General features: G+C 45.1%; 1 protein-coding gene, 1 non-coding gene and 3 pseudogenes across 2 annotated transcripts; 2 read left to right on the top strand and 3 right to left on the bottom strand.

Annotated features, from left to right (window-relative positions):
* Window positions 1-8,704: 8,704 nt before the first annotated feature.
* Window positions 8,705-16,980, bottom strand: LOC133052143 (protein PRRC2B-like; annotated as a pseudogene).
* Window positions 11,005-11,090, bottom strand: LOC133053314 (small nucleolar RNA SNORD62). Its single transcript, XR_009692232.1, has one exon. It is a non-coding gene; the product is annotated as a small nucleolar RNA SNORD62 (small nucleolar RNA).
* A 2,198-nt stretch (window positions 16,981-19,178) lies between the features above and the next one.
* LOC133052141 (AFG3-like protein 2) lies at window positions 19,179-21,627 on the bottom strand. The gene has a single exon (XM_061136911.1). The coding sequence runs from the start codon at window positions 21,591-21,593 to the stop codon at window positions 19,179-19,181; it is 2,415 nt and encodes an 804-aa protein (XP_060992894.1). The 5' UTR covers window positions 21,594-21,627.
* Window positions 21,628-51,274: 29,647 nt separating this feature from the next.
* On the top strand, window positions 51,275-53,378 carry LOC133051889 (PHD finger protein 1-like; annotated as a pseudogene).
* Window positions 53,379-59,094: 5,716 nt separating this feature from the next.
* On the top strand, window positions 59,095-103,344 carry LOC133052137 (heat shock transcription factor, Y-linked-like; annotated as a pseudogene).
* Window positions 103,345-118,296: the final 14,952 nt, after the last annotated feature.

Here is a 118,296-nt window from a genome sequence, read left to right as displayed (position 1 = left end):
CTTTTATCCACTGGTGTTGGTGAGAGAGTGGGTGTTTGTGATTTATTTGGAAGAGACCTGCATCATGGGAGACAGGACACCATCATGGCCATACTGTCTGAAAACTGGTGTGATGGGTGAACACGTGGAAGGCAGCTGAAACAGCGCATGGACCATAGGAAGTGCTAGCTATCACTCTGGTCAAACAGCACAGGTATAGATGTGGAGTAGGCAGAGGGGGGACTTTGGTGGGTTGTGTGGCTTGGCCCTTTGCCCTCGACTGGCATCTTAGTCTAGTGAGACCCTTCTGTGGCATACGTTGGAGAAATCAAAGTTGCATTGTGGAACTAGTTTTAGGACTTGAGCCTGGAAAGCCGTCACTTGTGTCTCGGCGGCGTCTCTGCGGACACTTGGCAGGGTCCATTCCATGCCGTCTGGGCCAGCACTGGAAGGGCCCGAGTTCGCAGGCGCACCGGGGACACCCGAAAAGTGCGTGGCTTTGTGAGGGAGCCGAGTCCCTCCAGCCCCACGGGGTCTCCATAGCGGCCCGTGGGTAGCCCGGCCGGCTGGGCGGTAACCAATCCGGTGCGAGGAGGCGCTCCTGAGACGTTTCTGCACAGGCGCACTTTTGCCGTCCTTACGCAGAAGGGGAGGGACTTCCTGAGGAGCTCAGTCTTTTAGACCCTTGTGTTGGCATCTGAGGGAGTTGTGTGGCAGCCATGCAGCCATCGGGTAGTGGCGCTGGTGGTGCCGAAGGTGAGGGCCCGGGCCCCAGTGGTTACCGGGCCCCATTACACCGCCGGGGTGGGCCTGGCAGAGAAAGAGCACTGATGGAAGCTGCTAGAGCTCGTCCCCGGGGTGAGAGGGCACCACGTGCCCCAGGACCTGGTGGAGATGTAGCGCCCGTGGCTGTAGGGCCTAGACCTGGAGAGGTGGTGCTGTATCCTTTTCCTGGAGCCTCCCTGGGGAAAGTCAGTGGTATGGTGGTGGGAAACATGCCAGCAGCCTGAGGAAGGGATAGAAGGGAGCACGGGGGCAATCCGGGGCAGCAGGAGTGGGCAGCCTGGCAGGAAATGGGTTTGTCAAGGCCCGAGGAGCCTGGAGGGTGGGGAAGACAGACCGAAGTGTTAGGGAGGCAGCTCAGGGTGGTCACAGGTGTGGTCGGGAGCACGGGCATCCTGGGGTAAAAACGGGCCTCTCAGGTGTGAGGAAGCCTGAGATACCAGCAGATGCAGTAATGGACGGTGCCTTAACCGTGTCTCTCCCAGCATACTCAGAGTGCCTTTCCAGTCCCCGCTGGAGGCATGCTTGGCTCGCAGGTCTCTGCTCCCAGATATCCAACGCCACCAAGGAAGTATTCGGAAGGAATTTGTAGTGAATGGCCGTGACTTGATTGTGTCAGTTCCAGACGAGTTTGCTTTGGGTAGTGCGGGGGAGGCGGCAGGTGCTGTGGTGTCAGCTCCCTCTTAAGAGTGCTATGATGGACACTGAGGGGCTTGGTGTGAGGAGGGGGGCTAGTACCCTGGACCTACAGGAAAGATCTCCCCTTTAATCTGTTTTTCCCCGCTTTTAGTAGATGGACTGCTGAAGACGTTGCTTTCATCCGACTTTCCATCAACCCATTCCTCGATCAGCTTTTCCTGGTGATTGAGAACATTCGGAGCCTTGCGATACCACCTCCCCAGAGCCTAGGCTGAGGAAAGGGGCTGAAACCTAACCTTGTGTCCCCTACTCGGCAAGGCGTAGGGAATTCAAACTCAAGAGTAATTGTCACTTTGTTATTTAAGTCTAAGTTTTTGCCTGTAGTGGCCTTTAGTCTCTCTTGGTTCACTTGCTTTGTTTCGCAGCTGCTTGAGGAGTGAGATGCCCCAGTATTTATTATTGCAGAAAATAAAGCTAAGTTACTTTATGTGCCTCAGTTTCTTTTCAGCTAATGAGCTTCTAGATTTTAAAAAAAACAGCTTTTTATATTTGTTCTCGTGTTAGAGGGAAGGTTCTGAAATTCAGATATTCCAGTAGGACAAGGTAATTCAAAACTAATTAGGAAAATGAAATTGAGCCCTATGTTCAGCACTAAATATGGTCAACATTAAACAATATTTTCTAGTTGTACTTGGACATTAAATTTATAAAAGCATGTAATATTCATTTAAGCTGCTCAGTTGTGTCCGACTTTTTGGGACCCCATGGACTGCCACATGTCAGGCCTCCCTGTCCGTCACCAACTCCCTGAGCCTGCTTAAACTCAATGTCCACTGAGTTGGTGATGCCATCCAACCATTCTCATCCTCAGTCGTCCCCTCTTGTCTTCTATCAAGTTCAGCAGTAAAGATTTTCCTGAATTTTTTTTACTTAATATACTACCTTTTCCACTTCCTAAAAGCTCTTCAAAAATATATTATTGAATAGATATAAGATGCATCATAATGTAATTATTGGGGACTTCCCAAGCAGTCCAGTGGTTAAGACTTTGCACTTCCAGTTCAAGGGCTGCAGTTTAAATCCCTGGTAGCAGAACTAAGATCCCACATGCCGTGTGGCGTGGCCAAAACATTAAAATTGGGTCATTAAATAAAAATAAAAACAACAATAATAATGTAATTATTGAGCATTTAAGTTGTTTACAATTTTTTCATTACTGTGGTTAATGATTCAGTGTAATTCATGTATATAATTCTTTCCCTTAATGTTTGTTTCCTTAAAGTATTAATATATTCCAAAAGTTAGAAATATTGACCTAAATGATTCTTTCTCTATTTTTTTTTTAAGACTCTTGATCACAGGGAATTCCCTCATGGTCCAGTGGTCAGGACTCCAGGCTTCCACTGCAGCAGGCATGGCTTTGGTCCCATGGTGGGGAACTAAGATCCTACAAGCCATGAGATACAGCAAAACAAAACAGAAGGCACAGAGAAAACAGACTCTTTAAAAAATAAAAAAAAAAAAGACTCTTGATCACAATTTCTCTTCAGAAAATATACCTGCTACCAGATTTCTGGTTTCCCAGCATCTTTGTCACAATAGGCTGGGTTTCCTACTAAAATAAAAAACCTAGTTTTAATGAGGAGACAAAAAATCTAGGCACACTAAAATAAGAATTTTGTGGCGGACTGTACTTATTTCAAGTCAGTGAAGAAAAGTGCTGGGACAATTAGTTAAGTGATTGGATGTGGGGAGTTAGCTCTCTCTTAATATATCTTTTATCCTATAATCTTGCTAAATTTGATTAGTTCTTGTCAATATTTTGTATTCGATTTTCTGCATAGGCAATCATGTTGTCTATGGGTAGTTTTACTTTTTCCTTTCCAATTGAGATGCCTTCTTATCAATTGATTTCTCTCCTCGTAATGGTTTGGACATTTCTCATTCTTGGCATACTCTTTTCCTTGGGTGCTGGGTATATTTTTCCCTGGGTGTATTCTACAACTTTTAAAAATTTAATGTTGTTTACTTACTTAGAGACACTTTGATCCTGTTGAGTCTTGCCTTATGGGTTGATCAGTGAGAGTTTGAGACAAGATCCCTCTGAGTCCTGTATATGATGTCACCTGAATGAAGAGTTTCTACTATGGCTCCAGCAGACTCTCTGCCCATGTGCAGGGTTCTCTCCTCCCTCTGCCGCCCTCTTCTCTCTGGTCTGCCACCTGCCAGCTCCAACAGTCTCTGCTCTGCGATTCCCCCTCGACACCCAGGGGGCCGGCTGGACATGGCCTGGGCAGTCTGTGTAGACAGCAAGCTGGGGCAGCGGCACAGCTTGTCTCTTCCGTGTCTCGGCTCCCAGAGATCACTGCTGATCCTCCCTGGCCTGATGTCCAGTTTTTTCACAGCCTGAGCTTCATACATTTTGGGCAGTTTTAAGGGGATCTTTCGGAGAAGGCAATGGCAACCCACTCCAGTACTCTTGCTTGGAAAATCCCATGGGTGGAGGAGCTGCAGTCCATGGGGTCGCAAAGAGTTAGACATGACTGAACGACTTTACTTTCACTTTTCACTTTCATGCATTGGAGAAGGAAATGAAAACCCACTCCAATGTTCTTGCCTGGAAAATCACAGGGATGGCGGAGCCTGTTGGGCTGCTGTCTCTGGGGTCGCACAGAGTCAGATACGACTGAAGCAACGTAGCAGCATCAGTGAGGGGATCTTTGAAGCCAGTGGCAGGGAAGAGCCAGTCCTGTTCCTCCATATGCATAACAGAGTCTGCCATGACAGAACCCAGAGAGCCCTGCCCCCGTGCGATGGAGGGAAGCAGGTGCTGCTGCCAGGGATGGTGGCAATAGTTCTGGGGGTGACAGTGATGGAGTTATCTCACCCGCCAGCACCCAGCAGCTCTAGTGACTGCAGTGATCCTTCCTTTCAAAATGTAAGCCAGATATGTCTCTCTTGTTCAGTTCCCTTCACTGGCTTTATTCTCATTCAGAATATAAGCCAGAGGTCCTTATAATGCCCAGAAAGGTCCCACATTCTCATCTGTGAATCCCCCATTGCCTCTGCACCTCCTCTTCTGTGCTCCCTCTTGCTCACTCCATGCCAACCACACTGGCCTCTTGGCTGCACCCTCAACATTCCAAGTTTTCTGAGGAATTAGTGCTTTTGCATAGTCTGTTCTCCCTGCCTTGATTACCCTCTCAAATATAGCTCCTGGCCACCTCTGTCATCTCCGAGTCTGCCCAGGTCTCATCTTCTCACCTGCCTTCCTCCTGCGGCCACCCTCCCGACAGCCCAGTGGGCAGTCAATCGTCTTCATGCGGTTCTTTCCCACACCGCTCATCCCCTCCTATAATACAGTATAATTTACAAATTTGTTTTACTTCCTGCCTCTTGCCAGTAGAGATAACCACTATTCTAACTTCTATCACCACAGAGTATGAAAATGAATTCAAAGTCATATTGAAGAACAAAAAAGTGGAAATATTTAAAATTTCAAGACAGATAGAAAACAATTAGGTTGTGTTCTTTTGCGTGAAAGTAAACAGAGGATAAAACTCATTCAAATAAGAGGTTTTGACCATGAGAACACAGTGCTGGATAGAAGCCAAATGAAGGGACACGTCCCATGGATTGCCCTGCCTTCTCCATGGGGGTCTCCCAGGAAACAATGTCCGTGTGTGGCGCCAGAGTGGGGTCAGGTTCACGACTGGCTTTGTGGAGTTCCAGTGAGTAGCAGCCTTGATTGGAAAGGCCATCCTGTCCCTTAGGCTCTCCAGGGCCCCATCTGCCGTCGGTGAGGTGTCCATGTGGAAGGGGTCTGGTCTCAGCTCTGCTCTCTCCCATTGGGCCCCCCGCTCCAGCCTGCACGGTGCCACTCTGTCTCAGAAAGTAAAAACTAAATTTATAAAAACAAATGGCACAATTAAAATAAAGAAATAATAATAAATGCAATTTAAGATCAAAGAAACTAAAGTAGAAAGCTGGGAGGTGCCTGGTGGAGTAAAGGGGCCTGTGTTCAAAGGGCCTGGGGCTCAGAGACCTTCAGGTTAGGTTCCCTGGCCCTTGCTTCTCAGGTGAGCCTTCTGGGCCAACATACCCTTCTTTAGACTGGGAGCTTGGTCTGGACTGTCAGGAAAAACCATTCGTGGTAATCAGCCTGGTCCTTGATCAGGGTGAGGAAGTTCACATGGCTTCTCCTCCTTTCTCTCAGCACCAGGATTCCCCTTGGCTGTGGGGTCTGTGTGTTTTGCCTGGTTCCCTGAAACCTGAGCCCCAGCTACTCTGGTTGTTTCTGCCTTACATCATGGCCTAGAGACACTGCTGGCCTGGCGCCCAGGGCAGCTGGGAGCATCAGCTATGGGGAAAAGAGAAGTGAGGGTACAAGAGACCCCTGCCGTGGGGAGGCAGGCTGGGTGCTGTTGCCTTTAAATGTCAGTACAGAAGGTCACCTTGTCTGTGGTTTCTGGCAGGGCCATTGATTTTCCTGTCAGCTACTGAGGCTAGTTTCTGACCCAGAAAAAAGAAGTCGTCTGGCTGACCAGAAGCAGTGCTTGTTACAGCCACCTGCTGAACGGCTTTCAGTGAAGTAACATGGATGTGGGGCATTCCATGTGAGTCAGGTTAGGCCTGTTGTACTTGAAAACATCAGGGAAGTCTATTTTCAACCCTCAGCCTTCAAAACGTGTTCCGAGTTTTTATCAGAGGTCATTACTTAAAACAAATAAGAGGACACTTAAGTCATGATTCTTCCTTATGACCTTTATTAATGCCAGAAATGAAATAGTGAAAACACAGTGAATTTTTCAAAATGGCATGATTTTGTCACATTCACAGGCTCCAGGGGTTAGGACTTCAACATTTTTCTGGGAGTCACAATCCAACCCACAGTCACCCTCCACCACCTCCCACTTCACTCTGAGCACAAGCCCTCAGCATGTGCCCTGAGGCCTCCACATCCAATCCCTGTCAGCTCTTGACCCCCTGTCCTGCTGCTCTCCTCTTCTCCCACTCTGCTTCAGCCACACTGGTCTCTTCACGCTCCCAAACCTCCCTCAAGTCTTCACTCCATCTCTGCTTCACAACAGAGCCAACCCCGACCACCCAGTGGGAAATGGACAACCACTCCTCTCCAAGCGCTCCCTCTCTTTTCTGCTGCTGCACTTCTGGCCAACATCTCACCACCTTTCCACAGGTTACATTGCACAGTTGTCTTCTCATTTCTTGACAGTCTTTCCCAGATGGACTGGAATCTCCACGGAGGCCTGGAAAGGTGTCCAGCAAAAACTGTTCCTTGAGTTACTGAATAAATAAAGCTACTATAGAAACTGTAAGAAAATATTCTCGTGAGCTAGGAGTGGGGGAGTACTTCTAAACATTGTTTTAAGCCCATAACAGATTAAATCAAGAATATACTAATATATTCAATATCCTGCTGAGTATCAAGAATATAACTACAATTCTGATTTGTGGAAATGGGCAAAGGATACAAATATGCTAGTCACAGAAGAGAAAATCCACCAAAGTCCCAGGATGCTGTAGGAATGGAGATGGGTGCATCGTGCCAGGGAGCAGCCTGGCATGACTGACTCCAGTGAAGCCTGCACATCACTGAACTCCAGCATTTCTGCTCCTGGGAAACTGTGACCAGTCCCCTCAGTGGGGGTGGATGAGGGTGTCCTCACAGTGTCGCCTGTGGAGGCGGGAGTCAGAGCCACCTAAATGACCCACTGTCTCTCCTTCTGCCCTAATGTCAGACCCTCAGGTGGGCCTGATTAATTCATGAGCTTTCGCTTGTGGGATGGATGACAGCAGAAGTCAACACACTAGGCACTTGCTTGGGACATTCTTTCGACTATCCTCTCACATGTCTGACCAGTGTCCACACCTACTCTACGTACCCATGTGACTCTGGTTCTGCCCTGACAGGTTTTTCTCCAGGGATGATGGCAAAAACCTATTAATATCTGCTAAACCTACAACTAAAACTGTAACAACGTCTGCTCATGGCTCTGCATTTGTGGGACCGACAGGGGAGCCTGGGACAAAGAGCTCATTTAGCTGTCTGTGAGCGACTGTGAGGCTTTACTTTCCACTTGGCTTTCGAACACGATCCCTAGCCAGCTCCACACTGCCCTTTACTCGGAGAAGCTGGCCTGCTCTCCTCTCGTCATGTTGACTATTTACATATTTTTGCCTGCACTTAGTGTTCGTTGATGCACATGTGATGTCTCTAGTTGTGGCCAGGGGTGTCTACACTCTAGTTGCTGAGCAGAGGCTTCTCATTGCGGTGTCTTCTCTTACTGCAGAACATGGGCTCTAGGGCACAGGCTCAGTAGCTGTGGGGCATGGACTCAGTTGCTCCGTGGCACTTTGGATCTTCCCAGACCAGCCGTCGAAGCAGTGTCCTTTGCATTGACAGGTGGATTCCCGTCCACTGAACCCCCAGGGAAGTCCCCCTCGTGTTTTATCTGGTTTTGTCCTGAACTGTATGTAACTACTTCTCTAACCTCTGCTTTCTCTTGGATTAAAAGTATATGTGTATATATGTGTGTGGGCTCAATTGTGTCTGACTCTTTGCAACCTATGGACTGTAACCCACACGGCTCCTCTGTCCATGGAATTTTCCAGGCAAGAATACTGGAGTGAGTTCCCATTTCCTTCTCCAGGGGGTCTTCCCCACCCAGGGATTGAACCTGTGTCCACTGCGTCTCTTGTGTTGGCAGGCGGATTCTTTACCACTAGTGCCACCTGTCTTTTGAAAGCCCAAAAGAAAGTGTCTGCAAAAGCCAGATGGATGGTCAGGTCAGGTAAGCGGCTGAACTGGCTGGTCTCACCTCAGCCCCCAGAGCACTCACTCCCACATGGGCTGTTGCCTCAGCCCCAGGGTTTCTGACACAAAGGCCTGGGATGGGGCCTGAGAACCTGCATTTACAGCAAGCTCCTAGATGCTGCTGCTGCTAGTCTAGGGACCCCAGTTTGAACCTCACTGGTTAAGCAGACATACAGGCTGTATGAGGCACAGGAAAACCTGTGTGATGCCAAAAGCATGGGACAGACACACTGAGAGAGCGGGCCAAGGGCAGCAATGGGGGAGAGCAGGAAGGGAGGCAGGAGGACACGGGGACAAAAGACAAGGCTGGGCCCCTGGTCTCTAACACACCACAGTTCACTCTCTACCCCAACCCGCATCCCCCGTGGACATGCTCACAGCAACAGGTGGACAAGGGAAGAGCCCCACAGCCTGTGAAGGCTGGAACCCCTGGGGGCAAGCCGCAAAGCCCCCTCAAACCCAGGCATCTCACCTGAAGGGCTGTAAGGAGCTGAAGATCTCCTGAGACTGGGAGACATGCGGCCCGTCCCTCAGTCCCAGCTGGGCTTGAGCTTTAAGAGACGTCACTCATTATCAGAGAAATGCAAATCAAAACCTCAGTGAAGTACCGTTACACGCCAGTCAGAATGACTGCTATCCAAGAGTCTACAAGCAATAAATGCTGGAGAGGGTGTGGAGAAAAGGGAACCTTCTTACACTGTTGGTGAGAATGCAGACTAGTACAGCTACTATGGAGAACAGTGTGGAGATTCCTTAAAAAAAAAAAACACTGGAAACAGAACTGCCATATGACCCAGCAATTCAACTGCTGGGCATACACACCGAGGAATCCAGATCTGAAAGGGACACGTGTACCTCAGTGTTCATCGCAGCACTGTTTATAACAGCCAGGACATGGGAGCAACCTAGATGCCCATCAGCAGACGAATGGATAAGGAAGCTGTAGTACATAATACACAGTGGAATGCTACTCAGCCATTAAAAAGAATACATTTGAATCAGTTCTCATGAGATGGATAAAACTGGAGCCCATTATTCAGAGGGAAGTAAGCCAGAAAGATAAACACCAATACAGTGCACTAACGCATATATATGGAATTTAGAAAGATGGTAACGATAACCCTATATGCAAGACAGAAAAAGAGACACAGATGTATAGAACAGACTTTTGGACTCTATGGGAGAAGGCGACGGTCGGATGATCTGAGAGAACGGCATCAAAACATGTATGTTATCAAGTGTGAAACAGATCTCCAGTCCAGGTTGGATGCATGAGACAAGTGCTCGGGGCTGGTGCACTGGGATGACCCAGAGGTATGGGATGGGGAGGGAGGTGGGAGGGGGGTTCAGGATGGGGAACACATGTAAATCCATGGCTGGTTCATGTCAATGTATGGCAAAAACCACTACAATATTGTAAAGTAATTAGCCTCCAACTAATACAAATAAATGGAAAAAAGAGAGAGAGAGAGAGAGACGTGGGAAGGAAAATTGGGGTCTGCTGGGCAGCGGCAGCCTGCAGACGGGGAGGCAGGTGGGTCACCATGCTGCCCTGCAAGCTGTTTCTCACAGCCCATCACCAGCACCCCTTCACCTCCACCCCAGTCTTTCTTCCTGGGGCATCCAACACCACCCATAGAGCGAACTCAACACAGCCTGCCTGCACTTCCTTCCTTCTCAGGAGAGAGCAGAGAACCGGCAGGAAGCAACCCCAAACCAGCACTACAAGCATCCCTACACTGGACCCTGCACAGCTGGATGAAGGAGCCTGAGCTCCACCCCCAACAGAGGCGGGTCCAGAAGTGGAACCGTGGATGGATAACGCCACGGACAGAAGAATACAGGTGGTATGGCCCAGTTATGAGACCTTGCAGAGCCAAAAGACATAAAGTTTAAGAATATGCTCTGAAAAGGTCAGGATGGGCCATATCCTCTGCCCCTGGGGCAGTGCTTCACCCTGGGCTCTGCAGGAACAGGGGTTGGCGGGCACAGGAGCCCCGTGGAAGGCCCAGCACCAGCTTCAGGAGGGAGACTCCCTCCACACGCGGCCCCTGCCAGCACAGAATTGTGCCCACTGTGCATGAACACAGACACCTGCTCATTTATACAACTACCGCTTTCTAACGCATCCATGCCTGGGAGTCTAGGCCTTTCTTCTCTTCATCAGAAGGATACCTGATCACCAAAGAGAATTCCGTTTCAGTGAATCCCCTGGCTAGGGTGCAGGAGCGAGAGCGTCAAGAAAGGAAAGCTAAGCCGTCCAGAGCACTCAGCTCCGTCCCTCCTCCTCGGCTCTCACACGTTCACTCGGGAAACACTGACTGGCTGCCATAACGTGCCAGGTACACGGCAGTAATGTGAGGGGTTCAAAACATGAGACAGGCCAGGAACGGGTACATGAAGCAGCCAATCACGCCCTGTGCTGCACCCTCCCCTCTATCCCTGGGTCACCTGTCTCGCTGGCATTACCTGTTGGTAACTCTGCTGCTGAGGAACCAGCCGGGGCTGACTCGCAAACACATGGCCATCCAGGTAGAGAGGTGGCAGGTGGCTGCCTGGAAACACAATTCGAGGCAGGGGAACAGGATCAAGTCTCACTGTCCCAGAAGGTCCTGCAAAGTGGTGGGGGGAGGCAACGTGGCAGAGGTGGCCCTGGGCTCCTGTGCAGCCCAGGGCCCGGGGAGAGGGGCCGCTGCAGCCAGCCTTCCCCTCTCACCCACCACCCCGCACACCCAGGAAGGGCTCGGTCATAAAGGAGGCTGCCAAGGTCTCTCAGTCACGGTCCTCTTCATCTCCCTGCTATTGAGTCCACAGTGGAGAGTCAGAAGGATCTGTTGCAACCGGACCACTGAGACGCTGGCAGCTGGGCCCCTTGAGTCCCCACGGGCTCCTTTGGGCACTGACACCGTGATGAGGACAGTGACCATTGGGGTAAAACTGGCTCCTGCTTATTGAGGCTCAGTTGATACAAAACCCTCCCTGGATGTGAGCTCATCTCATGGGCATGGTGACCCCGCACTGGGCCATCACGACCCTGCTATTTCACAGAGGAGGGGGCAACGTTCAGACAGCTGCTCATGCGACAGAATCTCTGATGGGACCTCTCTGCAGGAGGTGAGAGAGCCCTGCAGAGGTCACAGAGTCATGTCGCCCCCCAGGGTCGGACGCTGAGAGCAGCAAGTGCCAGAGACCAGAGCACACAGGAACCCATGGCCCCCAGGCAGGAACATGCTCCTTAGGTCAAGGCAGGGGGGCCTCAGGGCTACAAACCCATGTTTCCCTCGAGGGAACGGAGAAGGATCCGTGAGCTGGACCAGGGGAGAGGTACCTGGAAGGGCTGCAGAAAGTGTGACTGAGGCCACGGGCACAGAGGGCTTGGAGACTCCACTGAAGGAGCTATAGCTGATCCCGCGGGAGGCCCCCCTGGAGGGTGGGGGCTGCGGGCCTGAGCTGGAGCCTCCTGGCGAGCTCTGCTCCGGCTAGCTGGGCGAGTTTTCCCAAGCCTTGTGCACAGACTCCATCTTTGGATGCAAGGAGGTGGGGGGAGATTGAAGTTACGGGCCAGAAGGCAGCGGTGGCACAAAGCTAAGTCCAGGGGTGGAAGGAGGGGGTGTGCTGGGGTGGGGTCTGCTTGCTCTTGCCCACTCACAAGCCAGGCCCCAAGTTACCTTCAGAGTGAAGTCAGCGGTGGGGAAGGACATGTGGGAGGGGCTGATGGCTCTCTGGATGTGGTGGTCACGCTGCAGGATGGGGATGCTGGGGGTGAGCCCGGCCTGGAGGGAAGGACACAGTGGGACACCTGCAAAGGAGGGAACCACACCCTCTCCTGCCCGGACCCAGCCTTCCAGCAGGGCCGCCGTGTTTCAGCAACAGAAGCACAGCTGGTGGCCAGCACGCAGGCCCCACTGCATGGCATGGAGGTCCCAGTTCCTGTCTCAGCCCCTTCCCCCAGACTGCGAAAAACAGGCCCTGGAAACATGCTCAGAAATACAGTGCTAGACCCCCTTCCTGCAGTGTCCAGCGCCCACCTGCATGTCATGGGGTTTCTGAATAATCGCAGAGTAAGGACACTTGTTGACTTAAATTAGCACAGCACTCTCAAACGTGTGTGACTGCGGAACCCGGGAAGTTTTGAATCACAAAGTGCCAAATACAACAGACCTTAGGGGTTACACCACTCCATTTTAAGCTCACAAAACCAGAGCGGGGAACAACTTGCCACGGGCGTTCAACTAGCTAGAAACGGCACCAAGACACAAACCAACCCTTCCAACCCGAGAGCCACACTGACGAGGCTCTCTTCCCCGGGGCCTGCTGGCACAGGGACCACACAGCTGGGCAGTAGAAGCATGGCCAATGTGTCCTGAGGTTTGACAACTGGAATCCCTGTGGGACCAGAGGCAGAGCCGGGCTGCAAGCTGAAATCAGAGTCCTGTAAAAAAAAGGGAACAAGGCCCACCGAAATCACCCTGGCTCGCCTTCTGGCAGAGACACACGTGAAGGAGACCCATTGCCTCAGCAACTCAAAAAACCCAGTATGGGACTTCCCCGGTGGTCCAGGGGCAAAGACTCCGGGATCCCGCTGCAGGGGGCCCGGGTTCGATCCCTGCTCAGGGAATTAGATCCCATATGCCGCAACGAAGACCAAAGACTCCATGTGACGCAACTAAGACCTAGCACAGCCACATAAATAAAGACTTAAAAGTAAATAAGTAAGCAGTATTCACCATGTGAACAAAACGGCCAGCTGTTTCCGAAAAGCCCCCAAGCAAGGCAGCCATCCCCTTCCCTGCCTGGCTTCCTGCTTGGTCTGAGAACTTGCCTGGCATTGGCAGGGAGACGGGACCAGCCCATAGCAGCTCGGCAACCAGGATGCCACCCCACGACATCCCTTGGAGTGTTGCCAGCACCTACCAGCCCACTCCTCCAGGAAAGGCCCCTCCTTCCTCTCCAAGCACCAAAAACAGGGGTTGGGGAGATGTGGAGAAGAAACACTTCAAGCCTCATCTTCGGGTTGGCTCCAAATTCAATGGGTGTCACTGGCAGCACAGAGTCCCCGTGAATCTCCACCCCATGAATGGGGAACCACAGCGCCTGGCAGCCGTTCGGCCCCCTCGGAGCCCTTTCTGTTTTGCAGAGAGCACTCACTTCCGATGGGTCCCAGTCTGTGCTCCGTGCTCTGTCCTGAGCCTTGTTCTGAATCCTTGATGGAAGAGCAAAGAGGCTGAGACACACAGCCTGGAGTGACCCTGACCACTAGCTTCCAAGGAACTGGGAGCCAGAAAAGAAGAAAAAAGACACCGGCCGTTCTGCCAAGCCCCGGAGAGCCGGGCTCCAGATGACCTTTGGCTCTGACTGCTTTTGAGTTTGCTCCTTGTGGCTATTGGCCTTGGGCACCAGGCCAGGCCCACTTGCATCCTCAGGCTTCAGGGTGCCACATGGGGAGCTGCGCTGCGAGGAGGTCGCTAAGGACTCTGGGACTTTGAGCTCAGGTCAACACCACTGTCTCCCTGGCTGCTCTTAAAGCCCTGCTGTGCAGGACACACGGCCAGTCAGCACCTGAGTCCTGCAGAGCGAGACCTGAGGCATGACATGTCTCCTGGCCCGAGCCCATGATCCCAGGTACACATGGACCCCTGCACTCTGAGCATGGCCAGACACCAAGGACCCAGGGTGGGTGCTCCCTGGCCATCCCCTCTTTCTCCCTCCCACACAGGCACCTCCTGCAGAGCTGAAAGCAAGACTGGTGACCAACGATGAGCCAAGCTCACTGCCTGGCCAGGGAGAGCATGGGCGGGCCACTGGGACGGCCCTTGATGGTAAGCACATGCTTGGTGCCTGGGGGCCACTCACCTCAGCAGAGGCAGGCTTGGTGCTGGTGAAGGCAGTGGCAGCTTTGGTCCAGGAGTCACTAGCAGAGGCCTGAAGGGGGAGGGCTGCTAGGAGAAAGACAGAGTCGGGACATCAAAGAGGAACAACCAAGCCAGAAACACGGCCACGGGCAGCTCACACAAACTCAAGTCTCCAAACCACCTCCCTCCTCAGTCTGACACCTTCATTCGACTCCCCAACATCCCCAGAAACATTTCCATAAACGAGCTTCCCGTGATTTCATGGACAAGGAGCTCCAGGTAAACATGCCAGCAACTTCTCACTCACAGGGATTAGAATTCTGTATCACTACCTCTGCTGCGGTAAAGCTTTTCTCACATAAGCCAACTATTTATTTCTACAAATTGGCACCTCCCTACGGGTCTTTGAACGAGTCAAGCTGATTATTACTCAACTGTTGTTAGCCCAAGCATTCTTGAGAATCCAACAAAAGTCACAGACCCTGTGTGTGTGTGCAGAAAATCTCCTGAGCTCTTTTCCAAGATCCAGGGCCCTTCTGAAGCCATCCACACACCCCTGGTCTGAGCAACCACGAGACACTGCGCAATCCAGGAGGGAAATCCTTGATAGCCAAGGGTAACTCCCTAGTTGGTCCATTCTGCTTGACCACGCTGGCAGGTACGTATTTTTGGACATTTACACTGTGACACCCACCACTCTCACAAAACCAAACTGACTGCACCCAAAATATACTGAAAGACTACTGTACTTTCAATCAGAGTTGACTATTTCCCAATATTACATTGAAATGTTTAGAGTCAAGGTTTTAATCAGAAACATGAAGACAGGCCACGTGGTAAAACTAAGAGAACCAGGCTCAGAACCCAGGATGTCTGTCATGTGGCTCCGGGGTTGTCACTCACTCTGGAAGTCTCAGCTGCTTTGAATAAAAGAGCTAGCAATGGGTGATTTCACCAAGTTCCCGCTGCCTTCCCTGCAGGGCCTTGCCCAAAGCAGGAACTCAAGAAGAATCTGCTCAATTAACATGGTTTCGTATTTTAAAATGAAAGATTACCAGAAAAATACCACTGGATAAGACATTCCTTTAACTTCAGGGAAACAGAGATTTTCTACAAATTAAGGGCCACCCTAGTCTGGTTTCAAGTCTAAGACGACATTTGGGGAGGGGCCGACAGAACCTTCCTTCTGGCAAGGAAAGGGCACACAGCACAGACAGGAAAGCTCTCGACTCCTGTTCTCCCAAATATTCGTCTGCTGCTCGCTCTCAAGGTAAGAAGAGAGGATTGCTGATGTGGGTGAGAGTCAAGTCAACTCCTGAGCGACCTCAGCCAGGAGGGGTGGGACCACTCTTTCCTGTCACTGGATGCAGAATGCTCTGCTCGCCACCACACTTCAGGCAGGGAAACGTACATCTGTTCAGAGGCTGCAGCGGCACGTGGTGCTCAGATGGCATTAACCCCAGACTCGGCAGAGGAAGCCAGGAAACAGGCAATGCTGTGTCTATGCTCACGGCCCCAAGGCAGAATCCTACCCTGAGAAGGACTGCAAGCCTGGGAGGCGGCCCGAGCCTTGGGATCCGAACACAAGCTCCTACCCTGACTGCTGCTCTCACAGATCTCGGTGCCCAGGCTGCTGCTGGGCACAGGCCCGTCGCCCTGCTCCAGACACAGGTTGTTCTGCTTCTTCGCAAACCGAGAGGAATTCAAGAGGAAAGACTTCGGCCTTTGACAGGAACCTACGGAGAAGAGGGTGATGGGGTCCAGCCTCGATGGCAGACGGGAAAAATTAGCTCCCCCCAGAAAGACGCCTCTGGGCTCCAAAACCACACCCAGAAACCGCTCCAGAGAATTCACGAACCATCAGTTAAAACCTTGACCACGCGGGAACGGCAATGCCAACCAAACCACCCCTGGAAGTGCCCAGTGGGCTGCGATCTGAGACTACAATAGGAGGAGGCTGGACTTCAGGAGCTGACAGAGGTCTATGTCCTGCTCACTTCATTTCAGCTGGTGTCAACAAGGACCAGTCATCCTCTGAGAGCATGGAAATCACACCATCTACCCCACGGAGCACAGGGAGAGTGGGCCCTGGGAGGCACTGCCTGCTTACAAGCATGTCATTCTTCCTCTCCCAGCCCGGGCCAAAATCTCAACACTCCGACTCCGCAGGTCTCTGCGTACAGCCCCCTTGCATCACGCCCCATACCTGCACTGCTTGCTCCTTCTTTCTCCTCTCCTCCTCCAGCAGGCAGCGCTGCTTCTTGGTCAGGACCTCAGTGAAGCCTTCGCCCACCAGAGCCCACCTCACTCTCCTCCCCAGGGCTGGATCCACAATTTTCAATGTTGGTGTCTGAACCAAGATTCACAAGGAAGGGCAACGGTTCCATTTACTGCAAGCTAAGAATAACCTAACCCTACAGACACCTGAAATCGAAGCACTGAGTCAACTCAAAAGGCCAGGCCCTTAGCTGGCTTGGGCCTCAGCCTATTCACTGTCACCAGGGTCTAGGAAACCCAGGGAGGATTTCGACACTCTTCTCACAACCCTGTAATGCGCTGTTATCTCAAACCAAACAGGAAAGAGTGAAGAAAACAGGCCTCAGCGACAGACACACCTGAGGCCCAGCTCCACTCCTAACCAGCTGTGTAACCCTGGACATATCACTCAACCTCTCTGGGCCTCAACTTCCCATCTTTAAAACTGGGACACTGCAGGGCTGTTATGGGGGTGCATCCTGCCAGACCACCAGGACTCCCTGAAGTCGCCCTTCCTTCCCGTGGCCTCCTCCTACTCTGGGAGCTCACTCTCATCCTCAGGCTCGGCGCCTCGCTGCTGTTGCTGCTTGGAAGCTCCTCCTACTCAGAGTCCTCACTGTGGGTCTCGCTGGCCATCCTCCGCCGGGGCTTGGCCCGGGGGAATTAATCTGGTGGGCCAAACTCCTGCAGACCCCAGCCCCGGCCACTCCTCTGGCTGCCGTTGTAGAGGGCCTGTGCCCCAAGGACGCCCCCGCCCCACAGGCTACTACCAGTGGGCTGCCAACAGAAGGTGAACTCTCAGAACCCATGGCCATGGCCCCGGGCTGGCCCCCGGCCCCCAAAGCCTTGCTCCTCATCAATGAAGATCCAGTTATTCCTCTTGGTTAGGAGTGTGTGGCTGGCCTCCCTGGAGGGTCTGGCCTCTGGGACCCCATCTGTGTTGTTGTGCCCCTCGGGACGGCTGGCCTCATGGTCTGAGCTGGCACTGACTGAGCCCTGGTCCTCTGAGGTGGCCGGGGCTACACTGGCCAGCACGGGGTCAGTCTTTTGGTCCTCGTCCTCAGCCGCCTCTTGGACAGGCCATGTGTCCTGGGCCAGGCAGGTGCTCCCCTCTGCCAGCTCGCCTTACTTTCACAGGAAAGAGCCATAACACATGCACTCAACCCCACCCTGTGGCCCTGCCCCAAGGTTCTGTGGGATTTGCCTCTGACCCCAGGATTCCTCCTGGGCCTTCAGTCACCATCAGAGCCTCTCACGTGAAAGCACCCAGCCATCTTCATCTCACGCTCCTTCCCCAGAGCACACCGGTCCCTCCCAAGGTGCCCCTTCCTTGAGGGCAGTGTCTCCCGGGACAGGGCCTCCTCCCAGAGCCCATCTTACTGAGGACCGAGATTCCTCCTTCAGCTGCAGGGCAGCAGGACCAAGTGTCGCCTCACCTGACATGCACGTCCATGGCCAAATTGTCGCTGGATTTCAGGTGGGTCAGCGAGTAGCCTTTGCTCTGCAATGCCATGTAACCCTCGGGGCTCCACATGGGGCGGGGTCAATGGCAGTCATCTTCCTTTCCAGCAGCGGGGGCACACAGCTCTGGTCCTCAGAGCGACAGCCGGTCCCACTGAGGGAATCCGCGGGCATTATGGGTTTCATCAATCCCGAAGGAAGCAATCAGCCAATTGTTCACCTCGTTCAGCAAGCCATGGGTCGCCCACAGGCCCAGAGGAGACAAGCTGCCCCGACCATCACGCAGATGCAGCACCCCACCTGCTTCACGTCATCTGATCACAGAACCTCTGCAGGCACACACACATGCAATCTGAAAGGCCTGTTCAAAGACCCTGGAGGTCCAGTCTTAGTTCTCGATGAAGAGCCCCTATGTCAAAGGGTATAATGAACTGGCAAATGGAAACAGGACACAACCAACTAGAGAGCTCATGGCTGGTGGCAGAAAGCTAAGGGGTCAGGCAGCTAGCAGCGGGAGATGCCCGAGGGTCTCTTGCACAGACACAGGAAAGATGAGCTACTGCTCCAGGGAGCCCACACACACCAAGGAGCCAGTGTCTGTCGGCTTCTGAACCCTGCAAGAAGATTCTGAAAGGGGTCTGGGCTTCAGCTCCGCTTGTTTCTGCCCCTGAGCTTACAGTGACACACCACATTCTGTCCAGGGAAGGGGAGAAGGGGACACAGATGACACTCAACTCTTAACTGGCCCAAGGAGACAGGGGTATGCTGACATCTCAGTACAGTCAGATACAAACCGGCTGGGGAGATGGCACCCTCCCCCACCAGGGCCCCTCTGTCCACTTCTACCAGATGGGATGCTGCAGACGACATTAAAGTTCCCCCACTGGGCCAGAGTCTGTGTAGAAAAGGGGGTCTGATTGTTCAGAATCTTCAGAAAGCTAATCACTGGCTGCCAATGTTTTTGTGCCCATTTTTATTTTTTTTTATTTTTTTTTTCAGAAGGAAAAATGCAGCATTTACACTTTATTTGTGACATAAAGAAGCCGTATTTACACAATACATTCATATTTTTAAATATGTTACACAGCTCTCCTAGAAAACCACTCCATCACAGAACAGCAGCATGTAGCTTGGGTTCCGTCTTTAAAATATTAAATCAAGTAGAAATACTCTTAATTTCACAGCCCATCACAGAGGGAGACTCTGAGGGAGGTGGGAGTGAAGGGCGGGTAATGGTGAGCACACCCCCACGTGAGGGTACAGGAGACTGGAGGCTGGGGACGCACTCCCGCCCCTGTGACCTCCGAGGCCAAGGACGAAGCACCCCTTCTTGCCGTGCCCTTGGGGCGGCTCTGAGGGTGCAGCACCAGGAGCTACACAGGGCCGGCACCCTGGACCTGGCTGGTCACCTTCTCGCCCGCGGGCTCCTCCGAGCCCTCGCGTTCCCTGTTCCAGTCCTTCAGGTCCTCTGGGAGCGAGGTGTCCTCGTCCAGGCTGCCGGTACCTTCCACAAACTCCTCATATGTAGACTTCTCCGCAAATGGCCTGGGGCCCAGAAGTTCCACCATGTCGTTCTTGTCTAACACTTCTTTTTCTAACAGCAGCAGAGCAACCTTCTCCACGTCAGCTTTCTTCTCTGTGAGGAGGGCCACTGTCCTCTTGTAAGCATCGTTGATAAGGATTCGTACTTCGTCATCTATGAGTCTGGCGGTGGCCTCGCTGTAAGGCTTCTCCAACACCATGTCCCCCTGACGTGGGAGGTCAAAGGAGATCTGCCCAACCTTCTCGTTCATGCCAAACTGAACAATCTGGGCGTAGGCACTCTGGGTCACTTTGCGCAAGTCGTCCTGGGCACCAGTAGTGATCCTGCCAAAGAAGATCTCCTCGGACACGCGGCCGCCCAGGGTCATGCACATGCGGTCCAGGAGCTGCTCCCGGGTGTAGAGGTACTGCTCCCGGGGCAGGTACTGAGCATAGCCCAGCCCTTTGCCCCATGGGATGATGGACACCTTCAGGAGGGGGTCCGCGTGCTCCAGGTACCAACCGGCAACTGCGTGGCCTGTCTCGTGGTATGCCACTGTCTTCTTCTCCTCGGGCTGTAGGACCTGGGTTTTCTTCTCTAAGCCGCCAATCACTCGTTCAATTGCTTGTTCAAAGTGTTTCTGGTTTATGGAATCTGAAAGGTGTCTCGCGGCAATCAAAGCAGCTTCGTTGCACACGTTGGCAACATCGGCTCCTGAAAACCCCGGGGTCAAAGACGCGAGCTTCCTCGCCAGCTTTTCCTTTTCCAGGGCACTATCCAGCTTCAGAGGTCGGAGGTGAACTTTGAAAATAGAAGCTCTTCCCTTAATGTCTGGCGGTCCAATGAAGATCTGCCTGTCGAAGCGGCCGGGCCTCATCAGAGCTGGGTCTAGGATATCTGGTCGGTTGGTGCCCGCCAAGATGACCACATTGGTGGTTGTGTTGAATCCATCCATCTCCACAAGCAGCTGGTTGAGCGTGTTCTCCTGCTCACTCTGCCCGCCGAAGTTGCCCCTGCCTCTCTTCCTTCCCACCGCATCTATTTCATCGATGAAGAGGATGCAAGGGGCGTTCTTCCGAGCAAGAGCGAATAAGTCACGGACTCTAGCTGGGCCCACACCAACAAACATCTCCAAGAACTCAGACCCGCTAACGGTGATGAAAGGGACATTGGCTTCTCCAGCTGTGGCCTTAGCCAGCAGTGTCTTCCCAGTGCCCGGAGGACCAGTGAGAATGGCACCCTTTGGGATTTTTGCTCCCAGGTCTTGATACTGCTTTGGATTTTTCAGGAAATTCACAAATTCCATGATCTCCAGCTTGGCCTCCTCGCAGCCAGCCACATCTTTAAACTTCACGTCGATCTCATCCTTGAGGACCTTGGCGGTGGTCTCTCCTACACTGAAGAGTCCGCCCATGCCCCGGCCTGTGCAGCCGATCCCGGCTGGGCCCCTCCGGATGGTATAGAGCAGGAAGGCGATGATGAGTACGGTGGGCAGCATGCTCAGGAGGAAGGAACCGTCGCTCTCAGCAATGTAGACCACAGGGACCCGGTTCTCCCCTTCTATGCCCAGTTCCTGCTGCAGAGTCTCCAGGTTCCGCTCAAAGGTGTCCACACTGCCAATATTGAACCAGACGTACTGTCCATCAACAGGAGTTTTTCCTGGTGTAAAAGTCACTCGAACAAATCGCTTGTTGACAACTTCCAGTCTGTCTACTACTCCCTTGGAAAGATAGTTGTTGGCAAAGTCCTTCCATGTGATTTCTCTCCCGGAGCTCTTGAACAGGAAGTAAAACAGGAATCCTCCCCAAAACAGGGCGGTCCAGAGAAAGTACATCCTGAATTCCTTGTCATCCCATGGGATGTCACCCTTCTGGAACCTGGACCACCAGTGAGAGTCATCCTTCTTGCCACCTCGTTTTCCACCACCACCAACTCCTCCAGAAGGACGCGAGGCAGCAGCTGGCTTGGGTTCTTTTTTTTCTCCCATAACTTCTTTAGGTTCACTAGCTTTTTTTCCATTTTTTCCATTGGGAAAGTATTTTTCAAATCCTTTTGGAGGCCGAGAACACAGCCTCTGATAAGCAGCAATCACATCTGTCAGAAGGGAATTCCTGCTGGTTTTCGCCTGAGTCGTGGCATATCGATAAAGCGTCCGCAGGTAGAGCCGTTCGGTGGAGCCCGCGCGGCCGCCAGGCACGAGCATCGGGGGCAGCCTGCGGGGTCGGCAGGCGCCCCGGCCCCACAGCAGCAAGCAGCGGTGCGCCATGGCCGCCGGCGCGCCGCTCAGGCCCGGAGCGGACGCGGGGGCGGCACCGGACGGCCAAGAGGACCCGGAGCGGAGGCCACGGGACCGCCCGCCCGCGACCCCATGCTCGTCTGCGTCTTCTCACGCCTTGCCCCTTGTGCCCATTTTTAAAGCTGAGAAAATCTGATCAGGAAAATGGTTCTGCATCAGGCCAGTGGTTATATACTTTCTTTCAGCTGTGGAGTGCTCTGTCCAAATGTGATCAATATATGACTCCGACACAAAGGTAGTCTGAGTCATGTGGTGGCGAGGACCCTCTCTGGAATCCTAAAATTACACACCATTTACTAAGTATTGATTATGAGGTATGCAGAACTGTTCAGCACTACACAGACCTATTTTTGGCAATATAGCAGCTCATATTACCTGAAAAAGAAAAAAACCCCTCCTGTCACAAAAACACTGTACAAAACCTATTACACATTTCACTTGCAGAGCTCTGCTCCCCCTAACCAGGAAACCCCCAGGGAGCTGAAACCACAGCCATGGGCAAGAGCCATGGGTCAGAGGCACAAGCAAGGGCTCCCTAGAGGGGAGCCAGGGACACATCTGTCAGATGTAGAAACCTACAAGCGTGCTCCTAAGCACTGCCCCTTCCCCCTCCCGACAAGAGATGGGGCTTCTCTGCACAGGCAGAGAGCTACAGCTGAGGTGCTGCTTACACAAAGACCCTCAAAGGGCTGTGCGTTTCAATTTCAAGACCAGAGAAACCTCATGCTCTTTAGGGAGATGACTGAGCTAGTGTCCCAGCCAGGGCCAGAGCAGGGAAAACAGGCCCCTGTGAGGAATTCAGGGCCACATGCCAGCTTTCACTCAGGCTTGGGGGCAGCAGAGTGGACTTCAGACTTACACTCCTAGAATTCTCCAGAAATTTCCTGAGCTACAATAAAAGGTAGTTCTAGGCTGGCAGATGAAAACGTAGAGCCGCCCTGGAAGGACACACCCTCAAACCAAGCTATACAGAATCCCCAGGGTAAGACTAGCTCTGCTGGAAATGAGTCAAAACCCCCAGAACATCAGGGGGAAAGCAATCCACCACAAGTCCACAGCAAGTTCATAGGATCATGCACTGTCCCCAAGAACTTCAGAAAACAGATCAAAATGTTAAACACCAGAGAATTACTGTTTACATTATTAAAATCATAAAAGAAGGAATTGAAAACTCACAAAAAATACAAGACAGAAGGAAAAAAAAGCTTTAAGGGGAATAGTCTAGTAATAAAAATACAGTCATTGATATAAAAAACCCACTGGACAGTAAAACAAAAATAAAAACAGCAGAATAGACACAGTTGGAGAGAACATGGAATTGGAAAATAAGCATTTTCCCAGAGGCACCACAGAAATCAGCTCTCATATATTCAAGAGACTTGGAGGCAAAGTGAGAAGTATCATGATGCAGACACTCGTATAGCAGAATAAGTACAAATAATCAGTACAAATAATCTAAGTATATTACCTAAATACAAATTACCTAAGTACAAATATTAAGTACAAATAATCAAAGTAGATTACCTAGGAAGAAAGGATACAAAGAATGAAAAAAGGCAAATAGTTAACATGATAATTAGAAGAGAAACTCCCAGAAGTGATGAAAGCCGTACAACCGTAGATTTGAGCACCGTGAGTTTTAAGCAGAATAAAGTAAGGATAGATATAGATACATACCTAGACACAGCCTTTTGAGAAAGAACTCCAGTTGACCAAAGACAGAGAGATCTTAAAGCAACACAAACCAGACACAGGAGCCAGAAGAAAAGGAATACTATCTTCACAGTCCTAAAAGAAAGTAACTGCAAACCTAGAGTTCTCTACCAGCTACACTATCGTCCAAGAGAAAGGCTGTCATAGGTGAAAAATAGTGCTCAGTCGCTCAGTTGTGTCGAACTCTTTGTGGCCCCATGGACTGTAGTCAGTCAGGCTCCTCTGTCTATGGGACTTCACAGGCAGGAATACTGGGGTGTGGTGCCATTTTTCTCCTCCAGGGGATCTTCTAGACCCAGGTGTGGAACCCATGTCTCCTGCATTGGCAGGCGAATTCTTTACCACTGGTGCCACCTGCGAAGCCCCATGTGAAGAATGCATATTGCCAAAAATCTTTCCTAGAGGCCTTGACAGAATGTACCTTCTGAAAAAATAAATGGAACCCAGATGGAAGGATAAGCAGCAAAGAAACTAGTCAGCATACAGGCAGATCTGAACAAGCACAGACTGAATAAAACAACAAAGATAATAATTTGGTAGGAATCAAAACAAGGGAAGAATTACAATTCCAGGCAAAAATTACAAGACTCGTGAATTAGAGCTCAGGTTCAGGTTAAACTGATTAGCCTTTTTTAAATCAAGGGTGCATGTCAGAGTTTAACCTAACCACTAACCGTAGAAACAGAATGTAGAAGGAAAGCAAATAAAAAGAATCAGAAAACTTGACACACTCTCCCCCAATCTAAGGGGAACAACTTTGGCAACTAAAGTCACAAATTCTCAATGTGGGTAAAACCGGACACATCTTAAATGTACAAAGATATTCTCCTCCAAGAAGGGCTCAAGCTGACAATAAAAAGTTGGGGGAAAAAGATAACACACAAACACTAATCCAAAGAAAACTGGAATGAAGTTATGGTCAGATAAAGTAGACATTAAAGGTAGAAAACCCAAGTAACAAATGTGCTATACAAAGATACAGGAAAGAAGATGCAGTCATCCCAAGTCTATATGCTTCCAGGTAGGTAAAACAAAAACTGACAGGTTTATAAGATTTGACAAATCCACAATCATAGTCTTAAATGTTCACACACCTCTTAGTAACTGATCAAGGGGATAAAAAACTGTGATGATATTTGTACAGCACAGTTAGCAAGCACAATTTAATGGACCATGTCCATTAGGAGAATACATTCTTTTCAAGCCCCTGAGTGAAGTGTGATCTGCCACTTGTTAAAAATAGAGTTTACTGGAAAGCAACCACACCCCTTCACTTACTATTGTCTATACCTGTTTTTGTTCTACAACAAAAAAAACTGGAGTAGCAGTTTGAAGACTAAATTATTTATTATCTGATATTAATAGAAAAAAATCGTGACTGCTGGTGTATATCATACAGACCATGATATAGGACCGAAAGTCAGCCACAGGAGAAATTAGCATCATAACAGTGATATTAAAACTGTGTATTTGGAAATTTTACAAGGTACCATTAAAAATCACTCAAAATAAGACTAATATTTAGAACTGAACAATAATAAAAATGCTATTTTAAAACTCAGTGACTCATAAACTTAGGTGAGTCTTAAATACATCAGTCTGTTTGCCAGACTCCCTCAGGCTACTCTGGCACACTCAGACTTCCTTCTACTCTTCAGGAAGGATTTACCTCTCACTGCCCATCCCTACCCTCCCAAGAAAACTTCCCTAGAGCAGCTCTTATGACTGTGTCTGGCTGGAGTGACTCTAGAGATCTCTCCAGTTGGCAGTAAATCTTCACCAAACTGAGGAGTAGTTGCATGGCGTCTGCTCACAGTACAAAACTACAACAGCACAATGAATGTATGTAAGTGTCTAGAACATAGGCCACAGTGGGTTTCTGGAATGCTTCCCAGGAGCCCAAGAAAAATAGGGTCTGGGGAGAAGGTTGTAAAGGCAACTTTAAAAAATTCTGGGGAAAGGTGGGAACTTTGATCTGTTTCCCCAGGGCACCCACATTTTGGAACATTTTTGTTAGGTAGTTAGAATAGGAAAAAGGATTCTAAAATGGTGGTGGCTAAAAGACAAGGAAGGGAAAAGCCCATGAAAATAGAACAAAGGAAGATCCGAGGACCAGAGTAAGGTCCTCAGGTAGAACAAACAGGAATCCTTGCTTGCCCAATTTACATAGGGCAGGCCCAGGGGGAGGAAAAACATATAAAACAAGGCACCAAATGCTGTAGGTTACTCTCTCTCCCGCGTGCTCGCTCTCTGTCTTTCTCTCTCTCTCTTCTCTTCACGTCTTTTGGCTCGGCATGCTCTCATGCGTCAAGGATGTACTTTCCTTTTATTTTCTAAATAAAACTGAGCTGTATCATGGAGCTGTTAACACTGATCTGTCCGAGAGCTATAACACGGTCTGTCTGAGAGCTGAGAGCTATAACACAGTCTGTCCGAGAGCTGTGACACGCCAAGGGCTTTAACGTCCATCACTTCAAATTTTTGTTGTGAGGAGACAGAACTCCCCTGACTCTCCTGCTGGCTCAGATGGTAAAGTGTCTGCCTACAATGCAGGAGACCCTGGTTCAATCCCTTGGTTGGGAAGATCTCCTGGAGAAGGAAATGGCAACCCACTTCAGCATTCTTGCCTGGAAAATCCCATGGACAGTCCATGGGGTCGCAGAGAGTCAGACACGACTGAGCACTTTCTTTTCTGACAATTTTTTTATTACTAACAATAATTTACCAGACTTTCCTGGGGGTCCAGTGTTTAAGAATACACCTTTCAATGCAGGGGATGTGGATTTGATTCCTGGTCAGGGAACCAAGATCCCACGTGCCACAGGGCACCCAAGCCCATGCTCTGTAACCAGAGAAGCTGACGTGCCACCACGAAGACCCAGCACAGCCAAAACAAAGAGAGAGAGAGAGACTCAATATTTTAAAAACATTGAGGGAACACCAATAAAAACACTACTAGACTATTGATTAACTAGTCTACAGGCATGGCAGAACCCCTCACTGCCACACAGAGGGTCAGGGCTTCATTCCTTCTGCTTCACACTGACCTGTCCAAGGCCCCACACAGCTAGATAAGCAGCACCGTTAGGAACAGAACCCAAAACTGTTTGACGCAAAAGCTACAAACCTCCACCCTTAACTCCAAGCCAACATGCCTCTCTAGTGCTCTCCACACAGGCTCCAGGCCCCTTCCTCCTGGGGAGGCTCCAGGGTGGGGTCGCTGTCAGTGTGAAGAGTAGCCACATTGTACAACTCTGAATGAGAAAACCACTCAGACACCACCACCCATTCCTTTCAACACTAGACAACAGGGTCCGTAAACTACCAACAAAGGTTTTCATCCAGAGGATGAATTACCTGGAGAAATGAAAGGCCAGGGCTGGTCTCCAAGGTCCCCTCTCTTCACATCCCTGCTGGCGACTGGGGTACAGGAGGGTGTGTGTCGTTTGCTTTATTTTTTTTTTTAATTTTATATATTTTTTTAATTTTAATTTTTTTTCATTTATTTTTATTAGTTGGAGGCTAATTACTTTACAATATTGTAGTGGTTTTTGCCATACATTGACATGAGTCAGCCATGGATTTACATGTATTCCCCATCCCGATCCCCCCTCCCACCTCCCTCTCCACCCGATTCCTCTGGGTCTTCCCAGTGCACCAGCCTGGGCTGGTGATCTGTTTCACCCTAGATAGTATACACGTTTCGATGCTTTTCTCTCGAAACATCCCACCCTCGCCTTCTCCCACAGAGTCCAAAAGTCTGTTCTGTACATCTGTGTCTCTTTTTCTCTTTTGCATATAGGGTTATTGTTACCATCTTTCTAAATTCCATATATATGCATTAGTGTACTGTATTGGTCTTTATCTTTCTGGCTTACTTCATTCTGTACAATAGGCTCCAGTTTCATCCATCTCATTAGCCTTTGCTTTAATTGAAGGGGCCTGGGAGACGGAGGAGTGGGTATGTTTACAATATGGGCTAAGCATCTCCTGTTTACCTGCTGCTGCTGGCTCTAGAACCTGGAGGGAGTGCTACTTGCTGAATTCCTGTGCAGGGGACCCAGCCTCCCTGGGCCGTTCCTCACTGCTACCACTCTGAGCCACTGCTGGAGGAGCTGTGGGGGCATCTTATGAAAATGTGCTGGTGGTCTCCTGGGCAGAGAACTCAGGGGAGCCTACAAAACAGTTAAGTGGGCAAGCGGCCAGGTGAGATCATGAAAGCTTGGCTGAGCGAGTATTTAATGGCGAATGCATTTTCTTGTTGGCATATACTTTCCACTGCTAAACTATTTGCATCCCCAAACCCCTGCACTGGGCTAACACTTCCTACGCCTGAGCTCACAGACTTCCCTGGCCCCCCACCATCACAGATGAGAAAATGAAGGGTGGAGAGATCAGATGAATTGCGTCAAGTCGCATGATTGGCAGTAGAGCTGGGATGCAATTCCAGGTGGGAGAGGGTCTATTAAAATGGACCCAGCACAACAGAGCAGACGGGGCCTCAATGAGAGCCCACGTGCCCCCAGCTCCACCCAGAACTATGTGAGTCAGGCTGGCCAGACAGCCCCCTGAGGATGACAGCCACGCCTGCCCCACGGGGCTTCTGTGAGCATTAAGTGGGCTGGTCCATGGAGTGCACTTCGAACGGATGCTCCCCACCGTCTCTGAGACTGTGCCACTTGGAATCCCCTGCTGTCTTCCCCATCCCAGCTTTGCACTTTTCTCCAGCTGTATTATAATTGACATTTGCATTCTTAAGAAATCTACTGCAGAGAGCAAACACCAGGGCAAAGCCTGGGGGTGACTGCAGCTTCCCAGAGGAATGCTGATGAGCAGGGTGGGTGTCAAGGAGCCAGGGGCACACCCCACACCCAGGCCCACTTTGCACCCTGCTGTCCACTCCCTGACTCTCTACTGCCCTTTCAGTGAGTCCCTGACACTGGGCCCAGGCTTCACTCAAACTTCAGTGACACAACATTTACAGAAAGACCAGGGTCTGAGTTCCTTGGCCAGAAGGGCACAGATGACCACCAAGTCACCGGTAAGCCCTCCATTGGAAGCTTTCAACGACTAAAACTAATATCTGGCCCTTCTCTGCTTAAAGACACATGGCTTGAGTTCATTTAAGAAAGCCACAAAGTACATAACTGATCATATTATTTAAAACTAGAGCAAGAGACACCCTCCACCACGTAACACTGGTGTCTCTAGCGCAGCCACGTGATCCAGTCCTTTTAGAATTAACGTCAGGGAAACTGTATTCTAAAAGCAGGCAGGCGTTCATCGCAGCACTGTTTATAATAGCCAGGACATGGAAGCAACCTAGATGCCCATCAGCAGATGAATGGATAAGGAAGCTGTGGTACATATACACCATGGAATATTACTCAGCCATTAAAAAGAATTCATTTGAACCAGTCCTAATGAGATGGATGAAGCTGGAGCCCATTATACAGAGTGAAGTAAGCCAGAAAGATAAAGAACATTACAGCATACTGACACATGTATATGGAATTTAGAAAGGTGATAACGATAACCCTATATGCAAAACAGAAAAAGAGACACAGAAACACAGAACAGACTTTTGAACTTTGTGGGAGAATGTGAGGGTGGGATATTTGAAAAGAACAGCATGTATACTATCTATGGTGAAACAGATCACCAGCCCAGGTGGGATGCACGAGACAAGTGCTCGGGCCTGGTGCACTGGGAAGACCCAGAGGAATCGGGTGGAGAGGGAGGTGGGAGGGGGGATTGGGATTGGGAATACATGTAAATCCATGGCTGATTCATATCAATGTATGACAAAACCCACTGGGAAAAAAAAATAATAATAATAAAAATTAGGAAAAAAAATAAATAAATAAATAAATAAAAGCAGGCAGGCTTCTTTCAGCGCTACAGAGAGCCCTGTGCTCCTAGGGAGGTCCTCCAGCAACCACATCGCCACTGCCAAACAGTAGTGCTAATGACAACGGTGACGACACCGCGAGGACATGGGTGCTTCTGCATCTAGAGATGTGCTGCATGCTTCGTGACATCATCTCCCAGGACCCTCAGCCTGGGAGGTGGGGGTGGGGTGGGTGGGGTGTGGGTACAAATTCTCTTCCACCCACATCACAGACGAGGAAACAGGCGTCAGAGGGGAGGCGCGTGGCCAGCTGGCTTCAGTGGTGGAAACAGGATGTGACCCAGGCCCCTGATCCAGGCCTGAACTCCTAACAACTGGGATCCCCGTGTGTCGAGACATCAGCCACAGTGTGTGCTGAGAAGCCAAGGAGATACTCAGTGACACAGCCCCAGTTTCCAGGTCAGGTGCCGGGCTCACTGCTCACCTTTGTGCATGGCAGGGCCGTTCTCCTGGGGAGCCGCCTTCTCAGTCCCCGGAGAGCGGGGGTGGGGGGGGCTTCCTTTTCTGCGTGCTTCTGGGCCTCCCTTGCCCACTGAGCCTGCTTGCACTTCTGGTTCAGCTGCTTGAGTTTGGTGGCACAGGCAGCCAGCCTCTCCTTGTGCGGCTAGTGGTCCTCCTCTTCCCGGTGCTTCCAGGCTCACTCCACAGCCTCTGCCATTTCCACCTGATGAACTTCTGCTGCAGCGGGGTCTTGTCCTCTTTGTTCTCTGCAGACAGCTGCCAAGATACAGTGCCCATGGAGGACTTCTGCCGAGAGAATACGGTCAGAGGATGTCACAACTCAGAGACAGGCCACTCCTTGGAGGGGGTCGGCTCCCTTCCCAAGACCCTTGGGCACCTTCAAGAGGCCCATGGCAAGAGGATCTGGGCTTCGATCCTGCTCTGCCCTTCACTGTATTTGGAAAGAGGGCTGGACAAGCACCAACAGTCTAAACTCTAATTTCTCTTTTGGAAACTGTGGATAATCAAGGAAGCCCTCCAGGTTGTAGAGGTGCACTGAATCGTTTGCAAACCTCAACACTGACTGAAATGCAGGCAACACTCAAGAGAAAGGATGCTCCTGCAGCCAGCTCTGGGCACACAAGGTCAGGGCATCCACAGCTAGACAACAGGAACAGCAAACCACATGCTCATCACTTCCCAGCCACAGAACTACCCTACTGCTTCTCCCATGACAGCAGATGAACCCATGGATACAAAGAGCCCCATGACACCAGAACTCACAGTCATCCATGAGGTTTCAAAGTGATCATATGTAAAAACAAAAAAGCATCTCTAAAAAAGTCTCTTTGAGGTATTTGATCTACTCTTGAGTCTCTCATTGATTGTTAGTTACTAGACAACCACCAGGGTGCCAATGATGCAGTGTGAAGACCTTTCAGTTCTGGGAGGATTTCTCACTGATTTGCAGGAAGTGAGGCTGCAGGCAGAATATGCAGCAGTACAAAGGATGGGCCGGGTCCCTGGACCCCAGCCACTGGAAGTCTAATGACATACGACTGGCAGAAAAACAGTCAACTTCTTGTTTGGAGTGATAGCTACACAGATGAATGTAACTGTCAAAAGTCATCAGACATTAAAAAAAAAAAAAAAAACGAGATCTGGGACTTTTCCTGTATTTCAATTGTTATCTTTCAATCGCTAAGTCTTGTACGACTCTTCTGCAACCCCATGGACTATAAGGTTCAAGAGAAAGGCCACCTCAGGTTTAGAATAGGACTCAGTCACTCAGTTGTGTCTGACTCTTTGCAACCTCATGGACTGTAGCCCACCAGGCTCCTCTGGCCATAGCATTTCCCAAGCAAGAATACTGGAGTGAGTTGCCGTTTCCTTCTCCGTGGGATAGTGCTGACCCAGGGATCAAGCCCATGTCTCCTGCTTTGGCAGGTGGGCTCCTTACCACTGAGAAGCCAGGGAAGCCCTTTATGTAAATTACACCTCCTTAAAAGCAGTAGCTAACAGTGACTGTAGACAGTGACTTTTCTCCTAAAACTAACTTCTCATAATCCAGAAGCAATTACTACAAGATTATAAATGTCTGATTTAGAAGCACAACGGTAATTTTTACATAATATAATTGGGGCCAAGTGTGTATTCTCCTACTTTGCCCCGACTGGTGCCATCTGTCCAGGCACCATAATGGTTGTGCACTGTCTCACTGTGAGACTCCAGCAGGACAGATCTCACCCTCTGGTGCTCAGGACGCCTTGCAGATGATCTCCAAGGCAAACGCCTGATTATTCCCTTCAGAATTTCCAGGAAATGAAATACCAGAATGAAAGGGTATGGGCATATCATCAAGACTACAGATGTGCCTTTCAAATTGCCCAAAGTGGGCTATCATTTTATAAACTAAATGTTCTGCAGAACATTTACGCAGTGACAATCTTTTCAGAAATTTGGATTAATGAAATGATAAGAGATTTTATCTTTGTTGACTTTAGACAATAACAAAAACACTCAAGATAATTCAGTGTTCTTATCAGCAGATCATTTAAAAAAAAAAAAAAGAAACCTTTTTTTGAATATGGAGCAATCCCAATATGTGAATGAAATCTGGGTTAATTGCAAGATAATTTATAAGAGCTGTACTGTGTGTATTTTCACTTTTTTTCCCCATTTATTTTTATTAGCTGGAGGCTAATTACTTTACAATATTGTAGTGGTTTTTGCCATACATTGACATGAATCAGCCATGGATTTACATGTACTCCCCATCCCGATCCCCCCTCCCACCTCCCTCTCCACCCGATCCCTCTGGGTCTTCCCAGTGCACCAGCCCTGAGCACTTGTCTCATGCATCCAACCTGGGCTACAGAACAGACTTTTGGACTCTGTGGGTGAAGGCAAGGGTGGGATGTATTTTCACTTTTGTGTCCCCTGTACTGAGCACAATTCCTAGCGTGATATATGATATGTGCTCAGCACAAAAGACTCAAGATAAAGGGCATTTTCACTTTAGAGGAAGATGTGGAACAGGAGTCCTTTAAATAGCAAAGTGCACTGAAAATGGCAAGTCTGCCAAGTTTATTCAAATTAATGCCTTCCCCGCCACAGCTCTGCCCTTCCTGCTCAGTTCCATCCCAAAGTCATGCGATGTGGCAGAACCAGGCCGGCACCTGGTGCCGGGGTTCAGACAGCTCAGGGCAGGTGGTCAGAGCCCTCAGGGCAGGTGAGCAGGGTGTCCACATGGAGGTGTGGCTGATGAGGAAGGTGCAGCCCAATCAAGTGGGGTGAAGAAGGAACTTCTAGAAGAGAGGGCTCAGCAGGGAAATTCAGGGCCTCCAGGAGAGGGGGAGGCTGACATCTGAGGCACTGAGGAGGGCACTTGTGCAAGGGAGAGGGTGAGGGTAGAAATAGGGAGACTAGGGAGACAATGGGAAACAGAATGAAGTGTGTGTGTGTGTGTGTGTGTGTGTGTGTGTGTGTGTGTGTGACAAACATACATTCCTAACTCTGTCACAAACATACATTCCTAACCCTGTGTGTGTGTCTCTCTCTCCAATACATACATTCCCTAACTGTCCTTGGAAAAGGCCAGAAGCAGCAGCACTCCTGCCCATGTACTGGTTTATAAGTGTCATTAAAGGCTGACTCCAGGGCCAAGGTAAGGACAAAATGAGCTTGGAAAAGCTTGTTCCACCAGAAAGCAAGGAATCCCTCAAAAAAGAATAGAGACAGGTGAAAAAGCACATGGCTGCCAGCCTGAAGCTCCCAAAGCAAAGACAACCTGAACATCCAAAGAAACAACGATACTAATTAATTAAAAATTTGATGATAAACAGGATATTCATAGTCTTAAAGTAACTAGCCACAAAACTGCCATCAATTATGAATCTGAAGTGCACGTGAAAGCTCCATGTTGTGAAACACAGTAGCCAACACCTCAATCCTGAGACCAAAGTAAGGCTGTCACAGCGGGCAGAGAGGGACCAGGGTCACCCAGGTGGGAGCAATGAGAAGAGTCAGTGCCAGTTCTGAGAGACTCTAGCCAGAAAAGGGAAGCCTTGAACCCCACCATGAGGAAGCTCCAGACAGAAGATATTAAGAAGAGGTGGCAAGAATATACAGAAGAACTGTCCAAAAAAAGATCTTCATGACCCAGATAATCACGATGGTGTGATCACTCACCTAGAGTCAGACAGCATATTAAAAAGCAGAGATATTACTTTGTCAACAAAGGTCCGTCTAGTCAAGGCTATTGGTTTTTCCAATGGTCATGTATTGATATTAAAGTTGGACTATAAGGAAAGCAGTTAGAGCAGTCCTTATACAGCAGGAATTTTGGTAAAATTGTTATAAGCTTTGAGCAGATATAGAACAAGACAAAATGTGGCCCAATGTTTATAAGAGTCTGAAAAAGAATCACAGAACTGTACTACTTTATATGAGTCTGCCAAAATTTGTACTGGATGACACACTAGAAGTTTATAAAATAAAAATACACAAAAGCCTTATATAAGTATGTTATTTTTCATGTTTTATGGCTGTTATTCAATTTGTATTAAAATTGATGATAATAGGTCTAAGAGAATAACCATTTAATGCAAGAATAAAATGAAAACAAGAAAAAAAAAAAAAAAACAAAACTGAGCACCGGAGAATTGATGCTTTTGAACCGTGGTGTTGGAGAAGACTCTTGAGAGTCCCTTGGACTGAACAGAGATCCAACCAGTCCATCCTAAAGGGGATCAGTCCTAGATGTTCATTGGAAGGACTGATGTTGAAGCTGAAACACCAATACTTTGGCCACCCGATGTGAAGAGCTGACTCATTGAAAAGACCCTGATGCTGGGAAAGATTGAGGGCAGGAAGAGAAGTGGACAGCAGAGAATGAGATGGTTGGATGACATCACCAACTCAATGGACATGGGTTTGGGTGAACTCTGGGAGTTGGTGATGGACAGGGAGGCCTGGCGTGCTGGGTTCATGGGGTTGCAAAGAGTCGAACACGACCGAGAGACTGAACTAAACTGACACATGACTACTGGATAAACCACAGAGGTTTGTGACTGAGGGGACCTTTTTATTAATAAGCTGATGTCTCTTCTTTTCAATACAAGGTCTAGGTTTGTCATAGTTTTTCCTCCAAGAAGCAAGTGTCTGTTAATATGATGACTGCAGTCACCATTTGCAGTAATTTTTGAGCCCAAGAAAATTAAGTCTGTCACTGATTCCATGCTTTCCCCTTCTATTTGTCAAGTAGTGATGGGACCAGATGCCCTGGTCTTGGTTTTTTGAATGTTGAGTTCTCAGCAAGGTTTTTCACTCTCCTCATTCATCCTCATCAAGACACTCTTTAGTTCCTCTTCACTTTCTCTTTTTACAGTTTTACCATCTGCATATCTAAGGTTGTTGAAGTTTCTCACAGAAACCTTGATTCCAGCTTATTACATCCAACGTGGCATTTTGAATAGTATACTCTGCATATATTTCACATAAACAGAGTGATAATGTGCCGTCTTGTCACTCTCCTTTCCCAGTTTTGAACTGGTCAATTGTTCCATGTCCTGTTCCAACTCTTGCATCTTGACCTGCATACACATTTCTCAGGTGACAGGTAAGAAGGTCTGTTACTCCTGTCTCTTTCAAACTGTCCACAGTTTACTGTGATACACACAGCCAATGTCTCTAGTGGAGTCACTGAAGCAAAAGTAAATGCTTCCCTGGAATTCCCTTGTTTTCTCTAGGATCCAATGAATGTTTCCAAATTGTTCTCTGGTTCCTCTGTTGTTTCCAAGTCTAGAAACATCTGGAAATTCTTGGTTTATGTACTGCTGAAGAATTTTGAGTATTACCTAGCTAGCATGTGAAAGGAGCCAAAGTGCGTGCTTGTTTGTACGTCCTTTGGCATTACCCTCCTTTGGTGTTGCAATGAAAACTGACCTTTTCCAATTTCATAGCCACTGATGAGTTTTCCAAATATGATGACATAGGAACTCAGTGCCCCAGTTTAACAGCGTCATTAACAGTTTAGCAGTTTCATGTTAACGAATGCTCACAGTTTTTACTTAAACCATTTGATTTCTCCTTCACATCTGAATGAGATCCTTGTTGGTTTTAGGTTTGGCTCATTCATCATTTTGTGAATGTGCTACCATCCTCTACTGGCCTGAAGAGTTTCTATTGAAATACCAGCTGCTAATCCTTATGGGGATCCAACTGTATGTTATTTATGTCTTTCCTCTTGCTGCACTTAATGTTTGCTTTTTGTGCTTAAATTTTCAGTGTTTGATTAAAATGTGTTTTAAAGTGTTTCACTTTGGGTTCGTCCTGTTTGGGACTCTCTGGTATGTTGGGATTCAGGGAACTATTTCCTTCCCCATTTAATGGAGGTTCTCAACTTTTATGTCTTCAAAAGTTTTCTCATGCCCCCCTCACTTTTTTTCTGTTTTTATCTTCTCCGTTTGGACACCTATGATTCTCATGGTGGGGCATTTAATATTGTCCCAGAATTCTCAGAGCTTTTCCTAACTTTTTTCCTTTTTTTTTTTTTGGCACATCCCACTGTGTTTCATTTATTTCCTCTTTTCCACCTCCACCACAGTTCTTTCTCTGTCTCAGTAATTCTACTGTTGGTTCCTTCCAGAGTGTTGTTAATCTCAGTTATTTCATTGAGTATAACTGCTTTACTCTTCTTTATTTCTTCTAGATCCATGGTAAACGTGTTTATTTCTTCTCAGTCTGGGCCTCCAGTGTATTTATTGGCAACTCCACTTAGCTTTCAAGATTTTGATCATCTTTACTATCATTATTCTGAATTCTTTTTCAGGAAGACTTTCCATCTCCTCTTCTATTGTTTGTTTTGGTGGATTGTTTTTTTCATGTACCTTTACCAGATGCATATTTCTCTCCCTTTTCATTTTGTTTAGATTGCTGTGGTCTGGGTCTGCTTTCTGGAGGCTGGAGGGTTATGGATCCATCAGCTGTGGAACCTGATCTTTGTGTGTGGCACTGGACCGGTAAGCAGTCAAGGTTTAATTCTTGGGGTATCTTGTGCTTGTGCTCTGTTGGGTGGAGCTGGATCACTTCTCTATGAAGTGCAATGAATTGTCCTGTAATGCACTTTGTGGTGTCTGTGGGTTTGGTATGGCTTTGGGCAGCGCCTTTTTAATATTCATTTTTGAGTTCCTGCTTTGCTGGAGAATAGGTGTGGGTTGCCTTGCACTGAAATTGCTGGCTTCAGCTAGGGGCTTGATTTCCATTTAGGCATGGAAACTTTTGGATGTGTTTCTCTTTTAATGTTCACTGATGTCAGGAGTTCAACAGTGATCTAAAGATCTGGAATTGACCTCATGGCCCCTGACAGTAGCATCAAGAATTCTGCACCCACAGAATAGAAGACAAAACCCAAGGTTAGTGGAGAAGCAATTCTCCACAGCCCGAAATAGCCAAAGGGATTCACAGAGTTATACAGAGCAAAGAAAAGTGAGGAGAGAGACAGAGGTTTCTAGGAGGAGTAAAGGGAGAGTCAAAAGAGAGGGCACAGTTAATTCAGGAATTAAATCCATAAGTGAAAATAGTTCCTAAAGATAGAATTCCCAAAGGAAAAAACAGTGATAAAAAAGTTTCGGGCCTGGTGCACTGGGAAGACCCAGAGGAATCGGGTGGAGAGGGAGGTGGGAGGGGGGATCGGGATGGGGAATACGTGTAAATCTATGGCTGATTCATTTTTTTTTTTTTTTTTTTTAGTTGGAGGCTAATTGCTTCACAACATTTCAGTGGGTTTTGTCATACATTGATATGAATCAGCCATAGATTTACACGTATTCCCCGTCCCGATCCCCCCTTCCCACCTCCCTCTCCACCCGATTCCTCTGGGTCTTCCCAGTGCACCAGGCCCGAGCACTTGTCTCATGCATCCCACCTGGGCTGGTGATCTGTTTCACCATAGATAATATACATGCTGTTCTTTCAGAACATCCCACCCTCACCTTCTCCCACAGAGTTCAAAAGTCTGTTCTGTATTTCTGTGTCTCTTTTTCTGTTTTGCATATAGGGTCATCGTTACCATCTTTCTAAATTCCACACATATGTGTTAGTATGCTGTAATGTTCTTTATCTTTCTGGCTTACTTCACTCTGTATAAGGGGCTCCAGTTTCATCCATCTCATTAGGACTGATTCAAATGAATTCTTTTTAACGGCTGAGTAATATTCCATGGTGTATATGTACCACAGCTTCCTTATCCATTCATCTGCTGATGGGCATCTAGGTTGCTTCCATGTCCTGGCTATTATAAACAGTGCTGCGATGAACATTGGGGTGCACGTGTCTCTTTCAGATCTGGTTTCCTCAGTGTGTATGCCCAGAAGTGGGATTGCTGGGTCATATGGCAGTTCTAGTTCCAGTTTTTTAAGAAATCTCCACACTGTTTTCCATAGCGGCTGTACTAGTTTGCATTCCCACCAACAGTGTAAGAGGGTTCCCTTTTCTCCACACCCTCTCCAGCATTTATTGCTTGTAGACTTTTGGATAGCAGCCATCCTGACTGGCGTGTAATGGTACCTCATTGCAGTTTTGATTTGCATTTCTCTGATAATGAGTGATGTTGAGCATCTTTTCATGTGTTTGTTAGCCATCTGTATGTCTTCTTTGGAGAAATGTCTGTTTAGTTCTTTGGCCCATTTTTTGATTGGGTCATTTATTTTTCTGGAATTGAGCTGCAGGAGTTGCTTGTATATTTTTGAGATTAATCCTTTGTCTGTTGCTTCATTTGCTATTATTTTCTCCCAATCTGAGGGCTGTCTTTTCACCTTACTTATAGTTTCCTTTGTAGTGCAAAAGTTTTTAAGTTTCATTAGGTCCCATTTGTTTAGTTTTGCTTTTATTTCCAATATTCTGGGGGGTGGGTCATAGAGGATCTTGCTGTGATTTATGTCGGAGAGTGTTTTGCCTATGTTCTCCTCTAGGAGTTTTATAGTTTCTGGTCTTACATTTAGATCTTTAATCCATTTTGAGTTTATTTTTGTGTATGGTGTTAGAAAGTGTTCTAGTTTCATTCTTTTACAAGTGGTTGACCAGTTTTCCCAGCACCACTTGTTAAAGAGGTTGTCTTTTTTCCATTGTATATCCTTGCCTCCTTTGTCAAAGATAAGGTGTTATGGCTGATTCATATCAATGTATGACAAAACCCACTGAAATTTTGTGAAGTAATTAGCCTCCAACTAATAGAAAAAAAAAAGAAAAATAAATAAATAAAAAGAGATCAATATAAAAAAAAAGTTTCAAAAAGCAAAGATTAAGAACCTAGAATAGAATTTAAACTACTATAATTACTGGAAAAAAGATAGAAGCCAAAATGATTCTCAAACTTATAATGTAGTATATAGCAATGAAAGTAAATGGAATGATAAGGAACAAAAATGTTTAAAATGTTTTTAGAAAACATGAACATAATAAAGAATAATCTAGCAATTTCTCTAGAGTTGCTGTGAGCTTAGTGGTGTCAGATCAGTATCAGATAGTCTCTTTTTCCTGCTTCTACTTGTTATCAAAGGCTATTGTTGTCCCTGAATTGCAGTTTCTGCATTAACTTCAGAGTTTCAATTTGTTGCACCTGTCCCTTCTGGGCCAGTTCACACTTCTTTGCTTATTTTTAATTCCTCAGTTTGCAATTCTCTTCCATGACTAGTTTACACCTGACTAGTTTGCACCATAACACGAGGGGACAGTAGGCCCTTATTTGACCTCACTTGCTCAGTGGTGCAGTGGTGAGGGGGGAAACACTGAAAACCAATACCACTGGGATATGTGGGGGTGCTTGAGGTGGATGGACCACAGTGGGCTTGCCACTGACTTAGGTGACATGTATTTTCTTGGTCTACCCGGCTCAGGTTCCTGGCTGATCTGTGAGGGCACTGTCCAAAATGGGCCCTGTGTTTCGTGTACTTCCCAAGTCTAAACCACTCAGGCTCTTGGGTGTTCTGCAAGGGCACTGACCACAATCGGCTGTGCGCTTTGGTCCCTTCCTAGGTCCAAGCTGCTCAGGTGACTGGGTGGCAGGCAAGACACTGTCCCAGATAGGCCGTGGATCTTATGTACCTGGCGGGTCCCAGCCACTCGGTTTGTTGTCTTTGCTAGAAGGGCAATTTGCAAAAGTGCCGTGTGTCTCCAGAGGGGCACTGGACTCAGGCTTTGACCCTCCTGGCCTATGTGAACTGTGCAAGAACCCAGAAAGACATGATTAACAACTGGCAGCCTGCTCAGAGCTTGGTGGGAGATGTCGTCTCTGGGGCTGATATAACAGCAGCTTCTTGCCTTCTACCTCTGGCTGATGCAAACATTCCTCTCTGCCTTCATGGAGGAAAGGGCCATAAATGGCAGCTAGCTTGCACACCTTTGATATTTTGTAATGTACAATCTTTTGTTCTGTGAGTGTGCCAGTTTTCACTATGTGACCTTAGAGACTTCTCTCAAGAAAGGTCCTTTTTTTTTGCATTTTTGTCTTTGGTATTCCCATAGTTTAGGTTGCTACATAACCTTAGCTCTGTCAGATTGTTCTCAGGGCATTAAAGCTGGGATCCTTACCATAGGGCAGATGATACAGCCCAGGAAACCCTCCCAGGCCCACCTCAATGATGGTGGACAGGAGCATCTGAGCTTCTTCTCTGCTGGTAATTGCAGTTAGGGACACGTGTTTTTGTTTTTCTTTCCTCTGGTTATGTTGCTCTGTGTGACCCGAGAGTTCTCCACTGTCACTGATCTGAGAGGGTTTACTATTGTCTGCAGTCTTCTCCTCCTTTACAACTTCCTCTTCAAGACGGGTCTCAGCCCCTAAACACTTTATCTCTCTTTATGTCTCTTTTATTTTGTCCTACCTCCTTTTGAAGAGAATTGTTTGACTTTCTGGGTATCTAGGGCCGGTCAACAGTGTTCACAATTTATTTTCCGGAAGTTCTTCCATGTGCAGTCGATCCTTAGATGAATTTGTGGGGGAGAGAGTAGTCTTTACCTCCTATTCCTCTGACTTCTTGAGACCAACCATCAACCTACAAGACCCATTTTATTAACTGAAATGTTGTTGCTCTTCAGCCACTAAGCCATGTTTGACTCTTTGTGCCTGCTTGGACTGTAGCACATCAGGCCTCTCTGACCCTCACTGTCTCCCATATTCTCCCTGAGATCATATCCTTAGAATCGCTGATGCTATCCAAACTTTTCAACCTCTCTCACTCACTGCTCCTCCTGCTTTCAACATTTCCTAAAGATCATGGTCTTTTCTAATGAGTCAGCTCTTTGCCTCAGATGGACAAAGTTTTGGAGCTTTATTTTCAGCATCAGTCCTTTCAATGAATCTTCAGTGTTGGTTTCCTTTAGAATTCACTGGTTTGATATTCCTGCAGTCCAAGGGACTCTCACAAGTCCTCCCCAGCAGAGCAGTTCAAAATCATCAATTCTTTGGTGTTCTCACATCCGTACATGTCTACTGGAAAGACCAAAGATGTGACTCTTATAGGCCTCTATTGGCCAAGTCATGTCTTCGTTTTTTAAAACACTTTCTAAATTTGTCATAGGTTCTCTGCCAGGAAGCAATCATCTTGTAATTTTAAGGCTGCCTTCACCATCTGCAATGAATTTAGAGCCACAAAAAATGAAATCTGTCATTCTTTCTGCATGTTCCCCTTCTATTTGCCTTGAACTGGTGGGAACAGATGCCATTATCTTACGTTTTGTAATACTGAGTATTCAAATGTATTGCTTAGCAAATGTTTCCCTCTAAACAGTGGCAATTATTGTTTTCTTGTAACTTTGTTTTCCCTCAGTGTTTAGAGTAAGAAATTATTCTCTAAGTGTTTTCTAAGAGTCTGGCTGCTCATTATATGTAATACTGATAGCTTTAATTTTCCTGCTGGAAGCATATGCCCTATGCTTCTGTGACAGCTGGGTGACGTGTTGATAAAATACCCAGCCTATAAGATATTTCCACATTAACATAATGTCTTGAGCCTGTTCAAGGTATCTAGCTGGTTTTTCCCTAATATGGAAACTAGGCAAATACAAAGGATGACAATACCAAGAAGATGTGATATGGAGAGGGGGCAGGCAGCTGAACCACCATGGCATGAAGGGACAGAAGTTTTTGGTTCATCAATGCTTTCTATTGTAATATTTAGAACAAAAAGTTAGTGATGAAGGGAAATTTTACCTACTGAGATATGGAGAAGAGATTCTGATTTATACATCATTTAATTGCAAAGTTAGGCTATCCAGAATAGCCTGATTATGGCCTATGCACTGTGCACTCTGCATCTGTTTTACCCATTAAAGCGAAATATATTTTTTAGAGGTGGGGTAGCTCTTATCCCAAAAGCAACTAGTTGACCACTGGGAATATTATTCAGATATGTTCCTATGTTACTGGAACTTGAATTTTTAAAATTTTATCCAATGTAAGAATAGCAGCTGCTTTCTTACAACAATATCTTTAAGCACCTGACAGTTGCAATTTTATGGGCTCAAGGTCTCATCAGATGTATGAAACCCATCTCTTGTTACAGAAAGAATAGCAGAAGATGAGCCAGATTATGGCATAGCCTTTCAGCAAGAGGACCTAAATTATTCAGCCAGAAAGTTATTAACAAATCTTAGGTTGCCCAAATAGTTCATTTACTCTCTTGGGAGTGCCAATTGTTTGGCCAGTTTAATAAAGATGCTGTAAATTATATTTTGACAAAAAACAAAAACAAAAAAGTTGGAACAAGATACAAGTCCTGAAGCCATTTAAAGTGGTATTTACTGTAGATTTATAGCATACTTTACTTGAGGAGCATAGTTGCTACTATTATGTAAGTTTTTAAAACTACGAATGGAGGGGGATTATTTGATGCTATTAACTTTGTATGATTAAAGGAATCAATTTTTATAGTTTAGCTTTGCTTTTCTGATTTACCTGGGTTTAAAAAGTTACTAAACAATTTTCTCCTTTGGTTTCAGCTGCAGCTCTATCATAATCCAAATTTTGTATGAGGTTATCCCCAAATTTGGTAAGAATGAAAAGAAGAGTTGAGAATAAAAATTTCTCTACAGTATCTTCATTAGTCCTAGATTGTAAGAAGCATGTTAAGCAAGGGGTAATGTGGATGATCATAACTCTGACCTTCATCCTGAGACTAGAGGGGAGAATGTATTTTCTGCCTGCCCAAGTTTAAGTATGCCATTCCTATGAAAGCCTGCTACCATCCAGACAGTTGCTGATACAAGTGCTCCAACTCAAAATGTTTTCTCTTCTCCATCATCAATATCAGTTAGACCGCAGAAGCATATTGTGATACATCAACCTGGTGCTGCTGTCGTCGTTGTTTTTAATTGAAGGGTAATTGCTCTACAGGATTTTGCTGTATTCTGTCAGACCTCAAAATGAATCAGCCATAGATATACATGTATTTCCTCCCTTTTGAAACTCCCTCCCATCTCCCTCCCCATCCCACACTCTAGGTTGAGCATTTTTCATGGGATTTCACATAGCAGCTCCACTAAATCAAATGGCCCGAATGAGAATTTTGCAGCTATGTCTGCTTCTGTTTCTCAGTACCACATCTTATCTCCATTGCAGAACAGTTACTTTGGACTGAGGGTAGAGACTTCTACCTTTCCAGGTTTGTACGGTAATATGTCAGCCCATGGAGAAGGCAATGGCAACCCACTCCAGTACTCTTGCCTGGAAAATCCCATGGGCAGAGGAGCCTGGTGGGCTGCAATCCATGGGGTCGCGAAGAGTCGGACACGACTGAGCGACTTCACTTTCACTTTTCACTTTCCTGCATTGGAGAAGGAAATGGCAGCCCACTCCAGTGTTCTTGCCTGGAGAATCCCAGGGATGGGGGAGCCTGATGGGCTGCCGTCTATGGGGTCGCACAGAGTCAGACACCACTGAAGCGACTTAGCAGCAGCAGCAGCAGCAGCAGCATGTCAGCCCATGACGGTCCTTTTCCTAAACTACAACACGCAGGCAATTCATGTTTCCCAGTGCCAAAGATCCCTGATAACATCTGCTGCCTCTCTTTCAAGGTCAACTCATCAACCACCTTCATTATTTGAAAATCATCCTAATAAAACTGAGCTACCAAATAGGTGTCAGATTATGCACGATAATGAAGATTAGAATTATTGTTGGGAGATATCAACAAATTCCTACAATTCTCTTATTTGAAGAATAAAGTTACATGTTCATTTTCATAGTGTCAATTTCTATTTTGAAATAATTAAGAGTAAAATGAGTCTTTATTTCAGTACCTGGCTATTTTACTGTGCTTTAATATAAATTCTTCTGTTCGAGGAAACATTCAATATGCATCCTATGTAAATTACACCTAATGAATTATTTGAAAAAATAGAAAATGAGAACAAAGTGAAAAGAGAAATGTAAATAAAGTGACTTTTGAAATCATCCAGGCTGAATTGACTGGGTGTCTAAGTTAAGATAGTATGGGAGAAGGAACAGATACAAATCAAACTTAGAAAAAGCAAATGAAGAATGTGTAGTTTAGTGCTTTCTCAGTTTTATTATATTATGTCAGTTATCGGAAAGAAAGCTAAGAGGTTAGACAGTAGGTTGTCTTCATTAAACAAAAATTTGTTTCATACTTGAAAATATAGATGTAGCCTACTCAGTAACCATGATCACCATCATACCGTCACTGGAATACCAACAATAACATGACATAGTCAAAGATTGCACCACAGTCAGCAAATGATAGGTATTTTACAGGTGGTTTTATAAAGGGTCATTTTTGCTCTGCTCTCCTTGTATCATACCTTTATTTCATCCCACCAAGACACCACCCTATTTTTCCTAATGTATATTTTGATGTTGCTTTCCTGTTCCAGAAAGACAGACTTGAATCTTTGTGGCAAAAGCAGCAACTCAGCATGGTTAACCAGTTCATGGAAGACATGGCATCTGTTTCCCTTAGTAGCTTATCTATCTGTTTCACTGAACATCTAAAGCTACAATCAAGCAAAATATTTTCAGTCATGCTAAGCCACATTTCACAACTTTTCCTAAACTCTCACTTGGGATTGGAAAGAACCTGTTTGCCTACCTACCAGGTTAACCACAGATATCAAATTCTTCTATATGTTTCGTGTCTACCCAAGTTTCCTTATGTATCTTGCACATCAGCTAAGACTTGAAAGAAAAAAGTACAGTCGCTCAGTCATGTCCGACTCTTTCTGACCCCATCGACTGTAGCCCACCATGCTCTTCTGTCCATGGGATTTTCCAGGTGAGAATACTGGAGTGGGTTGCCACTTCCTTCTCCAGGGGATCTTTAAGACTTAGTGCCTGCCAAATGATGTATTTTAAGTACTTACTGAATTAGCAATAAAGAGATGTAATAACCAATCAAAAGCTATACACATTATTCAACAACGTCCCATAGCCTCTACTATTATCATAATTGACTTTTCTTATTTAATGAAAATTTAGTAAGGTGATGTGTCTTCTTGTTAATGCAATGTCTAGGTTTCTCTTAGATTTTACATCAAGAAGCAAGTGACATTTAATTTGATGACCACAGTCACCATTCTTAGTGATTTTGGAGCCAGAGAAAATTAAGCTTGTTGTTATTTCCATATATTTACCCCTTCGATTTGCTGAGTAGTGATGGGACCAGATGCCCTGGTCTTTGTTTTTATGATTGTTGAGTTTTCAGCAAGATTTTTCACTCTTCTCATTCACCCTCATCAAGATGCGCTTTATTTCCTTTTCACTTTCTTTATTTTTTTTTTTCTGTCTTACCATCTGTATATCTGAAACCTCAGATATTGATGTTTCTCCCAACAACCTTGATGACATCTTGTGATTCATTCATCTGGTATTTTGACAGTACACTCTGCATATGTTTCGCATAAGCAGAGTTATGAACGGGTTTGTCACTCTCGTTTCCCAGTTATGAACTGATTAATTGTTCCATGTCTGGTTCCAATTCTTGCGTCTTGACTCATTTAAGGGTGGTTTCAACTTTTGCCTTCTCAAGAATTTTCCATGTACCACACCCCCTCCCCCTTTTTTTTTGTTTTCTCTGTCTGGACACCTGTGATTCTCACTGTGGGGCATTTTTTTCCATCTATTTTTATTAGTTGGAGGCTAATTACTTTACAATATTGCAGTGTTTTTTGCCATACATTGACATGAATCAGCCATGGATTTACATGTGTTCCCCATCCTGAATCCCCCTCCCACCTCCCTCCCCATCCCATCCCTCTGGGTCATCCCAGTGCACCAGCCCCGAGCACTTGTCTCATGCATCCAACCTGGACTGGAGATCTGTTTCACACTTGATAATATACATGTTTCGAAGCTGTTCTCTCAGATCATCCCACCCTCGCCTTCTCCCATAGAGTCCAAAAGTCTGTTCTATACATCTGTGTCTCTTTTTCTGTCTTACATATAGGGTTATTGTTACCATCTTTCCAAATTTCATATATATGCGTTAGTATTCTGTATTGGTGTTTATCTTTCTGGCTTACTTCACTCTGTTATACAGAGTTTTATCATCTCATTAGAACTGATTCAAATGTATTCTTTTTAATGGTTGAGTAATATTCCATGGTGTATATGCACCACAGCTTTCTCATCCATTCATCTGCTGATGGGCATCTAGGTTGCTTCCATGTCCTGGCTATTATAAACAGTGCTGCGATGAACATCGGGGTACACGTGTCTCTTTCAGGTCTGGTTTCCTTGGTGTGTATGCCCAGGAGTGGGATTGCTGGGTCATATGGCAGTTCTAGTTCCAGTTTTTTTTTTTAAGGAATCTCCACACTGTTCTCCATAGTGGCTGTACTAGTTTGCATTCCCACCAACAGTGTAAGAGGGTTCCCTTTTCTCCACACCCTCTCCAGCATTTATTGCTTGTAGACTTTTTGATAGCAGCCATCCTGACTGGCATGTAATGGTACCTCACTGAGGTTTTGATTTGCATTTCTCTGATAACGAGTGATGTTGAGCATCTTTTCATGTGTTTGTTAGCCATCTGTATGTCTTCTTTGGAGAAATGTCTGTTTAGATCTTTGGCCCATTTTTTGATTGGATCATTTATTTTTCTGGAATTGAGCTGCAGGAGGTTCTTGTATATTTTTGAGGTTAATCCTTTGTCTGTTTCTTCGTTTGCTATTATTTTCTCCCATTCTGAAGGCTGTCTTTTCACCTTACTTATAGTTTCCTTTGTTGTGCAAAAGCTTTTAAGTTTCATTAGGTCCCATTTGTTTAGTTTTGCTTTTATTTCCAATATTCTGGGAGGTGGGTCATAGAGGATCTTGCTGTGATTTATGTCAGAGAGTGTTTTGCTTATGCTTTCCTCTAGGACTTTTATAGTTTCTGGTCTTACATTTAGATCTTTAATCCATTTTGAGTTTATTTTTGTGTATTCACCATGGGGCATTTTCATTGCCCCAGATGTCTCACAGCTTTTCCTGTTTTCCTTTTTTTTTTTTCACACCCCACTGTGTTTCATTCATTTCCTCCTTTCTACCTCCACCTAATTAGTTCTTTCTCTGTCTCATTTAGTCTACTGTTGGTTCCTTCCAGAGTGTTGATAATCCCAGTTATTGCATTGGTTATTACTGCTTGATTCTTCTTTATTTCTTCTAGATCCATGGTAAGCATGTTTATTTCTTCTCGGTCTGGGCCTCCAGTGTATTTACTGGTGACTCCACTTAGCTTTCAAGATTTTGGTCATCTTTGCTCTCATTATTTTTAATTTTGTTCAGGAAGACTTCCTATCTCCTCTCCTTTTGTTTGTTTTGGTGGGTTTTTATCATGCACCTTCACCAGCTGCATATTTTTCTCCCTTTTCATTTTGTTTAGATTGCCATGGTTTGGGTCTGCTTTCTGCAGGCTGGAGGGTTATAGATCCACTTCATTGTGGAACCTGCCCTTTGTGGGTGGGATTGGACCAGTGACTTGTCAAGGTTTAAGGCTTCATGGAATTTGTGTCTGTGCACTGCCAGGTGGATCTGGATCTCTGTGTTCCGCATCCTGAACTCCCTGTACATTTGTTCCCCATCCTGAACACCCCTCCCACCTCCATCCCCATCCATCCCTCTGGATCTCTTCTATCTGGAGTGCAGTGAATTGTCCAGGGTTGTGCTTTGGGGTGTCTGTGGGCTTGGCATAGCTTCTGGTGGCCCCTTTTAATATTAATGTTAATTAATATTAATATTCACTGTCATGTTTCCGTTTTGCTGGAAAATAGGTGTGGGGTCTCTTGTACTGAACTTGCTGGCTCGAGCATGGAGCTTGCTTTCCATGTAGGCATGGAAACTCTGGAGCGTGTGTTTGTCCTTTAATGTTCCCTGAGGTCAGGAGTTCTATGGTGATCTAAAGTTCTGGAATCGATGTTCTAGCCTCTGGGTTTCTGTCCCCAAGTTACAGTAGCATCAAAAATCCACATCCACACAATACAGAAGTTAAAATCCCTAGGTTAATGGTGACACAACTCTCCTCATCCAGAAACAAAGGGATTCACAGAGTTACATAGAGCTGAGAAAGGGAGGAGGGAGATAGAGGTGCCTAGGGGGAGAAAAGGGAGAGTCAAAAGGAGAGAGAGCAATCTACTCAGGAAACAAATCCCTAAGTGAAAGCAGATCCTAAAGATTTTGTTCCTAAAGTTACAAAGTTGATAACAATTTTCGGAAAGCAGAAATTAACAACCAAGAGTAAAATTTAGACTCGTTTAAACAGTGTAAAAAAATTGAGGTCAAAATCATTCTCATATACATGAAAGCATGTTTAAAAAATAGATTTATGTTTATTTTTTCATTTTTTCCCAGTTTTGTTTATTGATTTTTTTTTCAATTTACAATATTGTATTGGTTTTGCCATACATTGACATGAATCCGCATGGCTGTACATGTGTTCCCCATTCTGAACCCCACTCCCACCTCCCTCCCCATCCCATCCCTCTGGGTCATCCCAGTGCACCAACCCTGAGCACCCTGTATCATGCATCGAACCCGGACTGGCGATTCGTTTCACAGATGATAATTTACATGTTTCAGTGCCTTTCTCCCATATCATTCCACTCTCACCCTCTCCCACAGAGTCCAAAAGATTGTTTTATACATCAGTGTCTCTTTTGCTGTCTCACATACAGGGTTATCATCACCATCTTTCTAAATTCCATATATATGCATCAGTATACTGTATTGGTGTTTTTTTTTTTTTTCTGGCTTACTTCACTCTGTATAACAGGCTCCAGTTTCATCCACCTCATTAGAACTGATTCAAATGTATTCCTTTTAATGGCTGAGTAATATTCCATTGTGTATATTTACCACAACTTTCTTATCCATTCGTTTGCTGATGGACATCTAGGTTGCTTCCATGTCCTGGCTGTTATAAATAGTGCTGAGATGAATATTGGGTTGCACGTGTCTCTTTCATTTCTGGATTCCTCGGTGTGTATGCACAGCAGTGCGATTGCTGGGTCATATGGCAGGTCTATTTCCAGTTTTTTTAGGGCATCTCCACACTGTTCTCCATAGTGTTTAGAAAGGTAACAATAGTCAATAGAACTAAAAGTTTAGGGAATAATAAAGAACTAAAAGTTTTAAAAGTTGAAGAAATCATAATTATAGAAATAGATCTGAGAATTTCTAAGAAGTTGTTGTGTGCTTTATGGTGTCAGTACAGCATCAGATAGTCTCTTGAAGCTTGTACTTATCAAAGGCTACTGTTGTCCCTCAAGCGAACAGTCTTGGCATTAACTGCAGACTGTTGTTCCACTGAACCTGTCACTTCTGGGTTGGCTTACACTGCTCCGCTAATATTTTCTTCTTCTATTTGAAAGCCTCTCCCTTGTCTGGTTTTCAACATGAATGAGGGTGTGGTAGCCTCTTATTCAACCTCACTTGCTCAGTGATTTGGTGGTGAGGGACAGGACACTGAAAACAAATACCACTGGGATAAGTGGTTGTGTTTGAGGTTGGATGAACCACATTGGACTTGCCACTGACAAATGTGACATGTCCTTTCTGGGTCCACCCATCTCAGTGTCCCATTTGCAACACGAGGGCACTGTCCCAAGTGGGCCCTATGTTTCATGCACTTCCCAGGTCTAAGCCAATCAGGCACTTAGGTGCTCGGCAAGGGCCCTGACCATGACTGTCTATGTGCTTTGTGCTCTTCCCAGGTCCAAAAACTCAGGTGACTGTGTGGTGGGCAAGGCACTGTCCCAGTTGGGCCATGCATCTTATGCAGCTCTCTGGTCCCAGACTCTCATTTTGCTGCCTGTGCCAGAGGACACAGTCTCAGCTGTGCCGTGTGTCTCCTCAGGGTAGCTGACCCCAGGCTGTTACGATCCTGGCCTGTGTGAACTGTCCATGAAGCCAGGAATTCATGGTTAGCAACTGTCATCCAGCTTAGAGCTTTGTGGGAGATGTTTTTGGGGCCAAGATACCACTAGCCTATTTCCTTCTGCCTCTGGCAGTCGTGCACATTCTTCTCTCCCTGCATGCAGGAAAAGGTCTTAAATGGAAGCTGGCTAGGTCTCCTTTGGTATTTTCTAGTGCACAGTCTTCTGTTCTGTGAGTGTGCCATGGTTCACTACGTGGCCTTAGAGCCTTCTCTCAGGAAAAGTCCTTTTTAAAACTTTTGTCTCACGTGCACCCCAATGTTCATCGCAGCACTGTTTATAATAGCCAGGACATGGAAGCAACCTAGATGCCCATCAGCAGACGAATGGATAAGGAAGCTGTGGTACATATACACCATGGAATATTACTCAGCCGTTAAAAAGAATTCATTTGAATCAGTCCTAATGAGATGGATGAAACTGGAGCCCACTATACAGAGTGAAGTAAGCCAGAAAGATAAAGAACATTACAGCATACTAACACATACATATGGAATTTAGAAAGATGGTAACGATAACCCTATATGCAAAACAGAAAAAGAGACACAGAAGTACAGAACAGACTTTTGAACTCTGTGGGAGAAGGTGAGGGTGGGATGTTTAGAAAGAACAGCATGTATACTATCTATGGTGAAACAGATCACCAGCCCAGGTGGGATGCATGAGACAAGTGCTCGGGCCTGGTGCACTGGGAAGACCCAGAGGAATCAGGTGGAGAGGGAGGTGGGAGGGGGGATCGGGACGGGGAATATGTGTAAATCTATGGCTGATTCATATCAATGTATGACAAAACCCACTGAAATGTTGTGAAGTAATTAGCCTCCAACTAATAAAAAAAAAGAAAAGAAAAAAAAATAAATAAAATTTTTGTCTCTAGCGTTCCCATGGCTTAGGATTTTATGTCACCTCAGCTGCGTCAGATTGTCCTCAGGGCACTAAAGCCTGGTTCTAACCAGAGTGTGTTTGATACAACCCAGGCCTCCCTCCCAGGCCCCACTCTATGATGGTGGACAGGAGCATCTGAGCCACTTCTCGGTCGGTAACTGCAGTTACTGGCATAATCTGTTTTTGCTCCTCCCCCCGACAACCCACAGTTCTGTTTCTTCCCCCACTGACACCTACGAGAGAGGGTTTCCTATTTTGCCCAAATTTCTCTTCCTTTATGACTCTCTCTCCAAGATCAGTCTCCATCCCTAAAAACTTTTCCTCTCTTTATATCTCTTATTTTGTCCTACCTCCTTTTTAAGAGACTGGTTTGCCTTTTTCGGTTTCTAGGGCCCATCAACATCGTTCACAAGTTGGTTTCTGGAAGGTGTTCCATGTGCCCCGAGGGCAGGCCTCCCTCTGGAGGAAGGGGCTGCGGGGATTCCCTCTCCCGCCGGGTCCGAGAGCCCGCCCTCCCCATCCGCGGAGACGCTCCGGCTCCCTCCACGCCCTCCAGGCCCGCTGGAGGTGAGGGAGGTGGGGTGAGGAGGTGCCCGCCCCCCGCCCCCCCCCCCCGCTCCTCCTTCCCCCCCCCCCCGGCCCTCCCCTCCCTCCACCCTCCCCTCCCTCCACCCTCCCCCCGAGCCGGTTTGTCCCTCCCCTCCCCTCCCCTCCTTCCCCCCGCCGCCTCCTCCTGCCGCTGCCGCTGCTTTGGCTGCTGCGTCATACGCCCCAGAGGACGGAGGGGCTGGGCCTGGGGACCCCCGGTCTCTGCCTGCACGCCCCCCCGACGCCCAGCCGTGCCCTCCCCGCGCGGGGGTTTCACCTCAGTCTCCCACGTCTGCCTCTGCCCGGCTCCCGGCGGCCCCAGCTGTCACTGGCCCCCCCCAGGATGCAATGGCACAGCCCCCACGGCTGAGCCGCTCTGGTGCCCCCCCACTTTGGGACCCAGCTTCCCCTGCTCCCACCTCAGGCCCTCGGCCTCGACTTTGGGAGAGTCAAGATGTGCTGGCCAGATGGACAGATGGGCTGCTATACTTGGGGACCATCAAAAAGGTGGACAGTGCTCGGGAGGTGTGTCTGGTTCAGTTTGAGGATGATTCCCAGTTTCTGGTTCTATGGAAAGACATTAGCCCTGCGGCCCTCCCTGGGGAGGAGCTCCTCTGCTGTGTATGTCGCTCTGAGACTGTGGTCCCTGGGAACCGGCTGGTCAGCTGTGAGAAGTGTCGCCATGCTTATCACCAGGACTGCCACGTTCCAAGGGCCCCAGCCCCCGGAGAGGGAGAGGGCGCATCCTGGGTCTGCCGCCAGTGCGTCTTTGCCATCGCCACCAAGAGGGGGGGTGCGCTGAAGAAGGGCCCCTACGCCCGGGCCATGCTGGGCATGAAGCTCTCCCTGCCGTATGGACTGAAGGGGTTGGACTGGGACGCTGGGCATCTGAGCAACCGGCAGCAGAGCTACTGTTACTGTGGTGGCCCTGGGGAGTGGAACCTGAAGATGCTGCAGTGCCGGAGCTGCCTGCAGTGGTTCCACGAGGCCTGCACCCAGTGTCTGAGCAAGCCCCTCCTTTACGGGGACAGGTTCTATGAGTTTGAGTGCTGTGTGTGTCGGGGGGCCCTGAGAAGGTCCGGAGGCTACAGCTTCGCTGGGTGGATGTGGCGCATCTTGTCCTCTACCACCTCAGTGTTTGCTGTAAGAAAAAATACTTTGATTTTGACCGTGAGATCCTCCCCTTCACCTCTGAGAATTGGGACAGTTTGCTGCTTGGAGAGCTCTCAGAAACCCCCAAGGGAGAACGGTCTTGCAAGCTCCTCTCTGCTCTGAACAGCCACAAGGACCGTTTCATTTCAGGGAGGAAGATTAAGAAGAGGAAATGCTTGTTTGGTCTCCGTGCTCGCATCCCTCCCCCTGTGGAGCCCCCTCCTGGAGACGGAGCCCCCACCAGGGCAGGGCCCTGGGGGAGGGGTCTCACGTCCCCTGGGGAAGCGCCGGAGGCCGGAGCCAGAGCCCCTGAGGAGGAGGCAGAAGGGGAAAATGGAGGAGCTGGGGCCACCCTCAGCAGTGCGCAACCAGCCCGAGCCCTGGGAGCAGAGGGAGCGGGCTCGTCTGCAGAGGGCACTGCAGGCCTCAGCGTCTCCACCACCCTCCAGCCCTAACCAGAGCTACCAGGGCAGCAGCGGCTACAACTTCCGGCCCACAGACGCCCGCTGCCTGGCCAGCAGTCCCATCCGGATGTTCGCTTCCTTCCACGCCTCTGCCAGCACCGCAGGGACCTCTGGGGATGGTGAACCCCCAGACAGGTGAGATTCTATTCCTTTACCTGTGATACCTCTGTACTCTTAATTTCCTTGGTCTTGTAAACCTTTTTGTTGTTGTTCCTCTGATCCCCACACGGCCTCCATTTCTGGTCAGTCTTTATCTCCATCTGGACTGACATTTGCTTTCTCTCCCTAGGTCACCCCTGGAACTTCACACTGGTTTCCCCACAGACCTCCCTAAAAGTGCCCCCCACTCGATGACTGCCTCATCTTCCTCAGTCCCAGCCCCCTCCCCAGGTGTTCCCAGACGCTCAGCACCCCCTTCTCCCCTGTGCCGTAGTTTGTCTCCTGGGGCCGGGGGTGGAGTCCGAGGTGGGGTCGGCTACCTGTCCCGAGGGGACCCCGTCCGGGTCCTTGCTCGCAGAGTGCGGCCTGATGGCTCTGTGCAGTACCTGGCTGAGTGGGGAGGTGGGGGCATCTTCTGAACAGCCTGCCTCTGCCCGACTGCCCACTGACACACACCGGCACTTTCATACCCTGACCTCTGACCTCAGCTACAGCTGGGATGTACCTGGGGCACTGGGGGGGCACTTCCCTCCACTGTCCAGGCTGGAATCCAGGTTGGGGGTTGGGGAAGAGGCTCACTCTCCTCTACTCCCTTCATGGTTCCTGACCCTTCCCCCCAACCAGTCCCTCATTTCCTTTGACGTTATTTTGTTACAGCTTTTTAAATATTTTTTAAAATTATTTAACCCCTGGGGAGGGAGACTGAGGAGGGGAGGAGAACAGATCCTGGGCTCGGTATCACTGAAATAAAGATAAATAAACAAACAAACAAAAAATTCATCCATCGATGAATTTGTGTGGGAGAAAGTGGTCTGTGCCTCCTATTCCTCTAACATCTTGAGGCCTAACCACGACCCTGAAAGATCCATTTTATTAACTGAAACCTTGTTGTTGCTCAGTCAGTAAGCCATGCCTGACTCTGTGAGCCCTTGGACTGCAGCCCACAAGGCCTCTCTGTCCCTCAACATCTCCCAGAGTGTGCCCAAGATCATGTCCATTGAATGGGCGAAGCTATAGCACCTTCTCCTCCTCTCTAACCCACTTCTCTTCTTGATTTCAGTGTTTTCTGAGAATCAGGGTCTTTTCTAGTGAGTCAGTTCTTTGCTCAGGTAGTCAAAGCTTTAGAGACTCAGCTTCCGCGTCAGTGATTCTAACGCATCTTCAGAGTTGATTTCCTTTATGTTTGACTGGCTTGATCTCCTCGCAATCCAATGGACACTCACAAGTCATCCCCAGCAGGGCATTTTGGTGTTCTCACATCTACACATGTCTACTGGAATGAACATAGATGTGAATCTATGGGCCTCCATGGGTCAAGTCATGTCTTCACTCTTTAACACGCTTCTAAATTTGTGACAGCTTTTCTTCCAGGAAGCAATTGTGTTCTAATGTTATAGCTGCCATCACCAACTGCAGTGAATTTTAGAGCCACAAAAGAGGAAATCTGTCACTGCTTCTGCCTTTTCCCCTTCTATTTCCCACGAAGTGGTGGGACCAGATGCCATGATCTTACTTTTTATAATATTGAGAATTCAAATGTGCTGTTTGCCAAATGTTTTCCTATCAACATTGACAATTGTTGTTTTCTTGTAACTTTGTTTTCCCTCAGTGTTGAGGATAAGAAATTATTTTCTAAGAGTATTCTAAGATGACAGTTACTCATTATATATAATACTTCTGGTTTTAAGTTTCCTGCTAGAAGCATTTGTGCCATGCTTCTGTGACAACTGGGTGAAATGCTGATAAAATACACAGGTTATAAAATATTTCCCCATTAACATAACATATTGAGCCTGTTAATGTTATCTAGTTAGATTTTCTCTAATGTGGCAACTATGGAAATACAAAGGAGGACAAGATCCAAGAGACATAATGTGGAGAGGGGGCAGGAAGCTGAACCACTGTGGCATGAAGGGAGAGAAATTTTGATCATCAATGATTTCTATAGAAATATTTGGTACCAGAAGTTTAAAGTGACGAAAGAAAATTTTACATACTGAATTATGGAGAAGTGATTCTGTTGTATACATCATATAATTTTAACGTTCAGCTAGCCAGAAGAGCCTGATTATGATCTATGCACAGTGCACTGTGCATCTGTTTTACCCATTAAATGGGTAGCTGTTATCCCAAGTCCAGCTAGCTGACCATTGTGCATGTGGTTCAGACATGTTTCTATCTTACTGCAGACTAGAATGTTTCAAGTTGTATTCAACGTGAAGAGAGAAACAACTTTCTTAGAACAATATCTTTAAGTAACTGAGAGTTATGATTTTATGGGCTCAAGGTGTCCTCGTATATATGAACCTGATTTCTTATTACAGAAATAATAGTGAAAGATGATCTAGATTTAGGGAGAGCCTTTCAGCAACAGGATCTGAATTATTCAGCCAGAAGATTGTTAAGAAATACTGGGCTTCCCAAACAGTTCATTTAGGACCTTGGCGGTGAGCAAAGAGTTTGGCCAAATAAATAAAGTTGCCTAAAATTGTATTTTGACATATATGTACACACACACACACACACACATATTTATACTTATTTGCGTGTGTGTGTGTGTGTGTGTGTGTGTGTGTGTGTATAAAAAAAAAGTACAATGGCTTATAATTCCTGTTAGGTATAACAGCAATGGGAAAAATTAAAACCCAAAAGTAGAATGATTCAAAAGCCTACTTGGTTACAGAATATATGTAAAGTGGAAATACTTCAAAATGTGTTTTCTTGGCTGCATCTAAAATATGAGGACCCTTTTATATCACTCCCCTCTTTCTTTTTAATAAATATCTATCGATTTTCAAAAGTTTGTACAGGTTTAATGACAAAAAATAGACAGATATACTGTTTGCATAACAGAAAATATTGATACCAACCTTAAATCTCAGGATTATTTCCAACTCTGAGCTCCATTTCGACAGGAAATAACCAAAGTTGTTGTTGACTCAAACACTCCAAGAGCTGGGGAACCCAAAACAGAAATCAAACCTGCAACTGAGATTTTCTGTCACATTTATCATCAACCTCTAAGCCCAACACTTTATTTCCTTTCTTGCTCTAAGCAGTCTCTTCTTAAGATCGAAAAGTATGAAAAAAGAGAGAGAGAGGTAGGAGATTGTAGACCTCCGTGTGTTCCAAGAGTAATTTTAATCAGAGAAGTTAAAAAAGACAGAAACAAAGGAAAAGAATCAAGCTATATAAAATAATAATGATTTAGCCATTAAGCAAAATCCAGGATCTTTAGTTCCTCCTCAAGGGCCATAGATAATATTCTGAGCAATATCCTGTGAGCAGCTTTAGAGATGCTAAAGCCCCAACCAGGCTGAAATTTAAGTACATAGACCACAGAGTAGTTGGAACTAGCCGGCCACTGATGTTGTCTCCCAAAATCCTCAGTAACAGGCCATTAGTAGAATGTCCTAAAACTGATCACACACTCCGTGGCCCACCCTCACTCTGTCATTAAACTCTTTCCTGTGAAAGCATTTGGGGAGTGTGGGTCTTTTAAGCACCAGCTGCTAGGACGCCTCGCTTGGTCCTACAATAAACACTACACTTGCTTTCACTGCAACCCACGGTCAGTTGATCGACTTTATTGCACAGAAGCGAGCAGACCCAAGTTTGGTTTGGTAACAGTACTGAATATTAAGAATGTGTGTGTATAAGGGTGATAGATATTTTATTTCAGGAACCAAGTAGATTTATTGATGTGATTTTCCTGTGTAAAAATTCTTTAGGAATGAGATTTTGCAGGTTTCATATTTTTGGTTACTATTTACGTAAGCAGCCTGAATTTTAAGTTGATACAGAAGTAAACACTGGTTGAACATTACCCTTCAATTGCTAGGAGACCAGTGACTTTGTGATGTCACAGCTACCCTTCAATTGCTAGGAGACCAGTGATTTTTTTTTTTAATTTATTTTTATTATTATTATTATTTTTTTCCAGTGGGTTTTGTCATACATTGATATGAATCAGCCACGGGTTTACATGTATTCCCAATCCCGATCCCCCCTCCCACCTCCCTCTCCACCCGATTCCTCTGGGTCTTCCCAGTGCACCAGGCCGGAGCACTTGTCTCATGCATCCCACCTGGGCTGGTGATCTGTTTCACCATAGATAGTATACATGCTGTTCTTTTGAAATATCCCACCCTCACATTCTCCCACAAAGTTCAAAAGTCTGTTCTGTATTTCTGTGTCTCTTTTTCTGTTTTGCATATAGGGTTATCGTTATCACCTTTCTAAATTCCATATATATGTGTTAGTATGCTGTAATGTTCTTTATCTTTCTGGCTTACTTCACTCTGTATAATGGGCTCCAGCTTCATCCATCTCATTAGGACTGGTTCAAATGAATTCTTTTTAATGGCTGAGTAATATTCCATGGTGTATATGTACCACAGCTTCCTTATCCATTCATCTGCTGATGGGCATCTAGGTTGCTTCCATGTCCTGGCTATTATAAACAGTGCTGCGATGAACATTGGGGTGCACGTGTCTCTTTCAGATCTGGTTTCCTCAGTGTGTATGCCCAGAAGTGGGATTGCTGGGTCATATGGCAGTTCTAGTTCCAGTTTTTTAAGAAATCTCCACACTGTTTTCCACAGCGGCTGTACTAGTTTGCATTCCCACCAACAGTGTAAGAGGGTTCCCTTTTTCCACACCCTCTCCAGCATTTATTGCTTGTAGACTTTTGGATAGCAGCCATCCTGACTGGCATGTAATGGTACCTCATTGTGGTTTTGATTTGCATTTCTCTGATAATGAGTGATGTTGAGCATCTTTTCATGTGTTTGTTAGCCATCTGTATGTCTTCTTTGGAGAAATGTCTGTTTAGTTCTTTGGCCCATTTTTTGATTGGGTCATTTATTTTTCTGGAATTGAGCTGCAGGAGTTGCTTGTATATTTTTGAGATTAATCCTTTGTCTGTTTCTTCATTTGCTATTATTTTCTCTCAATCTGAGGGCTGTCTTTTCACCTTACTTATAGTTTCCTTTGTAGTGCAAAAGCTTTTAAGTTTCATTAGGTCCCATTTGTTTAGTTTTGCTTTTATTTCCAATATTCTGGGAGGTGGGTCATAGAGGATCTTGCTGTGATTTATGTCAGAGAGTGTTTTGCCTATGTTCTCCTCTAGGAGTTTTATAGTTTCTGGTCTTACATTTACATCTTTAATCCATTTTGAGTTTATTTTTGTGTATGGTGTTAGAAAGTGTTCTAGTTTCATTCTTTTACAAGTGGTTGACCAGTTTTCCCAGCACCACTTGTTAAAGAGGTTGTCTTTTTTCCATTGTATATCCTTGCCTCCTTTGTCAAAGATAAGGTGTCCATAGGTTCGTGGATTTATCTCTGGGCTTTCTGTTCTGTTCCATTGATCTATATTTCTGTCTTTGTGCCAGTACCATACTGTCTTGATGACTATGGCTTTGTAGTAGAGTCTGAAGTCAGGCAGGTTGATTCCTCCAGTTCCATTCTTCTTTCTCAAGATTACTTTGGCTATTCGAGGTTTTTTGTATTTCCATACAAATTGTGAAATTCTTTGCTCTAGTTCTGTGAAAAATACCGTTGGTAGCTTGATAGGGATTGCATTGAATCTATAGACTGCTTTGGGTAGAATAGCCATTTTGACAATATTAATTCTTCCAATCCATGAACACATTGGAAGTTCTGGCCACAGCAATCAGAGCAGAAAAAGAAGTAAAAGGAATCCAGATAGGAAAAGAAGAAGTAAAACTCTCACTGTTTGCAGATGACATGATCCTCTACATAGAAAACCCTAAAGACTCTACCAGAAAATTACTAGAGCTAATCAATGAATATAGTAAAGTTGCAGGATATAAAATTAACACACAGAAATCCCTTGCATTCCTATATACTAACAATGAAAAAACAGAAAGAGAAATTAAGGAAACAATACCATTCACCATTGCAACAAAAAGAATAAAATACTTAGGAGTATATCTACCTAAAGAAACAAAGGACCTATACATAGAAAACTATAAAACGCTGATGAAAGAAATCAAAGAGGACACAAACAGATGGAGAAACATACCGTGTTCATGGATTGGAAGAATTAATATTGTCAAAAGAGACCAGTGATTTTATGATGTCACAGCTTTTTTACTTTGAGAACCACTGTGATGGTCTAGAGAGTTTATCTCTGTAGGCCAGCCAAGCAGCATTTGAAGTTGCAGTGTGTAATATCAGACAAATAAAAAAAGTATCTTAAGAAAGATTTCTTTGAGATGGCACATATTTCTTCAGAAATTCAAGATGTACCTCCTAAAGATGAATCAACGGGTTCAGAAACCTCCATTGGATCTCCTTTGTGTGATTACACACTTACTGAGGACTCAGTTTTGAGATCTATGATTGAAGAATCTGCTTTTCAGGCTTTGTTTGAGGAAGTTGTGATAAAAATGCCACGTTACACATTTTCTGTCTCTGAAACAAATGAATTGAACGATTTTCTTTCACTCAATTTTCCTCAAAAACTTTGGAAGATAGTTGAAAGTGACCAGTTTAAATCTATTTGGTGGGATGAGAGTGGCACTTCTATAGTGATCAATGAAGAAGTCTTCAAAAAAGAAGTCTTGGACAGAAAGGCCCCTTTCAGAATATTTGAAACTGATAGTACGAAAAGTTTAGTTCGACAGCTTAACCTTTATGGGTTTAGAAAACAACAAACTTTTCAAAGACCTGCATCACTAGCTGACTTTCTGGAAGAAGAAAACAATGTCTCTGTTTTGAGAAAGGTATTCCAAATTTTTCATTCATTATTGGCAATATGTAAGATTAAATTATGTGACCTAGAAAGCATGTTCATATATGTAGCTAAAACTGAATTTAAAATTGAGACAACAAACTGTTGAAAAAGTTTTATTTTTTGAAGTTGAGAACAACTGGAGGTTAAAATATTTAACAAACATTTGATATTTGATATTTAGCAAACATTCCTAGCAACTTGAAATTGGATACAAGCCCTGAAGCTAATTAAAGTGGGATTTACTATATATGATTACAACATATTTTTACTTGGGATTTACTGTATATGTTTACAACATATTTTTACTTGAATATCATAATTGTTTTCTAACATGTAAGGTGTTAAAACTACTAATGAAGGTGTTTTATTTGATGCTATTTAATTCGTATCACTAAAAGAATACATTTTTATAGTTTAGCTTTGCTTGTCAGTTTTACCTTGGTTTATAAAGAAACTAAATAATTTTCTCCTTTGATTTTAGTTACAGATCTATCATAATCCAAATTTCAAAAGGGGCTATCCCCAACTTTTAGTAAGAATGAAAAGAAGAGTTGGGATTTAAAAATGTCTCTCCAATATCTTCTTTAGTTCGAGATTACAAGAAGAAGCATGTTAAAGTAAGGGGCAACATAGATGATCGTAGCTCTAATTTTCTTCCTGAAATCAGTGGGGAGAGTGCATTTTCAGCCTCGACAAGTTTAAGTGTGCCTTTCATACGAAAGCCTTATACCAGGCAGACAGTCACTAATACAGGTGCTCTATCTCCATGTGATTTTCCTTCCCCATCATCAATATCAGTTAGACAAACAGAACAGATTGTGATAGATCCACCTGCTGTTTTAAATCAGTTGAGCATTTTAAATTGGCACTCACATAGCAGCTACACTCAAGCAAATGGCCGCATTGAGAACTTTGTTACTACAAGTACTTCTACTTCTCAGAACTACATCATATCTCCATTACAGAGCAGTTATTTTGGACTGATGGTGGAGTCTTCTAAATTTCCAGTTAGGTACAGCGATATGTCAGCCCATGACAGTCCTTTTCCTAACCTGCAACAGAGAGGCAACTCATGGTCCCCAGTGCCAAGGATCCGTGATACATCTGCCTCCTTTCTTTCAAGGTCAACTCACCAAGAATCTTCATTATATGAAAACCATCCTAATTAAAACTGATCGATCAAGTACATGTCATTATGCAGCATAATGAAGATTAAAATTTACGGTGGGAGACGTCAACAAATTCCTACCATTCTCATATTTGAACAATAAAGTTACATGTTCATCTTCATAGTTTCATTTTCTATTTTGAAACAAGAGTAAAATGAAGCCTTATTTCAATGTCTGGCTATTTTACTGCATTGTTTTATAAACTCTTTAGTTCAAGGAAACATTCTTTATGCATCCTAGGTAAATGAACCCTAATCAATTGTTTGTAAGCAAGAAAATGATAACAAGAGGAAAAGAGGTAATGGATGTAAAAGTGATTTCTGAAATCATCCCTGCTGAAATGAATGGGTGTCTAAATCAGGATGGTATGGAAGAGATACAAGGAGGAAGAGATACAAGTAAAATTAAAAAAATGCAAATACACAGAACATACCTTAGAGCATTCTAAGTTACATCACATTATATGAGTTATTGGATAGAGTTATTGGATAGTTAAACAGATTGTCTTCATTATAGAAATTCATTTCACACTGAAAATATAGATGTTGTAGCCTACTCAAAATCATGATCACCATCACACCATCACTGGGATACCAAAGATAACATGACATAGTCAATGATTGGCCCATGGTCAGCACAAGATAGGTATTTTACAAGTCATATTATATAGGGTCATTTTTGCTCTGCTCTCCTTAGGGCATGCCTTTTTTCCCTCCGACCAAGATTCCATGCTATATTTCCTTATGCATATTTAGATGCTGTTTATCTGTTCCCACAGAGACAGAATAAATTCCTTGTGGTGATTGCAGCACCTGAGCATGGTCAACAAATTCTTTGAAGACATGATATCTGTTTCCTTAGTTGTTTCATTATCTTTCTGTTACACTGTGCTTCTGGAGCTACAATCACTCAAACTACTTTCAGTCATGCTAAGCCCCACCTCACAACTTTGCCTCAACTCTTTCTTAGGGTTGGAAGGAACCTCTGTTTGCCCTCCTATCAAGGTAAGCACAGATATCAGGTCTTTGATGTGTTTTTGATCTACCCTCTTTTCTTCATGTATCTTTCACATCACCTAAAACTTAGAGCCTGAAAATGACACATTTTAAGTACTTAGTGAATTATCATTAAAGAAATGTAATAACCAATCAAATGCTATAAACATTACTCAACAACATCCCATAACCTGCACTATCATCATAATTGACCTTTCCTATTTACTGAGAATTTTTTCCAAGTTGATAAATATTTATTATATTTACATGAATGTCACATGTGGTAATTCAAATTATAAAATGATTGCTACTCTAATGAAGTTTACAGTCTATAAGAACCCATTCTAAGCATGTTGTTTCAGACCCCAGTTCCCTAAATTTCAGTAGTAGTTATAGAGATATGTATTTTTAAAAAAGGAATCATTCAATTTAATCATCTAGAAAAGTCATGGAGTAAGCAGGGATCAAAATCAATGGCTGATCCTTAATATATTTCACAATGAACTACTCTGAGCAGAGTGTCTGCTTGTTAAACTATCCAGATTGTTGTGAATACTACCTAGAAATCTTGGCAATCTCAAATTTGTGGCCATTCCTTTAGGCAGCGGTGGCAACATCAAGTCATGTCCCTGTTTTATTATGGTAATCCACATAGGACAACACAAAGTTAAGTTCACCATTCTCATTCTTGCAGCTAATGCACAGTGAAATCTGTGGAATATTTGTGTAGATAAGGGAGTTGTCCACACAGCACACTCTTTCTTTCACTGAAAACTTTCATTAAATGTAGGTGAGAATACCATGCTTTAGAGAGGTAAGCATTTTACAGCAAGTGCAAGAGTTATTGAAATTGCTGTCCTTAGTTATCACTTCAAGCACAAAGTTCAGTGGCCTTGTTTTAGATTTCAGGCATCTTACTATGTAGTCAAATTTGCATGCTTTGAGAAATATCACCTTAAATGTAATTACATCTTCTATTTCATTACCATACACTGATTATTCCTTCTCACTCCCTTTTAACTTCTTTTCATGCTCTGCTTTGAGTGGCAGGTCCTTCTCAAAAAAGAACAGGACTAATCCACTTAGTCCTCTGTGATCACTTGGAAAAGGCATGGATAAGACATGCAATATACCATGTTTAAAAACTACTGTTTTTGTTTCCTCCTGAAAACATGTTATTAAATTGTACCTCAATTGCCCTAACAAGGGAAGCCTGGTTGCATGATACATTACCTTGGTGGTCAATTCCCGTATGGCTTTAACATATCCGTACCTTTAATTCTCAAAAGCTTATAGAGAATATAGCTCAGTACATTAGGTAAACATTGTACATGAATTCAGTTTGTTTTTCTTTAATTTTTTAATTTATTTTATAATTGGTGCCTAAAATAGTAAAAGTGAAATTGAAAATTTAAGTGAGGTAAATGCAGAAGATTGGAGCAAAAAGTAGAAAAATTGACAGGAGAAGGTCAGAGGATGGAATCGGATGCTTGAAGTGTAACAAGAAATGTGTAACTGCAGGGCCTAAAGAGGTCACTATGTCTTCAATATTGTTACCCTACAACATTATTTTCATTTTAGCAAATCACAGAATAGTCTTACATACAAAATATTCTAAGATCCCCTGGAAAACAGAACAAAGTTATATCTTTTAAAACATTCTGATTTAAAATGTCACTAGAGTGAAATCATTCAACTACAAAATAACTTCCAACATTAAGCCTACAAGCAAGTTACAGAGAACTTCTGTGCAGTTCATAGGTGTCCTTCAGTGAGTCCTTGGGTTTTCTTTTCCTTTTGTTAATTGTGTTTTGAGCAGGTAAGATGGTGACTGTGCTTGTGTGTGTCCATCAGAGTAAGAACGTGTTTGTGAGTGTATGCCTGGGTTTTCTTTTTGACTTTTATGTTAGAGATTTCAGCTGAAGAGATGGTTAATTCAAAAATACAAGAGGCACAAATTAAAATGCCCATTCAAAAGTCTACTTTCTCTTTTCAAAGTGCAAGACAAACGGGTGAGTTTCAAAGGTTGAAAGCATTTCGATAATAACCAAGCTACTCCATCCAAACATAGTTGAAAACTATGGTACTCTCCCAATCAGCCCAGCAAAAGTTAAGTGGGACCTTAGATGTCTATTATGTCTGGCAATAGCAAAACACCCACCTTCTAATATGGCAGTACCAGAGAAGGCTTAGTAGATGCCTGGGGTTTCAACCAAGTCCTTCCTGTAAGAGGATACCACCTTCCTTCTTAGCCAGCAATGTACTGTGAAGAATTAATGGGGAGCATGGAGGCTGCACACTCACCAATAACGAGGAACACTCTTAGGAATCAAATGACACTAAGGATGAAATCTGGAATTCTGTTCCCACACGGTGGGAGTTGCCTTCCCCCTTCCCAAGTGTATCAGACAGACACTTAAAAATAGAAGGAATAACATATAACATGGCCCACATTCTTCTTACCTAATACCTTAGATGTCCAAGCCCCACCACACTGCTAAGATGCTGACTATACAGGACTTCTGGGCTTCAACTCTGTGTGGCAACCATCAAACAAAAATGTTATGAATATTTGAGATGCACTGATAGTGCAAATCTATAAAGCCAAAAGTCTTGAGATCTGATTCAAAGAGGAAAACTGTGTACTCCCTGTCATCAGTTTTATGGGGCTTTCACATGCATTCACTCACTTCCCAATCTTCAACCTTCACCCGAAGATAAAAACTATGACATTAAGAAAAGAGGAATGGTCTATTCACAGAGAAGGCAAGTGGCAAAGTCAAAATGGGTCCAGCTGCCTACCAGCTTCCATGCTCAGTAATAATGTAGCCCCTTGTAAGCATTCCTAAAGGCGACTAGGATGCACAAGTCAGAGATGCTGCTCACTGGATTACAGAGTTTGACTGAGGAGCTATAAGTTTGTTTACCTCTCACCCCATTTCTAAGATCACATACCATGCTTGTTACCACATCAGAAGATGGGCAGCTCTAGCAGACACTTAGAGACAGGTTGTTGATCCAAGGGGCATGTGGGCTAAGGTTTCCATCTCAGGATACCACATGACTCCACAGGAGTTCTCTGGAAAGTTCTCAAAAGGCATTTAGTTTCATGGCTACAGTCACTTCCAGCAGTGATATTGGAGGTCAAGAAAGTAAAACCTGTCACTTATTCAATTGTATCCCATCGATATATCTCAAAATAATGGACAAAATTCCATGATCTTATTTTGTTTGTTTGTTTGTTTGTTTTTGTACTGAGTTTTAATCCAGCTTTTCCGCTCTCCCCTTTCACCTTCATCAGAAGGCTCTTTAGTTCCTAGTGTTTTCCAGCCATTTGTGTGGTGTCATCTTATAATTAAGGTTATTCATATTTCTCACACAGTAATTTTATTTCCAGCTTTAGATTCTTTCAGCAAGTTACTTTTCATGATATATTCTGCACAGAAGTCAAATAAGCTGAGTGACAGTATATAGCATTGATGTATTTCCTTCCAATTTTGAACCAGTTCATTGTTCCTTGTCCAATTCCAACTGTTGTGTCCTGACCTATATGCACGTTTCCCAGGAAACAGGTATGATGGTCTGGTACTCTTATCTCTTTAAGAATTTTCCACAATTTGTTGTGATCCACACAGTCTAAAGGCTTCCCTGGTGGCTCAGATGGTAACGCATCTGCCTGCAAGGCGGGAGACCCAGATTCCCAGGGTATGGAAGATCCCCTGGAGAAAGAAATGGCAGGTTACGGTCCATGGGGTCACAAAGAGTCAGACACGGCTGAATGACCTCACTTTCACACACAGTCTAAGCTGTTAGCAGAGACAATAAAGCAGATGTAGATGACTTTATGGAATCCCCTTGCTTTTTCTATGATCCAAACACCAATTAAGGTTTACCTATTAAGATAAAATGACTACCTACACATTCCTTTTTTTTTTTTTTTTTTGTATTATTTTCTCTCTCTCTCTCTCTCTTTCAAGATATCATTTACCAACTGTTACATTCCTGGGCACTTGCCATCTTCTTATACAGGAATTAAATTATGCCCATGACAGTCTCTGACCTTTGACACCCACTTAAAGCAGTTAAGTCTCCAGAGCAGAAATAAGGAATCTGTGCTCTGGGAAAATGTCAGGACAGTTTGACAAATAGCTATATATTTTCAGGAACTGACTTTTGAGCCCAATTCCTGTATCATCTCTTATCTGGAAAAGAACTACGTTTCTTCAAGCTGATGACAATTCCTCATTAGCAGAAATTTCAGGAAAAATAAATGTGCTTGTCTGCATGTTCAAAGTCAAAGATGTGCCAGTTATGTGTGTATGTGTGTAACCTCCAATCAAACAGATTAATTCATGTCAACTAAAGTTTGTTGTTTTACTGGCATGCAGAAAGGAATTACAGAGCTTGCCTAGAAAGAAAATCAGAAGTTCCCATTTTAGCCTCCAACTAATAAAAATAAAAAAAGAAAACTGAGAGGACTTTGAGTGCAACTCTCTCCATGGAGGCATGACAAATAAAGCTTCTATAAAGACAACAGTTTCCCCAGAGCATCAGATTAATATTAGCAGAAGATCTTGCTCAACAGAGAGGACTACATGGAATCTAGACATAACTGGGAAGAATTGAGGGAAGATGGTAGAAGGAGGACGAGAGGGAAAGGATCAAACCTGTGTCTTGTGCTGGGAAATCAAGAAGCACGGAATAGTTTGAGGATTCAGGCAAGTCATCTCACTATACCTTAAATTACTTTCTATTAAAGGGGAGCAAAGTGAAGAAGCTGATGAAATAGAGCTTGTATAGAGTGAGAATCAAACAGAGAATGTGTGGTGTGGTCCAGAAGTTTCTGTGGGCCAGAAACTGCAATGCAGGTCAACCAGTGTGCATAGGGCCTGGAAGATGAAACTTGGTGTTAGAAAGCCAACCTGGGAGGGAACTTCTTATAACTATGTGGAGATGGAATGATGGATCTGGGACAACAAAGTGTGTAGAAGGAATGCCTTTCGAGAAATCCCAAACTGACTAAGAAGCAGGACCTTAGGGCTCAGTCACACGGAGGAGGTGGTGACACCTTTGAACCCCCCCTCTTCCCACATGCTAAGACCTACTATCAGGCAACAGAGAAAGACTAGCCAGACTACCACTCATGCTGCTGCCACCACAGGCTAGAAAACGCTCTCATTAGGGCCATAACTTTTCTGCCCATGGCTGCTGGCTCCTCTGCAAAACTGACACCACCAGGGCTCCTACAGTCCAAGAAGCTGTACCACTTCCGCCAATGTTCAGCAAGGCAGACCCACGTGTTCCACAGGAGTCTTGGGGTAGGCTCCTCTGGTGACCATATGGAGAGGTTTTCATAAAACTACATCTGAGACCCAGGGTCAGGGAAACTAACAAAAAGGATTGAAAACTTTCCCACCAGCTGAGCAAGCTGCAGATTAAATCCACACAATCAGTTGTGCAGACTTTTTGTCTATGGGATACATAAAAGGACAATAGATTTCCAATGAATGAAAATGTCCAGGCTCTGGCAACTCTAAGAACAAACAGGAGTTATCCCAGATTAGAGTCTGACCTGTCCCTACTTCAAATCCAGAGTTCAGTTCTCCCCACATTTGGGAGAGCTTTCTGGAGATTTGCAACTGTGCTGTGGCTCATGTTGAGACCAGAACACTGACAGCAGGGACCCTAGGTAACATCCATTATATTTATGATGTTTCACTATGTTGTGTGGTCGGTTCACTCTTTTTGTCAGTTGTAGGCTTTCTTATCATTCTTGCTTATGCGGTGTTCTAAGATCGTTTAAATCATATATTTATTTTTTGTATGTATATATTGTGTATTTGTTTTCCTGCTATCTGTGCCTTTTGTTGATGTTGTTTCTCGTCATTTTTGTTTTAATAGCTATATGTTTCTATATTAACTGTGATTTTCTGTTGTTCTGTGGGAAAGCTCTTGTCATTTTTGTTAGATTTGTTTTCTTTATTCTTCGGGTGGCACTCTGCTCTGGTGTTGTTTTATGTCTTGCAAGTTATTTGCTTAGTTCTATTGTTGATTCTGTGTTCTTCCCTATTGTGATTATTGCTTTTGTTATTTTACTTGTTGTTTGATTTTGGTTTCTTACCATTATTCTGTTTCTTTTACTCATCTGTCTAATCTCGTCCTATGTGATCATGGTTCTCTGACCTGAAGTTGGGCCTGATCATCTAGGGTTTCAGTGCTGTATCGAGGATCATATACCACCAGAGAATTCCTGGCTCCAGTGAATATTAGTTGGTGAGAGTCCCTATGAAGGCCTCCATCTGAAACTAAGAACCAATTCCGCCCAAAAGCCTATACTATCCAGAACTGATGCCACACACCATGCAAAAAGCAAGACAGAAACACAAGCCAAATCATCCTCAGATGGGCTGCCTGAAGTCAGACTAAACCTGTACATACCTGCAAGAGACACCACTGACATGGTCCTGCCACGAGAGAGAGAAGCCTCCAGCTTCTCCAGCTGTGGCCACAATAATATAGTTGCCAGGCCCTATACCTCCAAGGACACACAACCACTGGACAAAACTTATCCACTCAGGGCACAGAATGGAAGCAAGAACTACAACCCTGCACCCTGGGAAGAAAAGACCATTAACATAGTAAGATAAACAAATGTAAAGACAGTAGAGTATGTTGCAGGCAAAGAAACAAGGTAAAAAAAAAAAAAAAAACACAAGACACAATTAAAGAGGAAATAGGAAGTGTCACTGAAAAAGAATTGAGAGTAATGATAGTAAAGATGATCAAATGTCTCAGAAAATAAATGGAGATCATGCAAGAAATATTTAAGAAGGGTGTGGAACAATGAAACAACAACAATAAATGATTAACTGCACAGTAACTGACATATGTATACTGTAGGCTGATCTATGCTTGTATACAGCAGAAACCAGAACAACATTGGAAAATAATTATCTTCCAATTTAAAAATGAAGTATTAAAAGAAACACAAGCTTTAAATAACACAACAGACCTGACAATTTAATTGATACTTAAGTAGATTTCATCCAAAACCAGAAGAATGTCGTTTTTTCCCAAGAGCAAATGAAATACGCCCAAGATAATCACAAACTGGATCACAAATCAAGCCTTGGTAAATTTAAGACAATCAAAATTGAATCAAGCATTTTTTTTTACCACAGTGTTATGATTTACATGTCAGTTATGGGGGGAGCAAAACAAAAACAAACAAACAAAAAACAAAAATAACAAACAAAAAAGTAAAAAGCACGAATACATTGAGGCTCATGTATACACCTCGATGTGGCCAAGAAATCAATGAAGAAATCGGAGAGAAGAAAAAAAAAAAATATATATATATATATAAATATATATGTTTATATATTCATACAAACAAAAGACAAACTGTGATTGCATAAAACCTATGAAACAGGGAAAAACAGTAAGAGTAAAGATTATAACAAAGGAATGTCTCAAATAATCAACCTAACCTTACAACTAAAGCAATTAGAGAAAGAGAAAAAACATACAAAACCCAAAGTTAGTTTTGGGGAAAAAAAAATCATAGAGAATAGAACAGAAAAAAAAAAAAAAAACATGAAAACAATAGCAAAGATCAATAATACTAAAAGGGGGCTCTAGGAGAGCATAAAGAAAGTCATGAGCCAGACTCATCAACAAAACAGGGAGAACATTCAAATCAATAAAGTTAGACATGAGAAAGGAGATGTTATAAGTGATGCCACAGAAATATCAAAGGATCATAAGAGACTACAACGAACATCTTTAAGCCAATAAATTGTAGAATCTGGAAGCCACAGACAAATTCTTGGAAACCCAACTAAGAGGAAAGAGAAAGTATGAACACAGCATTACAAACACTAATATTGAAACTGTGATGAAAAATTTTCCGGTTAACAAAATTCAAGGTCCAGATGGCCTCACAGGTAAGTTTTATGAACCATTAAGAGAAATGTTAACACAAGAATTTCTAAAACTCTTCCAAAATACTACAGTGGTAGGAAAACCTGCAAACTCATCCTATGAGTACAGCATCACCCTGATGTCAAAGTTAAAGATAACACAGAAAAGGAAAATTATACACCAATATCTGTGCATGCAAGTGTGGTGGCTGTGCAGCACAGGAGTGGCGCACACGCAGGGACAGCCGAAAGGAGTGACCCCACCTCCAAGGTCAGGACCCAAGGTTACCCCATGTCCAAGGTGAGGAGCAGCGACTGAGAGGAGCTACACCACGTCCAAGGTCAGGAATGTTGGCCACGGGGAGATAACCTACATCCAAGGACAGGAGCAGCAGACGGGAGGAGATACCCCACATCCAAGGTAAGGAGAAGCAGCTGCACTTCATCGTAGAGGCTGTGAAGAGATAGCCCACATCCAAGGTGAGAGAAACCCAAGTAAGATGGTAAGCACTGAGAGAGGGCATCAGAGAGCAGACAGACTGAAGCCACAATCAGAGAAAACTAGCCAATCTGATCACATGGACCACAGCCTTGTCTAACTCAGTGAAACTAAGCCATGCCGTGTGGGGCCACCCAAGATGGTCGGGTCATGGTGGAGAGGTCTGACAGCATGTGGTCCACTGGAGAAGGGAATGGCAAACCACTTCAGCATTCTTGCCTTGAGAACCCCATGAACAGTATGAAAAGGCAAAAAGATAGGACACTGAAAGAGGAACTCCCCAGGTCGGTAGGTGTCCAATATGCTACGGGAGGTCAGTGGAGAAATAACTCCAGAAAGAATGAAGGCATGGAGCCAAAGCAAAACCAACACCCTGCTGTGGATGCGACTAGTGATGGAAGCAAGGTCCAATGCTGTAAAGAACAATATTGCATAAGAACCTGGAATGTTAGGTCCACGAATCAAGGCAAATTGGAAGTGGTCAAACAGGAGATGGCAAAAGTGAACATCAACATTCTAGGAATCAGCAAACTAAGATGGACTGGAATGGGTGAATTTAACTCAGATTACCATTATATCTACTCCTGTGGGCAGGAATCCCTTAAAAGAAACCGAGTAGCCATCACAGTCAACAAAAGAGTCCAACATGCAGAACTTGGATGCAATCTCAAAAATGACAGAATGATCTCTGTTCATTTCCAAGGCAAACCATTCAGTATCATGATGATCCAAGTCTATGCCCTGACCAGTAACACTGAAGAAGATGAAGTTGAACAGTTCAATGAAGACCTACAAGACCTTTTAGAACTAACACCCCAAAGATATCCTTTTCATTATAGGGGACTGAAATGCAAAAGTAAGAAGTCAAGAAACACCTGGAGTAACAGGCAAATTTGGCCTTGGAGTACAGAATAAAGCAGAGAAAAGGCCAATAAAGTTCTGCCAAGAGAATGCACTGGTCATAGTAAACACCCTCTTCCAACAATACAAGAGAAGACTCTACACATGGACATCACCAGATTGCCAACACCGAAATCAGACTGATTACATTCTTTGCAGCCAAAGACGGAGAAGCTCTATACAGTCAGCAAAACCAAGACCAGGAGCTGACTGTGGCTCAGATCATGAACTCCTTATTGCCAAATTCAGATTTAAATTAAAGCAAGTGGGGAAAACCAGTAAACCATTCAGGTATGACCTAAATCAAACCCCTTTTGATTATACAGTGAAATTGAGAAATAGATTCAAGGGACCAGATCTGTTAGAAAGAGTGCCTGATGAACTATGGATGGAGGTTCATGACATTGAACCAGAGACAGGGATCAAGACCATCCCCAAGAAAAAGAAATGAAAAAAAAAAAAAAAAAAAATGGCTGTCTGAGGAGGCCTGACAAATAACTGAAAAGAAGAGAAGTGAAAAGCAAAGGAAAAAAGGAAAGATATACCCATTTGAATGCAGAGTTCCAAAGAATAGCAAGGAGAGATATGAAAGACTCCCTCAGTGAGCAATGCAAAGAAATAGAAGGAAAAAATAGAATGGGAAAGACTAGAGATCTCTTCAAGAAAACTAGAGATACCAAGGGAACATTTCATGCAAAGATGGGCTCAATAAAGGACAAAAATGGTATGGATCTGACAGAAGCAGAAGATATTAAGAAGATATGGCAAGTATACACAGAAGAACTGTACAAAAAAGATCTTCATGACCCAGATAATCACGACGGTGTGATCACTCACCTAGAGCCAGACATCCTGGAATGTGAAGTCAAGTAGGCCTTAGTAAGCATCACTATGAGCAAAGCTAGTGGAGGTGATGGCACTCCAGTTGAGCTATTTCAAATCCTAAAAGATGATGCTGTGAAAGTGTTTCACTCAATATGTCAGCAAATTTGGAAAACTCAGCAGTGGCCACAGGACTGGAAATGGTCAGTTTTCATTCCAATCCCAAAAAAAGGTAATGCCGAAGAATGCTCAGACTACTGCACAATTGCACTCGTCTCACACACTATTAAAGTAATGCTCAAAATTCTCCAAGCCAGGCTTCAGCAATACATGAACCGTGACCTTCCAGATGTTTAAGCTGGATTTAGAAAAGGCAGAGGAACCAGAGACCAAATTGCCAACATCTGCTGGATCATCAAAAAAGCAAGAGAGTTCCAGAAAAACATCTGTTTCTGCTTTATTGACTATGCCAAAGGCTTTGACTGTGTGGATCACAGTAAACTGTGGAAAAATCTGAAAGAGATGGGAGTACCAGACCACCTGATCTGCCTCTTTAGAAACCAGTATTCAGATCAGGAAGCACCAGTTAGAACTGGACATGGAACAACAGACTGGTTCCAGATAGGAAAAGAAGTTCATCAAGGCTGTATGTTGTCACCCTGCTTATTTAACTTATATGCAGAGTACATCATGTGAAACTCTGGGCTGGAAGAAGCACAAGCTGGAGTCAAGAGTGCTGGGAGAAATATCAATAACCTCAGATATGCAGAAGACACAACCCTTATGGCAGAAATTGAAGAAGAACTGACAAGCCTCTTGATGAAAGTGAAAAAGGAGAGTGAAAAAAAGTTGGCTTAAAGCGTGACATTCACAAAACTAAGATCATGACATCTGGTCCCATCACTTTATGGCAAATAGATGGGGAAAAAGTGGAAGCAGTGGCAGACTCTGTTATTTTGGGCTCCAAAATCACTACAGATGGTGATTGCAGCCATGAAATTGAAAGACGTTTACTCCTTGGAAGGAAAGTTATGACCAACCAAGACAGCATATTAAAAACCAGAGACATTACTTTGCCAATAAAGGTCCGTCTAGTCAAGGCTATGGTTTCTCCAGTAGTCTTGTATGGATGTGAGAGTTGGAATATAAAGAAAGCTGAGTGCTGAAAAATTTATGCTTTTGAACTGTGGTATTGGTGAAGACTCTTGAGAGTCCCTTGGGCTGCAAGAAGATCCAACCAGTCCTTCCTAAAGGAGATCAATCCTGGGTGTTCTTTGGAAGGACTGACGTTGTAGCTAAAACTCCAATAATTTGGCCACCTGATTCAAAGAGCTGACTCATTTGAATAGATCCTGATCCTGGGAAAGATTGAGGGCAGCAGAAGAAGTGGACAACAGAGGATGAATGGTTGGATGGCATCACTGACTCAATGGACATGAGTTTGGGTAGACTCCGGGAGTTGATAATGGACAGGGAGGCCTGGCGTGCTGGCATTCATGGGGTCACAAAGAATTGGACATAACTGAGTGACTGAACTGAACTGAACTGATACGTGAATTGTCTTGTGGTTTTCCCTACTTTGTTCAATTTAAGTCTGAATTTGGCAGTAAGGAGTTCATGATCTGAGCCACGGTCCACTCCCAGTCTTTTTTTTTTTTTTTTTTTGCTGACTGTATAGAGCTTCTCCATCATTGGCTGCAAAAATTATAATCTATCTACTTTCAGTGTTGACCATCTGGTGATGTCCATGTGTAGAGTCTTCTCTTGTGTAGTTGGAAGAGGGTGTTTGCTATGACCAGTGAATTCTCTTGTCAAAACTCTATTGGCCTTTGCCCTGCTTTATTCTGTACTCCAAGGCCAAATTTGCCTGTTACTCTAGGTGTTTTTTGACTTCCTTCTTTTGTATTCCCATACCCTATAATGAAAAGGACATCTTTTCTGGGTGTTAATTCTAGAATGTCTTGTAGGTCTTCATAGAAGCGTTCAGCTTCAGCTTCTTCAGCATTGTTGGTCTGGGTGTAGACTTGGATCATCATGATATTGAATGGTTTGCCTTGGAAACGAACAGAGATCATTTTGTTGTTTTTGTGATAGTATACAAGTACTGCATTTCAGACTCTTTTGTTGACTATGATGGCTACTCCATTTCTTCTAAGGGATTCTTGCCCACAGTAGTGAATATAATGGCAATCTGAGTTAAATTCACCCATTCCAGTCCATTTTAGTTCGCTGATTCCTAAAATGTCAATGGTCACTTTTGCCATCCCCTGTTTGACTACTTCCAATTTGCATTGATTCATGAACCCAATATTCCAGGTTCCTATGCAATATTGCCCTGTATAGCATCAGACCATGCTTCCATTACCAGTCACATCCACAGCTGGGTGTTGTTTTTGCTTTGGCTCTCTCTCTCTTCATTCTTTCTGGAGTTTTTTCACCACTGATCTCCAGTAGCATTTTGGACACCTACCAACATGGGGAGTTCATCTTTCAGTGTCCTATATTTTTGTCTTTTCATACTGTTCATGCGGTTCTCAAGGCAGGAATACTGAAGTGGTTTGCCATTCCCTTCTCCAGTGGACCACATTTTGTCTGAATTCTCCACCGTGACCGAGAGGAGAAGGGGATGACAGAGGTTTAGATGGTTGGATGGCATCAGCGACTCAATGGACATGAGTTTGAGTAAACTCCGGGAGTTGCTTATGGACAGGGAGGCCTGATGTGCTGCAGTCCATGGGGTCACAAAGAGTCCAGTTCAGTCACACTACTGAGTGACTGAACTGAACTGAACTGTGGGTTTTTATCTTTTTCCTTTGCCTGCAAAGTATTTCTCTGGTTTCACATTTCTTTACCTTACTATGTTAATCGTCTTTTCTTCCCAGGGTGCAGGCCTGTAGTTCTTACTTCCGGTCTGTACCCCAAGTGGATAATTCTGGTTCAGTGTCTTGTGTGGCCTTGGAAGGGTAGGGAATGGAAGTTAAGTTACTGTGGCCACATCTGAGGCTTTTCTCTATAATGGCAGAACCATGTCAGTTGGTATCTTTTGCAGGTGTGTACGGGTTTAGTCTGACTTTAGGCAGCCTATCTGCTAATGATTCGGTTTGTGTTTCTGTCATGCTTGTTGTGTGGTGGGAGGCATCCACTCTGGGTAGTGCAGGCAATTGGGAAGAATTGGGTCTTAGATTCAGGTTCAAACATTCATGAGGATTCTCATCAAATAATATTCACTGGAGCCAGGAATTCGCTGGTGGTCCATGATCCTGGACTCAGTGCTGACACCCTAGAAGATCAGGCCCAACTTCTGGTCAAAGAAACAAGATCCCAGAGTAAGAGACTAGAGAGAGAGAGGGAAAAAAAAGGAAAACAGACAATTGGTAAGAAAGCAAAATCAAGAAAAATAACACAAACAATAATTACAATAGTGAAGAAGACATAATCAACAAGAGAACTAATCAAATAAATCAAAAGACAAAAAAAATCAACAGAACAGAGTGCCAACTGAAAGATAAAGAAGACCAATCTGACAAAAATGATAAGAGCCTCTTCACAGAACTATATGAAATCAGTTAATGTAGAAATATATATTTACTTAAAAAAAGAGAAAAGCATCAACAAAAAGGCCAAGAAAGTAGGAAAACAAGGTAAGTTTAGAAATATATATGCAAAAGTAAAAAAAAAAAAGAAATATATATGCAAAAGTAAAAATATGATTTAAACCATCTTAAAGACAAAATAAATAAGAATAATAACAAGAAATACTACAACTGAGAAAAACAGCGATTCAACAACAGAACAAATCAAAACATTTTAATTATAATAAATGCTACCTACTAACACATATATATGGAATTTAGAAAGATGGTAACGATAACCCTATATGCAAAACAGAAAAAGAGACACAGAAATACAGAACAGACTTTTGAACTCTCTGGGAGAAGGCGAGGGTGGGATGTTTCGAGAGGAATCGGGTGGAGAGGGAGGTGGGAGCGGGGATTGGGATGGGGAAGACGTGTAAATCCATGGCTGATTCATATCAATGTATGACAAAACCCACTGAAATGTTGTGAAGTAATTAGCCTCCAACTAATGAAAAAATTAAATAAAAAATAAATGCTACCTAGGGCCTCAGCTCTCAGTGTACTACTGGTCCTCAAGATAAACCACAGCGAAGCTTCTCGTCTCCAGGAAGCTCTCCTATGTTGGGAAGATCTGGACACTGGCTATGCTATAGGGATAGCCCAGACTCTAATCTGGTTTAAGCACTATGTGTTTTTAGAGCAGCCAGAGCCTGGGCATTTTCTATTGTGGGAACTCCAACTGTCCTTATATATATTCCATAGATAAAGAGTCTGTGTAGTTGATCATGTGGTTTAATCTGTAGCTTGTTCAGCTGGTGGGAAATTTTTCGATCCTCTTCCATAGTGACCCTGCCCCTGGGTCTCGGATGTAATTTTATCACTACCTCTATATGTGGTCACTAAAGGAGCCTTCCCAAGACTCTTATGGAACACTTGTATCTGCCTTGGTGAGCACAGGCGGAGGTGGTACATCTACTTGGACAGCAGGATTCCTGGTGGTACCAGTTGTGCAGAGGAGCCAGCAGCCATGGGCATAATGGGATCCTTTTCTAGCCTCTGGAGGCATGAGTGTGAGTGGTAGTTCTGGCTAGTCTTTCTCTATCCCTGCTAGTAAGTCTGAGAATGTGGGAACAAGGGGGATACAATGGTGTCTCCACATGCTGTGTCTGACTCAGCACTAAGGTCCCGCTTCTTTGGTAGTTTGGGATTCCTTGAAAGGCATTCCTTGCAACACATGTCCTCCTCCCTGCTCCATCAGGACATCTCCACATAGTCAACTGCAGTTCTCTCCCAGGATGATTCTCTAAATCCCATATTCCAGCTTCCAGGCCCCATGCACACTGGTTGACCTGCACTGCAGTTAGGGACATGTAGGGGCATACCACACATTCTCAGTGTGATTCTCACTGTATACTAACTATGTTTCATCCGCCTCTTCACCTGGCTTCCTTTCAGTCCAAAGTAATTTATCTTTAGTGAGTTGGCTTGCCTGGATCCTAAATCTCTTCCCTGATTCTCCATCTCCCACCCCATGGCACACATTTGGCCCTGTTTCCTCTTGTCCTCATTTTCCCATCTTAACTCAGTTCTTCCCAATTATGTCTAATAGCCACACAGGCCTCTCTGTTGACCAAGGTTTTCTCCTTGTATTCAGCTGATGCTCTTGCTGAACTTTTGCCTCTATAGAAGTATTATTTGTGGTGCATTCATGGAAAGAGATGCACTCAACGTACTCCTACCATTCTGGCATCTTGGAACTTCTGATTTTTCTTCCAGGCAAGTTCTGTAATCCCTTACTGAATGGCAGTAAAACAGCAAACTTAAGTTGACATGAATTAATATGTTTGATGGTAGGTTACATGCATACACACATAACTGGTAATTCTTTGACTTCCAACATGCAGTTAAGCACATTTTCCCCCCAAAATTTCTGCTAGTGAGGAATTGTCCACAGCATGAAAGGATATAGTTTTTTTCCAGTTTAGAGATGATATAAAAATCTGGCCCCAAAGGACAGTTCCTGAAAGTATCTAGCTATTTGCATAACTGTCCTGACAGTTCAGCTCCCTCATTTCTGCTCACAAAACTTAACTGTTTCCACTGGGAAATCAATGTCAAAGACTAGCATGGGCATAATTTAATTGTTGTAGAGATAGATGGCAATTGCTCAGGAAACCACCATTTAGTAGGTGATTACTTGAAAAACACAGAGAAACAACCAACCAACCAAAAGAAAACAAAACAGAAAAAAAAAGGCTTGTGTACTTGGTAAAACTTAGCTGGTGTCTCGATTATAGAAAAAGCAAGGGAAATCATTAAAATCATCTACATCTGCTTCATTGCTGCTGCTAATGACTTGGAAAGTGTGGTTCACGACAAATTGTGGAAAATTCTTAAAGATACAGGAATACCAGTCCACTGTACCTGTCTCCTGTGAAACGAGTATTCAGATCAAGACATAACAATTATATTCAAACATGGAAAAGTGAACTGGTTCAAAATTAGAAAAGACATGCATCAACACTATATATTGTCACCCAGCTTATTTAACTTCTGTGCAGAGTACATCATGGAAAGTAACTTGCTGGATGAATCTCAAGCTGGAAACAAAATTTCTGTAAGAAATACGAAGTAACCTTAGTTCTACAGATGGCACAACCAAGATGGCATAAAGGCAATAGGAAATAAAGAGTTTCTCTTTTCATTTTTAATGTATTTTTTATTTTATATTAGACTGTAGTTGGTTCACAGTGTTGGGTTAGTTTCGGGTAAAGAGTTTCTTGATGAAGGTTAAAGAAGAGAGTGAAAAAGCTGGATTAAAACTCAATATTCAAGAAATAAGGTCATGGCATTTGGCCCCACATTTCAAGTCATATCGATGGTGATACAATGGAATCGGTGACAGATTTAATTTTCTTGACCTCCAACATCACTGTGGGCAATGACTGAAGCCATGAAAGTGAAAGACACTTGCTTCTTGGATGAAAAGCTAAGACCAATGAGGACACATGTTAAAAAGCAGAGTCATCACTGATAAATATCCAAATAGTCAAAGCTATGGTTTTTCTAGGAGTCATGTATGGAGCTGAGAGATGGGCCACAAGAACTGAGTGCCAAATCATCAAGGCTTGAGAAGAGTCTTGAGAGTCCTGTGGACAGCAAAGATAACAAACAACTCAATCATGAAAGAAATTGAAAAAAAGAAAGAAAGAAAGAAATCAACTGGGACTCTTTGCAGAGGGATTGATGCTGAAATTGAAGAGCCAATAGTTTGGCCCATCTGAGGCCAAGAGCCAAATCACTGTGGAAGACCCTTGGCTGAGAAAGATTTAGTACAGGAGGAGAAGGGAACCAAAGAGGACAGTTCAGTTCAGTCATTCAGTCATGTCCGACTCTTTGCAACCCCATGGACTGCAACACACCAGGCCTCCCTGCCCTTCACCAACTCGCAGAATTGATTCAAACTCATGTCCATTGAGTCGGTGATGCCATCCAACCATCTCGTCCTCTGTTGTCCCCTTCTCCTCCCACCTTGAATCTTTCCCAGCATCAGGGTCTTCTCAAATGAGTCAGTTCTTTGCATCAGGTGGCCGAAGTATTGGACTTTCAGCTTCTACATCAATCCTTCCAATGAATATTCAGGACTGATTTCTTTTAGGATGGACTGGTTGGATCCCCTTGCAGTCCAAAGGACTCTCAAGAGTCTTCTCCAACATCACAGTTCAAAAGCATCAATTCTTCGGTGCTCAGCTTTCTTTATAGTCCAACTCTCACATGCATACATGACTACTGGAAAAACCATAGCCTTGACTAAATGAACATTTGTTGACTGGCTTCTTGAGGAAAAAGCTTGCCATGAGAAAAAGCACAACATTCTGAACAAAGGGAAGAGTCTAACCAAGAATCAGAAGCATTAAAGAGACTCACAGGTTCGTGCAAATACAAGGTGGGGAGACAGCATATAAGCTGGGGGTGCCACCAGGCAGGACAGGGAAGGGCCGGGTTTCTGGACCCTCACAGTCTCTGCTCAGGAATTTAGAATTCAGCTTGTAGGTTAATGTTTGCACTGGCCTTCATTTCTCACATAACTCACTTAATGGGCTTCCCTGGTGGCTCCGCAGTAAAAAAAATTGCCTGCATGCAGGAGCCACAGGAGACCCGGGTTGATCCCTGAGTCAGGAAGATCACCTGTTCGAGGATATGGAAACCCACTCCAATATTCTTTCCTGGAGAATCCCATGTTCAGAGGAGCCTGGTGGGCTGCAGTCTCTGGGGTCACAAAGAGCTGGACACAACTGAAGCAAGTTAGCATGCATGCACACATAACTCAGTTAACAGAACGTGTAATGGTGTTATAAACAGTGTAAGGTAAATACCAAGCGGGTTTCTGGTGTGTAACCACATGTATCTAGTGAGAAAGTCTCATGTGAATGGAGCCAGGTCTGAGGTGGCCAAGCCACTGCGAGAAACCTTGATCCAGCTGCAGCGATGTGACTGCGGGTGGTGTTTACAGAGTCTCCAACTGTGCAAATGAAAATAGAGGAATGGTGTTGAGACTGAAATAAAACTCCTTTAACTCTACTCTCTCATTCATTTAGAGTCTAGGTTTTTTTATAGACTGACTTTATTATTGGGAAGTTATAAACTACACTGTAAATTTAGAAAGTGAGTTTATACTAACAAACTACAGCTATTGGCTATTTGACTCATTGGAGTTCAGTGTTACCTTCTATTTTAAACAGGGTTCCACTGCTGAGAAATGGAAAGCCCACTCTTAGTGTAGCAGGGAGCCAGTTACGAGGTGGCCTCAGCAGGTGCATGACTCAGGGAAAGAACAGCCAGGGGTGAGTGTGTGAGGGTGGACCTGGACATGCCCCCTTTCCCCTGGGCTGTTCTTGTGGTCACAGCTTAAGAACAGGACCACATGCGTGAGGACAGCTCCAGCACCATGCCTCACAGCTCGGGCATCCAGCCTTTCTGAGCCTCTGTCTCCACATCTGTGAAACGGCTTGTTTTCTGGGTTGTGTTTATATTTAAGCAGCATCTCCTGCAGCCCGTGAAGTGCAGTTTCACCACCATTAGTTCTTGGACAAGTGACCACAGCCATGCCAACGTCCAAAGCCCTCAGGGAGCACCTTCATGCTTGTCTAGCCCATTAGTTAAGCCAACATCCAGCTTCACAGTCCCAGCAGAAGCTTTGAGGTGCTCCAAAAAGTTAAAAGTAATCTTTTGTTTCACCTCAAGCCGGTCGTTTCTTAGACAAAAATAGAGAGACAGAGAGAGAAATTCTTGACCTAGATTGGTTCTGATTTCTCATCAACTCCAAAATTCTCTGTGCCAGTTTGGAAAGCCAGTCATGTGATTTTTTTTTTTTTATTGAAATATAGTTGATTTACAATGTTGTGTTACTTTCTGCTATTCAGTGAACAGTGATTCAGCTACACTCATATATATTAGTTTTCATATTCTTTATGGCTTATTGCACAATGTTTCATATAGTTCCCTGTGCTATAACAGAAGGACCTTGTTGTTTATCCGTTCTGTATATAATAGTTTGCATCTGTTCATCCCGACCTCTCAGCCATTTCTTCCCCCACCCTCTCTCTCTTGGCGACTGCAAGTCTGTTCTCTGAGTCTGTCTCTGTTTTGTACATAGGTTCATTTGGGTTGTATTTTAGATTCTGCATATGTGATATCATATGATGTGTACCTTTATCTTTCTGACTTACTTCACTTAGTAGGACAATCCCTGGGACCATCCATGCTGCTGCAAGTGGCATTATTTCATTATCTTTATGGGTCAGTGATATTTCACTACTATATATATATGTATATGTATATATGTATATATGTATATATAAAACATCTTAAGCATTCATCTGTGGATGGACACTTAGGTTGTTTCCATGTCTAGATTGTTGTAAATAGTGCTGCTCTGAACACAGGGGTGTATCTTTTCAAAGTAAAGCTTTTTCTGGGTAAACACCAGGAGTGGGGTTGCTGGATCCATGTGGTAACTCTGTTTTCAGTTTGCTGAGGAACCTCCAGACTGTTCTCCACGGGGGCTGCACCAACTTCCATTCCCACCCACAGGGCAGGAGGGCCCCCTCTCTCCGCCCCCTCACCAGCACTCATTCACGTGGTTGTGCGCTCACACATAGTCACGTTTTGTTCTCCTTGGTGCCCAGGCGAGGCCCCTGACCTCAGGGAAGCTACAGACTCTGGAGGCTCCCGCTGACCAAAATGTGTGGATTCAGAACCTGGATGCTACTCTAAAAGTCTGTTGGTCACCCTCTCCCTTCCCACCAGCAAAGCCCCTACCGGTGTGACAGACGAAGACACCCAGACACCCAGTCCCTTCACCCACAGGCGTGTGGCCCGTAGGGCAGAGCCAGGACCAGAGTCTGTCTTTCATCCATGCCCGCGAAGTCCAGGTGCCCGTGACAGTGTGTTTGTCACCTCTTGTGCACTGAGGAAACTGATCTCATCGCTGATGGCTTCCCACAAAAATCTCCTCTGCAGACCTGAGTGCACCAAGCCCCAGCAAAGCCCCAGACACAAGAGGACACTGCAGTCTTGCACTTTAGCTCCTCTTCCTAGAACCCCTGTAGGGTCAGATTTCTGGTGATTCACTGGGAGCAGCCTGGTATGTCCTCTGAAACCAGTGTCCAAACCGCCTCATCTGAATATGTCAGACCACCCAATGGGCCCCGGGAACTGACCCGTCCACTGTGGGCAGGAAGTCTTTCTGTGATGCCTGCTAAGTGCCAGACATGGGCTGAATGCTGGGCATGCAGATGTGAGCAAGGCAAAGGCTGCTTTCAAGTAGCCCAGCATCTTCCAAATTACCAGCTGGCCACTGGGGTAAAGGAGCATGGCGGGAACCCCTTGTCAAGCACCTCTGCTGGAGGTGGGCTGCCTGCACTCTTGGTTCTGATGACTGGCAACATCGGTATACATTGTAGTCAGTTAATGATGGCTGTCAAGTTTCCAAGCTAAGCAACAAATAGGCTCAAATGACCAAAGGTTATCACTGAACATACCTGTGGGAAAAGGACATTTCTTTACTATATGGGTGCAATAACAGTCCAGGTGGCATTCCGGACTGGCCAAAGTGGCTGTGGATGAGATGCGCTGGGGTCTGGACCTTCAGAATTCAAGTTCGCCCGTCTGTAGGTGGGAGAGCTCCGACAAGACTTGAGTCTATGCTCTTAACGAACTCCTGTCTATGCTGTGAACATGGGATCATGATGTCCAGAAGGTGCATCTGATCTGTTAATTGGAGAAAGGATCATCAGTTGTGGAGCCTCCAACCTGGATGAAGTCAAGTGTCAGTTGTTCAGTTGTGTCTGACTCTTTGCGACACTATGGACTGTAGCCCACCAGGCTCCTCTGTCCATGGAATTCTCCAGGCAAGAATGCTGGAGTGAGTTGCCATGCCCTCCTCCAGGGGATCTTCCAAACCCAGGGATCAAACCCATGTTTCTTAAGTCTCCTGCATTGCAGGGGATTCTTTACCACTAGCACCACTTGGGAAGCCTCTATGTATGAGGCACATGGCATATTCTAGGCTTTTTGTTCGTATCACCATTTGGTTCCAGAACAACTCTTTAAGGGGAAGATGCCAATGACCAGCTAATAAAGGTAACCTGCAGAACTCCACTCAGCTAGCCAGTGTTGCTGCTAAGATGTCACTGCCCTTTATAACTAAGAAATATATGTACGTGAGCAGCCACATAGATGGACTGTGTATGCTGTCATTCCTGGCAATACCATAGGCAATTCTGTACCTCAGTTAGTCGTCTGTGAAATGGGGATATACTAGCTTCTTCACAGGGTTATTTTAAAGACTAAAGGAATCACTACATGTAAAACACTTAGAACAATTCCTGACATGGTGATCATGGTGTAATTATGGCGTTGTTGCTGTTCTTATTATTATTATCACACTGGTACTACCAAAGAGGGAATAGTCAGGGAGTCACAGAGAAGACGCTGGAACTGAGCCTTGCAGGCAATGCAGAGGTTTAGAGGAGACTAGGTGGGCAGGGCATCGAGGGGGAGGAGGGGTGAGCAGGCACAAAGATGAGAAACTACACAGTTTCTCTTCTAAAAAACAAGGCGTTTGGGAGGTGTGTGTTGGGTGATAAGAGATTGTCTGAACAGGTCTTTGATTTGATGCCAAGGGTTTCAACTTTGTCATGCAGGGAATGGAGAGCGACTTGAGGGTATTAATCAGAAGAGTGCCAAGGTCAAAACTGTGTGGGAATCCTAGGGCGGAGGTGAGGAGGGCAGTGCTGAAAGTGTTACCATGGCAATTGGAGGTGGCAGGAGATGCTTCAGCAAGTGCGCTTGAGGAGACCTGCTTAGGAATCAGATATGGCAGTTTGAGAGAGATGAGTGTGGGATTCAGTTCAATTCAGTTGCTCAGTCGTGTCTGACTCTTTGCGACTCCGTGAATTGCAGCACGCCAGGCCTCCCTGTCCATCACCAACTCCTGGAGTTTACTCAAACCCATGTGCATCGAGTCAGTGATGCCATCCAGCCATCTCATCCAATGTTGTCCCCTTCTCCTCCTGCCCCCAATCCCTCCCAGCATCAAGATCGTTTCCAATGAGTCAACGCTTCGCATGAGGTGGCCAAAGTACTGGAGTTTCAGCTTCAGCGTCAGTCCTTCCAATGAACACCCAGGACTGATCTCCTTTAGGATGGACTGGTTGGATCTCCTTGCAGTCCAAGGGACTCTCAAGAGTCTTCTCCAACACCACACTTCAAAAGCAGCTATTCTTCTGCACTCAGCTTTCTTCACAGTCCAACTCTCACATCCATACATGACCACTGGAAAAAACATAGCCTTGACCAGACAGACCTTTGTTGGCAAACTAATGTCTCTGCTTTTTAATGTGCTGTCTAGGTTGGTCATAACTTTCCTTCCGAGGAGTAAGCGTCTTTTAATTTCATGGCTGCAGTCACCATCTCCAGTGATTTTGGAGCCCCCCAAAATAAAGTCTGACACTGTTTCCACTGTCTCCCCATCTATTTCCCATGAAGTGATGGGACCAGATGCCACGATCTTAGTTTTCTGAATGTTGAGCTGTAAGCCAACTTTTTCACTCTCCTCTTTCACTTCCATCAAGAGGCTCTTTAGTTCTTCTTAGCTTTCTGCCATAAGGGTAGTGTCATCTGCATATCTGAGGTTATTGATATTTCCCCTGGCAATCTTGATTCCAGCTTGTGCTTCTTCCAGCCAAGCGTTTCTCATGATGTACTCTGCATATAAGTTAAATAAGCAGGGTGACAATATACAGCCTTGATGTACTCCTTTTCCTATTTGGAGCCAGTCTGTTGTTCCATGTCCAGTTCTAACTGTCGCTTCCTGACCTGCATACAGGTTTCTCAAGGGGCAGGTCAGGCGGTCTGGTATTCCCATCTCTTTCAGAATTTCCCACAGTTTATTGTGATCCACACAGTCAAAGGCTTTGGCATAGTCAATAAAGCAGAAACAGATGATTTTCTGGAACTCTCTTGCTTTTTCGATGATCCAGCAGATGTTGGCAATTTGATCTCTGGTTCCTCTGCCTTTTCTAAAACCAGCTTGAACATCTGGAAGTTCATGGTTCACGTATTGTTGAAGTCTGGCTTGGAGAATTTTGAGCATTACTTTACTAGCGTGTGAGATGAGTGCAATTGTGCGGTAGTTTGAGCATTCTTTGGGATTGCCTTTCTTTGGGATTGGAATGAAAACTGACCTTTTCCAGTCCTGTGGCCACTGCTGAGTTTTCCACATTTGCTGGCATATTGAGTGCAGCACTTTCACAGTGTCACCTTTCAGGATTTGAAATAGCTCAACTGGAATTCCATCACCTCCACTAGCTTTGTTCGTACTTCCCTTTAAAAGAAGTGGTCTGCTTGTTCTACATCCTTGAGTCCAAAAGGAAAAGCAGGAAGCTCTGTATCCACCAAGTATCAAGATCCATAGGGGATCAGCTCCTGGTCACCCCAGTACCCCACAGTCAGGTGGCACCCCCACCTCACAGATCCTGCACCAAGAACTGAGACCTCTGCCCTTGGGATGCACACCCAACACTTGGCGAGTCACTCCTGCTTACATTCAATGGACTGACCGTGAGGGGCGAGGGGAAGTGACACAGACAGGTGGTCAGCAGTGGGCAGAAGCAGGCAGACTGAAGGGCACATTAGAGTCCTGCCAGCCAGAGTCCTCCAGTCTGAGTCAATATTTGATCAAGTTGAAAAAATAGAAGACTTAAAGTATAGCGTGTCCTCATTGGGATTATAATAAAAGTCTCATTTCTTTTTATTCTGTAATGTGTACTCAATATGCCAGCAAATTTGGAAAACTCAGCAGTGGCCACAGGACTGGAAAAGGTCAGTTTTCATCCCAATCACAAGGCAATACCAAAGAACGTTCAAACTACTACACAACTGCATGCATTTCACATGCTAGCAAGGTCATGCTCAAAATCCCCCAAGCTAGGCTTTAACAATAAGGGAACGGAGAATATCCAGATGTTAAAGCTGGATTTAGAAAAGGCAGAGAAATCAGAGATCAAATTGCCAACATCCGGTGGCTCATCTGAAAAACAAGATAATTCCAGAAGAACATCTACGTCTGCTTTATTGACAATGCCCAAGCCTTTGACTGTGTGGATCACAACAAACTGTGGAAAATTCATAAAGAGATGAGAATACCAGACCACCTGACTTGCCTCCTGAGAAATCTGTATGCAGGTCAAACACCAACAGTTAAAACCAGGCATGGAGCAATGGACTGGTTCCAAATTGGGAAAGGAGTACATCAAGGCTGTATATCGTTACCCTGTTTATTTAACTTATATGCAGAGTACATCATGAGAAATGCCGAGCTGTATGAAAAACAAGGTGGAATCAAGATTGCCGGGAGAAATACCAATAACCTCAGCTATGCAGATGACACCACCCTTTTGGCAGAAAGTGAAGAAGAATGAAAGAGCCTCTTGATGAAAGTGAAAGAGGAGAGTGAAAAAGCTGGTTTAAAACTCAACATTCAATAAACGAAGATCCTGACATCTGGTCCCATCACTTCATGGCAAATAGATAGGGAAACAATGGAAGCAGAGACAGACTTTATTTTCTTGGGCTTCAAAATCACTGTGGACGGTGCAGCCATGCAATTTAAAGACGCTTGCTCACTGGAAGAAAAGCTATGACCAACCTAAACAGCGTATTAAAAAGCAGAGACATTACTTTGCTGACAAATGTGTATATACTCAAAGCGATGATTTTTCCAGTAGTCATATATGGATATGAAAGTAGGACTGTAAAGAAGGCTACACGCCAAAGAATTGATGCTTTTGAACTGTTATATTTGAGAAGACTCTTGAGAGTCCCTTGGACTGCATGGATATAAAACCAGTCCATCCTAATGGAAATCAGTCCTGAATATTCATTGGAAGGACCCATGCTGAAGCTCCAAAACTTTGGCCACCTGATGTGAAGAGCCGACTCATCGGAAAAGACCGTGATGCTGGGAAAGATAGAAGGCAGGAGGAGAAGGTGTTGACAGAGGGTGAAATGGTGGGATGGCATCACTGACTCAATGGACATGAGTTTGAGTAAGCTCCAGGAGTTAGTAAAGGTCAGGGAACCCTGGTGTGCTGCAGTCCATGGGGTTGCAAAGAGTTGGACATGACTGAGCAACTGAACAGCACCAAAAGGCAGATAGTTCCAAAAACCTCACACTTCTATGGATCAATTTCCCAAAGATACTAGCTGACTTTGGGGAGCATACATAGTCCCCTCCCATTTTATCATTGGGATGGTTTCTCCTACTAAAGATGCCTGTCATGTGCCTGAAATATGACATGTAATTTCTCAAGCAAGAGGTTACATGTGACTGTGAAAGGTTAACGTGACACTTCTCACCACCATTTTTGAGCAGGTGAAACCACCACTGATTTCCGTGAAGCCCTCTTAGTGATGCACCTTACCCAACTGCTTGGGATATCTGGTCACTTTCAAGTGGCCCCATGAACCTGAATTGAAGCAAAACTCAGTGCTACCAGGCATGGCAGGGAAACCCCCAAATCCCACACTCGATGTCAGGTATAACAACATTTCGAAGTCAAACACAACAATATCCATCTGCAGTGTTGACTAGGAAGTCACATCTTTGGATACAAATATTTTCATTCTCTGTAGTAGTTCTGTGAAGCTTGGCTAGCACCCTGCTTAATATCACCTCAAAGTATGAAACTTGTGAATCAAGCATACATGTATCATGAACTGGCAAATAAAGATATCCAGCTGATGCACCCAGCAGGGCCAAGGCCCATCTTCTGTGCTGGCCAGAGCCTTTCTCCCCTCACCCAACTGGCCACTCGCCTTTGAACCATTCATGCCTGCTTAAGAGATATTTGAGTTTAGTTTCTGGTGGGAATTATTTGTCACACAAATTCCTCTGAGGACACAGATGAGAGCAATGAGGACAAGCACTGTCTCTATGGTTTCCTTTTAGTCTGATGACTTTTTTCATTTCCAGTCTGTGTCATTTTTCATCACTTTATTCTCATCTGTAGTTGTCGCATCTCTCCCTCCAGTCGAGCAGACATAAACTCAGGTTCTGAAATGAATGGGACTGGAAACCAGAGACAGAAAAAAAAATAAGTATTTTCTGTTTGCAAGTCTGTGATGTACTTCAAAGCTTTTCTGTTTATAATTTGAATTTCTCCCCATCTGGCAGCCGGATCTTTATCTTATGGGTTGGTTGTGAATTTGCTTGCTTCAGTGTGGATATTTTCCCACTCGGAAACAATATAAACTTGAAACTCAGATTTTTTTTTTTTTTTTACCTTGAGCCAAAATAGTCTCTGTCAGCTACCCGGAGTATTTTAAAGACTGAATGTTTTTATGGCAGTTGTGTCTTTGTGAACAAAGGCTGAGCAAACAGAACCGTTTCTGTGCAACTTCAGTTTGAGCAAAGGGGCAAGAGCTGAGACACCCTTAACCTACCAAGAATGTAAGAAATCTCAGGAAGGGGAAGAGACTCATAGTATTAATAAATATAAATAAGTATTAATAAAATTAATAAATAACACACAGCCGTGTGTGTTCACAAACGGCTGCTCACGTGAGTCTAAGCGTGTGTGCATGAGTGTGTCCATAGGTGAACACATGGAGAATCAAGTGTTTAATGCATGACCTGATTGACAGAGGCATTTACAGTGGAACATGTCCTGTGTCCTAGGACTACCCAAAAAGGGATGACAGGGAAGGGATGCAAAGAGGGAGGAGACAGGTGGTCCTGCTTCTCCATCCTCCTTCCTGCCCCTCCCCGCCTTCCACGTCAGCTGAGAACAGCGCCTCCTTCTGGGCACAGGTGTAGAGCATCTCCCCTCCCCAGGGTCCGTGTTTGTATCTCACGGGGAGGCTGCAGTCAATCACAGCATCCTAACGTCTGTGCAGACAGGCTTCCTCGGACTCCCAGAGCCAGTGAGGTGAGGCAGTGTCTCTGCAGTACCCAGCCCTGCACCTAACAGGCACCAGAGTGGTGGTGTCATCATTTTTGCTGTTCCTCTTATTAAGAATAGACCTTAGCCACCCTGTATTCCACAGATGGGACCCAGGTGAGAAACACCCCTTGGCTGGAACCACAAGTAGTTGGTGGCCGAGCTGACCCAGACAGGACTGGGGACCACATCCTGATTCCTGGGTCCATGTGCAGGCTTCAGAATGGTGCATCTTCTTCTGGGGACTGCTTCTGTGCCTGGCTGCCTTCCTCCTCTAGCCTCTGAGCTCCCTGGTGGCAAATACTTCTGTCTTCTTCTGCCTGTATCCCCGGGACCTGGCCCTGCTCCCTGAACATGGTAGAGTCTCAATATATGTTTGTTGGGCTGAATCACATGCAAAGTAAGAAGAAATGGCGAATAGGAGCTGTTGGAAGGATAGTAGTTAAAAAGAGTGCTGTCAGATTCTGATAATTTAGAGAGATTTGGGCCACAGTAGTCTGTGCAGAGACCAGGGGAAGGGAGGGATTGCAGGCAGCGGTGATGAACAAGTGAAAGCTTCCAATGTTCAAAACAACATATTTAATCAGGTAGCTCTTGACTGGATGCAAGTGAGATTGTTTGAAAGAGGAGGAAGAAAAGTAAGGAAAACCAACTTAAAGCTTCAGTGCTGAAGCCCATCTGAAGGCTCTTTAGTAAAAGTGTCCTTAATTGTTTAAAATGAGTTTAGCACGCTCCCCTTTAAGTGTTGCAAGCTCCCTGAAGTCATGTGGGTGGGCCTCCTGGGTTTAGGGTGTTTCTACTCTTCTTACAGAAATCCTTGGCAACACTAACCCAGGTACGGTCAAAGGATCACAAACCCCAAATATCTTACTCTGAATTGGGAATCTCCTGCTTTTTCTCCATTTATTGTGAGTTTCTTTTGAGTTAGGTGTTTTCCTAAATTATCTGCAAATTTTCAGGAGCCCAAGAATCATAGAAATCTCTAAACAATGGGTGATCTTAAAATTCACACAGAGCAGTGGGTTGAGGCCACCTGGCCCAGAGGAGCATGTGTGATGGCATGAGAGGAGGAGGACACAGCACTTCGACCAGGACACCCATGGACCTGGGGGGTGGGGCTTCCCAGAGGAGGTCTGGGTAGTTGGATAGGATTAGGCTATAATCAAATTATGCATACAGCCTGCTTTGTAACTTTGGTGTCCACCAACAATGCAGGAGACCCCGGTTTGATTCCTGGGTCAGGAAGATCTGCTGGAGAAGGGATAGGCTACCCACTCAAATACTCTTGGGCTTCCCTTGTGGCTCAGTTGGTAAAGAATTTGCCTGCAATACTGGAGACCTAGGTTTGATCCCTGGGTTGGGAAGATACCCTGGAGAAAGGAAAGGAGCTTTCCCACTCCAGTATTCTGGCCTGAAGAATTCCATGGACTATATAGTTCCAAGGGATCTCAAAGAGCTGGACACGACTGAGCGACTTTAACTTTAAATGTAGTTCTAAAGAATGTGACCTGACATGTCCAACTGGTCTATGACTTGGTCATGTCCAACTCTTTGTGACACCCTGTCCATGGGATTCTCCAGGCAAGAATACTGGAGTGGGCTGCCATTTCCTCCTCTAGGGGATCTTCCAATCCAGGGGTTAAATCCAGGTCTCTTGCATCTCCTGCATTGGCACGCAGATTCTTCACTACTGTGCTACCTGGGAAGCCCATTCTTAAAAAAAAATTCTATATTAAAATGACAGGAAAGATGACATGGTTGTGATGTGACTCTCAGAAAAAAGAGAATACATTTCAGATCCTGTAAGTAAAGATAGCTACCCTCGGTGCAGAGAGAAAAGGGTTGGGGACAGAGGGGTTGCTGAGTATCAGGAAGGAAACCATGACCTGAATAAAACACAGGACCCAGAGGGTGGTCTTAGGGGATCCTGCTTTAGCTGAGTTTAAATTTGCTGCCTTGATACATGATGGCCAAGTATATGCTTAGGAAGTTGTCCTTCACGAGCTGCTAATCCACTCAACAAATGTTTTGTTCGTGACATTGACTCCCAGATTCAGAACAGGCTCTGGGGTGACTCAGATACCCGGGCCGAAGATTCGTGTGTGTGTGTGTCTGTGTGTCTGTGTGTTTGTTGTGTGTGTGTCTGGGGAGTAGTGGAAACTTGGTGGGAGAAATTATGTTGTGTGTGTGTGTGTGTGTGTGTGTGTGTGTCTGTGTGTGTCTGTGTGTCTGTGTGTGTGTGTATGGTAGTGGAAACTTGATCAGAGCAGTTACGTTTCTTGAAAGTGGAATTCATCGTGACGGTTGCTGCTGTTGGTACTGAGGGCACGTTTTGAGGCACAAATCAGAAAGGACACAGGAGGAGAATCTGCAGCCACTCAGTAAAGAGTGAGCTCCTTTGTTTGCATCTGCATGTCACTGCTCAATAACGTCCTACCAGTTCATTCACCTGTTGGTAGATGTCTGTATTGTTTATAGTGTCTGTCTGTAACAAATAAAGCTGCTGCAAATATTCCTATAAAATAGAACTGATTACTAAATAACGTGAACCCAAGCAACAATGTATTTGAAGTGGACCATGCACGAGACAGGCAGTTTGCAGTCCACACACGTGAATTGCACAGGCAGTTGTCCAACATCAACCCACTCAAGATTTGAAGAAGGTAGATCAAAGCAACACCTAGATAAATACGAGCCTGTAAAGATGGTAAAAGCAAACACAAACAAACAAACAAAAACCTCACATATCTTTTTTAAAGTTATATCATAGACCTCTGTCCGCCATTAGTCATAGGCTAATGAGACCATGTGCACTGGCATCCCGGTCTCCACTGAGTGTGGTAATGCCCTAGTCCCAGTGTCTGCCCTCCCCAGACCACCCTCCGATCGTATGTGATTCATGGTCCCTTCTCTGGAGAGGTTTTCCAGCACCATCGTTGAGGGCACCAGAGTGTGCATAAACTATGGCCCTAGGTCTTTTTCTGCAGCGCCCTTCTGGTTTCCCATGGCCATGAGTGTGTCCTTTCCAGATGATGGCTGCCTTCTCAGCCTGGGTCCTGGAGGAGGACCAGCATGGCTACAGCTGACCAGTTCCCCAGGATGTAACAGCTGCAAGGGATGAACTCCTGTTGTATTAAAGCACTGAGCTTTGGGGGTTTTGTGTTTGAAACCATGAGCTTATTTAGTGAAAACTGACTATATGGCCTTTTTAACACAGCAACTGCAATGCCATTAATGAGCTTAACCAGCACAGTCTTACCTGTGTGTGAGATATGTGTTAAATGATTTCTATGACAGCATTTTTAGTAACAAAAAAAAAAAAAAAAAAAAACCAGAAGAAAACAGTGTGAATATCCATCAGCAGGGAGTGGACCAAAGACATATGATGTGTCCACGTAACAGAATACAATACATCTGTTTAAAATGAAGGTTTACCGCTTGTGGAAACTATTTCCATCTTCGTGGTATTGCAGCATCTGCCATTCTGCATCTTGATGTTTTCATGTAACATGGAACAGTAAATCCCCAACATATGAATCTTCAAGTTGCAAACTTTCAAAGATGCACATGTGTGTTCCATCAGTGTCAGGCGTGACTGACCCCACAGCTCGCCCTCCATCTCCCATCGCTCACCATCCTTCACCTCCACCATCTCCCATCCCCCCTCCCTCCTCCAGTCAATCATTCTTGCCTGTTCACGGATGCCAGCCCCTGTGTGCCAGCTGTTGTGCTGGACTACTGTACTCTTCAAGGTACTGTCCTGTGAGATTAAACATATTTTCTTTATCTTTTGTATGTTTTTTTAGGTATTATTTGTGTGAAAAGAATTATAAATTATTATTTATAGAACTATAAACCTATTACAGCACAGTATTATGCAGCCAATTGTCTGCTAACTTTGTTGGACTTACAAACAAACTGGACTTACGGACGTGCTCTCAGAGTGTAACTTTTTGTGTGAAGGGGGCTTATGGCATTTTCCATACTTGCCTGTGTGCACAGGTGTCCTCTACTCATCTCATGCACTCTGCGGTCTTCCACTGGGTGGACAGACTGCGTTCGTGGTGCCCCCTCCCACCCCGCCCACGGCTAGCCTGGCAGCTGTTGCTCAGATGAAGTGATGGTAAAGAGCAGTCTCCATGCCTCCATGTGTTCATTCACAGGACCCGCTCTGAGACAGGGCACAGTGGTGGGACCCTGGGTGGGTCGTGGGTCAGGCGTCATCAGGTTTCACAACTATGGCTGAGTTCTCCTCCCATGGACCACAGCATGACAGGCTTCCCTGTCCTTCACCAACTCCCGGAGTTTACTCAAACTCATGTCCATTGAGTCGGTGATGCCATCCAACATTCTCATCCTCTGTTGTCCCCTTCTCCTCCCGCCTTCAATCTTTCACAGCATCAGGGTCTTTTCAAATGAGTCAGTTCTTCACATCAGGCGACCAAAGGTTGGAGTTTAAACTTCAACATCAGTCCTTGCAATGAATATTCGGGACTACTTCCTTTAGGACGGACTGGTTGGATCCCCTTGCAGTCCAAGGGATTCTCGAGAGTCTTCTCCAACACCACAGTTCAAAAGCATCAATTCTTCAGCTCTCAGCTTTCTTTCAACTCTCACATCCACACATGACTACTGGAAAAACCATAACTTTGACTAGACGGACGTGGTTATAATTTAATTCTGTGTGAATCTGAGGTTTTGAAAACTTGGTTTAAGAGCATTCAGTGACCGTCTTGAGGAAGAAGAAACTCACACTAGAATCTTCCTTCCCAATCTTTCCCCCACTTGCTGGCTTAATTAGCATTGTATCTTTATCTCCTTTTTTAAAAGACGTGAAACACACATACAGCTTCCCACATTAACCACTTTTAAGTGTGTGCTTAAGTGGCATTAGGTCCTTTCAGGTTGTTGTGTGGTCTTACCCACCACCCATCTCCAGGACTTTCCATTTTTCCAAAGTCTGCCCCCATTAAACACTGGTTCCCCTTCGTCCTCCCCAGCCCCTGGCCTCATCATACACTTTCTGCCTCTGTGGAAGTGACCACTCCAGGCCTCTTACATTAGCAGAGTCTTACAGCATTTGCCCTCCTGTGACTGGTGTATATCACTTAGCCTTACATTCTGGAGGTTCACCCACAACATAGCAGGTGTCAGAACTTCCTTCCTTTTTAAGGCTGAATCATATTCTGGTGTATGTATGGACCACTTTTGTTTGTCTATCAGTGGGTGTACACTTGCTTTGCTTCCAATTTTTATTTATTGTGAATAATGACTCTACAGACAGGGGTGCATACATGTCTCATGGAGACCTTGCTTCCAGATCTTTGGGGTATATACGCAATAGAATTGCTGGATCACATGATAATTCTAGTTTAAAAATTTTTAGGAAGTGTTATAATGTTTTCTACAGTGGTTGTACCATTTTTTTCTTTTATTTTTTAAATTGTAGGGTAATTACTTTGCAATATTGTGTTGGTTTCTGCCTCACATCAACATGAATCAGCCATAAGTATACACATGTTCCCTCCCTCTTAAACCTCCCTTACATTTCCACTAACAGTGCACAAGTTTTAATGGGTCCCACTTGTTTATTTTTGTTTTTATTTCTATTCTATTTCTATTCAGAGCCTGTTTTGCCAGTGAGTTCTCTTCCAAGACTTTTATGGTGTCATGTGTTTTAAGTCTTTAAGGCATTTTGAGACTGAATTTGAGTTCAGTGAGAGGTCTTGTTTTAACTTCATTGATTTACATGCAGCTGTCCAGCTTTCTCAACATTACTTGCTGAAGAAACTGTTTTCTTCTCACTGTATTTTTTTGTTGTTGCTGATTGTAGGTGTGTGGGTTTACTTCTGGGCTTTCTGTTCTATTCCATTGATCGGTATGTCTGTTTTTGTGCCAATGCCAAGCTGTTTTGATTACTGTAGCTTTGTAGTATTATCTGAAGTCTGGGAAGGTTAGGTCTGCTTTATTCTTTTTTTTCCAAATTTGTTTTGGCAGTTCTGGGTCCTTATGTTTCTATATAGATTTTAGGATTATTCTAGCTGTGAAAAATGTCATGCATAACTTGCTATGGATTGCATTAACTCTATAGCTTGCTTTGAGTAGTATAGCCATTTTAACATTCATTCTTTCAATCCAAGAGCATGAGATATCATTCCACAATCTTTCAGCCATCTTCAGTTTCCTTTATTAATGTATTTTAGTCATTTTATTTTTTTAAACCTTTTATTTTGTATTGGGATATAGCCAATTAACAATGTTGGTGATAGTTTGAGGTGAACAACAAAAGGATCCTTTATTAATATCTTACAGTTCTCAGTGTATAATTCTTTCACTTCCTTTATCAGGTTTATTCTTAAGTAATTTATTTTGGGTGGGGGATGCAATTTTTAAAAGGTAGTTGTTTTTTCTTAAACATTCCCTTTTTGATATTTCATTTTTTGTGTAAGAAATGCAATCAATTTCTGTATGTTAATCCTGTATCCTGCTACCTTACTGAATTCATTTCTCCATTCTAGTAGTTTTGTGTGGAGTCTTTAGGGTTTTCTATATATAGTATTGTGTCCTCTGCATATCATGACAGTTTCACCACTTCCCTCCAATTTAGATACCCTTATTTCTTGTCTTATTATTGTGGCTAGGACTTGCAACACTATGTTGAGTAGAAGTGGTGAGAGTTCTATCTTTGTTACAGATTTTAGGGGGAAGACTTTCAGCTTTTCACTGTTTAGTGTTATACTAGTTGTGAATTTGCCATAGATTTTTATTATGTTGAGACACAGTCCCTCTATACCCACTTTTGTAATTTTTTTTAATCATGAATGAATGCTGAATTTTTGCAAAGGCATTTTCTGAATCTACTGAGAATCATATGATCTTGGTTTTTGTCTTTTGTTGATGTGGTATATGACATTAATTTTGCGTATGTTGAACCATCCGTGCAATCCTGGGATTTATCTGACTTGGTTGTTGTTTATGATCCTTTTTATGCCTTGTTGGATTTGGTTTGCTAATTTGTTGAGAATTTTTGCATCTATATTCGTCAAAGATGAATCAAACAACAACAACATATTCATCAAAGATATTGGCCTATAATTGTGTTTGTAGTGTCTTTGATTTTGGTATCAGGGTGATGGTGGCTTCATAGAGTGTCTTTAGGAGTGTTCCCTCCACTTCAGTCTTTTTGAAAGACTTTGAGTAGAATTGGTATAAGTTCTTTGTATGTTTGGTAGAATTCCCATTTGAAGCCATCAGGTCCTGGACTTTGGTTTGTAGGGAGTCTTTTGTTTTTCAATTTGCAGATTCTATTTCACTTCAGGGCTTCCCAGGTGGTTCAGTGGTAAAGAATCTGCCTGCCAATGCAAGAGAGACAAGGGATGTGGGTATGATCCCAGGTTGGAAAGATGCCCTGGAGTAGGAAATGGCACCCCACTCCAGTATTTTTGCCTGGGAAATCCCATGAACAAAGGAGCCTGGTGGGCTGCAGTCCATGAGGTCGCAGAGAGTTGGACACAACTGAGCAACTGAGCACACGCACTTCACTTGTCAGATCAGTTTAGTCGCTCAGTTGTGTCTGACTCTTTGCGACCCCAGGGAATGCAGCACATCAGGCCTCCCTGTCCATCACCTACTCCCAGAGCTTGCTCAAACTCATATCCATCAAGTTGGTGATACCATCCAACCATTTCATTCTCTGTCATCCCCTTCTCCTCCTGCCTTTTACTTTTCACAGCATCAGGGTCCTTTCCAATGAGTCAGTTCTTCGCATCAGGTGGCCTAAGTATTAGAGCTTCAGCCTCAGTCCTTCCAATGAATATTCAGGACTGATTTCTTCTAGGATTCACTGGTTGGACCTCCTTGCTGTCCAAGGGACTCTCAAGAGTCTTCTCCAACAACACACTCCTAAAGCATCAATACTTCAGTGCTCATCTTTCTTTATGGTCCAGCTCTCACATCCATACATGACTACTGGAAAAACCATAGCTTTGACTAGATGACCTTTGTCAGCAAAGTAATGTCTGCTTTTTAATATGCTGTCTAGGTTGGTCATAGCTTTTCTTCCAAGGAGCAAGTGTCTTTTAATTTCATGGCTGCAATCACAATCTGCAGTGATTTTGGAGCCTAAGAAAATAAAGCCTCTCACTGTTTCCATTGTTTCCCCATCTATTTGCCATTAACTGACGGGATCAGATGCCATGATTTTAATTTTTTTGTCTGTTTTTTTGTTTGTTTGTTTTAGGTTTTTTTCCTTTTATTTTTATTAGTTGGAGGCTAATTACTTTACAATATTGTAGTGGTTTTTGCCATACATTGACATGAATCAGCCATGGATTTACACGTATTCCCCATCCTGAACCCTTCTCCCGCCTCCCTCCCCATCCCATCCCTCTGGGTCATCCCAGTGCACCAGCCCCGAGCACTTGTCTCATGCACCCAACCTGGACTGGAGATCTATTTCACACTTGAAAATATTCATGTTTTGATGCTGTTCTCTCAGATCATCCCACCCTCGCCTTCTCCCATAGAATCCAAAAGTCTGTTCTATACATCTCTGTATCTTTTTCTGTCTTGCATATAGGGTTATCGTTACCATCTTTCTAAATTCCATATATATGCATTAGTATACTGTATTGGTGTTTATCTTTCTGGCTTACTTCACTCTGTTATACAGAGTTTTATCATCTCATTAGAACTGATTCAAATGTATTCTTTTTAATGGCTGAGTAATATCCCATGGTGTATATGTACCACAGCTTTCTTATCCATTCATCTGCTGATGGGCATCTAGGTTGCTTCCATGTCTTGGCTATTGTAAACAGTGCTGCAATGAACACTGGGGTACACATGTCTCTTTCAGATCTGGTTTCCTTGGTGTGTATGCCCAGGAGTGGGATTGCTGGGTCATATGGCAGTTCTATTTCCAGTTTTTTAAGAAATCTCCACACTGTTCTCCATAGTGGTTGTACTAGTTTGCATTCCCACCAACAGTGTGAGAGGGTTCCCTTTTCTCCACACCCTCTCCAGCATTTATTGCTTGTAGACTTTTGGATAGCAGCCATCCTGACTGGCATGTAATGGTACCTCATTGAGGTTTTGATTAGCATTTCTCTGATAATGAGTGATGTTGAGCATCTTTTCATGTGTTTGTTAGCCATCTGTATGTCTTCTTTGGAGAAATGTCTGTTTAGATCTTTGGCCCATTTTTTGATTGGGTCATTTATTTTTCTGGAATTGAGCTGCAGGAGTTGCTTGTATATTTTTGAGATTAATCCTTTGTCTGTTTCTTCATTTGCTATTATTTTCTCCCATTCTGAAGGCTGTCTTTTCACCTTGCTTATAGTTTTCTTTGTTGTGCAAAAGCTTTTAAGTTTAATTATGTCCCATTTGTTTAGTTTTGCTTTTATTTCCAATATTCTGGGAGGTGGGTCATAGAGGATCCTGCTGTGATTTATGTCGGAGAGTGTTTTGCCTATGTTCTCATTCAAAATGCTGTGCTGGATGAAGCACAAGCTAGAATCAAGATAGCCGGCAGACATATCAATAAGTTCAGATATGCAGATGACACCATTTTTATGGCAGAAAGGAGAAAGGAACTAAAGAACCTCTCTCTTGATGAAAGTGCTTTTCACTCTCCTCTTTCACTTTCATCAAAAGAGAGGTTCTTTAGTTCCTTTTTTACTTTCTGCCATAAAAATTGTGTCATCTGCATATCTGAAGTTATTGATATGTCTCCCGGCTATCTTGATTCTAGCTTGTGCTTCATCCAGCGTGGCATTTTGAAAGAAGTACTCTGCATATAAGTTAAACAAACTGGGTGAGGATATACAGTTTTTGTTTACTCCTTTCCCAATTTGGAACCAGTCTGTTGCTCCGTGTTCGGTTCTAACTATTGCTTCTAGACCTGCATACAGATTTCTCAGGAGGCAGGTAATGTAGTCTGCTATTCCCATCTCTTTAAGAATTTTCCACAGTTTGTTGTGATCCACACAGTCAAAGGCTTTGGCACAGTCAATAAAGCAGAAGGAGACGTTTTTTTCTGTAACTCTCTTGCTTTATCTATGATCCAGTGGATGTTGGCAATTTGATCTCTGGTTCCTCTGCCTTTTCTAAATCCAGCCTGAACACCTGGAATTTCACAGTTCATGCACTGTTGAAGCCTGGCTTGGAGAATTTTGAGCATTACTTTACTAGCTTGTGAAATGAGTCCAACTGTGTGGTCATTTGAGCATTCTTTGGCATTGCCTTTCTTTGGGATTGGAATGAAAACTGACCTTTTCCAGTCCTGCAGCCACTGCTAAGTTTTCGAAAATTGTTGGCATATTGAGTGCAGCACTTTCACATCATCTTTTAGGACTGGAAATAGCTCAACTGGAATTCCATCACTTCCACTAGCTTTGTTCATAGTGATGCTTCCTAAGTCCCACTTGACTTCCCATTCCAGGATGTCTGACTCTAAGTGAGTGATCACATCATCGTGGTTATCTGGGTCATGAAGATCTTTTTTTGTATAGTTCTTCTGTGTGTTCTTGCCACCTCTTCTTAATATCATCTGCTTCTATTAGGTCAATACCGTTTCTGTCCTTTACTGTGCCCATCTTTGCATGAAATGTTCCCTTGGTATCTCTAATTTTCTTGAAGAGATCTCTAGTCTGTCCTATTATAGTGTTTTCCTATATTTCTTTGCATTGTTCACTGAGGAAGGTTTTCATATCTCTCCTTGCTATTCTTTGGAACTCTGCATTCAGATGGGTATATCTTTCCTTTTCTCCTTTGCCTTTCATTTCTCTTTTCTCAGCTATTTGTGAGGCCTCTTCAGACAACCATTTTACCTTTTTATGTTCCTTTTCCTTTGGGATCACTTTGATCAACACCTCCTGGACAATGCCATAAACCTCTGTCAACAGTTCTTCAGGCACTGTCTATCAGACTGAATACCTCCAATCTACTTGTCACATCCACTGTATAATCGTAAGGGATTTGATTTAGGTCATACTTGAACGGTCTAGTCATTTTCCCCTACTTTCTTCAACTGAAGTCTGAATTTTGCAATAAGGAGTTCATGAAATGAGCCACCGTTGTTTTTGCTAGCTGTATGGAGGTTCTCCATCTTCAGCTGCAAAGAATATAATCAATATGATTTTTATATTTACCATATGGTGATGTCCATGTAAAGCCATCTCTTGTGTTGTTGGAAGAGTGTCTTTGCTATGACAGGTGCATTCTCTTTGCAAAACCCTGCTAGCCTTTGCCCTGCTTCATTCTGTACTCCAAGGCCAAACTTGCCTGTTACTCCAGGTTATCTCTTGACTTCCTACTTTTGCATTCCAGTCCCCTAAGATGAAAATGACATCTTTTTGGGAGTTAATTCTAGAAGGTCTTGTAGGTCTTCATAGAACCGTTCAACTTCAGCTTCTTCAGGATTAGCAGTTGGGGCATAGACTTGGATTACTGTGATACTGAATGGCTTGCCTTGGAAATAAACAGAGATCATTCTGTCACTTTTGAAATTGCACCCAAGTACTTCATTTCAGACTCTTCTGTTGACTATGGGGTCTACTCCACTTCTTCTAAGGGATTCTTGCCCACAGTAGTAGATATAACGGTCATCTGAATTAAATTTCACCCATTCCAGTCCATTTTAGTTCACTGATTCCTAAGATGTCAATGTTCAATGTTGTCATCTCCTGCTTTACCACTTCCAATTTTCCTTGATTCATGGATCTAACATTCCAGAGTCCTATGCATTATTGTCCTCTACAGCATTGGACTTTACTTTCCTGCCAGACACATCATCAATGGAGTGTCATTTTTCCTTTGGCCCAGTCTTCATTTTTCTAGAGTTATTAGTAACTGCCCTCTATTCTTCCCCAGTGGCTTATTGGATACCTTTCCGACCTGGGGGTTCATCTTGTGGCATCATGTCTGAGAAATTTCCTCTCCTTTTATTCTAAATGATAGTCCTCCTCAGTAGAGTATCCTAGGCTGTGGGGTTTTCCCTTTAAGGGTTTTGAATTTATCTTGCCACTCCCTTCTAACTTGCAATGATTTTGGAGAGGAATCTGCTGGCAGCCTTGTGGGGGTTCTCTTGTAATGAATCCTTTGTTTTCCTCTTACTTCCTTTAGACATCTCTTTCACTTCTGACATTTTTATGACCCTCTGTCTTGATGTAGGTCTGCTTGGGACCCCATCCTCTGTGGGGGTGCAGGCAGGCAGCCCTGGTGGCCGTCAGGTGCTGTGCTCACAAAGTCACCAGTGCAGATCCTCTGAAATCAGTGGTTGTGCACCCGGACCTGCCATGGAAGCGGGGAGCAGCTCAGGCCTGGCCCGGCCCCCGTGTACACCCACAAAGCCCACAGCTGCCCGGGCCCAACCTGTCCCAGCCGGGGAGCCCCCGCTGTCTGCTCGTGTGTCCTGCAGGCACCAAGTGGACAGAGCTAGAGGCAGTGGTAGAGATTGGTCCATGGCACAGCGATGGGGAGGATGATTTCAGCTCCGCCTCCGTGGGTGAGGGCCCTGCTGGTGCCAGCGTGCTCCCAGAGCTCGTGGAGCCAGTGCTGTGCTGGGTGAGTGAGGAAGAGGTTGATGGGGGCCCTGCCCTGCTCTTCACACACCCCTTAACATCTGTGCTTTGCTTCTACGACAGCTGGGGCATCTTCCACGCCACGCCAGTTGTGGCCATACCACATTCCAGCCCTTCAGGCTCTTCATGCAGCCAACTGCAGTCCTCTCCCTGGGTCAGTCCTGCAGGAATCAGCAGGCACGCATCTCAGGCTGGAGATTGTGTGCAGGTAGCACAGAGCCTCTCTCCTGGGCTCTCTGCTCTGCCTGCTCCATGCTCCTCCAAGTCTCTGAAGACCCCCTCTCCATCCCGGCTGGTCTCCGCTTGGGAGAGGGCCTTTCAAGGGGGGCAGAACCTGTCCTCTATCAGAGCTTCTACCCAGGGTGCCGGGCCTGTCCTTCTTCCCTTTTTATCCCCCCTTTCATCCTACGGTGTTATGTGGAGAACTTTCTTGTGCTCCTTGGTGCCTGAGCTTTCCCACTGGGAGGTATTGTGAGAACTGTTCCATGTGTAGATGTATTTGTGTGAGGAGGTGATTTCCATTTCCTTCTGTTCTACCATCTGAATTCAAAGTTTCCTACTTGTCTACACAGAGGTATGATATGATCCTGGGGTTGTTTGGATACCAAGTGTGCCATCTTCAGTGGCATCCCTGTTTCTCCCACCTGTTTGCAAAGTGAGACAGTGGAGACCAGCCACACCAGCTCACCATGCACTGGACATATGCCTGGTGTGAAAGATGGGCTCAACTGTCAATCATCGTTAAAGTTAACTTTAAAAAAAATAAACCCTACACGTAAAATAACTTGGGTATGTAAGCCTACTTTTTGAACTGTAAGTGCTGTGAAATCTAAAGTATTTTTAAAAAATTTTTAAATGTTACTTAAAAATTAAATAACACTTCAGGTATATTAAACTATAGAAACTAAAATCTAAGAGCATTTTTATTGTGGCTACTAGAAATTTTTAAATTACATATGTGGTCTACATTATACTTCTACTAATTCTTGAGTCAGACCAAACAACAGGACTGAAAGACTTCCTTTCTTATTTTATAACCTAATCAACCTAACAAGTTGATTTACTTTATCATTTTTTTTTCTTAAATCTTCATATGTAATTTCCTCTGATCCTCCAAGTCACTGTTCAGCAGCTGTGCAGGTCTTGGAGTTTTTAAGGAGTATTTCTTGGCAGCTCTTGAAAAAACACTCACTGAAAGGTTAATCAAGTCAGTCAGACTTGCATGGTGCTTAAACAAACCCCTTTCTTCACTGAAGACTGAACAGATGCATAGATTATGCCATTATCATGTTCACTTTTCTTCAAGGGTATAAGCAGCAGGCCCATACTCTGAATACTGTGCAATCAACATTTTGTGTCAACTCATGAAACTCCTTTGTACTTTCAGGACCTTGTGGATTCTAAATTCTTTCACATTAACATTCATTCCACTTGTGGTTCGTGAGAAGACAGTCAGTTCTATAGGTAGGTTTGTTTGCTTAGGTACAAAAGTAGGAACTGAAAAGGACACACATTGTGAGATAGTCTGTTAAAGATGTAAGTGCCAACTGGGTGTGTTTTAAAGAGCTTGATAGATTGATGTTTCCAGGAGACCATCAGCGTGTCATCCACGTGTGCTGAGAGACTTAAGGGTGCCCACATGGTAAGAGACGGGTCACGGGAAAGTCACCACAGTCCAGGGCCTAGAGCACAGGTGAGGTCGCAGGTGTGGAGCCTCACTTCACAACTGTGACACTGAGTGGTGATTTGCAGGACTAACTCCACGTGGCTCCAGGTCAGAGCCGGGAGGACATCCCACGTAACTAAGCGACGCCTGAGCCTTACGGCAATGCTGACAACTCCTGTGACGTGGAAGTCCTAACGTGTTTAATGCACGTGCTCCACCTAAACTGCGTTCGGGAATTAAACTGTACAGATTGCACAACTGGAGAACAGACTGGAGCCAATTACAGCTCCTTCTAGGAAGACACCTCAGCGGTTGCCATGGAGGCAAATTCAGTGTCTGAGGAGCACACTGCTGGGCAGTGACATCGGCGCAGGGCTGAACCTCTGTGACAGCACTGGTCTTGAGCACACTAATACATGTAGTATATTAAACACACTTGTATGTCAGTAGTCACTGGTAAGACGATGGTCTCCACTTACGTTTTTGTACCTACAACCCAACAGGAAGTGTATTAGAACCATATCTGGAACAAAAGCAGGAGAGATGTGGGTTTCTGTGGTATTAATGACTCTGGCCAGTCTGTGCCTGTGGTAATAACTGCTAATGTTCTGAACATAGCTCTACTCAGGAGTCTATGTCTCACCTTGATAGAAAATGGCTACCTTCCAGAAATTACTTCCACAGGAAAAAATTCTACTAGAAAATATTTTGCCTTGAAATTACTTAAAATGTGATCCAGCTTAATGCAAATCCTATAAACTATACCAAAAAAAATGTGTCATAATAAAGGATCACTCAATTCTAAGTAAAGTTCAAAAGTACATATATTTAAAATGTGGGCAAGATTTCAATATAATAGAAAAGAGTATAAGAAATAAAAATAAAAGTACAAAATATTTCAAACCTTTAACATCTATAATTTAGAGATAGCAAGGTCTTTATTTGCATCATTTTATTTGAAGCTAAAGTTCCATTAACAGTGTTATGAAAACATTTAAAAACCTGGCAAATGAATCATAAAACCTAACATAGGCTCTTTAAACTCATATAATACAAAACATGATTTATGTTTCCTCAGAATAAAATTACACACCTTAATAAGATGCAACATATTTAATATATTTGTCTTCATGCTTAAAAACACTTGTCTCAAACAAAGCAGCTGAAAAACAAGGGCGTCTGAGGGAGTAGGGCCAAGGGCAGGCCTGTGCGGCTCCTGGCACCAGCGCACGTGCATCAGTTAAATTTATGTGTAGGCGTGTTGAGGAAAACAAGTTCCCACAGCAGTGTGGACCACTGTCAACACCCAACAAGGTTCCCGAGTTCAGATAAAGAGCCCCAGGTGCCCGAAGCCCTGCCACAGAAAATCAGCCCCTCCCTTCTCCTGCAGGGCACATGCCAGGCCCTGCAGCCCAGGCCACCGCCTGCGGCAGGACGACATGGCTGCTCTCAGGCTGCAGACGCGAAGAGAGGCCCAAGAGGTCAGCCACAGATGGCTCAGGTAAGCTTTATACTAAGTCTTCCTCCCACAAGGAAAGGCAGGGCAGATGGGCATTCAGATCTCAACATGGAGGGCGGGAAAGAGCCTGGAAAGATGTAAGAGCACCTACTCTAGAAGAACAGCCTACGAAATTCAATGGGCCTCTCAGCGGTTCTATCACTAACCCTGGCAATAGTGCCCTAATCTGTGGGCTCACGGAGCGCACGCAGCTCTGACACTAACGATGAGACGGGCCCACCCACCACCTTCCCAAAGGATATGACTTGTAGTCCAGTGTCTGAGTGAGCACTCCAGTGAGAACAAGCTCTGCATTGTGAACATCTGCAAGGAACAAAGACAAAACCTGTCAAACAGACGCACCTGCCCTCACCCATGCACACCAACACGCAGCAGAGCAATGAACATACCTAATCCTCTGGCAAAATATTCTTGACACAAGTGAAGGTCATTTTCACAGGATATTAAAATTTCTGACAGACTCTAAGAAAGAGAAAAGCAGCTTCTTGGTTATTGAGCCTCATACATGACACTGATGCATTCAACAGTATTACACTTCTGTGTACCTTATCCTCCTTATGTTCCATGAGTTTCTGGAAAGATGGCTGTTTAGACAATACTTTGCCTCCTGCACATTCCATAATCATTTTCATGGTTGATAGACTTGGGCAGATCCCAGGAGTGATATAAAAGTATTTCACCTAAAAATGAAAATATGTGTACTGGTTTCAAACTGAATTTTCAGTGTGTGTAATTTCTCATTCTACCCAAGAATTTTGACAAAATGTCTAATTTCATGGAGCTACACAGTACTAGACCCCCCTAGTCCCCAACCTGAAGTGGACCTGGTGAACCCAGACATGGAATTTCAGAAATAAGCACTCTCATATGCTAGGTGTGACCTATAATTATTAAAAAGTGACTAGAACTTTAATTCCTGTAAGACATGAAGTATTCTGTGATAAGAGCAAGAAAAACATTTTCCACAATTTCTAAAGCTCAAATGGATTACAAAATGATTTTGAAGATTAAATTTTTCTAACACCTTTACTCTTAAATGTAACAAAAATACCATTTTGTTTTAAACTCCTTAAACATTTAGAAAAACACAGACTATTTTAGGTAATGTACTCTTAACTCAGTACTGAAAATCTCTTTGAATTCCAAAGTTGCCTCCTTAAGAGAAAAAAAAAAGAAAGAAAAACTGATTACCTCTATTAATCTACTAAGCCACTGTTTGATACAAAAAATTTTTCAAACTGTTCTAACTTAGAAACATTTAAACACTGTAGTTTAGAATTACTAGACACGTATTCAGTAATATTTTCTCAAGATTGGTCTCCATTTTCCAGCTGAATATACATTTTATGAGAATAGTATTAATGCAAGTTGGTAAAAGCAAAAATAAAAATGTAAATCTCTTACACACTATTCATAGCATACTCTTTGAACCCGGGTTATTTGTAATGCATCTCTCCCCATATCGATTCTCTTCGACCCGGAACAGAACCTAGAGGAGGCCTGACTGCACAGGGGGAGTGGGGAGAGCCCAGCTCTCTGGGTGCAAGCCACCCACTCCGTCATGGTTGCCCAGCTGCAGCAGCTGATCTGAGCTCCAGTCCAGGCGTACCTTGAAAAGCGGAGAAACATGGGCCCTCCTCAAGGACTCCTCCAAACTGAAGGAGAAAAGCACTTCGGCCTCCGCATCTCGGAGAAGGTAGTTCTGCTCGTCTGAAAAGGAAGACAGCACAGCCTCAGAAAGTGCGTGGCACTGGGATGCATCACATGTGACTGGCTCCAGGTGCCCCAGTGAGCCAGGTGCTGGCATCCACCTGTGAAACCTGTGAATGAGTAAGTCTCCCCGATTATATTTCATTTACTTTCCTCCCGAAAACAGCCAGCCAGGCCAAAGACACTCTTCTTCCTGGATCAGTGTTTCTTAGCTTTTAGGAACAAATGTTCTGACAGCCGTCCATGGACCCTCCTCTCATCCCTGGGCAGCTCCCCACTCCCCCCTCAGCTGTAACTTCACACTGTTGGGGGGCCACAGCGCCCCAACCCAGATCCAGGTGAAGAGTGCCAGCATGGAGGGCCAGGCCGGGAACCAGCTTCACAGCCAGCGTGTGCTCACAGGGACCAATGACTTCAGAGCCACTGGACTCCAGCTGAGAGTAAATTAGCCATATTTTACAGATGTACCAAAAACAAGTTCCTTTTATACATGAACATGTACAGCAATTTGTAAAGAATGGTTTTACCAGATTTTGAGGATCTAAGAATTTTTAAATAATACCTAATTTGTGAAAAAGTAAAGATCACAAAATGTTTTAATCTTCTTATGAATATATCTTGTTCAGAAAACCATTTATTTCATCATCATAACCAAACTAACAGTCCAGGGTCAGGCTGAGTCACACTGTGGGTCTGCCAGTTGCCCTTCTCTTTTTAAAACAACACCTGAAAAACGAGAAAACCATCCTCAGCTCAGAGAGCATAGTTGCTGACTCCATCAGGTCACTCAGGAGACACTGAGATTTAAACAACTGCTAGAAATGCAAGTCCATCAGCCACCAGCAGAAAAAGAAGGCACTACACTAGGTGAAAGAAGAGAAGAATGTCTAAAAAATGAAGTTAAGAAATGAACAAAGAAGTATTGTCATGCATGAAGTTACATACTTAAATGAAGTGATGTATTTGAAATGCTAGTTTCTACAGCAGAATGAACGTTGCTCTGCCTGCTGAAGAGCTGTGAGGGATGACAGGAAGCAGTCCCTGTTTAAGGTGAGAGATGACACTGAAAGGAACACGGTAGCTGCAACAACCTTGGGTTTCTAAGAGGAGCAGCAGAATTATATTAACTTGGTCGGAGTTGTGGCAAGAGTCAAACTTTCCACAGCAGTGCAAAGGGCATGTGTATTCCAGAAAGAAATATCCTACACAATTAGTGTCCCAAACTATATAGATATAAATACAAAATGTCAAAATACCCCTCCCCCATGATAGGAAGCGTCCAGTCTTAAAGCTGTCAGAGCCCAGGCGGGGGCGGTGTGCTGCAGGGGTGGGGGTGCAGGGGTGGCCAACGGGGGCTGACTACATGGGACTCGTCCAGGAAGCTAATGTATTTAGGACATCAGGAGCAGGTGTCTCACTGCTGGAGTACAGACATGGGAAGGGAGAGACAAGCCTGAGCCCTGTGGTGTGGGACTGGAACCGGACAGACAGACACGAGAAGCACTGTGTGAGTCAGCTTGGCATAGGCAGACCCCATGGGCCTGAGTGCCATCAGCTCCCCAGGTCTGCCCTGAGATTGGAACTGGGGGTGGGGTGGGGGGGGGGGGGTCCCTGGGACATGATGGTGCCAGTACCAGGGCAGAAAAGCCTAAGACAAGTCTAGGACGCTCTTGTTTTGCCAAAAGCTACCAGGTGGTCACGACTGATGGGAAGAATGGAGAGGAGACCAGCAGTCACTGGTCACAGCGGGGCGACATGGAAACAGTGACAGCCTCATGGTCAAGAAAGAAAGGAGACATGTGAGGAAATAGGGGATAAATGAGAGTCGGTCGAGGAGCAACAGCAACTACAGACTTCAGAGTGCTTCCCACAGATGACTCGAGAGCAGCACCAGGTGAGAGCAGGCAGAGCGGAGAAGGGACCACCATGGACACCACCCAAGGACCACCTATGCAGCCTCCGGCAGGAGGCGTGTGGGAGGGGGGCACAGAGCAATGGAATGAAGGTCCCACCACAGATGCCCCTGCCTGTCCTGGGGGTTGGTGACCCACACTGTCCCCCCAGGCCACCTGCCCCATGTTCCCAGGACACTCCTGGGCTCCCTGGCCCTGCTCCATTCACTGTCCCACACCTGGAACCCCGTTCAACAGCCAGCATGACATACAGGACGGATCATCAGGAGAAGAAGGCAAGGCTACAGAGCTCTTCCCCAGTACTTCCCCAATTACCACAAGCTTCGTATTTCACAGTAAAATGCACAGATATCAAATGCCTCACTGGGACATGAAATAATTTGTTATTTATCCATTTAAATTCACAGAGTTAAAAAATGAACTTGATGTGTGCTGGGATGAAAATGGGGACAAATTTCAAGGCAAAAACCCTCCTAACTGGGCATCCAGTGCACAAGATGCGGCTCGGCCACTTACCGATGAACTTCTGGCACTTGAAGCACTCCTCCAGCCACTCTGGGGTGACGATGTGCTTCACCACGGAAACGGCCATCAGGAACTTGACGGTCCGCTTCACCTTGCTGGCGATGAGGTGGGTGCACTTCTGTGCAGGCTCGGCGACCTCCCCACCCAGGATGTAGAGCTTCTGGGGGCCGGGAACACAGAGCAGAGGTGAGACCATTTGGTCTGCAGAGCCGCCTGCCCGCCCTCAGCCCGGGACTTGTCTAGACCATGAATGGGGCTCTTGGCCACCCAAAATGGTGAAAGCGGTGAAGCCAGACCTACGCCACCGTGCGAGCAAAGTGGAAACTGGAAACAACAATGTACATTTCCCTAATCCGTGCCACACAAGTCAAGATTAAAGCAGGACCTTCACTGGACACCAGGAGGACACCCCTTTGAAGAAGTAGAAAGCTCTGAGAACAAGGCAGCTTGCTACACAAGGAGTGAACCTCCCAGGCTGTCTACGCCGAAGTGAGTATTGATAAGGCACATTAAGACACAGTCTCTAAGAAATGATGACATAAAAATCGACTTAAGACATAGACGTGTAAAAGATGATCTCTTCATACCCAATTTTAAAAGTAAAAAATAATTTTATAGTAGCATTTGTAATTATTTCTTTTCCTTTAAAAAAATAAAGGGAAATGTTTGAATCCCTGTGATACAGGCCAACTATATTTTAACCATTCCTTCTCCAGACACAAGCCCACAATCCCTCCTGGTGTTACTTCCAGAAGTGCATTTATGTAAATAAATACAAAAACACCTGTGACCCCTGGGCCTGCCCCACCAGAGAGAACAAGTCTTGAGGAGATGGTGGGTTCATTCAGGAAACCTGAAGGGGCACAGCTACTCTCGTAAGCTAATGCCCTTATGAAAATGGTATTTGCGTGGCTTTGCTAATGTGTGATTACAAGACTGCTCTTGGTCTCCTCACCTGAGTCGTCCTAACGAGAAAGAAAGCATCTAAGGAGGAAGTAGCAGCAAGAATGAGGCGGGAAAGCAACGACGTAATGATGACGCAGTTTATAAATAAACACGATGAGCAACGTTACAACATGATATTCCTAATTACATATTAACCTAATAAAACTGCTAGCCTAAAGCAAATATAAACAGAAAGGAACATTCCTAAAAATCCTTATGCGAAATAGAAGGAGTACTTTATGTACTCTTGAACTTGAATAGACTCAAATCCAGTGAAAAGCACAAAAGGGGTCAGTTCTGGTGATAACTTCTTGGTGGGAGGTGGAATATCTTTGATTCTATGAAACACACATAGAAGAGAACGGCTATTACTTCCCTAAGATGTTCTTTACCAAACAAGACATTTTAATTTTAACAGCTTTAAGAAGCTCTGAGAGCGTTACCTGTGTGTGGTTTTCTGTTCTTAAAGGGAAAGTGCAGTGATTCACCTGCTCTTTCTTTCCCACCATTTACACAAAGTCACCCCAAAGGACTCTCAGCTGGCACCCCTAGGGGAAGGGCTAATCAGGCACCACCCACCACCCCCCAGCCTGCACTGTCCCTGGGGGTCTGTGAGGGTGGAAGGGAGGGCTTCCAGGGCCCTCTGTGGTCCCCAGTCCCCCACCGTATCCCACAGGACCCATCTCACCCCAGAAGCTCTGATGCAGAGCAAAGCTGGTCGACTCAAGCGCACACTCTATATTAAACTTCTTTGCTTAAATTTGTTCAAGCCCTATTTTTAGCTTATATTTGAGACAGTCTATGAAATAAAAAAAAATCTGTCGTGTTTTAATGATGTATATAATCACACAATTAGGCTTTTGCTAAAGAATCCAACAATCCCCAGATTGGGTGGCTGTGGGGACTGGAAGGAGGGGACTGAGGAGCAGGGAAGAGACAAAGACCCTCACTCAATGCAGCTCAGAGGGTCTCTCGGTTCTGGTTAAACCACCGGCTTACCTCCACCAGGTGAGACCAGAACAAGTCTGACAACACCCCCACCCCAGCCCCACAGAGGGGGCTCCATCCCCCATCCTGACCTGGGTCAGGGGTCGGACGTGGGCTCCCGGGCACACACTGAGGATGCCTAGAGCCGGGTTCCAGTCCCCCCGCCCCCATCCCACCACAGCAGCTCGTTTTCACACAATGGGGGTTCTGGCAAGATAGAAAAAAGATAAAACTGAAGATTGGACTTTTTTTTTTAATAAGAAAGGAAAAGACACTGGCTAATCCCCGTTTACCTCCAGTGATGAAACGAGAGATGTCATGATACAGCTGCAATGCAAGCAGCACATCCTTCCAAGTCCTGGTGGTTTAGCTGCTCAGTCGTGCCCAACTCTTTGTGACCCCATGGACTGTAGCCCGCCCGACTCCTCTGTCCATGGGGATTCTCCAGGCGAGAATACTGGAGTGAGTAGCCATGCCTTCTTCCAGGGGATCTTCCCGACCCAGGGACTGAACCCATGTCTCATGTCACCTGAATTAGCAGGCGGGTTCCTTACCACTAGTGTCACCTGGAAAGCCCTTCCAAGTGAAAATCTTAGGAATTTCCCCAACTGCCACCATTTCCTAGAACAGACTGTAAAAGATCATCAACCATTAAAAAAAAACCAAGGTGATTCTTCCTACCTGGCTCTTTTGGAAGAAGGCTGGATATTAGTTACTTCATTCTGCTTCGCTTTGGGAGGTAGTCTTACACCCTGTAATTAAAGTATGATGTACCTTAGTCAACCTCCCCAGTAACACAGCAGCTTCTGAGCGCTTTCTACCCATCTCACCACACACAAGAAACACTCCCCAAGGCACAACTGGCAGAGACCACGGGCACATGCAACTGTCCAGGGAGGCCCTGGCACTGGCCACCCTCTCTATTCACCAGACCCAACAGTTCTTAAGATGTCTTCACCCCTCTCCTAGCACTTGTGATAGATTTAATCCTCAACCTTGAACTTGTCGAAACACTTTTTACCTCAAATACTTTGTGTCTCAATGGAATCTGGAAAACACAATGATTGCAATTACACCCCTCCAGAAAGACGGAGGTTCCCCTATGAGGGTGCAGGACGGTCGGGTCACAGGACACTGGAGGGGAAGGCAGGCCTCTGACGGCCACTCTGTGTCCCGGGCACAGCGCCCATGCTCCTAAAACCAGCTGGAGGCCCTGACGTGCAGAGATGTGGAGCCCGGTGGGGAGCCAGTGCCCCTAGAGGCCCCCACAGCCAGCCTCGCACTGTGGCTGCTGCCCCCTCACCCCTTCCTTGCCTCTAACCCAGTCTTTCTTACACAAGCACACACATTTATGTTCTACTATGGGGAGCAACCACCTCTCCATCTGAGATGAGGGTGGAGATGACCCTCCCCCCCAAGTGAAAGGCAGCCCTACCAGAGCTGCCCACCAACCAACCCCTGGCACTCCAGTGCAGAACAGCCCATCCTGAAGGCAGCCCATCAGAGACCCCAGCCAGTGGCCTGGAAGTCCACCGCCACAGTGAAGCGCTGCGGTCAGGGCTGACACTCTGGCGCCCCAGTTCCCACCTCCTGAACACCACGGGAACACACGCTCTCCCTGTATTCTGCTCTGCGGTTCTGTAAGCACTCACGTAGCTCTCTGCAGAAGTCATGCGGCTAACGTGTGTCACGTGAATGAGTGACTCCCAATATCACCAACGGAGAGGGTAAAGACACAGGGTGCACTGAACAGCTTATGACAGGTGAGAAGATTCAGCCCTCATTGGTCATGATGGCCAATTACTAAAAGAATTAGTTACAGATACAAACATATTCCTACTTCTTTGTAACACCGTAAGTAAGGTGACTAACTTGACATACCATCAACAACTCTGCTGACCCTTTCAACGGAACTCTCCAAGCATCTGAAGAGAGAACAGGTTACTTTTCAGAAACACTATGTACATAAAGGAGCCCTTGTCAATATAAAAGCTCTTTCAGGACACACACACACTATTATGAAACAGGTTAACAATAAGGACCTGCCATATAGCACAGGGAACTCTACTCCATACTCTGTAATAGCAACGTGGGAAGAGAAGCTTTAAAAACAGTAGACGTATGTACAAGTGTGACTGATTCAGTTTGCTGCACACCTGAAACTAGCACAACATTATTATTTTTTTTTTTAGGATAATTTGCTATCTTTTTTTAAATTTTATTATTATTTTTTTTTGTCATACATTGATATGAATCAGCCACAGATTTACACATATTTCCCATCCCGATCCCCCCTCCCACCTCCCCCTCCACCCGATTCCTCTGGGTCTTCCCAGTGCACCAGGTCCGAGCACTTGTCTCATGCATCCCACCTGGGCTGGTGATCTGTTTCACCATAGATAGTATACATGCTGTTCTTTTGAAATATCCCACCCTCACCTTCCCCCACAGAGTTCAAAAGTCTGTTCTGTATTTCTGTGCCTCTTTTTCTGTTTTGCATATAGGGTTATCGTTACCATCTTTCTAAATGCCACATATATGTGTTAGTATGCTGTAATGTTCTTTATCTTTCTGGCTTACTTCACTCTGTATAAGGGGCTCCAGTTTCATCCATCTCATTAGGACTGGTTCAAATGAATTCTTTTTAACGGCTGAGTAATATTCCATGGTGTATATGTACCACAGCTTCCTTATCCATTCATCTGCTGATGGGCATCTAGGTTGCTTCCATGTCCTGGCTATTATAAACAGTGCTGCGATGAACACTGGGGTGCACGTGTCTCTTTCAGATCTGGTTTCCTCAGTGTGTATGCCCAGAAGTGGGATTGCCGGGTCATATGGCAGTTCTATTTCCAGTTTTTTAAGAAATCTCCACACTGTTTTCCATAGCACAACATTATGAACCAACCGTATCCCAATAAAGAAATTAAAATGGAAGTGTATCAATAATAGCAGAAATGAGAAGCCTCTCCAGGTGTGGGTCGTCCTGAACACGCAGTGGCTCGGGTGATGGCCTCCAACAAGGGGACCGTAAGGACTACTCCTGAGTTTACAGGGAAGCCTGGCGGGGGCCGAGTGTTCCGTACGAGACCAAGCTGAGCAAACCAGCAGCCTGTGGCCCAGTGCAGCCACCGCCCACCCGCATGTGCTGAACCCCAGACAGTTCCGGGAGCCCCGTGGTCTGGCGTCCTAGAAACTGACTGTGAGGAGCACGGCACGTGGGGGCGGCGGCCCGGCTGGGCCCTCAAGGACACGTGTCCACCGAGGAAGGGCCTGGCGTCCGCACCACGGCTTCAGAGTGGACGTCATAGCCAGGTCTGTCCCAGGGAAGCAGGCTGGCTGTGGCTCAAAACCAGAAAGGGATTTCTTGCGACTGAGACCTTTAGGACCAGAACTGGACGGGCTCCTTCATGGGAGCACATGTTAAAGCAGCGTTCGAGCAACCACTTCCTGGAGTGACGCTCAGGTGGGTAAATGGGGTTAAGCACCATCTGGTGTACAGTCAGGGCAGTGGGCCTTCCTCGGGATCTGTGCAGCAGAAAGTGGGGGGCGGGGGGGTGCCGTTTCTCACAGAGCAAGTTAAATGAGAGCTGGCTTGAAAGACAAGGTCAAAAGGCTTTCTAGTGTTCCTTCCACTTCTGAGAGTCCATTAAAAGAAAGCAAACAAAAATACAAGCCAACAAAACTTCTGGGCTCAGTGCAGTGGGAGACAGTGTGGAGAGGAAACAGGAGAGGAGATAAAAACCGACGTGACCCTGAAGCCGAGAGTGGTGTCTGGAGCCCCAGCCCACGGCCACAGGGAGTTGGCCTGCTCACCCAGAAGGTTCACCACCAGGTGTGGGGTCGGGGCGAAGGGGTCCTGCAGGCCAAAGGCGGTATAACAGCCATACTGTGTCTGCTGCAGGGCCTCGAAGTTCCCCAGCAGGATGTCCCCCAGCCACTTGACATTCACGCACGGGATCTGCCCCTCTTTGGCTCTCTCGTACTTTAAACCAGTTGGTCTTTTTTGGTTGGGATCGAGGGGAGAGAAAACACATTCATTAGAGTTACCGGTGTTCAAATTTGTACTTCTGTTAACACAAACCAGCCCACACTTGCTCACGCTGGACATGGCAGGGACGGTTCTGCAGAGCTGATCGGGCTGTAAGGAGGTGTCCACGTGATCATGATGTCATCGCCCACCCTGCTTTCACCTCACCACTGTCACCTAATTTGACTGCAGCCTCCTTTATCATATGCTTTCATTCTTCTGCTAACATTACGACAAATATCACTGCCATTCTTTCAGCAGACTCTGATGTCCACCATGGAACTCTGACAGACAGAGATCCAGAATGGCCCTGTGCAGGCCGAGACAGAACCCCGGCTGACTGAGGGGCCCGGAGCGGCCCTGTGTGGGCAGAGATGGAACCCTGGCTGACTGAGGGACCCGGAGCGGCCCTGTGTGGGCAGAGATGGAACCCTGGCTGACTGAGGGACCCTGAGAGGTCCCATGTGGGCTGAGACAGAACCCCGACTGACTGAGGGACCCTTAGAGGCCCTGTGCGGGCAGAGATGAAACCCTGGCTGACTGAGAGACCCAGAGTGGTGCCAAGCAGGCTGAGGGCGGAGGTGGCGGTGGCTGCGTTTACTCTCTGCAGACGAGGATGGTGTTGCTGCGGCACAGGTAGCCCATGTACTTGGCACCTGCCAGGTACACCATTCGCTTCAGGTCGTCCCTGTTGCTGTCGACGAACCCAGTCACGGAGATAATCTGGGGGGGATAGGTCCAGTAAGGTCAAGATGTAATACTGGTTTAACCCAGTTAGTGTGACTCTTTCTTCTCCCTGTTGGTTGCGCTACAGACACACGTGTTTCCATTCCTCCTCCGGCATTGAGGGGCACTTGGCAACATCACCTCTGAGAATGCTGTCACTGCTGACAATGCTGCACATGAGACAGCAAGGGGGGACGGAAAGCAAACATACCAAATGGACAATGTTTTCCTGTGTTAGCATGACACTGTTCCGATCATGTTAATGGAAGTTACTTTACTAAGCCGACGAATATTGGTCAGTTCCTCTTACAGATCCCGGTTTTGGGCTCATCTGACAGGGAGAACCGACAGGAGATGATGTCCGCCCAGCTGTGGCCACTTCTGGTGTCAGACGCTTAACTGTAAAGTGAAAGTGAAGTTGCTCAGTCATGTCTGACTCTTTGCGACCCTATAAACTGTAGCCCTCCAGGCTCCTCTGTCCATGGGATCTTCCAGAAAAGGATACTGCAGTGGGTTGCCATTTCCTTCTCCAGTGGATCGTCCCAACCCAGGGATTGAACCCGGGTCTCCTGCATTGCAGGCAGGAGCCACCAGGGCTCTTATTAAACAGTGTCAAAGACTTGGGGGAACCTGTTAAATGTCAGGAAGCTGAGACTGTGACAGGGGGACAGAGAAGGAAACAAGATGCTTATTCTGTTCAGGGAGGCAGGGAGAGCCTTACATGCTGGGAGCACAGCTTGTTCCCCAGCGGGAAGGCCAGTGGAAAGTGCAGGGCCTGATGGGGCGGCACCAGCTTCTTCTTCTTCAGGACCGCATTCAGCCAGTGCGCCGTGATGCACCTCTTCCTCTCCTTTATTGCCTGCAAACACAACAATACGGGCCGGTCGTTGGGGGCTTTACTGCAGGTGACATACAGAACTGTGTAACTACAAGGTCATTTTTACTGGAAGTCCAATAAATATAGGAATTTCAGGAGCTTAGCACTCAACTTACTAAATTAATAAACTACAACAGCATCACAGGTTAACTTGAACACAACCTGAAACACAGGAACAAGAGCCGACCACAGGGAGGAGAGCTGACAGCCCAGGAAATGACTTTAATCATGGAAAGAGGTGACACTCCCGATCATCAGAATTCAAATTGCCCCGTGAGAACACAGCGAGTTATGAAAACGTAACTGCCCCTGAAGTTAACCACGGGATGACCCCTACGTGCTCTTCACCAGGCATTTCTCAGAGGCCATGTACCACATACACACTAACGGCAGTCAGTCTGTGAACAAGAACCCATCAGAGAAGAACAGAAATGAGCCCTGAGGGGATGAGCGCAGGCCGCCCCGAGGGGGAGCTGCCTGTCAGCAGCTCCGAGCGACCCTGCTCCCGCCGCTCCATGCTCGGGTGGCCCTGCCGGGGCGGACGGTGTCCACCTCCCCCTCATTGGGAACCTGCCTTTCCTCCCCAGTCCTCACAGACAGAGAAGCCAGGGGCCAGAGGTGTCCACACGCCAAAGGTGGATGGAAACCAGTGAGAAGCAGTTTCCTGTCTTCAGAGGTGGGAGAAAGACCTTTCCAAGCATGACCGTCCCAGCATCTCTCAGAGCCCCCCAGACCCAGAAGAGCTGAGCCCTCTGTGTGAACAGCCTGCTGACCTGACTCTCGCAGAGCAGGTGGGTGCAGTGGCTTGAGAACGTGGGGTCCACGGCTCCTCCATGTGTCTGGATGATCTGCACACACATGAGACCCATGGCCAGTCAGCTCCCACGGCCGGGGAAGAGGGACTTGTGATCTCCAGTCGGACAGCAGTTCACGAGACCCACCACATTATGTACACAGTGTATTTCCCAAAGTGTGAACGAACTATCAGTTATATCTATGGGCTTTCCCACCCAGCACTACACAGCAAAAATGAACTCTAAGCCCCGTTTCATCTGAACTTCTGGAGGAAGAGCAGGATGCTCTCTTTCTAAGACAGGGCGCTGTGGACGTTTTAGATAAACCAGCTGATCTGAGCTGTGGGGCGTCCCACGTCTCAGGGGGCCGGCTGCACCCCGACCCCCATCCCAGGTGCCATGAGCACTTCCCCTGCTGGGACAGCGAGAAAGGTGTCAGACATCGCCAACTGGTCCCTGGGGCCAGAAGCATTGCCTTTAAGAAACTTTATTCTAAAAAGAAAAAAAGAAAGCAAAACAAGATGAAGTTAAATTCAGTTTCTGAATTTCTGAATTTTTTGATACCGTCCTATGTCCCAACTGCAGTGGTTACACGGTCGTGTGGCACTGAGGGGAACACCATTACCAAAAGGGTGAGAACTTCTTGGGTTGGCAAAAAAGTTCCTTTGATTTCTTTAACTAAAAGACATACTTTTTATCTGGCCCAAGAATTTTACTGAACAACGTATTCACCGTTTTGTTCCACTATCTTCTGCCATTTTCTAGGCAAGGTCATAATTCCATTTTCCCAAGACTTTTTATCTTTTTGAGCAAAGAACTGTTCCAGGTACCTTTTACAGTCTTCTAGGGAATTAATTTTTTTTTCCAGTAAGAGAATCTTGTAAAGACCAAAACAAATGGAAATTCAAAGGCGCCATGTTTGGTGAATATGGTGGATGAATCAGAAATTCCCAGACAAGCTCTAACAGATTTTGCCTGGTCATCACACATCAAAGAAACATGCGGCCTTGAGTTATCT

The sequence above is a fragment of the Dama dama genome, chromosome X (assembly GCF_033118175.1).
Source record: "Dama dama isolate Ldn47 chromosome X, ASM3311817v1, whole genome shotgun sequence".
Lineage (NCBI taxonomy): Eukaryota > Metazoa > Chordata > Mammalia > Artiodactyla > Cervidae > Dama > Dama dama.
This window is presented reverse-complemented; position numbering and strand designations above follow the sequence as displayed.

Coding starts and splice junctions, on each gene's coding strand:
- LOC133052141 (XM_061136911.1), bottom strand. CDS start 21,593: ATGGCGCACCGCTGCTTGCTGCTGTGGGGCCGGGGCGCCTGCCGACCC.